The sequence below is a fragment of the Homalodisca vitripennis genome, chromosome 4 (genome assembly GCF_021130785.1).
Source record: "Homalodisca vitripennis isolate AUS2020 chromosome 4, UT_GWSS_2.1, whole genome shotgun sequence".
NCBI lineage: Eukaryota > Metazoa > Arthropoda > Insecta > Hemiptera > Cicadellidae > Homalodisca > Homalodisca vitripennis.
The window spans coordinates 143910784-144054962 of NC_060210.1; the positions used below are offsets into that span (position 1 = coordinate 143910784).

General features: G+C 33.6%; 1 protein-coding gene across 1 annotated transcript; it reads right to left on the bottom strand.

The window, feature by feature from the left end:
* Nucleotides 1-19339: 19339 nt before the first annotated feature.
* Nucleotides 19340-84006, bottom strand: LOC124360257 (metabotropic glutamate receptor 1-like). Its single transcript, XM_046813700.1, has 15 exons — nucleotides 83732-84006; nucleotides 83500-83644; nucleotides 81232-81505; nucleotides 54223-54469; nucleotides 43218-43450; nucleotides 40524-40693; nucleotides 38390-38469; nucleotides 31627-31798; nucleotides 28048-28180; nucleotides 27482-27870; nucleotides 27068-27382; nucleotides 26708-26925; nucleotides 25765-25827; nucleotides 22640-22767; nucleotides 19340-22346 (listed from the first exon to the last, which is right to left on the bottom strand). Exons 1-15 carry the CDS (start codon nucleotides 83980-83982, stop codon nucleotides 22066-22068), a joined length of 3099 nt encoding a protein of 1032 aa, XP_046669656.1. The 5' UTR covers nucleotides 83983-84006; the 3' UTR covers nucleotides 19340-22065.
* Between the last annotated feature and the right edge of the window lie 60173 nt (nucleotides 84007-144179).

Here is a 144179-nt window from a genome sequence, read left to right on the forward strand (position 1 = left end):
AGCCTGTTGCTCGACAAGGGGTGTGATGTATACTCTTACTTGTTCACTTGTAAATGGTATGTATACGTCATATTAATCAACAAGTTTCAAAACCAGCTAATGCAGGAAATATTTTTTGATTCAGGTATATTTTATGATTTTTGGCATAAAGATATATATGATGAAATACATACTAAAACCTTTAAATCCTGATATATTTCATTTGTTTAAATAATGTTACAAGTAGGGATTGGTTGAAAAACTAGAAAGTTATATATACCTGTTTCAAAACCAGACAGATCGTGGTTTTTAGGGTTTCTGCTACAAGGTTGTTGATAGGCCCGTAATTCAAATAGCACCATAAATCCATTATTACACATTTAACCATAACTCTATTATTACCTACAACTGGGAAGAAATCAGTGAATCAGCAATTTGCTCTCCCGGACGGTATCATTTAAATTTAACGTTAGTAAAAGAGATTAACATTCAAAAGATGTAAAAAGCATGTTTTTCTTAAAATCTAACTAGCTCATTTCTGTTATTCTTGTGTCTAACCATCTTTTTTTGGTAACCGTCAATCACACGCATTGCAAAGATAAGTACTTTAAATTTTTGATATACAAAATTAATGACAAAAGCAACAGAATAGGTCTATAGTTATGAGCACTGTCAAAACCAATATCCGAGAACGTGGCAGGTTAACGCCACATCATCTGTTCTGAAGTGCTATGTTAAATGACAACAACAGAGTCTTCCACAGTCGATAAACTGTAAACAGTAATCGTAGTCGTTAGTGAACTTTTAGATCACGGTTACGGTAACAATTGTGTTTACTCGGTTGTGTTTTCTTTAACAATTACTGGAGTGCTTTTTGTATACTCTAGTTTTACAGAAGTTATTGAAAGTTTATACACTAAATCTACACTAATTAGTTTAACACTTTTCTTTTTCCAAGCAGATTTTCAGCTTTAAATCTTTATTAAAACTCTTTACTTTTTTACTGTTACATTATTTTAGAATACAACAACAAGTTAAATTATGTTAACAGTCATAGGCATTTAAACTGATATTAAATGGCTAGTAACTTTTTACCAATCTTTTAATAGATTATTTTAATTATTTACCACATAAAAATATAATATAAGGGGAATCAAATTGACCAAGGATAATTTAATTAGTATATCCCAGAACTTTGAGAACTGCCAAATATTTATCAGTGATATTTTGATAATCACATATAACTCACCTGGTCTCAAATATATTTTGCAAAGGGAGTCCCTCAGAATTTACTGGTATTCCTTGTCTCTTTCAAGTGGCGTCTACAGAGATTTGTTATTGAATCCACGTTTGCACGAATGGTTCTGAGTCCCTCTCTCTCGGATTTGGGCCCTGCAGCTTCACAAACATTAAGCTTAACACGTGTTAAATAGTCAACCTTGTTTCAATGCGTCTAATGCTAAGATTCATAAGTCTATCTTTACACATACTCTGTCTATTCGTTGTCTTATGAGCTTCGTACAGTCCAATAGAGGTGTCAACAATTTGGAAATCTTGGTTTCGGTTTTAGTAAACTCCCTCTAGCTATTCTTAACTTTTTCCCATGAAGAATTTGAACCGTTTGCACATATTCTCAATCCACGTTTCTCCGAAATCTACACGCTTTTCAGTAGAGCTATGATTAGGTTTGAACACTTTTAGTTTTACTAATAGTGATTCGGCTGGATTAAAATAATTTTCAGTTTCTAATTTTGAAGACCATGCAAGTAGACCAACCTCGTCACTGGAGATAGTCAAGATTTGGGTTTTACATTTGGGCCTCACTAGGAGTGAACGACATAAAGAGTAAACTTTTGTTGGTACATATTGAAAAACATTCTATGGTTTTTTGTTTAGTCGATAGCTTGTATTGTGTAATTTGCAATGAAATACGAACCTATATTAACTGAACTAACTCAACTATGTTTTGTTTGGGCACATGTCTACGAGCTCGTCCCTACAGCTATTTCCGGTGGAAAAGTGAAATAGTTGTATCATATGGAAATTTATCGACCTGAAGACAAGTTCTAGGACATGCGAAAGCGAATATCAATCATCAGAACATTAAAAATAATGTACTTAAACACACAATATGTAATACTTTAAATGCTACATTTATTAGGCCAATTTTAACACATTTGCTACTACACAGTTAGTTAGCCAATACTAACTGTGGTTTGTATTGGCTCATGTCTTCTACGAATAATTAGTAAACATTTTGTAAAGATGTTTAAATCTAAAAACTCCTTTGGCAAGAATATTATTATTTAAATAAAACTAAAATGAAATGTGCTCTCTCTCTCTCAATAAAATTTGAAACGACTCTTCAAATAAAAACATTATTTAAATAAATTATATTAAAACTTATGTCTTCTTAAAAGAATTAATCAAATTAAAGTTAAATTAATTCTCAAAGTTCTATTGTGCACCCCCTGCAAAACTCCGACTGTGGGTTTGTTCAGTTCCCATTATTTTTCAATTAAATTTTTAAAATTCAAATACAACTTGCTAAAAAGTAAATTCTTATTGATGTCCAAAATTACGAAAATTAGTCACAAAGAGTTCAAATCTAAACTACTATAAACATGAAATTAATCACTTTTTAAAACAGGAAAAAAGTCTTCTACTTGGAAATTTTCTGTAATTTAACGGCTTTCCTTATACTGAATTTTTTGAATAAATCTACAATCTAGTATTGCGTTTCTGCGTGAAAATCCCCCAAAACCACTCGCAGAAATTTTAACACTAGATTGACATAGGCCAATGATAGGCTTTCGTAGATTCCCGTACTCTTACAACAAAATCGGGTGGTTCGGTCCAGAAGCGCTGGTTTAAATATTTTCCTTCCCCTCCTCCTCCTATAATTAATAATCTCATCACAGAGCTAAATTATTGGCCCATCCGTACCAAAAAATTAGCGCATAGCTCTCCTGATCTGAACTACCGAAAACCGAATTGGGCTTCTCAGTTCTAAGTATATTTCCCGCTGGGACAATCTTGCAAACGCTGGGACAAGTAGATCACAAGAGCAGGAAATAAGCTATGTTTTAACCAAAGTAGCTTTTAAGACCTATTTCTCTATTTTTTTGATAAGGGCAACGAGCAAAACTCAGTTTTGGCATCGAAAAAATAACTAAGTAGCCAGAAATGCTCTAATACACGTCAAACTATATACTATATATTGAGTTAGTTCCTTAACCTATGATCCATGAACTTCTAACCATGAACACTGAAATAATATGAATCTGATCGTATTTACATTTAAAAAGAGAACCATCATATTACATTATTAGTTATATGACAAAATAAACTACAAAAAACCGGAACATTAGTAATTTTAACATAACAGAGAATACGTTTCAATCACTACTACTGATATTTAAATGGAAGGTTGGTCAATACAAACGTAACAAACGTTTAGTTGAGTTAGCTTTTAATTCCTACTTACAACTTGAAAATACGTTACATTCGCTTCAAGTACAGGTGTGGGAGTTGGCAGGTAAAAGTGTATTACCGGTGAAGCTTAGATGAACGTTCAAGGATCGAATCTGTTGTCGAATCTTACTATCTAAAATGGTAAAGAATATACAGAATTAATTACGAACTTAGTTTGTTTTATCGTAGAATATACACCTGCAATCTTGTAATTAAGTTCTACGAATGTAATTTACTTGACGTTGACGAATCACGTATACCACAGGTAGGTCTGTTTAAACAAACATTACTTTACCTGCAGTAATGCTTTAAGATCTGCTAAAATGTTTCAATACAGTGTTGTTGATATTTTCTTTTAATATATTACCAAAACAAATTGCATTAATGTCAGGAAGAAATCATTTTGGAGCTTTGGTTTGCATGTTTTTGATTTTTGTAGCCTTACGAAATTGCTATTAGTAAAATTGAAAACTGTTTTCTGTTTAAGACGGATTGAAATGTATTTATCTACTAAACTGGGCATAGTAAATAAAGAAGGCTTCTATTTCTATTTATATGAAATATGAACTTGGTGTACAACTTCTTCTATATAATCCATGCCGTTAACGTTACTTCTCTACACACTAGGTTCTATTACCTCATAGTACTTATCGGGGTCCTTTACGTGGTGGTGACATTGGATGAATTGAGAGAACGAATTGGATAATCATATATTTTACGTAATAATTTACAATATATTTTATCTTTTTCGGAAATTGCGAGTACTTAATAATTTGATTCTTTGCACAATTCTCTGAATGTGTGAATTTATGATATCCAAAATAAAATAGTAAAGGTTTTAATATTCAAATAGACATTTGTTTCAATACTGAATGAATGAATGAGTTTAACTTTGAATAATACTGATCGCGCAGTTTCTTAAAGGGAAATGTAATAATACAAGTTAAGAGTATGTCTACATAACGCGTAAAAAGGCATCGTTGAAATCGCGTGCTGAATTTCAAGTGTATAGCTCATTTCACTATCGAAATATCCTGCAGACAGACAAACATTCATATTGGAGAGTGATGTTCTTTCAGGCAGATGTATGAGAAATTTTGTCGGCCTACTCAGTGATAGGACTCAATGAGGTTCTGTCAAGTTCCATGGATAGACATACACCATCATTGAACACAGTCGTGTCTAAATAAAAATGAAGTTGCATACAAAATGTATAGTCAACAGCTGATATAATCGTTCTTGAGATGCCTTGCGGGCAGTTAGGTTACGTAAACGCTCAGCCAAATACCTTAGAGGGAGTCCCATCAACAAACGCAAAGTTGCCTATGTAGAAATAAAATTACGTGCAAAATTTAAAATCCATAGATCAATTCGTTGATGAGATCCAACGGAAACAGACAGACAGACACACACATACACACACATACATACAAACATGCAGAAATATATAAGAAGACATTTGTCCCAACCCTTTAAGTTAGATAAGACAAATATACAACGGATGCAGGATGGGATGGAGGTTGTCCATGAGTTTAACAGATTTTTCGCGTCTGTTGCTTGTGGGTGAGGTCCCCTCCCGTCTGAACCAAAAGTTGTCCCTACGCTAATGCTACAGAGTCCAGCAGCATCTATGGTTTGGCTCCTGTCGGTGAAGAAGAGCTAGACCGAATTATCAAGCAGCTACAGGCTAAAAAACCAAATTATCTAAATTTGATGTCTATGTGGCTCATAAAGAAATTCTAAAAGCATATCGTCCTTTAAGGGAATTAGTCTATTTATCTTTTAAAACAGGACTTTCTCCTCCGTCCTGAAAATCGCAAAAGTCAATCCGATTTTTAGAAAAGACGATCCGATGTCAATTAACAATATATCTGCCTGTCTCAATTTTGCTTGTTTTTTAGCAAACTTTTTGAAAAACTGTTCTTAATAAGAATGCTTAAGTTTTAAATAAACTCAACTAGCTTTCAAACTACCAATTTGGTTTTAGAAAGGGCAAGTCGACATATAAGGACTCGTGAGTCTTGTCGCGTTCATTGGTTGTGGAAGAGATAGAAGGTCGAAATTCCACAACTGGTGTGTTTCTCGACGTATCTAAAGCATGCAGTTGCGAAAATCACACAAAACTGCTTGACAAAAAAACCCCTATCGTTGCTCAGCTCATTTCCAAGCCATCGATCACAAGTTATTCAAACTGCATACAAAGTTTCAAACTCAATAAAAATGCGTTACCGGGTCCTTCGAGGCTCTATTATCCGTCCAATATTCTTTTCTTAGTCTATGTCAACGACATAGGATCATCACTTCTGCATGGAAAACTCGTAAAGTATGCTGATGACTCAACTATCTGCTTCAGTGGAAAGTCACAGACAGCTGTGGACAACAAGAGGGGTTAACAAGAGGCTTTTGTTGACCTCACCAACTGTGTCCAGTACTTTCAAAGCCTCAATCTGACAACAGATTCATCTAAATAAAACTCTTTGAATTTTTTATTGGGCTCTATAAAATCAGAGAACGGCCCGGGCATCATGCTAGCAGATTCCATGCTAGAAGAAGTCTATGCCTCGAAGTTCCTTGGAATTCACTGATCGTGGCTTGACATGGGATACACATATCGATTCGTTTTGCGGAAAATTGTCTTCAGACATTTATGATTTTGAGGTCCCTCGCCAAATACTGCCTTAATCAAGTACTGATATCGGCGTATTGTGGCCTGATTTATCTACACTTTTCCTATGGATTGGTTTCGTTGGGAACGTGCGCAAACAATAAATTTTAAACAGCGTTCAAATTGCAAAAGAAAGCGATTCGAATAATCGCGAAAATAAATTTCAGAGAATCCTGTAAACAAGCTTTTAAACAAGCTGTTGACTCTACTAAGTCTCTACATTTAGCAAACAATTCTGTTCTGCAAGTCAATAGGTGCCCTGATAAGGAGCCGAGACTTACATGGGTATGAGACAAAAGGCAGAGACAGATACCGAACTGAAAGACACAGAACGACTGCTTGTGAGCATTTCCCTTTACAGGCTGGTGTTCATTTAATCAAAAGATTACCAGATTCAATCAAAAGTTCCGCAACGCTCAAAACGTTAAATATTTGCCTCAAACGCTTTTTAGCGTCAAAGGCTTTCTATAATGTCGAGGAATTTATGGCACACAATTGGGAGACCAATCATTTACAAGACTGACCCCAACGTTAGAAGTGGGTAGAATTGGCGTATGAATGAAACCGAAATAATGAAAAAATCGTATGTCTGAATGAATATTGTGGTATAAATAGCATATTATTTCAATTTCAATTCCTAGACGTTTGCTATACATTTTAGAATGTTGTCGCAATAAACAATTTGACTTGACTTGACTTGACATGACAACATTTCAAGTTTACAGCTTAATTAATTCTCGAGATATTATACTGAGTTAAGGTTTTTTTTAACACTTTGCACTATGTTTAAACTCTATCTACATATATACAAAAAACTAATACAACTTAATAATGAAGGAACTGACAAAAGTTAATAAAACTGGATGATTCATATAATGATACAGCTATATAACGAAAATGTATAGGTTCGTTCTCTAAATATTTTTTGGACAGGCAGACAGAAATGAACATGTTCTAGCCCCTGGAGTAGCTTTAACAATTAGAATAATATATTGTGAGTGTGTATTTTAAAAATATAAATATACATATACACCAGTGCGCACAATAATCAATCACACATAATCAATAATATACATAAAACATTTTTGTATTTACAAGCTATTGTACGCTTAAGCTGAATATGGTTAATGTATGAAAAATATAGATGTTTTCATGGTAAAAAGTATGTCCTTAACAGTCAATTTTTCATCAGTATGATTATAATAAATCTCGTAGATTGGTGTTATTGATTTTGATTGTTACACAATTTTTTTATAAGTAATTTATTGTAAACCGTTTAGTTTCCAGTCACTTTGCACCATTAGTCTAACGATCAAGCCATTTAACAAAATATATAGTATTTTACTGAGATCTATCTACATTTCCGTGTGTTATAATAATGACAACAGTGAACAGAGATCATAATAGTTATACTGAATTTTGGATATACTACCAGGACGAACCCTACTGTAGAGTAAACCCTGCCGCCAACAGAACAATAGACTCAGCGTCGATAACTGTTTCCCTCGGCAATCAATTCCTCTCTACGTCATCCCCAATAGAGTCAATCCAAACCAATTTACTGAGAAATTTATTTCTACAACCTTGACTTAATTTAATTAATTTTCACTCTCCATAACTTTGACACTGTGCGTAACGATAATATTTTAATAATATTATAACAATGTGTAGAATTAGAGTTCCATTCACAAAAACTGATAGGTCTTTTTAGATATATTTCAAAATCCAAAAACATTTATGTAAACACTAATAGTTTTGTTTTCTTGTACAAGTCTTAGATTATGAGGTTCTCATTCTTGAGCCTTAAGACTGATCTGATAGTTGAGCCATATGTTGAACCATTCCTCAAACATGAACAAAAATACTTATTGCTGGAATATATATCTTTACAAGTTGGCAAAAGTAAATTGTCATCATCAATTTTGTATGCAAAATTTCAAATTTATAGCTCATAGCATTATAATAGTTAGTCGTATGATTGTACTCTGATTATTTAAAGGTTTTTATCATCTACCAGCAATTTTAGATTGTAAAATAGTGAGTAAACAACAGATGTTTTTAAACTTAATATATTTTAAACAATAAGATTACTATTCATTAGTTTCTAAAAGTAATTAATTTTAATTATATTAATTTACACATGTGTGTGTTTTTTATATATATATATATATATATATATATATATATATATATATATATTTTAAGAATGTTTGCTGTTTTTGTAATAATATTTCGCTCCAGTAATTTAATAAATCAAAAAATCCTTTGACTCTGCAGTAACATCAACACTATAATAGAACATTTAATTTATATTGTACTTTTGTATCTAAGCAGTGGTTTGACCTCAATTACTACCTAACGGACGAGCATTAACTATTAATTATTTGTCTACATCTCATTGATAGTTTTTATTTTCAAAGAGTTTTACGTTGAAAATGCAATCTTGCCACTTGAAAATGTGCGACTATAATATCATGCAATATAAAAACCATTTAATTAAACGAATTTATTACTTTTAAGTAATTTTAAAATTATAGGTAAATGGAGTTGGTAACAGACTACGTTTAAAAGTTTTATATATATAAATATTATATTATTTATTTTTATTTATATTATTATTTATTTATATACATATATATATATATATATATATATATATATATATATATATATATAATAAACTTAATTATTTTCTACTATAGACAAACAGTTCTTCATAAATTAAAAAAAAACTGGCTTGTATAAAAACATTGATAAAGAAGTAGACTTATTCATGTACAATTACAAAAACATTTTAAACGTTGACTATAGTATTATAAAGACTATAAATATTCTATTTTATATCAGCCATTTTCTAAAAGTATGGATATTAAAAATACTGTAAAACTCTACATAAGTTATAAGGATCAATCTGTTACATCACATTCTTCCTGGATAAACCTGTTTTGAAAGCGTGCGTGTTTCATAAAGTACAAACTTTTCTCTTGATTCAGCGTTTGTGAGTTTTCAGCTTCTGAGTAATTCGATCATCCCATCCCTATTAAAAATGTAACTAACGTGGGAAAGCATCGTTAACGTATGCGAGGAGTTAAGTTGCTTGGATACTTGGAGGTAGCTTGGATAAGATGTATAATTGTATAGGTATGTATAGTTTTGTTTCAAAGCTTTGAAGCTCCAGTGTACTAAACACTTGCAAATACTCGTATGTAACCACTAGTTCGTCCCAGTTTATAAAGTTTTATTTTAGTTCAAACCCAACATCAAAATTTCTGGGATTGCTGTACTGAAGTATGTAAATTTAAGTTCATTAAAATATGTGGTATATCGTTTCTACTTTACTATCACCTTGGATTCAAGAGATCGTATTCAATGTATGTGCAACAATTGTTTTACTTCATTTAGACGAGGGCAATATATTCAAATAATTCCCTTTTGTAAGTAATTACCTCTTCAGCTATGTCTAGTTTTATTTTCCAAATATTCCTTTTTGCATTTTTTTTATATTTATGAAACTATAAAACGTGTTTTCGGACTTCAAACTCCTAGATGTAATTAACAATCTGTTGCAACTAACAATACAAAAACGTATATATATATATATATATATATATATATATATATAAAAAATATGTGCAACACGTTTTGATAAAAGAAAGAGTACTCTCATTTTTAATAAGAAAATTGATAATAGATGCAGGAGTCTTGCCGAAATTATTCTGGAGGCGTTAGAATGTCCAAATCCCATTTTTGGATAAGTGTATTGCTACCCAGGCGTTCAACCATAATACACAGCTAGATTAACTGGAATCCCATGGCATTCGAGGCGAACCAAAACAGTGGCTCAGTTTATTTAAAAGCCACAAAGGACAAGTTGTTCAGATCTCTAATAAAATTCTAAGCACTATTAAAATGAATTATGGGGTCTCTGAAGGTTCTATTCTCAGCCTGATTCTAGTCTATGTTAGTGACATTGATTCATCGTTTATGCACGGGAAACTCGTGAAGTCTTGGAACAATAGGCTTCCGTTGACCTGAGCAACTGTATCCAATATTTCCCCAGCCTCAATGTCTCAACGAACTTCTCTCAACTAAAATAAATCATACATATTGAATTGGTTTTTCTAACAATGTATTCAGAATAAGGGCTGTTCGTTATTGTGGCAGAATCCAATATAGAAAAGATCAAGTCTAATGGAGAGTTGAATTAGAATGTTCACATTACTGCAGTATGCACACAATAAGTCTCAGGAAATGTTCCTTTGGATTTTTCACCGAACACTGCCCAACTCAGGTTGATGACGGTTGTACGGTGTCTAGTATTCCCACACATACAAACTAATTCTATGTGGAGCTTGGGCATACAATCAATTTTGAAGGGTTCTCAAGTTTTCATAGAAAGCTATTCAAATAATTGCTAACATCAATTAACACTAGAGAGTTTTGTCAATCAGCTTTAAAAGTTTACCACTGTTCACTCAAAGTACAATCATTTGGGAAACAGTTTAATCATCTTATTTCAATTGACCCTATCAAGAACCCGATACGTACATGGGTATGAGACAAGAGGCAGAGACAGCTACCGAACTTTGAAATACACTACGGTATCATATGAAAACTTGCCTTCACAGGTATGTTTACAATTTATGAATAAGTTGCCAAATTTAATTGAATATTCACAAACTTCCAAGGCGTTAAAGAATTATTTCAAACTTTTAAGAGTTTAAGGCATTCTCTAAGGTCAACGAGTTCTTGGTATATCGTTTGGAGACCACCCTTAGTGACACTTGCATTGACAGTGAAGAAAATTGGACACAGCAAGGTGTATAGATGCAAAAATGTATGTGTAAATTTATATATAACAATTGTCAGGCATACACTTGCATACCGAGCTGGCGTCATTAAGCAACTATCACATCATCTGGAAAAATCTGTGATTGGTCTTCGGTTTTATTAAAACTAGCACATGCATTATATTTGATAAGGCAATTACACTATCTATCATTGCGTGTGTCTGTCTCCTTTGGTACAGAGGCATTTAATTTGGGCAATTTTCTTATTGCTTATAATAGATAATTCTAAAATTTCTAGATAGGCATTGTTTTTAATTAAGTTCTTTTAATTAAGTAACGAAAAAACACAAATAATTAAAAACAAAGCTATGAGTTAAGTCCACACTTTACTGAAACCACAATTTCTCAATAGTTGTCGTTAACTCGCGCGTTGGGTCAAAACATACAGGACTTAACAAAAGCATGCGTTAATTTCCGTACCAGTTCAACAAAAGCAATTTGTTATTCTCAACTTTCACAGTTTGTGCCGTCTCAAAACATTAATTTAAAATGTGCACTTTTTAAAAAACCTACCTCTAGATGAATTTATATTGGTCCTTTTGAATGTTATTTACCAAAAAGCATGTGTGTGAAATTGTAATAAATTTAATTTAATTTGCACTTTACTACCACTAATTTTTGTTGTAATATTTTATTTGAATAATATTCTTTCATTTGGTAAATTAAAAGTGCGGTATTTTGTAAGTTGAGTAATAATTTATAACTACATACCTGTAAAGAAACAGCTATAAAGATAATAATCCTTAGACAAAGAACAAAGTAAAGGATACTGGAGAAAATGATTATTGTCTGCAGTACTTGATCTGAGACAAAACATCTGAACAAAAGTGAGCCCAGCATCACGCCTTTGTTGCTACAACCAGCGCTTTGTTGTGGCACTCTTCATTAGAGTGCTTCACTTGAGTACTTCTCGTGAGCAGATCCACCGCCACCAGTCACATTGCACGCGGATGTAGTTTAATGTGGCGTACTGTAAAATAGTTATACTTTAATAAATCACTCCCTTGTTTAACACCATTTTATGTTCTGGATGTTGAACATTAAACTGAACTATCCGTAATAAGATATCTGTCAATTCATGATATGTGTATATATTCATATAAAATGTATGGGCATGAGCAGTATAACGCAAGCTTATAAACATGATATTGAATAACCCATTTTTAAGGCAGATATATTACATCGTTCGTATGATTTTCAATATTTTGTTTCTTTGATTAATTTCATATCTCTTATTCAAGTCTAAATATGCTGGCTATTCAAAGTTTTGAAAAATAATTGTTTTATATAACTTATGAACTAAAACACTATAAAAAAGTTTATTATTTTCAGGTCATTTACAATAGTATTTGCTTTTGCGTGTTTTTTTATATCTCTTAAGATTTCCAGATAGCGGGCATACAAAATCTTAAGTAGTATACAAAATTGCGGAAATAATTAATGTGAACTAGATAACTATCAAGCCTAGAAATAAGAAGATAGAATAATCTTAAATTTCAGAATCTTACGTAAGCCAGCAGTCTGAATTGTGCAGAACAAGCGTATGGTTTAGCAACTTTACCTTAGTTTCAATCTACTGATTGTGCTACCACTGTGCTACTGCACAGCAGTTATAATGATTTGCGACAATCACCCAAGTAACTGCTTTACTTTCAGGGTACTTGCTAGTTGCAAGAGACAGTGTTAGCTTGGTCGATAGGCCTCTGAAATACATCCTGATGTACCAATTGAGAATTTTTAAGGACTTTTCGGAGGGAGCATTAACTGTATATTCTGAGGCATATAAATACTTCATACAATTAAAAAAGAAAACCCTGTACAATATCAACGATATCACAAAAAATCCAAAAATAGAGTAGAGCACAGAACAGCAATAGGGCTTAGCAATAGCAAGATATGTCATACGTTGCCGTACATTATACTAACATCCCGTACCGGTTCATTAGGCTCTTAATAGATTGATATATTAGTAATTACAACGAGGTCTAAAAGTTATACATTTATGTAAGACGTTATAAGTTTATGTAACTTAAATGAAGGATAGTACAAAAACAAGTATCACGCTAACACTCCTGGTTTTTTTTAACTTGGCTGAGAGAGACACGTACTCCCAGTTTGAGTGAGGTGATATCCGCTAGGGAAATTGAATTACTAACATTTTTGTTTTGATGGCTAAAACCAGTCGTGAAGTTGCACAAACGTAACCTTTATATGAAGGAGTTTATATTTATTAAATAATCTTTCGATTTAAATCTAATTAGGCCGGAGGTGTTTTAGGTAAGTCGGGGTTATCGGGTTTGGCTGTGGCAACGTTCCGATGTGGTCGTCTTTTAATAGTCAAAATTATTTCGTGTTTATTAGCTTTCGTGGATCCAAGATTCATGATACAATTAAAATGGACTTAAGTAATTTCCTTATGCAAGAATTTTAATAATGCTCGTTTTTCTAAAACACATATTACGATTATAAAAACGAATTACTTCCAATAGTAATAACTAATAACTTTTAGGAATAAATTGCATTTAAAACATAAATTTATATTTCCTAATAAAGTTAAAGCATGGCAACGAAAAATTCATTACTGATATTTTGAAAAATATGAACTTCAGAACAACGTATTGTCATTTTATAAGATCTTTTTTCGTAAGTCTACCTTTGAAAATCAGTGGCGTTTAGAAGTACAATGACCGTTACTTCTATCTTCACACGCTCCCTTTGTGTAAATCTTTCCTTTCCATCGAATAAAGGACTGCTGATGCTTCAATTTTATAATGTTTCATGTTTAAACTGTTCATCCACTTAATTTAAAAATTAAAAAAAAACATAGACACAGTGTACACACATGTGAAAGCAGTAACAATTTACATCTCTTTATAAATGTTGAAGACAGTTAAAAAAAGTTTTATTTATAATAACTCCTCTCATAAATTTATTTTAAAACGTAAAATCTTGTTGAAATGACGAAATTTAGACTATATTAATCAAGAGCCACACAAATATATTTCATATAATTTAATATATTTTATAAATGTTACTTACAGACCTTACTTCACAAATTACGCAAAAAGGAAATATTATTAGATAAGAATTCATATGGATAGTGAGATATTTCGCTGATGAGAGGGAAAACTTTTTATGAAACTGACTTGTTCATCATATAATGGTAGTAAAAGTTGGTAGTGAAAGCTCCACACATACCGATGTTTTGTGTAGCTGCCCGTTCATATTTGTAGAGAAAGAGAGAAGAAGATGAATAATGTACGTACTTCTTTCATTGTTTTTTAATAATGTATTACACCTTTCAGTTTTACAATGATGCACACTTAGGTTAGGCATCTAAATTAGTTTATGTCTTGCTAATATGAAGAACTCTATATTCGTCAAGCTCTTAATCAAACTAACCATTTAACATCAAAACTTTCTTGAAAGGCGGATCAAGGTCTGACCCTTGGAATAATACATTGAATTACACTTTTATCATATGTATTCTTAAAAATACACATTATGAGAGCACGTGCTTTGATGATTCTTATCTGCGTAGTTCATCGAGTTATATTTTACAATGAAAATAAAAATCTCCACTAAACAAATACTTATTAAATTGTATTCTAACCAATTGTTTTACTCACCTAAGTTTGGATTTGCATATAAAACCACTAATACTCTCGTTGTTATTACTTCTCGTCTATCCGTATCGTTCGCAAAAAATTTTAATTTTTTATAAATATATTTTATAATCTACGTCACGGAAAGAGGATAGGATAGTTACGATGCATGTTTATAACATGTTCCTTATACTATTTAATACATACTCGAAATTTGAACAGACATAAGAAGCGCAAACTTTTAGAAGAAGGAGCGTGGCGACATGAAAAGAAAAAGTTATATACTGTACATCTACAAATTGTCTTAGAAAAGTTAATCTGCTGGCAAGAGAATGGGGGAGGGGATGTGTTTAGTAACTAAGTATATGTAAAGCATTGGAGATCGTCTTGTTGATTTAAGACTAACCAATAAAACACATTTGGAATTTCATCCCTAGTGCCAAGTTGTTCCAGGAATAGTAGTTATACCAGACACCTCCTGACCTGGATCTGAGACCGTTCTTCTTGTAAACTGTACAGGTACAGTATAATTAAATGACTGGAGATAGGATGCTCGTAGTAATGCACAACTTGAGCATAGTTATATCCTGGATATTGACAGATTTCTTTTCAACAATGTATATATACATATACAGGGTGACCCGTAATTCTCTGGACAAAGGTATACCACGTTATTGCTCAGATAAAGACAACACTTTCCAGCATATAAAAAATTGTTTCCGATGCTTTCTTTTACCACCTGTCTGTTTATATATGTATATGGTGAAATGTTTTTGTCTTGACCTTGACCAATAACGGTGTGTGTGTGTGTGTGTGTGTGTGTTCTGCTAATAGCTGGAGAAACATAAATCAGTTTACATCCACGAAAAGTCTACAGACAAACACCCATCTTGCAGCACATTAATTGTTAAACAAGTTCATGTCGATAGGGTTTTGAAGTGAAATATTTTAGTGTTACTATCGATTTATTACTTTACCTTTTCAACGACATTTTATCCACACGATACATTAGTTTCTAAGAACATTTAGGGGGATGTTAATTGATTTGATACCGAGTTAATCTGAGGTAGTTCGAAACTAGAAACTGCAATAACTTTTTACAAAAATTTCAGTGGATAGCATATTTAAAACATATACAGTATCGTTAGACATTTTAAAAGAACATGATAGGCAATAATCCCTACTCCTGAATAGTGTACTTTTATGAAGTGTTGAAAGTTCCTGCATAAGAACCCTTGTTTATCGTTAAAGCTTGAAATCATGACAAATAATGATTGATGAAGAAGAGGTTGTAGCGAAGCCGCCGCTAAATGAGACATTAAATATTTAAGTACAAACAGAGGTAGCAGCGGTGGGAGAGAAGTGGCAGCGTGCTTAGTAGACACCCGAGGCTGCATAGTGCTGGATGTCCTGTCAGACAGACATCCCTTCACTGGCTGCGGAAGATAAGTGATGGAGATGATTTATTTCCAAGAACACTCAATACGCTTTAGCAGTCAAAAATTTAAATTATTGTGACTACTTTGTGGCATATATTGAAAGAAATTTTGATTTTGCAATTTATTCTATTGCCTTCTGTAAATAAACTACTAGTAAAATTCTGAGATAAATCACTCTTAAAAGCATAGTATATAATGTTACGTTATTCACCTCAATTGTAATATAGTAGTTTCATTTGAAATCAATATTAAGAAAAAAATGTGTAACAAGAAAACATTGATAGTAATAGTCTAGATTTATCGAAAGCGTAACTAAAAGCTAAAACCTAAACCCTTGTCTAATGACCGTAATTTTAGAAAATACAAAGTATATAAGAGAAAATTATATATTTCCCTGCCGGATTGTTCTCAGCTGTCTCAGTCCAGTCCCGAGGGTGCCTTGCAATGAGTGATACACCCAATATACCGGTAATGTTTTGTACCGGTTCCAACTGCGAGGTGTTCAGTCCCACCGGGGTAGGGCCTGTCATCATTCTGGCAACGGTCTTGTGTTTATAAAGTGTAGCCATCTTGATATTTAAAGTATCATTAGAGGAAATCTAGCTATTAAATTATGTCAAGATGAACGGGTTACAACGCATATAGCTTAGATTGCAAAAAATATGAAGATTACGTTTATTTAGAATTTAATTTATGCACTTTCTTATGCTTTTATATCAATCAAAAAGTTAATACCAAGTATAATGAACTGGTCTGTATGCAATATGTCTTAATGAAATCTGATTCTATATGTTGTTCTAATGTCGATTCCTTCTCGACATATCCCGGTGATTGACAGATTGTTCCACTACCTTGAGTAATAGACGTGTTAATGATCAGCCAATAAAGGTATATTTCTAAACACCTGTGGTCAACTTTAACGTTCAGCGTACCACGCAATTTACATTGAATAAATATATTTTTTACAACACCTTGTGCACTGCAGAGAAAGAAATATAAAGATAATAATCCATAGAAAATAAACAGAGTAACTAAATCTGTAGAAAATTATTACAAAATGCAGTACTTTATATGAGAAAAAAATAGGAAAACAGTAAGCCAAGCATCATGCTTTTGTCGCTACAACCAGCGCTTTGTCGGGACACTCTTCATTAGAGCGCTTCACCTGAGTACTTCTCGTGAGCAGATCTGACACTGCCTTAACCAGACACAGTTACACGGCACAGAACAAGAGGACCTGGTGTAATGAGGCTTACATTGAAAGGGTTATACTTTATTAAATCATTCACCTTTCATCACATTCGTTATGTCTTCGTTCAGCAATATCGTGTGTCAAATACTTTTGTATCTCGTTGTTGGTAAATGAAAGCCACATCTAAATATTCAACAGTTTTGGACAATAAAATTTTAGTTTTATTTTTTTAATAACTTTTTTTATTTTAGTGAGCAATGAGTAATTATGTTTAAACCACATTATTACGTCATTTTCAACTTGGACGAGCATCAGAGCTCGGTTGTATTGTTTAGTGAAATGTAGTTTATACTACGTCATCAAGTAACAACTGAGTTCATTGAACTTTGCTTTGATTGCTAAAATTTCTTGACGTACCTAGTCAACATGCCAGAAGCTAGAATTTCTTGAATCCTTAATAGCTGAACTGAATTTTTTCTGTAGTGTTTTAGGTTTGTGAAGGAAAGGAGTAGACTCACAAATCACTACGAGATGGAATTAAGTTATAACATTTCCAGATTTATATATGTTTCATTGACCTAAACTGACTTAAATAAATATTATCTTCCCGAAGTTCAATTTTTTGTTTAAAACTGATTAGTTTGACAGACTAATATAATGTCGCATATTCACCATGGTGATATGTATCAAAAACCTTAACTCTGCGTTTTGTCACTGATATCTGCCCTTTTCATCAGGTGTGAACGGAAATATTAAAGTTAAGAATTTGAAAAAATCTACAAATAAAATCATGGCAATAAAAACGTCATACGAAACCACAAAAAGTTGTGTCAGGATCCACTGCCAACCTTTACCTCACTGGACACTTTACCTGTGTAAAGGAAGGGGATAAAATGTATGACTGGTAAACCATTATGAGGGTTGTTCTACAGGGCTCCGTTCTTGGGCCTTCTCACTTTACATAAACTATATTAATTAATCATAAGTTATTAAAATATACTTCTTTACGCCGATGATTCGCAAATACATATTCTTTATTTACTTAACGATCTAGACTCGTATGCTTATGAGACAGTGTCTGGTATATTTCAATATCATTATATCCACGTATACAACGTACATATCTTTTGTATTAATTCACCGTACAATTTTGAATTATTAGAATTCAGTTCGCTGTTTTCAAAATCACATCCCTATTGGTTCGCTTTCATGTTCTTCGTTTTAGTAAGTTTTTATCTGGAGAAAGTTTCGAGGAAATGCTTTTCAGCCAAACGATATATTCAGTGAATAGTTTTCATACTGCACTTAGATTACATAGATATGTTTGTAATATGTTAAGGTAAATCGTTATCAACGTTCATAAAAATTAGTTATTGTAAAGCATCAATAGACAGAGTACAAGAGTAATGCGTATTTAATGCTTTCTTCTTTTTACATTGCTAATCTTTTTACTTCAATTTAATTGTGCTGTTCTTACCAAATACGAGTTATTATTTCGTGTGTGAAGGCTATTCCAAATAACCTACAACGATCTAACACATATAAGAAAAGATAATAATAATAATAATATTTTATTGCGGTAACAATTATAAAATTGAATACAAACGTCACAAATAAATATTTAAATAATAAAAAGGTAGGCCTACACTTAATTCACTCACGCACACAGTCACATGGTTCTCTCATTCACTCTCATCTTCATTCTCACCAGATAATCCTGCCACTGCCACACCAGAACCAGAGGATTGATGGTGTTAGTTTTGAATTTCATCCCAGCGGCTCTCCATAAACTCGTCAACTGAGTAAAACACCCTCGACAGCAAAAGATGTCTTAGTCGAGTTTTAATTTTTTTTTTTGGTCATTCAATTGTTTGATCTCTTCAGGGACCTTATTGATTAGCTAGACAAAATAGATAAAATATCATAGATAAAATAAGATATCATAAGATAAAATATCATATCGCATCAATAGAAGTATGGACGTCTTCATAACAAATTGATTTATTATTTACATCAATACACAATGCAAGGCTTTTTAAATTGTTTATTTAGAAATTTGTAGAAATATGATGCAATTTCAGTAATAGGTAAGTAATACACGTTTAGGATTTGGCAAAGGAAAAAATGTAACACAATTTTTAAAATAATTTTTTTATTAAAATAACAAAACAATCGCACGTCAATATTGTACCTTATTCAATTGTAATCCTGACTAGAACAAGTTTGATATCATATAAATAAGTACTAAAAACAGCCCGGAACTCACATACATTTACTATTAGGACTAGGTTATTAATATTTTACATAGTATAATGTGTAAATATATCACTAGATTAAAAATATTTACTTACAGAAGTATTCCACTGTTTATATTGATTTGTGTTTTAAGTTTCTAACTTAGAAAAAGGTAAAAATTGTATAATACTAGCTACTTTTACGTTAGACTACACAGTTCTGTTCATATAGTTCTCTTTTAAAATGTATTACGACACACATATATATTTATTTTTCACGATATGGAGTTAAATATTTAAATGTTTCAGCTACAAATATAATATCCTATATTGAAAGGGGCACAATTTGTCGCTATAGGTAAGCCTACTAGAAAGGTTTAAAAGAAATATCTATTAATTTTGATTGTCGATCAAAACAATGAGAGAGTACTACTCATATCTTTGTTTATAAAAGAAGGTATTTACCTATAGTTTTAGAAATACGTGTGTTTGTAAACTCATAATGATATTTTATAGGTAGAATCTTATAATATAAGATTAGTAAAATTTGTAAAGTTGTACATATTAAACATTTAACCACAAATTATTTATATCATATTATAATATACTATATAAAATAGTTTTTACACCTGATATTTTGTAAAGATTATCATAAATTAACATGGAACTTGTATAAAATACCCAACATTTTATATTGTTTAGAATTGTCTCAGTTAGTTTTAGTCAATTAATATACATATTAAGTTGATTGGTTTTTTATAGAAATTAGTTTAAAGTTCACACTCTTGCAAACTTAAGAAGACTATAAATTCATTCTCGAGTCTGTCTATCAGACTTAAGGAGTACCTTCCAAGTCGAATATTAAAACCTATTCTTTTCATGATCCTTATACTTTACGTTTATTCTGGGATAAAATAAGTGAAAGTTATCACAATGACTTACTTCTATATTATTTAGGTGTTATTTATTATAAATATTTACTCGAATTCGCTAAAGGTTTGGTGTTGTAGATCCATTGCAATGACCTATATTTTATAGAGCTTAAATCTTCATTCGAAATTATTTAGTCATTTTCATTTTCGGAAGGATTTTATATAAAACTGGATTATGAATAACATATTAAAAAAAAATTATTTATTATTACAGTAATGAAATTAAAGATATGTTTTATTTTAAACGTGTGGGTAAAACGATTTAGCAGGCAAGAAGGATTAGTTTTACAAATTATGAAAAGTCATTTCATTTCAGACATTTATAATAGGCATATCTATCAACGGAATTATGATCAAACTGTTGTTCCTAGGACGATAAGTTCTCAACAAGCAGAGGTGGTAAGTGTCTTTCAGCGAAGGAAGGATATTTTGACTTTCAGCGAAGTGGGAGGAGACATGGAAATCCAATGATATTCCATTTGGTGACATTGAAATATTAAGATTATTACAATTAATTACCAATGATATTATTAATATTACTGCTGTACTACATATCGTCCTGTTAAGGCATTTAGTAGCCGCCAACAGAATCATCATCGGTAACTCATTAGTTGTTATGTGTTGCTAAGGTAGAACTACAACGTTATTTAATCGTTTAAAAGAAGTTTTTGAAGACTTGAATCGGTTGTTCTATAATGCTGTGCATATGGTATTATTTTTAATCAGGTACTTTGTTCACACATTTCAAGAAACAAATACTATATGTGGATTGGAAGTTAGAGGATTCCTTTAATTTAATACAGTATGGTAAGTCCGGTAAGCAGTATTTCCATGAAAGAACGTCTGGCCTGATCTCCTATACAGGTATTGCGATGCAAGGTAGTAGGGCTGTTCCTACGAGAGTGACACGATACACGATGATAGGCTCGATCTTAAAAAAGTGACACGATGCAAAATGTTAGACTTGTTCCTACAACAGCAGAACAATGTAGGATGAACGGTCTATTTCTACAACAGTGGTATTATATTACAGCAGTAGTACGATACAAGATAGTAAACCTGGTCTTACACCAATAGAACGATTCAGGATGTTAGATCCGGTTACAGCAGTAACATGATACAGGCTGATAGAGCTGGGCAAAAATGGTAGAACTGATTTTAAAATAGTAACAGGATATAGGATGTTAGATAAGTACACAACACTGGCATGATGGAGGATGGCAGACCTTCCCACAGCATTGGCACAATACAGAATGATAGATCTGGTTCAAAAACGGTAGCGCAATATAGGGTAGTAGACCTATTCCAACAATATTGACGCTATACAGGATGGTAGGCCTATTCCTATAGCCTATAAGGCTAGGCTCCCACAGTCAAATGTTGCAACGGAGATAGCATCGAGATCGTCTAAACATTCTAAACTTCAAAATAAAGTTAGCCGCTGGTAGCCACAACACAACTACTATTTACGATGTTGGTTTAGGAAAATTTATAATAATTTTACTTGATTTGTGAATATCAGATTAATATACTCAATAAAAGATCCAATACTAACATAGCCAAGGTTCAGAGGTACCTTACCATTAATTTATATTTTAAGTTGAACCACAATTTGATTAATTCAGTTCATAAAATAAGATAAATAAAAACTGATATAATAGTTTTTTAAAGAATAAAGTAGCGTCCGATTACGTATTACAAGAAATAATCAGAGCAATCTGAGACCATGCTGGGAGTGCTGCTACCAAGTCGTATGGTGATGTTTTTGAGCTGGCCACTCTCGTCGTCCTCACTGAGCGATTCCTCTCTGACCCTCACCCTGGGCCGCTTCTTGCCACCGGCCATCAATAAAGCCGTGGGACTGAGAATGAGCCATCGGGGTCTCTCGTCTAAAAGACTGGCCAGCAACTCTCTGTCAGTCTGCACGCCGCTTGTCTGCAATCGCTGCTGTGTTTGTTCAGCACATGTGGTCTTTGCTGTAACATATATTCGACTGTTATAAGTGTAAATAAAATTAAAATAAGTGTAGAACAATAAGCAAAAGTGTTATTTTGACTATTTTAAAATTTAGATGATTGTTGGAATTTTAATTGCAGACACGATGGAAATCAAAACATGAATTTATTAATGAAATAAATAATTTTCCGTCACATTTCACTTGGATTTTGAAAGAATTTCCAATTGTTTTATTATTATTTTTATCCGGAAAGGCAGTTAGTCTGAAGAAAACCCCTCACAGTTGTTGGTGTGCTTTATAGACAATTCTCACCTAAAGCTTCGTTAGACTGCCATCTGACGCTGCTGTGGTGATCCCTGCGGCTCGTAGCCGGAGGACAGCTGCTACAGTTCTCTAAACCTCCTGAGTGCTCCGAGTTGTACAATGTCACACATCGCCCACTGTAATCGATTCAACAATGTAATAAATAAACACATATTTGCTTAATGATGTATTTTGTAACGTAAAAATCTATTAAAAAACGAGAAGTGGGAGTAACTTTCAACGTCAGAATGCTATAGATCATAAATGTCAAGAGTTGCTTGCTCAACATCTTTTTTTAGTATTTTTAGCAAAAAGGTAAGATTTGTGTATTTGAGAGTCCATTTAGATACATGGTCCATGGATTCATGATATTCCTGGTTCATGTTTTCAAAGACATATGCAGCCGATATGATTATGCACATAATATTAGAAAAGGCTCTCTTCTCCAAAGTCGCAAGCAATTTTTTTGCGTAAATGCCCAAACGGCTCGGAGATACTGAATTCTAAGCCATACTGGGCTTTAAAAAGACTCGGGTGATATCCTTCACATGGATGATTATCTAAGTATGTCACTGAAATAGACACGTACAAGGAGTTAGTGACAATAGCAAATGAGATATAAGGCAACAGACTTAAGCCGCCTATGGATACTAGACCTCCAATCCAAGTTTTCCCCTTCAAACAAGCAGATTCGTATTCATTACGATATCCCATAAATGCTCCTTTCAGTAATTTCTCCATTTTAGTTTATTATTATTTTTATTTAATGTAAGGATATGCGAATCTACTTGAATTATTCTAGCCATCCTCTTGGTATACTTTTCTGGTCGATAATCTTATAAAACATAACAAAGAAGAGAGCCAATACAATACAAAGTCGATGCTACTGATAGAAAGTGTTAAGGTCACAGATAGAATTTGAAACTGCGCTATCTCCAACTCAAATACAACTACTTCTTAGAACGCGTGGCCATAGACTCTTCAAGTATACAAAATCTTACACATTTAGAAATGCATTTATATTGTTAACAAAACAGTGATCAGAATAAAATGAAGGACTATAGCTCGATATCTATGATAACTATCTAGCCTAGATTTATATTAAACTTTCTATAACGTATATTTATAAGAAACTACTTTCTATTTGCTAAATAATAATTTTTTCCACTCCTGTGTAAAATTAACGATTCCCAGAATGAACTGAGATGATGTTTAAATGTACTAAATCAACATAAATGAGACAACGCCTTACATCTATAAAACCACATAACATAAATTTGAACCAAAACTCCATTTAATAATGATTTGTATGCCCACTCCAAAAAATAAGCAATTGCGATATTAACAGTAAGTCTTAATGAAGAGTTCAAATATAATAACAGGGTACAAAAAGAATTCCTAAAGTGAACAAAGAAATGTTTAGGCATTCCTCCCAATACCTTGCTCCTAAATAATTTAATCAAATACCAATTTCTTTTAGGACTTGCAATTCATTTAAAACAAATTATGCTAAATTGTTCAACTGGCTTTTGTTGCAGGAAGATGTTAAGTTTTTAAATTATGTCCTCAAATAAAATGTAGTTCAGTTAGTTTAACATGAATTTGTATATTTGCATATTATTATATTTTTATATTTGTTATTTCACTATTTATTTGTTACATGTGTTGAATGATATATTGATGATTTGGTACGGTTATTGTTGAAATGTTATTGGTATTGTTAAGATTTATTATTGTTATTGACGTGTTACTACTGGTTTAATTGCTGATATTCTGTGTTGAGTTATTAATATAATAAATACCGACACATATATTGTATATGATCTACAGTAAAATGAGTTAGTGCATTCAGTAACAAGAAGGAAGGGAAAATTATATATTTGTTATTTTGTTATTTATTTGTGAAATCTGTTAAATGATATATTGTTGATTTGGTACTGTTATTGTTGAAATGTTATTGTTATTGTTAAGATTTTTTATTGTTATTTATGTGTTACTATTAGTTTATTTGCTGTTATTCTGTGTTGAGTTATTAATATAATGAATACCGACATATATATTGTATATGATTCAACAATATGTGGATATTCTTATACAAGTTGCTTTAAATTACCCCAAAGGAATTTAAATCAGGGGATCTAGATTAATTGATTGGTCCAGCACCATCTGATCCCCTTAATGGATGTACGATATGAACTTAAGATGAACATCGTGATACATCAATATAGTTTGTCACTGTACAGTGATATTGTAACACATAAATTGATTTTAAAAGTATGAATTTTCATATTTATAGATTGTAATAACAATAGAAATTACAATTATTTGCTAAATATTAAAATATACAAACCTATCAGCTCTGGTTCACGTCAATAGTATTAAAAAATAAATAAAATAAAAAGAAAACACTACAATTGGAGGCTCAATTTTAAATAACTATTTAAGTTGCTGGACTCTAGATTAAGTGTCTTAATATTATTATTAAAATATATCACTGGCCACACTACTGGTAATAGTGGTCAGTAAATTCCAAAAAAAGTTATTGTGAATTATACTGTATAAATTATTGATGGAATAAATAATTATTATATAAATAGTTATATAAATAAAAATTATCATTATATATTTATATTGTAATTTTAACCTTGACTAATTGAATACCAAGGCGTAGTTTATCTTGTAATTTTTAAACTATGCCTCATTAAACCAGATCCTCATCAGTGTTGTATGACTGGCGGGTTGGGGGTAGCGGTGGATCTGCTTACAAGAAGTACTCAGGTGAAGCGATGTAATGAAGAGAGCCAAATCTAAGCGCTGTTTGTAGCAACAAAAGCGTGATGCTGGGCTCACTGTTTAATATATTTTGAACTCTCTATAGCAATAGTCTTATTAATTTTCAAAATAAGACTCAAAAATCTGTTTATAACATTTTGTAATAGGTATACTCGTAAATGAAGAAATTAACGCTGTTATTATCAATAATTAACAATTGAAAGGAAGAGAATCCCACAATATATGTAAAGAGAAAGCTTCGCATATTTTTCGTGTTCAATTAATTATGATTACTTTTACAACTTCATGATAAGAAATTCGATTAAACTAGGAATAAAGACCAGTACAAAACACAAACACACCTTGATGGTGGCTCGGAATGTCCTTTCTCTCCTGGCTGCCAAGATTGTCTGATCGCAGGACACCTACAAAATTCAGGATACTGTCAATGAGGAAGATACGTGTTCTGGAAGAATTGACATTACATATGACGTAACTTACGAAACTTACAGAAGCTGGCTAACATTGAATAAGGACAAGTTTGTGACTGACTGTCAAACCACGAGGATGGTAATTGTTAAATACTCAAACAATTGTTCAAAGGACCACAAACAAGAGAGTTATTCTAATAACAACTTGCTGACTTAAAGTTACTTTGCACAAAATAGGAAAGTTTACATCAAACTGGTGTTAAAGAGAAATGAGCCCGGCGGGGCGGCTGGGTGCGATGTTCACATTAAAGTTAGTGTCTCTACAGTGGCAACATTTGTGCCGCCGCGCCTTGCCTTGTTAAAAACGATTCTTTCTAAAACTAATCTAATTTTACATGCAGAAATGTTTAATTTTATTTTTCTCCAGTTATACTCTAAAATGTTTATATTTATTGTTAATTTGATGAGTTACTTCAAGGAAAATTACCCTTAAATATTATAATAATGAAACATTGGCAATTTAATGAACTAATTAATACTCTTAACTTAGTGTAATATAAATAATAATAATTTAAGAGTTCAATAAATGAAATAAACAAATAAACAGCATTTTTTTTAATCAACAGTAGCCTAATTTTAGTTTCATAATGGGTAGGAAGGAACATAACAACAATTATTTAATATTACAAAGCTCTTAATATAACGACTGTATTCTATAAAATAATTTGGTAATACGTAATAATAAAATAATTGGTAATCGTATGCGACTTATATTCATATGAATACTTAATCCACTATACAGATGACAAACTGCAAGTTGAAAAAAGCCTAATTGTAATTTACTACGATTATCTCATATTTTACACTTAAGTACCTAGGCGACTCCACGTGGGGGAGAGCGTGAGAGTTTGTCTTATGATGGGTGGTGGAGGCGACCCTGGTGCCTATGTGGCAACGTATCTCCTTGGCGGTGGTGAAGAGGGCGCGATTGTTGCGCTCAGGTCTCAGAAGTATTATGTACAACTTGGGCAGAAACAGGAAGACTAGAGTGACCATCGCGCTGAGAGTTACACACATGCACATCGTGATTATCTGCGGTAAAGAAGCTAAGAGTTACCATGTTATAAGCAATGTATGCTGTATTCACTTATGAAAATCCTGCATGAAGTTTTAGAGTATAATTTTAAGATTTAAAAAATAAATTTTAAGATTTATTCTTATAACGCATACTTACCTTAGAATCACTACCGAAGTAAATAGGAACGAAAGCAATCCAAATTACACAAGTGGTATACATAGCAAAACCGATGAACTTCGCTTCGTTGAAGTTCTCCGGTACATTCCTTGTCTTGAGGGCGTACAAGGTGCAGAGTGCGATGAGAAAGAAGTCAAAAGCGAGAGGCACGACAACCCCCTGTCTGGACGTGTTGCAGACGAGAACTGCACGGTCCAGTGTAGGAAAATGAAGAGTTGGTCCAGCAGGTTCCAGTACTAGCATGGTTCCAGCTATTCCAGCCTCCAGCCCGATCAGAACTAGAGTCATCAGCACCTGGAGAAAGACGAGAACATTTAACATTCATACGAATTCATGTATTGATAATATAAATATTAAGGATTTATTTTTGAAAACCACCATTTTTGTTAGTACCTGAGCAGTGCCGGACATAAATCTCATCTTTCTAGAAGGGAATCTTTTCTTGGATCCAGCGAGTATTCTGGCTATCCTGTTGGTCTTGGTGAGCAGTGAGGCGTAGATCATGGCGAAGGAAAGGCCAGGCAGGATGCGGGATAAACTGCAGGACAGAAAGGAGGGCTGGGCGAGGATGGGGAAAGTGGCGGAATGTGAGAGTGTCATGCCGGCGATGATCATGTAGCTGAGTTCCCTGGTGGAGGACTTGACTACGGGAGTATCGTTGTAGCGCACGAACACGCTGGCAGTCAGGAATGTACTGAGGAACCCCAGGCAAGAGAAGGCGATAGAGACGACTGCCTCTGTGTCCGACCACTTCACAAACTCTATCGGGATTTGATCACAGACTGAAACATTTAAATTTTCAATATATTCTGTTCATACATAGCATTCATTCATATCGTTGATAAAGTTCATTGGTTGTTGGATAGATTTGTTTGTACATTTCATTATTTGACAATCCAGAGCTTAGATTCTGTCTGTTCTTTTACTCAGTTAGTTAGCACTATAATACGGCAACTGACCGGTTTTATTGGTGTTGGGCCAGTAGCCAGGGCGACACGGCCTGCATGTCAGCTCGTCCACCAGCACCTCATGACGGTCGCAGGGCACACACACCCAGCAGCACTTCTGCTCCTGTCCGCCGGTCTGGAAGTTCTGCCATAAACACATTTCAATAGAATCATATAAAAATTTTGAAGCATAGAGATTAATAAACCGATACAATGAGTATCAAAGGATGAGACATACGTAACGGCATTATATGAAACAAACATTCATATAAGATACATACATTACGTGTGTTAGCAACTGAAAAATGTCAAAATGTCTTCTGAAAAAAGTGCAGTATACTCCGTTTATTTACAAGAGCAGCCTGCACTAAAATAGTCAATGGTCAGTGTCTACCGACCATCATTTGTTCCATCATTATAATATAACAATGACGTGTCTATTGTTATATTATAATGTTTAATTCATTTACATGTCATCTGGAAAACAGGTTAATGAAATAAAATATATGTATATTTGTTTGTGGTAATAGCCTATGGTGATCGTTTATTGCAACAGATGTTGAGGCGGATGAGTCAATATAGTAAAAATGGCAACAATGTGTAGTGCGGGGTGTAGTGGTGGGGGGCTCAAATGTACCACCCAGTATCAGGCTATTTTCGTGCAGGCTGCTCTGGTTTTCTATTTTGCATCTCGTTGCAGTTATTATTACCATTAAGATCTTTGACCGTTTGATCAGAAGTGTGATGTGTAAGTGTTGGACAAAGCGATCCATATATACTAAGATTTAGATATCTATGATTTTTCTATCAAGAGTTATTTCACAGACGGACATACAACGGTGTAATTTTAAGAATGACTTGTCAGGTATATTCATAAGCGTTTCCTGAAAGCAGATGAACGCTAAAAAAATTAACATAAATCGGATAGCAAGATGAAACTACTAACTAACTAAGAAGTTATATTTTATCCATAAACGTCATTGCGTAAGTAGGCCTCTTATAATAGCAGCATTATAAAATAATTTACTATGTAAAATAAAGCTTTATTTGCTTAAAATTATAAATGGTATCAATTAGGCGATTTTAAAACAGTTAGTACAGATTTTTACAGAAGAATAAACAAAGGTTGATATTTTTCACGGCACTTAAATATACTACTCTTACTCCATTCACTACGTACTCAACTGTCGACTGTGCAAAAGGCGGCTAATTAGTGTGTTAGTGCTGTGTGGATATCGTAGGTGAGTCTGTGAAATGTTGTTGTGACTACGATTACTCAACATTACATTACCGAAGTTCCAAGCAGCTTCACCGAACATAGAAAATTATTAATTACGTAAATTAATTTTAGAATACACAATCTTGTTTCAGGAGCAAGTAAAGAGCACATAAGTAAATCCTATGTAGATGTTTTCACAAATTTAACCTGGAAAGTTCACTATAGTGATAACATTTGAATGTAGATAACATAGTTAATGCTATTTTTTCTTCTATTGATTTTAGTGCCTAAAACGTTGTTAAATGTGAAACTTTTATTTTCTACAGAAGCCTTCGTTCATCTCGATATCTATTTCGCATTTCTAGCTAATAAAAACACGCGCGCAGACACACAAACACACACATACTCACCTGTTGTGTAATGATCATACGCATTTAGTGTGTTGTTGATACATCACAAAAAGAATGTTTTCTTTTAGCAAAGAAAAAACTATAGAGCATTACACCTTTATGGCCCCTGTATGATAGATATTAAAATGTGACTTGACGACATAAAAGGTCAGCTAATTTCTACACGAACGTCTAGCAAACACATTTTCTACAAAACACACTTGTATAAAGTTTAACTCGATTAAATATTGCTCTATTTCCCTCTATATTTATACGTTTATCGTTTCCGTCTTTGGTCCAGTATTTTTTTATTCCGGAAATAGGGTCAAAAGAGAGCCGTTTTCAAGCGCTAAGTAGAATCCAACTATATGTTTTATTGTTTGTGTTAATAATCATGCCAAACATATTGCTTAGTCACACAGTACCTGATAATCGTGGTATGATTTACTAAAACTTAATTTAATACCTAAAAACCTGGATAAACAATCTCTTCAGCTGATGCTATATTTTAAATTCTGTTAATATTTTAGTGAATTGTAATGATTTTATGGAAATATTTTTTAATGCTTAATATGATAAAAACGTACTTTAAAGGCAGTCGCTTGGTATACTTATTATTTCAATGCCCTGGTTTCTTTAAGTTATAAAAAGAAATTAATGTTTATAAAAAGCTAACTAGTATGAAATGTGTGCCTTGGCTTGTATCTCATTGTATATGCAATTCTTAGAAGTTTTCTATTGAATCCTGACATATTATGTAAATGAAAGATCTCAGTTTCAATGTCTCTTTGCCAACGGGGACACGTTGCAGCGGTAGTCGGTGTAAAGGGTCTAATTGCATTATCAAATAGAATCTATGTGCTTGTTTCAATAAAACCGGCGGCTAATTGCAAGTGTTTCCAGATGATGTGACAGTCGCCTAACGATGTTAGCTCGACCTGCCAATTAATCCTTAGCGTTTAAATCTTCTCAGATACGTATGCACATTAATTCCATTTGAAGCTTTTTTCCGAAAGGTTCTGATGTCTTTTTAAATAACACGTCTTAACTGATTGTCCTACTAAATTATTTCACAGGAAGAAGTAAAATAATCGCTAAACAAATTTATATTACCTCATAAGTCCTAGTTTGTTTTTTTCTGCTTACATCTAAAAAGGTGCTATATTCAAACATTATATTATTTAATATACCCCATAAGTAACGTAAAAAATAATATACAAATATAAATAACACTCAATGTTATGTGTAGAAATGTTTTGTAAAGTTTAATATTAACTAACATTCTATTAGTTGCTTTTAATTACTACAAATACAGTACATCATAAACCTGCAAGAGAAATTTCCATATGAGTTATGTTTCATCAGAGAAGGATGATTTTATTACTCAGAAGCTGGGAACTCACAAACGCTGGATCAAGTGAAAAGTTTGCACTCTTTGAGAAATGCACGCTTTCAAAACATCTTCACTCAGGAAAGATGTGTTGGAACAGAGTTATCCATTCTTTTGAACTTGTTACCTCAAATATCCTGATTTACACTTTCAATAGAAACTAAAAATGAAAGACTCATCACATCATTGATAAGTCCGGAAGGCTTCAACAAAAACTAGTGAAGAACGGACAACTTTCGAAATATAAAAAACATATATATTGTTTACATCATTTTTTTCTTCCATTTTGCTATTCACATATGAAAAAAGAGTTTTATTTCTGGCAATAAAGATACTTGTTTCAATATTAAGGAATATTTTATCTTGCAACATTCTTTTTTTAATATAATTCCAGGAATCAGATATTTCTCTTTGAAAACTTTTTGTTTTATCATACTTTAATAATTTTAAAGATTTTTGAAATAGAGATAAATTGGGATGCACATTCTACCTCAAGAGATTTATTTATAGGAATTTTCCATTCCAAATAAACAAGAATCACACGATTCATTGTAAACTTACATAAATAAGTTAAGTGTTATAATGTCTCTCACCTTATAGAATCCCGGAGGACAAGGTTTGCTGCAAACAGACTCGACCCGCACTCCCGGCTGCTGCCCCAGCTGCAAGTCCTCCCAGACGTGCAGAGTGCCGTTGTTCCAGTCTCCCACATGCACATAGTCATAGCTACCATCCTCCTGCAGCTGGAAGTTCATGATGTTGTACCTGGAACAAAACTTGGATTATCAGTCTGTTGTTGACCACCCTGAGCTATGGTGTTCCTCAGGGCTCCATACTTTGCCCTTTAATCTTCTTGATCTACGTAAATGATGTTGGTTTATCGGTACAAAAAGGGTGACTGGTCCAGTACGCAGATGATACGACTCTCTGTCTCAACTCAAAACCACAAGAAGAACTTGAAACAATTACTTTCATTGAGCTCAACCTCAAAACAAATCCTTTGAAATCTAGATTCATTAAATTTAGTTTGCGACAAACAGATTCAAATTGTAGGAGGCCACAAGTCATGTTAGACGAAATCACTGAAATCTACTCAATGAAATTCCTTGGAATACACCTAGATCGAGGTTTGACTTGGGATTTTCATGTGGAGCATGTTTGTACAAAGTTATCCTCAGCCATTTATGTGTTGAGGAAACTGTCCGAATACTGCCTAACTCAGGTAGGTAGTGATGACGGCATATTATGGACTTATCAAAGTGTGGGTAACCTTTCTTACGGATTGGCATTGTGGGGAGATTGCACAAGCGCAAACTTTTACAGAATTTTCATCCTTCAAAAAAAATCTGTTCGAACAATTGCAAAACTGCAGTGAAGAGAGTCGTGCAGGCCAGCTTTCAAAAGTCTAAAATTTTTGACATTACCTTGCCTCTATATCTTGGAAACGTATCTTTTTTCAAATCCAAATGTGAAAAAATAAGAGGTAGTAATTTACACTTTTATGCAGCTAGAGGGTGGGATGACTACTGAACTGGGAGACACAGGACGGAAGCTCACGAGCGTTTGCCTTCTCAGGCAGGAGCTCGAATTGTCGACAACTTGCCGAACTCGATCAAAAGTGTCCCAATGCTGAAGGCATTCAAAACTCGTCTAAAAACAACATTGCCTACACACGAGTTCTACAGTATAGACAAGTTTATGGCACGCAATTGGGAGACCTCTCAATTGGTTGACTGACCGGGGAAGTGGTGGATAAATTCCAATGAATGAGACAGAGTGAATGCAAACATTGTATGTTTGAGAGGGACTTCAGTGCTAGAATGAATGCAAAATTTTAGCTAAACAACTTGACGATTGCTATAACATTGTTTTCATGTTTTACGCATAAATCATTTATTATTATTATTATTATCAAATTCTTTCATTCAAGACAATGCTCACATATGAACAAGGAATGCAAGTTCAGGCAATATATTGACTTAATAAGCGTGATAAAAGTTACTGGGCCTATATTTATCTTCATTTATGCCAAATAACTCGTTTCAATAATAGTTTTTAAACAGAAATATGAATAAATAAGGAAACTATTAAATATTAAAATGTTGATGGGTTCTCTCGAAATGAACAAAACTGACCACTATGAACCAAACATATCAGTCTCTCAGATGGAATACCATATGAGTTACCAGAAAATAAATTTTCAGGACAAAAAATAGTCCAGCGGAAACCACGGTAAACAAAAAGGATCTTTGATTGAGGCTTACAACTTGGGGGAATTAGGAATAAGTGAGTAAACATAAGCTCCTAATTGACATAAGCGAAAGCGGCAGGGGGCAGAAATAAAGTACTAAAGTTGACATGAATAAAAACAGAAGAGGCAGAAACAATTAGATTGCTCAGCGCGAATCTCATTATGATTCTATAATTAAAAAAGGAGAAGATTAAGAAAAATGTGGAAAAAATTTAAATTAGTGAAGTATATATGAAAAGTGTGGGAAGTAAAAAATAATCAGTATTAAAAAGAACAGAACATATAATTTGTTCAAGAACTAAATTAAGAATACGAGTAACAAAACAGGCCATGAATAAATTGGTCATGATGTGAGGGAGAAACTCAGGAATGAGGAATGTAACAGGCTGGTGTGTATGGAAGGAGTATAAGAGATTATGAATTTATGAATGGAAAAGAACTTAAAAAAGTATGTCAATTACAACCCAAATACAAGAATTTGACAGGTGAACTAAATGTTGAAGGATGTAAAGTCATTCTAGTTAAAGCCTATTTACTATTGACATGACACCTAAGGACAAAGAAGTAAAGAGAGAAGTTGCCCTACTGTGTGGAAACAGATTAATATGAACAAATGCATGAGGGGTAACATAATCAGGAATTAGAATCTCTGCAAACTCAAGGAGAGAAGTTCTTGTAGAAGATGATCATAAGCCATAATAGAATGGATACCCAGTCTAAAAAAACAGCTGCATAAAGTGAAACTAAATTAATGATATATGGAATTTGGGAAAATCTATTTTATTTTAGATTCAAGAAACAGATAACAGAGGAAGAGTTAAAAAACGATATTTTAAGCACCAAGGGCCTTGAGATGAGGAAGAGAGACATATAGACTTTAGAGAGAAAAGAATATTGTGCAGACAGAAAAAATAAGATGTTATATGAAAGTAAGCCTGAAGAATAAGTCTCCGACTTGTCTCAATGGGGAGTTGGAAGCAATGAAACATAAAACATATTTTGTTCTGATAACACTTCAAATAATCACCATGCGTAAATTAATGTAATACATAAAATAAATAGGAATCAATTAAAATAATATAGTTCTGATACATTTCAGAGTAAATTGGCTCGGATTGGCTATCGGGGTAACATAGAGAGGCATTGATTGCTAGGGGAAACAGTTATCGGCGCTGAGTCCATTGTTCTGCTGGTGGTAGGATTTGTTCACGCTGCAGGCCTTACTACACACTCTCGGGCTGTCATAGCCTCTTGGTGATAGTTGACTTTTCAACCGGAAGAGGCTCTAGTTAAAATCCGTTTTTCATTGTCTGAGGTACGTTTAATTTCATCAACTGGGATAGGTAAATTAATAATATTATTTATGTTTAGTTGTGGAACTGCTGTTAGATTGAATTATCAACTTACCGTATTGCTTTGCATTGAAAACCACATTTTTTAAGTTGTAAAAATTATTATTTTGTAAATTTTTATATAAAATTATTTACATGGTATAAAGAAAACAATTGAATTCAAATACTAGTAACTATTTGGAGCAAATTTTCATCAACAGTGAGCTGAATGATTAGTTTTTATAGAACCAATATTCAGTAGTATTGGATAGTTTGAAAATGGCGTCATTTAATAAGTACTATCGTTTCCACATACTACAACGCGAGGGAAAATGTTAGTTACATTTTAACATATAATTTTGAACTTTATGTTTTATTCTATGTTATTATTATTTACTCTATGGATCACGTCAACTGTAGTTCAATCACAACAATTTTCAAAATAGTAACTAATGAATATTTGTTGAAGGTTATAACTACTTCAATATTATAATTAATACTGCAAACCTGCCATCCAATAGAACGAATACTTTACTTCGGTGCAGTATTGAAGTACTGCCCTTAGTTGAAGAAAAATGAAAACTTAGGTACGGTTACCGTATGTTTCCGTATGGTGTAAGGGGTAATACAACTTCTCAGTGTAATTAGAACCAGGATCCGAGCGCGTATGCTTGCAAGGAAGAGCGAACATTGTATTACTTTGTTCCTAACCTTTGCTGGAAAAATGAAGAATAATTTCCATTTGAGGATATTATTAAAGGTATAATAATTAGGATTAGAGACAACATGATGTGCATTCAGGAACTACATATTCTGAAAATCTGTGTTTCTATCTCCATGCAAGTAACGATTACTTAGATAAGATATGTCTTAAGGTATTTAGTTTATTAGTCTAATTCCATAATTTATATAAAATCACGAAAATTTCATTTTTAAATTAATGAATATTCAATAGTTTAAAACATTTTCACGAGCTATTTTCGAGGGTTTTCGGTCAAAATCGCGATAAAATGCATAGGAAATAAAAATGTTTCAATATTTCGGTCATCCTTTGGGCAGCCATTTTCATTTTGCCCAAACGTTTGCTGACTGATAATAGCAGATGGGTTACAATGTTTTCGGTTAATTACGGATTTTTGTTTCTGATAATGTTCCTTTTACAGAAGAGATGTATTAGAACATCAGAGAAAATCCTATTAAAGCAATATCCATACGTTTTTTATATACATTTGGGGGATATTTTTCATATAATTTAAAACACACTTGTATTTTTATATAAAGTATATAATAATAAAACATTTATTTCACTTATGGGTTTTTAACATTAGGTTGTTTACATGGGTTTCAAATACTCGTAGATGATGTTAGTCCATATACTAACAATGAAAAAGCTATTTAAATCAGAATAGTTATTCTACAGTCCATAGTAATATTACAGAAGTAAAATTGATAATACGTGTGAAAATCATCCAATTTTATTACTATACTAAAGGAATATTTTGAAATAATCCCACTCTACATACAAGATTCTAATCAGTACCAAGAAGTAATATCCCACCAGGTAAGATCTGTATACAGCAGGAAAAAGACAGTTTCTTTCTGTTTTCTTTTTAATATGAAGTAAATGTAATTATTTAAATTATAATATAATTTTGTACTGCTCAAAAAACTAGGTTTTGTTTTTATTACTAATGAGAAAATAAAAATACTCTTAATATTATGTAATACAATAATAATCGAATTATTATATTTTTTTAGAAAAGGTATTGAATTTTAATAATGGTTTTTTTGTGAAGCCATAGTAATGAATACCATTGCAGATTCAAAACACTGGAAATGACTTCCTACGCAAATTGCGTGAAGTTAAGTGCATACATTAATAATCAGGAATAAAATAATTAAACCAGGGAAAGTAATTTGTCCTTCATTATACTTACCCGTAGCATACGTGATTTGTTAATTTCAAGTACCGACGATGTAAATTACATTCGTGGAAATTAATTACAAGATTGTACATTCTACCTTACAGTGAAACTAACATAAATGCATTTGTAATGCAACATACAATCTTGTAGAAAACATTGATTCCGTATCTTAAGATTTTTTTAAAGTTATTTTGTTATAGGTACAAAATATTCTCTTTATATGTTTGTGTGTTTATAGACTATATACACTGGTTCTTATTCCCTTCATGAATTAAATAATGTTTACTCCTTTTTTCGAATAGATGACAGTTTCCTTATTTACAATGAACGCGTGTTTAACTGCATTATGACCTGTTTGTTTATACATTATATAAAACCCAAATTTCATTTTGATGAACCTTAATAATAGTTCTGTAACCCTACACAACTATTATCATAGCTGATTCACTGATATTTAACTGAATTTATCCTTCCACATTAGCGAAATATTATTTCAGTAACACAGATCATTAACGTATGGATTTATATACAGATCTATTTTTACTAGAACTTTAAAAATAGAGTTTTTTTGTACTTTTTGCCAATTTTCATATTAGATGACAAGAATTGTATGATCTTATTATTGGTTAATTATTATCAAACCCTATCTCTCTCAAACAGTCAACCCACGTTAAACCTCTACACCTAGAAATAGGATATATGAAAATGTGATGTAGACAGCCATTGAGAAACGGTCCTGCTATCTGACCAGGTACGTTTAGTCTAGATTTCATTGGTTTAATTATTCTTAATGATTTACTACAGTGTTTGTAAAGCCTTAAACCAATAACGCTATTTACACTAACCTACCAAATTTATGAGTACAGCACGCCACGTAACAAGTAACAGGATTCACTAAAGTTTCAGATGCCGAATACATGAAATCAAGCTTTATGCAAAAGTTTATATATAACTGGATTAGTTTTCGAGATACCGTGCAGATAGACAGGGTGTATTAAAATTTTCCCATCCCTCTCAGCATTATGCTCAAGTTGTTTAAAATATAACATAAAAGGGGTCGATGATTAAATTGCCGAATTTGTACGAGTATATAATGAATCTTATTCAGTTATATTAAATAAATGAGATTTGCTTTTTACTTCACGTAAGATGAGTACATTTTAAAAATAATTACTGCAACTCTCAAAATTAACATTGCGGATTAGGATGGCTTAAGTAAGATTCTTAAGGAATTATATACTAGAAATTGTTGACTATATTATATATTTTGTATGTATATTGATTGTATTTATGTTCTTCTAATAAAAGAATAAATGTCCATGAAACAACTAATTCAATCAAATAATGGTAAAACTAATTTTAAAGTACTAAAGTGTCTCATTTGTGTATTAATTATCAATTATAGGTATTATTCAAAATTCTAATGTATTAGGGAAAAGATTTTATGGACGCCTATGTAACAGAAACATGACATTGTCCATTTCATAAAGACTATGTTAACAAAATTTATAAATGGTTAAAACAATATTATTTTGTGTGTATAATCGAAAAATCAAATAAATAATATTTTCTGTTATTGAAATAGTTTGAACTTTTAAATTATAATGAAAGTTAGAGGGCAAAAATGTATCCATTTAGCGAAGTAATGTTCATAGAATCGCTCAACTATAGGCTCGAATATTGTATGTAACCATTGCGTCTTATGGGGCATTCTTCCTTGTATAAAAGGGACGTTAAGAAAGATATACCATTGTGTTACTGGCAATGTAAGTGTAAAATATTCTTTGTTCTTACATCTTAGAACTAAATTGTATAGAAAGTATGACAAGGGAAGGACGTACCTACGTACCTGCCTGGAGGATCACCTCTGCGGTCGAACTCCACGGTCTCACCGTCCCCATATGTGAAAGACACGTTCAGTAAGTAATTCTGGAACATATCAATTTTTTATATTGCTTCAGACTAGCTCAGCTGTATCGGCGATCATCCTGATTTTAGCTGTATAACAATAACCCGTTAAACAGAAAACTTTTAATTGATTACTTATTTTTAATCGTGGAATCATGGAATATCCATCTACAGCTTATCTTTGTACTTTTTCTTACCGTTTATTCGGAAATACATCTCTCTTGTACTTAAACATTTAAATATTCAAATCTAAACATATTACGAGATAATTTTAAAAATCGTATGAATGCAAAATGAGTACACCTTTTAGCGTAATTCTTCTTGCGCATTAGGATCTTCAATAGCCCTTCTTCAGTTACGTAATTAATGCTAGTGAAGTTATAGAATAGACCAAAGATAGCTACGCTATGCATACATTGCAATAGGCTAAGGTCTGATGCGATAGCGACTTCAGATGGATATGTACAAGACTGGTTATAGCCGACATTCTTTTAACAATTTATAAAGCGTTTACTTGTTACAATTGATCGAATTTTTAATATTCAATACATATGGCGAATCTAATTTAAAGTTCGACTATTTAATTGTACACAGTAGATAAAATATTGCATCATAGTACAAGAAAACATTCCGCTCAAAATATTTCTAACGTTTTTTAATAAAATTTTGGTTTGGCGTGCAATTTTAATCAAATTTCAAGGACGGTGACAAATTGAGAATTTTAATTCTTTCCGTAGCATTGTATTCACAATATTATATGCAAGTTGACTAAATTACCATTAAGGAGGAATGTTTTCATTACTGTAAGATCAACTTTAGTAAGAAATTAAAGGGTATGAAAAAAACATCCACTATCCGACTTAAACATGATGTATGCGGTAAAAAAACAACTCTTAGCACCATTATTCCTACCATTTGCAAGTACAGACCAATCTCTATCGTAATACCAAGGTAAACTGGAATAAAATGTTTCCATTGTCAATGTTATTGATGACCAGCTAGCCATTACATGGAAAAGCGTAGTGAGACTGTTTAAGAATTGTTTCAAAGACCGTAGAGGAACGAATGTACGTAATGTATTTCTGAAATATAACTTACATAACTTGGGATTAATTTGGTGTGATGTAATACTTTAATTGTGCATGTCAGTGTGTGTGTGTGTGTGTGTGTGTGTGTGTGTGTGTGTGTGTGTGTGTGTTCGTGTGTTGAAAATAAAAACTATTGGACATATAGTATTGAAATTATAGTTTTGAAATTATACATGGACATAGTTAGGTCCTCTGGTTAACATATAGGCTTACTCTTATTTTGAAAATCCTTCCCCACAGGCCCTACTGGTTTCTATATTTGCGAAAAATCCTATCTCGATCTTTAAAGTTGCATAACAACAATGAAATATTATTAATTGAAAGAGCGTGTTAAATGTAATCAAATGTGTTGACATTGTTTTATGGCAGGACAACCATGTTTTAGTTACTTAACAACCTACTATTTTTAATTTCTTTACATTTACAGTTTTGAATGCAAGAAATACGAACTTGATAGTAACAAACCTTTCACCGTTTCAACTTTATTTGCAACCACTGTTGAGCACATAGTAATAAAATATTCAGATAATAAAATTAAACATTTTGATAAAAATATATTTCAACTGTACATTATAGCACATATTAAGTATGTAGTGGTTGGTCAATAATGTAATACAACTTCAAACGCAAAGTTATTATCTAACTTTTACCATTAGTTTAAAGACTGTTATAAAAATTTCCTTTGACAGAAGTATGCTTCTTAGAGCTGGTTATATATATAAAAAACCGACCTAAAACTGCTCATACTCATGAGGAGCTGACGAAATTGTGTGCAAAGCCACAGATGACTGCTAGCTGTAAAATAAAAATGTTACAAAATATGATGAAACTAATTGTTCTAAATCCAGTAATATGTGTTTTAACAGTAAAATCGGTAACGGTAAAAAATATTTCTAAGACTTTACGTAAAGCGATAACCAAGTTAGATCTTAAATCTTTAATTATGCTTATTTGCCATCTTTGTTCATTTGAGATTCACTCTCGTACCTTAAATAGTGATCCGTTAATGGGGAAAAGTTGAGGGCAAATTCCTACCCAGTCTCGACCACAGACGTCCTGCTGCAGATTGTGTAATCCGTAGGCCAACGTGTATATTGCTTTTATAACAAACGATAGCTTAGGATCTTGTTTGTAGCGCTCGCTTAGCCGTTCATTCCCTGCACAAACAGACATAATATTCACAAGCATGCCGTAATAGACACAGATATGTTTGTAGATTCTTTTAATCAAATATTAGTTTAAAGAGACCTGTAACACACAAAGTTCTTGGTCCAGGATGCCGAAGTCATAGATCAGTGTTGAAATTACCTTTTCTTTTACATGCGGTTTGATTACAACATTCTTAAATAATATTTTGTTAATCATACTTAAAGGTTGAAATAATTGCACGTCTTTTGCATTGATATTTTGAATTGATTGTCTAAATTTATTATACTGATTGTTGAGACGGCTGTAGGTTACCAGAAACAAATCTTGTCGAAGTAATAGACACAAACTAATATATTTGATAAATACTCATTAGATATAATTATACCCTTAATGTATTGCTGCTTAACGTACCCGATAATGTTTGAAAGTTGTTACAGATACACTTCAAGCAATCAAACATACAAGTTAATCTACGATACAGGGAGTAGCTAGTAGTGAGGGGATACTCTTGCATACTTCGTATTAACACAAGGCATGCATGTTTGGAAATGCTATCGATGCATGTACGCTGCATGAGTGTGAATAATACTCACTATTTAAACAAATGTAGATATAACAGTTATGCTTAGAAAATACCAATCACAATAAGCTATCCAAATAATCAAATACCTACGTTACGTAGAACAATAAATATGGTTAAATCTTTTGTGACATTCTAAAAACGTTTGCGCCACTACAATTCACCAGTCAACCAGTACCCCTCCCACTTGCTGCAGTACTACCACATAATCCCAGCACTCCAGTGCCACTACCGTCCACCAGTCGACCGGTACCCCTTCCACTTGAAGTACTCCACATAATGCCAGCACTCCAGTGCCACTACCGTCCACCAGTCGACCGGTACCCCTTCCACTTGTAGTACTACCACATAATTCCAGCGCCACTACCATCCACCAGTCGACCGGTACCCCTTCCACTTGTAGTACTACCACATAATCCCAGCGGCACTACCGTCCACCAGTCGACCGGTACCCCTTCCACTTTTAGTACTACCACATAATCCCAGCGCCACTACCGTCCACCAGTCGACCGGTACCCCTTCCACTTGTAGTACTACCACATAATCCCAGCGCCACTACCGTCCACCAGTCGACCGGTACCCCTTCCACTTGTAGTACTACCACATAATCCCAGCGGCACTACCGTTCACCATTTGACTGGTACCCCTTCCACTTGTAGTACTACCACATAATCCCAGCGCCACTACCGTCCACCAGTCGACCGGTACCCCTTCCACTTGAAGTACTACCACATAATCTGGGCACTCCAACACAACTACCATCCACCAATTGCCCCGTACTCCTTCCACTTACGGTACTAATCACGTAAAGCGTGGGGGGAAAGTAGATTTATTTTTATTAAAGTGTATAGCAGCCATTTTGACTGTTAATTTATAGTCAGGAACATAGTATATTGAACAATTTAAAAAGATGTTTGTAGCCAACAAATTCTTGTGGCTTAACCAGTAGTTTGGAATATAATTTTTTATAAGTTGAACAGTTCTTATAAATAATGCTTCAGAAGAAAAGAGTCGTTAAATGTATTCCTGTTATTCTTGTTTAAATAAATCACGTATTACACTGCTAACAAATAACAGTTTGTTAGGTTTCTGAAAATTTTCTGGCGTTACACTATTTTCCTCTTACATTATTGTAAGTTTTAGTTAGATGAGTATTTGGAATTTTTAATATTATATCTTTAGACGTATTTTTTTACTAGACAGATTGTATTTTACAAAACATACTAAAGAGCTAAATATTTATAACTTACATATGCCATCACTTAGAGTGGAGTTTATAGGATAATAATAAATAATTGCTAAACAATAACCGTTTAAGATAAGACATCGTATCTTACCCTTAAGTAAAGGATATACATCCCCAAAATTACTGAAATTAAATCAAACAAATAAGTAGAATTTACAGTACTTAATACCCTACAGTGTATAGCCTATTAGTTGTAATAATGATTTTCCAAACCACGTATAATTGTCATTATGACTGGAATTTGTGTAATCTTAATTTACAGATGACTTAGTATTTTAAAATAAGTACTGTGCGATTAAATTAAGTGTACAACTTGTTTGTGGACAATAAACACTGCGTTTTATATAGTTTTGTGTATGTTAAACTTATTCGTTTATGGGAAGAGTGAATGAACTTCTACTAGTTCTACTAAGACCCAAATATCAGTACTAGAGAACATGTTCGTAATACAATTTCTGGACAATGTTACACACCCTGTACGTAAGTTAATTGTTCCGTAGTTTACATTAAAGAACGGTACAAATGGAGTACATTTAAGGAGAAAAGTACCACAGTATCTTTATTTTTACAAGGCGATATATACGAGACTAAACTGCGACGTTTATGTACAATGAGAATAAAATGTATCATTTTTACCGGATCCTATTCTATGGCTGAGAAATGATTCGTAAGTAAGTATTAAGTAAATAAAATAGCATTTACTCACCCGTGCAAACCCTCGGCTTCGACAAACTGACCACTTCTCCTGGAATAGAACAGTTGAACCTCGCCTGCCAAAACTCCTTGAACCAGGGATTGCGAGAGTTGTTAAAAGGGTTGAGCTGGAGGTAGTAGTGGTCGAAGGAGGTGACGTACGGCGAGTGTATGCGGATAGAGAGACTGCCGTGAGCCTGAGCCTCGTACCCGTCAGCTACGTCACTGCGGTCAGCCCATCCATCACTATCAAACATGGTAACAGTACATCACAAACATGGAAGCGTACTTACGTTTTAAATACAGGTTACGCTTTAAATACAAATTAATCTCTAAATATTTCCGACATCAAACTCTAAAAGCAGAAATCAAATTAAAATACTAGTTTTAAATTTTTTAACGTATTGTGTGCTTTATCTTCTACGTTTACTAATACATATATTTAATTACACAATTTATTTACATTATGCTAAAGTGTCTAATGTAACAAAACCCCAAATTCATTATATTATGGGGTTTTGTTAACATATTATTACAAAACCCCAAATGATTTTATTAAGTATCAACAATTTTTACATTTTTGATACTTAAGGTATCACCCTATATCTTGTATTTAACCATCGTCATATAACGTAGTATTTCTGACTCATATTCAGCCATAGGACCCCATTATAAATAGTTTCAGGCATTAATACACAAAGAAAATGAACGTTTAAGAATAATTAAAATCCTAATCACATTTAAAAGTAAAATCCTTATTAAACATATTATGCTATTCACGTACTGCATAGTGCATACGCATACATCTAGGTCAAAGGATCTAGATCTACTGTCTGTTCACTGAACTAGTTCTAGATCATTGTTTCAGTTCACAGACTCCTTTCTCTAGTATTATTGTGCAGCTGAAATATGATCTAACCATGGAAATCTCCATTCTTATCCGTCTAGGAATGCTTGCCATGATTCAGTGTAGAATTTTAAATAAGAATCCTCTTGCCGTAATTTTTGGGCAGCAAATCCTGAGTATTTTCCTTCCAACATGCTTTAGCAGCAAAGATTTGAATATCAACTTTTTTACTACAAACTAGCGGCGTTTACATATTTTGTTTCATATTTCAGAGTTTAATAACCAAATCAGTATTGATGATATGAGGTCTAAAGTTTCCTCTCCAGTCAACTCAGGCATGAAACAATACAGATGTCTACAAGTATTTCCATGTCGACTAGTATGGCAATTGAGAGTCAGTTAAGTAATTGTCAATTCAGTTCAGATAATATATAATTGATTTGCAGACTACACCAAACCAATAGTCTTTCACTGAGCTCCTTATTGATAGATTTTTAGTGTTTTATCGGTATAATTTAGATCTAGAATTATGATTTGTAACAATCAAAGTGCGTATGCTTTTTTCCAATATTATTGAAGGTAGCTTATAAAGTTTGCAGCTACTTAATAAAACAAACTACACACATTATAAAATCTCTTGAGTTATATTTAGTTTAATAGATAGTTCATTAATGAATAAAGTAAGTAACAACTTGCTGAAGGTATAACATATTGTAAAAATTCATCAATTATACAATTAACTACAATTTTACTTTAAATGCATTTAATGTCTCATTGAATAATCTAATGTATTTTAATACTTTTATATCTTCAAGTGCTTTTATATCTTCAAGTCTACCTTAATCTTCAACACTGTTCTCATTGCTCAATGCCATTTAACTTATTCAGTATGATCGGCGACTTTATAAGAGAATAAATCTCGAAGGAGTATTCGACGCAAATACTGTCCGGTAATGTAAAGTACATTGTTTTGATATTGTCAGTTACTTTTTAACTTGTAATTATTTTTTATTACTTTTCACACCACCTTTCTCTATACAGCCCGCAACCAGAACGTTACAAAATGGCAGTATATTTAAATAATACAAACTCAAAAGGATTATCAAACGTATCCTTTTAGCTACAGCCTATAAAAATTACATTCTTAACATACGTATATACGTGTTCTCCGTTTTCTTTGTAACACCTATCTGTAAAATATGTTCAAGTACAGATAAAGAAACAGCAATCTTACTCAATATTCCTACTCCATGTCGCTAAATCACAATAGCTTAAAACATTTAAGCAATAACTGTTTATAATTATATAGCTGCTATAGCTACTTCTTATTAATTTATTAATGGTTTTATTTCTCAATTAAAAATCGAATGTTTCATATGAGACATAATAATGGATCGCAAATAGGTTTTATTTTAGTGTATGAAAATTATGTCACTTGAACTATAACTTTAATAAAAGTATGTATCTGATATATATGTAATGTAATCAAATGGGAAATCCATGTAAGAAATGTAGACGTGCCTATTAACCATAAAACTCGTATTCCATAATGTTTATGGTGAATTAAATGTCTTAACGAATTATCAATCGATAGTTTTACAATTCTGCATTATTAATAAAATATATGTAAACATGTATAGCTACATTATTTTATTTTATTGTTCACTAAGGACAATTAAGATCAAGTAACAAATCTAGTAACTAAATCATAGCCTCGATTTTGTCTCTAGTGGTTTTGATACTTAGCAATAACTATCAAGCTTATCTACAACACTTTACTTTAGCGAATATTGAAATATAAGCCACGGAGAGTTTGGTTCGACTGACAAAACGGGAAGGAGCATGCCCTGGTCCACTGATTGTGTAGTGTAATGTTTATTGTTTTAACTTTATACCATCAGGCTTATCCATATGAGTAATCCAGTACGATATCATAACCCAATATGGAATAACGAACTTTTGTAAACAGTAGCCAATCAGCGTCTGAAAATGCAATACCGTAGTTTTCTCTCTATGGACAGCGTTTCTGCGTAGTTAAATCTATGTTAACTTAACATAAGCAATGCAATTCATGCAAATTAGTGATGTGAATAATTGCTAGGATTCCACAAATAAGTACATAACATATAATATTATATGTGCAACATAATCTGTTAAATTTTTTTCTTGATACACATCTTAAAAATAGGTTTTTATTTACTGATTTAATACCAAAAAACTAGTGATAACAAGGACTATAGGAGAGTTGTTGGAATTACTAGAACCCTTACTGAAAAGAATCTCCTAAGAAAACTCAGATCCTCTTACAGGACAATAAAACCTACCCAGAACTTTAAAATTTAATGTTCCAAAACGTATGTTTCAGGAAACTCATTCTTAATGGTATAATTTTGTTCTGATTTTTTTCAATTCATGAAAACAGTAAATCTGTTAAAAATAAATCTTATTATAGCATAATTTATGAGCTTATTACTAACCATGAGGTTTTTAGCATTTATTATGTAATTCCATATATACAGTAATAAAAGTAAAGCAAAATTGTATCTTGAAAAAATTATACCACAACTTTCTGATTTGAAGTTCTAAATATTGAACAGTAAAAACAGCCATTCTCTACATTATGCCTCGCCATGCTTACTATGTGTGTTTGTGGACATGAGAAGCCACTTTATAATGTTTGAATACAAAGCACTGGCTTACTCACGTTTATATTCAATACCTTATATGTCAATAATTGATATAAACTATTAACTAATAGTCGGAATATATGATGGAAATACCTAATGATAACTAATTATGTTACTAAAATGACTTGTAACGCTGCTTTCATGTCACTACAATTAAACATTATGCCCGAGTTGAAATAAAGGAAGTTGATGGAACAATAAAAACTCGGAGGACAGCCTGAACACAGAACGAATTCGTCCGCAGCAGACAATCAACTGACCTTTAGTGACTCGGGTATTTAGCGGACTTGATTCTTCCTTTGTCCACTTTTCCTGCCTGACTGCGTTAGCGCCATTGTTTAATTTACTGCAAGGCAACGGGTTAATCTAGAGAATATGCAATGACCTTCCAAAATTATATAAAATAATTTTACAGCTTAATAGAATACAGAACTTATATCTTATTACAATTCTTTACAGCTCATTTTTATAGACAAAAAAAGACAATAATATTATATTATCATGTGCGAAACACGATTATGACAACTTAAATTATTTTATATGTAGCGCATAGTTCATTCGATACGACAGAATTAATATTTTAAAGGTGTGTGTGTGTGTGTGTGTGTGTGTGTGTGTGTGTGTGTGTGTGTGTGTGTGTGTGTGTGGTGTGTGTGTGTGTGTGTGTGTGTGTGTGTGTGTGTGTGTGTGTGTGTGTGTGTGTGTGTGTGTGTGTGTGTGTGTGTGTGTGTGTGTGTTGTGGACAGGCTTTTCTGAGGCTGCATTCAAATTTGAGTCCAATAATTTTAAAACGATTTAATCTAACCAAAATTTAAGGCCTATAAGAACAAAAAAACCAAAACTATTGAATCTAATTAAACACCTAGTTTTATTCTTCAGATATTCTACAGAAGGACAGACAACCATATAAATTAGAAATTTTTACATCCGTCTATATTGACGAATAAGAACCTCAGATTATTAGGTTTTCATTTTACTTCAACTTTGTAAGATTTGGTCTAATTATAAGATATAGGAGGCACTGGAAAGAGAAGAATAGTAGATAAATATTAAATGTAAATAAAAAAACATGGTATCTGCCTTTTATGGCCAAATATATTATGTTGTCTAATTATATGTTTTTAAGAATATAAATAAGACTGAAACAGCTGTTGTGAGGATAGTAATAATTAAAAGGGTACGAATCAATGACTTTATTCTTGAAATATGTCAGCTAATTACCTGTAAAATAATGTATCTATGTTGGGTCGCAAGATTTTACTCTCTATCAGTGACAACTGAATTTGTATTGGCCTTAATTATTTTTAAATTGTTCAAAGGATTTATTATTAATTACGGATGTTTTAGTTATAGAAAATTTTAATTAAACCGTTTACATTTTAGAACTGTGTGGAAATGTGGTAAGTAAAATATATTCCTAGTTGAATGATAAACTTGAGTTTTCTATTTTTTTATGTTTTCCAATGTTTATGACTGCATGATAACATGAATATATTCAAGCAAAACTCATTTCTCATTGTGTTTATTAACTGTATAGAGATTAGTAATATTAATATTAATTACTAATATTGCAATTGCTAGATTAAAACGTTACTCTTGGGAGCTACTAATATGTAAAGAAAATACTTAACTCAAGTGGTTTAGATGTTATTCAGAGATATACATGCATTCTCTTTTAATAGTCCTAAATAATATAAACAATACAGAACTTGTATTCTATTGACGCGTTAGCATTTGAGAACTATATAGCCACGAATGATGTGACATGGTTGGCTTTTCCATGAATGTCTGTTATAGTACATCAGACCATTCTAAAAATGAATTAACTAACGCAATTCTTTAAAGAAACACTTAAGTGTAAAATTCAGGACCTATGAAAGACATTTTGTAAATATTGTATTTCCAAGAAATTTACATGATGGCAAAACAGCTTCATGAACAATAGACGAGTAAAAACAAATGGAAGTAATAGTGGTGTAAGTTACTGAGACACAGGGCCCCAAAATGTTTTAGAACACATGAGCTTAATCTTTTACAAAAATATTACCTTAACGTAGGCAACATAATAAATTAGATCAGTGCTTTTTGTGACGTTATTAATGATGATTTCATGTTGTTTAACTCAAAAATACTCAAGCCACTGTTGAAAAAACTAAAACATCTGACAGCCTCGCTAGAAGATCGCTTACCATTTCATCCCATATTTCATGTGATGGGAACATCATAGCAGGCTACAAGACTATCCTTATTAATACTAATTACGTGTATAGCATAATGGTGCCAGCTTTAAATAAAGGGAGACGCGAATTAACTGCACTTTTGCATAAGAGAGGTAAGCATAGAAGGAGTATAAAGAAATATTCTGAAGATCACAAGTCAAATTCGTTCGTATTGATAAACTTCAAAGATGGAAAGTTTGTCAACATTCTTCATACAATGTTTTACAAACAAAGTGCGTCTATGAAACATTTCCTTAACAGTTCAATAAATTAAAGACTTTTTAGGTATTTCAATTGAAATTATTCTACCAGCTGTCAGGTTTAGGATGAATTATATTCAAGAACGACATGCTGGATTTGACCAGCTACAAAATTACACTTGTAGAGGGTTTGGCCATAAATAGATTTAAATAGAACCAACAAAACCTAAAAAAAGACTAAATAATAAAGTACACAATCTGTGCATGCAGATCAGTAGCCATCATGTAAACACTGCAGCAGGGCACCCATTTCTGTAAATACGATAATGATCCACAGGACACGGATGCTCTGGTCTGGATATAGAATACCTTCGAGCAAGGGCATAAACTAAAGGCATAGCTATAGAACTTGCATTACCTATACATGCTATAGAAGAAACATTAACACAACTATAACTTGGGAATCAAGGATTTCTCTGTGGATAAAGGTGTCTTTACTGTTGTGACGAGGTAGCAGAACTGGATATTAAATGCTAAAACTTCTTATTCTTGTTGTACTTGTAGATTGTTTTCAATGCATCTATAGTGCTGATCACGTAGAACGTGATTTGCAACAGGTTCATGAATGTTTTTTTTCCATTTTATTCAAATTAATATTTGTTTAATAAATAAAATTATTGGGTTTAGTAAATATGATTTTTCAAGAGTCTTAGTATACAAAAACGTGATTTTCGATAAATTTCGTTTATCAAACATCTGAATCTAATATCTGAATTTGAATCTTTATTGTACTGTAATTTTTTTGTAAATATTTCCTAAATATATACTTCGATGCTTTCTGTTGAAAGGGTATTAAAACATATTTATATCGAATATAATTATTGATAAGTACCAGACGACACCGTTAGTAAATAGATTATATTTGCTTTTACAGACAGAAAAAACATGATTCTTTCAAGTTCGTAAATTTAAATGTGAAATGGAATTATTTTATAATTAACTGATTTTTTATAAATTAAGTAACTAATTAGAAGTAGCTATATTAACAGCTCTTTTGAAAAATTAAGGTTAAAGCAGATTAATTTCATTTATTTATTCATATTTTATTGTAAAGTACTTTTCGTAGAAAGTTTTTTAATTTTATGCTTTATGATTTGTGTTTTTTTAGTAAATTATGGTTTTAGGATAATACAACATGTGAAGGTGTACTTCGGTAGATATAAACTGTAAATTTGCTTTTTTTAATAATTTATTTACCCAAAACATGTTTTACTACTACCATAATTATCATTCAGGTACCTTATTACATGACTACTTGTTTACAAAAAGTCAATATAGGCTACAATTAATTTGCTATTGACAAGTGCACTCTGCCAGACACAGTTTATGTAAATTTAACCATATAAAGTAAGTGGTCCTGCGATACTTCTCTCGTGCATAAACGGACGGATGCACAATAACTTCATTTAGAGGCGAGGCTTTCCGTGTTAACTCCTCCCTCCGCCATACGTGCGAGTGTTTTGTTAATGATTTAATACCATTACTGAGTTACTTATTCATTACCTATTACCAACATTCCATAAGTGGTTTTATTTCATTGCATATTTTTTAAAACAATTAATCGTATTTTAAAAACCACACAGTTACATGGGGTTATGATTGTCCAAAGAAGAACTGTATTGATTTTGAGATTAGAATGTAAAAATGTTAGTTAAAAATGAAATATTACATTTTTACATTAGTGTAATAACTAACCATGATGGCAAAGAGAAAATTGCTGATTGGAAAGCTTTTTTAACAAATCTGACTGAGTCCGACATTAAATAATGTAACAAGTAAAACACGTAATTAAATTAACTTTATTGTATTGGTTGGTAAAACTTTTGGTACGTGATGCCCAGTCCTTATATCCTTGCAACGGCTTATATAACAACAATTTCAAAGTGCAAGAAAAAAGTAAAATATCAACAATTTAAAAAATATTTAATGTAATATTTAATAATCTACAGTACAGTTATAAACATAACAAGAAGCAATGAGTCGAGTCCAGTAAAGAGTAAAACAATAGAGTGGCAATTCTATACCAAAAGTCGTAAACAAACTTAGACACCATTCTCCTGTTGTGAATCTTCTCCAAGACGCGTTATTATAAACGATGAAACTCCGGACTAGTCGCTGAAATCAATAACTAGGAGCAGGTAATTAAATTGTCTAGTAATGCTCTTAGTCTTTCTAATGCAAAATGCAGGTTAGATTGCAATGTGAACAGTGTATCACTGACCTCAATGGTGTCAACTACAAATTCACCATTTGGTAGAACACATTAATTTTAAACTATTACGTATTTATAATTTTGACTTTAGGAAAACTTAGTTTCATGCAACTAACTGCTTTCTATTGTAGTTTCTCATTATAGTACTAACAACGCTATCAGTAAAATCATAAGACGGTGAAAGTTAACTTTTTAACAGAAAAATGTAATTTAAATATATTCAAGGGGGTTATAAATAAATGTATACATGTTCGTAAATCATCACAGTATCAGTTCGAGAACAAGAACTGAAAGGAATGTAACCAGTAATTAATTGCATTAATTTCTTCCTGCTGCCTGATAAAATAGCAGAGACATTCGGGGTACGTCAACTAGCGCTGCTTCCAGAGCAGTAACCTACTAGCGCCCATAGCATGATAAGAAGAAAGAACGATGGATCGACTGTCATATGTGAGTTGGCTGAGTCTACTCACATATTCCTTCCAGCATATTTACAACCATGTTGGTTAATAATGTTATATAATATATGCTGATGGATTATGGATTTGTAACTGCTGCTCGAAATCTAAAACAGTTCAGAAAGCTCGCATACTCAAAATATGTCAAAATTTGTGTTACCTGATATAAATATAAAATTGTCTACAACTATTAATTAATAACACGTTAAATCGTAAGGTTTTTATATGAAAAATAATTTGCTCAATGAAAACTATATAAGACTACACCTCTTTTTATAACATCTATAAAACTTCTCTTCCGAGGAAGTTTGAATACACCGGTTAATGAACTCATCTGACCACTTAAAAGAGTTGGTGTTATACTGAATCGTAATTAATATAAAAATACAAAAAAAAGACACTTGTAGTGTGTCTAAACGTGTTTTACGTTGTACCGTATGACGATAACACATGGGGGTGGTGACTTCTGAGGTCGTAGTAATAAATACTAGAAATACAAAGTTTACTTATAAGTTCAGTTTAATTACGAAAACTTAAAAGCACCACTTTTAGATGGTAAAGGAAAAGTTATGTAATGCCACGTTGCTGCCAATTAGAATATAATAACTAAAAAGTATATCTTCTAGGTGGGCCTAAAATATCCAATGTTCTATTGAATTATGCGTACGACGTTTTACTTTACAAAATAATAATATTTCACTTCCCTTCGCAATAGGTAGACTCACAACCCGGGTGTCGGCGTCTTGGCACGAGACATTGAAGCTGTAGTCTAAGAACGGTTATTTCTAGAAGAGGAGTAGAGTTGGGAAGTGGTAGCCATCTATTCAAACAACACGTGAGATACATCAGCTACGTAAACTCGCCTAAAACAAATTCGCGACGGTATTAGCCATTTAATGATAAAAATTACTATTTATAACAACGTGCTCGTCGCCATAAGGACGACGCCACAACCTTTATCTATCTCCATCAAGCAAATAAAAGATCTTCAAGGGTAAGTTACTTTACTATTCACATCTTTACTTTACGTTACATTCATTTTATACGTTTGGCATCAAAGGGCTAATTTAATAATACGAAAAGATAAATTTTACTTACGGACAAAGCACGCGAGGTCAGATCGGTTACGTAGTTGGGCTGCTACAAAGGGCTAGAAGAAAAATTCATACGCGTGCCAATTAGGTAGTTACTCCGCCCAATAATTTAGTTCCGGAACATTGGATGTAAAATAATATTATATTATACTGGCTGATTAGGTTGCGAAATTTACATTGTATGAAATTTAATTAACTAATTTACGGTACAACGTGACTCTCGATCGTCGTCAAACAGGAGATGTTATACTGACGTAATTTATAAGTTATTCCAGATTAATGACATGAGCTTCACACTTGGGAAATATGTTTATGTAATTCAACGCGAACGACGTAAACACCATTAGTTTCGTTTTAATTATACCGACTGAGGTAAAGAAAGCGTGATAATAACAAGTCCAGCGATGAAACGAGCCGAGGATAAAACACAGGATTTTTCCTATTTCACCGAGAATGAATACAGTACGCCCGTGTAAAGCAAAGTGGTGTTGGATATGCCGGCAACTGGCCTCTCGTGCATTGACGGCTCAACTCACAATGGCCTTCATTTAGGCGTGAGTCCTTTCATGACAAGTGCCTGCAATATGTGCTGGTAACGTTCGTCTCGTACACGTGACATTTTCATCCTAAAGGTGTCGTCAATATACGTATTGATATGTTAAACAAGAGAAGATATTTTTTGCTTATGTTTTAATGCATATCTCTTAACACAACTGCAGTAGCCACAAAGATTCATGTAGTGACGTATTTACCAGTTAAGCACGACATTATTAGGGAATCTTCGTAAGGGAAAGCATGAGATTTTTATGTGTAATGGACTAGTATTAATTACTTTGTAACAAACAAATTTTTTGCCCATCATCTGGCAATTCAATAAATATTATATTTTCTCTTAAAGTGCTCCAAATAGATTTTTTCAGTACCATCCTGGAAATATTATAAATATACTCTTTGAGCCAACTTTTGATAGAAATTTGTTCAGATAACACAAAATCGAATTTTTATAAAGGGAACAAATTTTAAATCAGGACCTCCACCATAAGTGGACTCCACCCCTGGATTCATGCCGAGCAGCTCAATTAGGTAATACTCCCTACATGGATTATTTCTGTCATAGAATAAAGCCTTTACTATTATCACAAGAAATTGAGTTTCCTGCTCTCTGCTACTAATGTCATATACTGGCTAAAATAAATCCTACTTGATTTATATGTAAGTATGATGAGGTAGAACTTGATTACCTGCCGAGTAAGATGAAGCGGCCAGTGAGGTTGAGGCGGAAGGTCGCTGCCAGCAGTCCCCTCACTGTCATCCCCTCGCAGAAACATACTACCACCCTCGCGTTCTGGTCCTGGTCCAGTTTGCGAACCACGCTGTCGAACACCTCGTCCTCAGCATTGCTCAGCACTGAGTCCTCCTTGGCAATGCAGATGTTGGCCCGCTCAGCAAGCTCGCGGAAAGCCTGAATGCCACTCTGGCCGTAGTTCTCTGAAAAATAAACTCCCTTAACAAACAAAATTTGATATTTCCCTTAAGAATGATGATTATTGATATTGATGATGATTACAATAGAAAGGACCACTCATGATGATTAGAATTGATTTATTGTTGTTGTTTTTCATCATAATGGGACGGAGTGAAGCATAATCAAGGCTCAGCCACACAAGTGGAGCATGTTCTATTTGAATCCGTTTGTTGTCGGCTCTACGGACCTGAGGAGAAGTCGCGGTGGTGGAGCATGCTCCACTTTAGTTTTCAAACATTACCACGGACAAGCATGCGTTTTTACGCGCACAGACATCGCAATAACAGGCCATAATTTATAAATAATTACAACTAATTATTACAATTTTTTTTGCCCTAGCGTTCAGCTTTGAAATGTTTGAAACAAGTAACGTTTTTTGACGTGACAACGTCTTAAATTAGGTTGCGGCTCGGAGTCACTCATGAAAAAGTGTAACGCCCGGTAACGTTACGATGCCCGTCCAGTGGGTCCGCCGCACGGGATCCGCACGGGATAAAGCAGATAACTGTGGGTCCGCCGCACGGGATAAAGCAGATAACTATGTTTATTCGTGAAAATGTGGAGTGCTTAGATTCGTCATTTACAACAACTACAACAATAAAGGTAAATAATTGTACACTGATATTTCATTATCGTAAACTATGATTGATTGATTAATTGTTAGATTGACACAAAAGTTGAGAAACTGAGTTTATAGGTTATGTCATACTATTGACAAATGTTGATAGTGTTAAGTAAATTATTAGTTTAAATCACTCTGCAATCAATCGTAATTCAGTCGATTGAGAAGAAACAGCGCGTATTGCTAGTCAAACATTTAAAATAACAAATTATAACCTCTAACCTGTCATAACAGTGCGACCAAACAAACGAACTAAACCGACCAATCACCACGCGCGGAGTTAGAATTTAACTGTGTTTAGCAAGAATTTCAAATTCCAATTTTAGTAAATGTTTTATTCAACTTTACCATTTACAATAACAAATTTTAATTAATTTCAAATTATGTACAATGTTTTAGTAAACAAAATATATTTCTATAGTTAAAATTTGTGCAATTCTTATTTTCATTCAATTCCTGGTTCCTACTGTGCAATTTAATAATATTCATATCAATAAATATTCTACCGAGAAAAGACGTTCGCCCGTAAAACCGACTTTATTTTTTACTTTTAGCTTTTCACAAGCTTAAATATCACAAAATAATCTGTATGCGATACTTGTCCCTAAGGATTAACATTGACTGGCACAGTAAATAACAATAATTGTCTTTTTTGGTTAGTGGAGCATCAACTAATCTATGCACACAAAAGCCGTGCCAGAAGATCTCACCTAGTGGAACATGGGTTTTACCTTCACAAACCGGGCATCATGAACCAACTAATTTTAAATAATGTAATGTAGCTAGCTTACCACTGCTAGAAAATACACGGTCAAAGTTTTTTAGCTGAAATGTAGTATTACTACTTATGAATAACAAATAAATTGGTTCCAATCATGTACCACAATTGGGAGATAATATTTTTATCAATCAAAATTATATGGTGTAGAAATAAACTGTATTAAGTATTACATTGTAGAATAAACGAACCAATACATGTGAAATATTTTGGGAAACAGGTTAATATTTTTAAACATTTATATATATATATATATATATATATATATATATATATATATATATATACAAGTAAGTATGTAATATGACATATATTCTAATTAATTCATGAGTACAGCATACAGTGGATGGGTTCCCTCAAGAAGAACATTATGCTTATTGCGTATTTATTTTTACTAGATATTTTCTTGTATATTTCCTCCAGCCAGATACAACTTTATTGCTACATTTAAATAAATAAATCGTCTACTTTCTCTGGTTACATTGGTATGGAAATATGAATTATTTGGATTTATTTTTTGATTTGGTGATGAATTTCCCCGCAGTACGCATAAATGAGTACAGCCTATTTCCACATTTTTTCCTAAGCACGGAATCATAAACAATTCAAGCTGAAAATTGAGATTATTTGGCAGATGAAGCATGAAACGAATTTACACGGCACATTAGCCTAAAATGTTACAAATTTTGTTTATTCTCTTACACGAAATGTTTAATTAAAGCTAACACAGCAACTCAAGTATGTGGGTTGCTGTATAAGTCATTTCCCAGTATAATTATTTATCACAGAAACTAATGATTACTTATGTGAAAGGAACAAAGAGTATTCTTTTTAATTAAGATTTTCATTTTCAATTATATGCTCATATTTTTGGAATAATTTACTTTAGTATTTTGTACTTTTACTTTAATTTAATAACTCATATTATCTGTATAAAACACATTGGTATAATGTATTAACGGTGTTTAGTCATGATAGTTTCAATACCCACAGGCAGATGTGAGTTAGTAGAAAATGAGAAATAGCCCATTTGTACTTTATCAATATATTATATGAACAGGGAACAAATATAAAAAGAAAAATATAATAAGTTTTGCTAAAATATGTACTTTTAAGGACATCAGCATATAAGCTATAATATAATATTCATTAAATTTTGAGTCCTTGCAGATGTTGGCCCGCTCAGCAAGTTCGCGGGCCAACATTTTTATGTATATCTAAAGTAGCTTTTCAAATATAAAGACAAAACTAAGTTGGACTGCAAAGATTTACATAGAGTAATGAGTGTTGAAAACGAGATATGACACCGACTGACAGATGTACCGACACAATCACGATGCGTACTTAGTCAAGTTAACATTGACACTACTTGATACAGACAGCTCTGTTGTTAGCTTTCCTCTAAAGACAAAAGCTAACACGACTTTTTGTTGGCTTTCTATTTCTTAGTACTATAGGGTTTGTTTTTATCAGCGCTAAAAATCGTATTAGATCTTAAAATCGTACTGAAACAATGAATTGTCTAAGGTTACAAAGGGTTGAATTATTTTCTAAGAACTTTATCAAATCAAATAGTACTTACATCAGGAAAAGAGAATTACATTAATGTATGTTTAATGTGGTGATTTAAGAAATGTATTAATAATTTTCTATTAATACAAAACAATTTAGGATCTTTTAGCATTTTGTTTCTATAGTATTTCGTACAGCAGACTATATCTGAAAAAAATGTTGAAAGTTATATTAGGAATAAAATGAGCGAGATCTGATGGTACTACCTGTACAGTGGATTAAAATTCAGTGGCCTATTTCTGTATTTATACATAATGCACGAAACTTTGGTGTCTGTCTCACCTAAGAATTTTAATAATAAGGGTTACATCGCAAATTTCCAATAGACAGCACATAGATTATATACTTGAATAGATGTTGGATGTTTAAATATTCGTGAAAGATTAGTTCCACACAACACCTTATTATGCCATTTATAATATAATTTATTTAGCTTAATATTCGTACTGTAATGAAGATTATTATTGTTTTATATTAAGGCCCTTGTTTAAACTCCTAAGAACAATTATTTGTTTTCTGGTGCATTTAAATTCTGAATACGTTTATTAAAATAATTCTAATTTTCAGGTGACTTTTTGGAGGTAAGAGTAACGCGGTAAAAATTAAAATATAACACTACATAAGTACTGGGACATCATCAATCCCCTGGTGACCTGAGAGAGATGGTCACATTTACTAAATGAACCTTGAGTAGATGTAGTTCTATAAAAGTGGTATTTTCTCGTCTCGGAGTTTTAAAATGGCAATAAACTATATTACTCAATATTAAAAATATAAAGTGTATTTAATCTTTCCTTATCTTATTTTCAAAACTACAAGGTTTAATATGATTTTTTGGGAGAGAAAGTAAGTAAAGTGATCGTTTTAATGAGCAATTGATTTATTTGGTTATTTTATTATGATTTCCTTTCTTACATTAATTGTAAATGTTTTTACAATATTACATCTACTTGGTAAGTTACGAACAATCATGCTTCCAGGTTTAGGAAAAATGGAAATTGTTCTACTATTGTCACTGTCTGGGAGGGTTTGCCCATCCTGTGTTAGGTCTATGGAAAACACTATTCGTAGTAATATATCATAACGCAGTAGTTGTCTTTTTAAGTTTAATACCTTTAAGACCACGAAGTAGACATCAATAGTAAAACATATTTTTAGTTTTAAATTATGTTAGGTTGAGTCTTTGATGGCTAATTTTGAATGATGTACTTTTGCCATCTTACATATCACTAAAATGAATGACATTTCTATCTGTGAATCAACATTCGGCTAACATAAGTAGTCAGTCTCGGCGTTATTCGTTTGTTGTCTTGCAGGACGCTCAGATATATTTTATTAAACCTTCATTTATAATTAACTCCATTTGGTCAATAAATAAATAAAAAATTACTGAAGCGCTGCAATTACATAAACTGGGCAGTACATTATTTTTTTATGGTTTAAATTATATACGTTTGTAAGTTTATTTACAGCAATTCCAGTAAAACAACAATAACCAACAGTTAAGTGTGCATTTTATAAATCGTTTTAGCATCGTGAAAGAACTCCTGTAAAACATTTCTGCAAATGTATTCCTAAAGTTAAAGCTAGGTTCTGTTTGGAAGCACATAAATAACCCAGGCGGTGATATAAACATTACGGTATATCTGTATGTCGACAGTAAGACATTGGATGAGAGCGGCGCTGGCTACTGGCCGGATCCCAGCCAATACCGTACCAAATATTGAGTGTGTTTATAGTAGTGACATATCTCACGATATACCAACCTTGTAAACACATGCAGTTTCGTATACGTTCCATATACTAAATCATTTATATGATTTTTGAAATTGGGAAAATAAGGTGTTTAAATCGATGAAAAACATATCGGAACACTAAACCGTTTAAAATGTCACTAATATACGATTGTTTGAAATAGTACAGTTTTTAATTTTAGAAACTTTTATGTTCTTAAGAAACGTTTTTTTTACTTCATTGTTTAAATATTCAAATATTACACACTTTAGAAAAAAGGATTTATATGATTACAATTTAAATCTTTATAATGACACATTTCCTATAATGTTACAATTAAAAATACTGGAGGAAAAATGTTTAAGAAACGTTTTCAAACGTTTTTTTACTTCATTGTTTAAATATTCAAATATTACGCACTTTAGAAAAAAGGATTTATATGATTACAATTTAAATCTTTATAATGACACATTTCCTATAATGCTACAATTAAAAATACTGAAGGAAAAATGTATGCGGTTTAACATTGACTTAATAAGAAAAAAAAACTCAAGGACATTTCAGCGGGCTCTGTATATGCATTAAATATAACTTTAATGAATCGTCATTTTATTAATTGCATACATCCCATACAACAATACATCCTCATAAATATGCAAATGATTTTAAGTACATTTATGAGAAACTATACGCAATATATAGAAGATTGTGATAAAATTTGAATGAATATGAGTACAACTTTTAAATGACACATTTTTACCAAAAATTTTCTGAGGGAGCAAAATGGTTTCCGATTTGGGATATTTCTCTAAAATAAATACAAATCGTTCCATTACAGTTTAACTGTAGACAAGGTTGTGTAAAGACTTCAAAACCTTCTACACTTTTGAAGAGACATAAAGTCAGACAACATCGCTCACCTCAACACTTTCGTTTCTAAAGAAAAATGGGAAAGAAAACTTTTCTAAATTTATTTCAACCTGCAGAGCTGAAGTTTAGATTGTTTAACGACACTATAAATTTCCAAATTAACATTTGCTGCCCTACACAAATTACCAATGTTTGAGAAAAAATTACAAAAACAAGTGGATCACTGCGAGTATTTTAGTGTTTAGAGACATTCCAACATTTCCTCCGAAAACACATCAAATGAATAATTTAAATTTTTTTAGAGTTATAAGAAACATACAGGAAAGCGATCCAAGCTGTAAAAGAATATTATGTCTCAAAATCAATTTTATCTTCCAAAAATGTTTAAAAAGCAACTTGAGGCATCATTAACAATAAAACAAAAATTCACAATTGAATCAAAATTAAAATAGGGTCTAGGCTTGTGGAGGATGGAAACAGAGATTGTCAATCAGTTTAATGACTTTTGCATCCGTTGCTGGTGGGTCCTCAGCCATCTGAACTTCAAGTACTCCCCTTGCGAGACAGAGCCCTACATTGTCAATGTTATTGGCGCCTGTTGTTAAGGATGAGCTTCGCCGAATTATTCAGTAGGTCCCAGCCAAATAATCAAACTACCTCAGTCTAGTGTCCCCGTGGGTCATAAAAAATGCTGCAAGCTTTTAGTCTGACCATTAACTCAATTAGTAAACTATTCATTCCAAATGGGAGCGTTTTCCCCCCTGAAAATTGCTAATATTATTCCAGCTTTAAGAATGACGACCCGGTTTCAATTACTAACTATCAACCTATCTCAATTTTGCCTGCGCTGAGAATAATTTTTAAGAGCTTTTTCGTATAAGAATTCTTCACTTTTTGGACAAATACAATCAGCTCAAGCATTCCATTATGTGGGTGAGTTTTTGGCATTCGGCTGGGAGACCGCCCAATTAGAAGACTGACTGTGTTGTACTAAGTGGTTGCGTTGGCGATGAATAAAAGAGGCATGATTGTAAAATTTTTTGTATAAACATAAAATGTCAAAATAACTCAAGTACAAAGTACACATGTATTGTTTGTATGAATGTCTGGAATTTTTGAAAATCCGTACTGACGTTTGCCATTCAGTGTATGTATTGTGATAAAGCTTATTAAGTCGATTTTTAAGACTTCAAATATTACGAAAGATATCCACATATTACTTGTTGATAATAAAACATGAGCAAATGAAATTTTTACCTGAAAAGCCCATGACTGTGAACAATTATGTCACGAATTCTAAAAAGCTAACGTATCAAAAAAGTAATCCTTATATTTTCTTCCAAATAATAATTTATATAAGAACCAAACTGAGTTTAGAATGAGTCACGTTGTAATTAATCAAATATTTTACAGTTTTTCGTGAAATTTTGAGATCAAATTATGAAAAAATACGTTTAACTCATGGATATTAGAAATATTTTTTAGGTCAGGAGTCGTTAGAAAAATATTATTTAGACAATCTTGAACTCTAAATATCGAACAAACTCAACCTAGATTAGAATTTAGTCCTTAATTTAAAATTCAACAATAACTTTTACTCTGACGAAAGAATAAGTTTACTTTTTGGTAGTTAGTGTTCAACTTATATTGCATAATTATATAAGAACTGAATACTTCATTTCTTATGATAATTCTTAAATTCTACAACTTACATAAAATATTAATTTATTAGTTTTAATTGAGTGTAATACTGACTACGTGTCTTGTAGTGATAAAATAGTATTGTTGCAATATTAACTTTAATCATTTGCAAATGTATTTTCTATAAATCCAGAGTGTGATGGATTCCACACACTTTTCTTAAACCTTATTAATAGGGCACTGCCAGTTCTCAAGAACTATTGAGTAAAGTAATCGCTTCAGGGCTTAGTAATATTTAGTTTTTTTACGTTTTTACATATGTTTCTAATTACGAGTTAATTAAGATAATTTAGAAAAGAAGCTTATGTTAAATATTATAACATCGGTTATAGCGGTAAAACGCAAAATCAGTTGCGTTTTCCTCGTGTCTATACGATGATATAAAACAGTATCCTGACATATGGAGTTTGTTAGTACTAAAAAGTTTCATTTAATTGGAAACAGCTTTTGGAAAAAATTCAAAAGATAGCACACAAAGAACTACTTCAAACTAATAATATATTTTAAAATCAGCAGTTACATCTTAACTTGGCGTCAAAGGTATGACCTGAATTGCTCTTGAGCAGTTCGATTGTTATAACCTGTACAGACCATACAGTTTATTTCACCAGAGGTGCACAGAAACACAAGGAGTATACAAGTACTCGCATTGTGTATATGAGTGGTGTAATGGGTGCTCACCTAACAAATGTTCAGACTCGCGCACTCTATTAATACCCGGGACTAGCGATAAATTATCGAGTAGCACGCGTGGGTCACCCGCAACCTTCAGATCAAACTTCGGCTAACCGCACTGTGGTCTAAAAACCGTGGGAATGAAGTTATTTAAATATCAATTCTATAACAAATGTCCTAAATTTGCATAAAGAGTTCAAACTTATTGGTCATGGTAATCTGGGTTGTCATACCGCTAACGTAGACGTAATGGCTTATAGAATACTCCTCGTTAATAAGCACTGACCTCACCATACTCCGAATTTGAGCTCAGGTAACTTGATGGTGTGACCTTGATGGCTCAAAGTTAGATTTTAATACTAATAATGTATATAAAATTCGACAGAGAATTATTAATTAAGTTAGAGGGGATGAAGGTAATCAATTTGAAGAACTAACAGGTGTAAAGCTATCAGATTTCAAGTTTGCTACAAAGTCGTCATGGTGTTATAAATGCGCACGAGTAAGACTTAGTTGGTAACCTGAGGAGACACCCTTTTACAGCTTGGGTGTGAGCCACCCACCTCATATTGAGCTTTAATTGCACAATAACAATAATTGCACCATAATTTATAATGGTGAATACAATTTATCATTACTTTGTGATATTTTACTTCATATATTTTTATAACACCTTACTGTACTCAGAAAAGCATTAACACTACAACAGCCAGTAATTAAAAGATTCATGTGGCATGTTGCATAAACTATTTATTATTCATGAATTCATGCGTTTGTAGTTTAAATTTCATCATATCCCGAAGAGAGAACTGTTTCGCAACAAACTTTATATGTGCATCCTTATATAAATGTAACTACGAAATGAAAGCTGTAACAACAGTTCAATACCATCATATATATTATATGTCTTAATCAGCCAATGTAAATACTTTATTTTTAATAGAATTGATTTTATTTCAATCAGTTGGTTTGGTAGAATTATAATGAACATACTTGAAATTAAAAGCAGCCTTTTGTCTTTGTAAGAGTATACAACAGGGAGAGACCAAAATTATTTTAAATGGTGAATCATGAAGTTATAAAAGCAAAAGTCCAGATTGTGTTATTAATTTATCCAAGTTTTATTCTGCATAAAGAAAGTGGATGGGGAGGTATCTGCGCTAGATGCCGAGATTGATCTATTTCAGATAGAATAATAGTTTTCATCACTAGGAGCAAAAGTTGTTTTCGCCGCGCAAGTTATTATTTGTGCAGTATGATACTGTTTTTAACTGTTTTTCATGTGACTAGTGAGGCAGCAATTTGATAGTGGAGTAACATTTGTCTTCTGAAAGAGTTGCAAAATACTCCCTGTTATTCTATCAAGGTTACAAAACTAAATCTTTTAATCGCTCGCACATACCGACCGAAAGTCTATCTATAGCTACACAACAGCAAACAACTGTGCCACTTTAATTATAAATAAGGTTTCACAAAACAACCCGCAATAACGCGACGAGATGAAAACTGAAAATTATTGATAGTGGTGAGGCGATGGATGGTGGAGAGAGGGGAAGTGTATTCTGTCCGCTCCTTTTGTGTAAGGTAAATCAAATCAGGGTTATGTGCTCGCCATCTTAAATTACTGTTCATTAATCTATTTGCGGAAATCAACAAATCATCTTCATTGAGAGATTTTACATTTAATGTGCTTGTAAATCTGTTTATCTTCAAATCAATAATTCTTCTATCGTGATTTGACGTTAAGTTTATATTGAACTAAAAACATTAAAATTAAAGTACTTGTGATTTATTTCATTGCATAATTAGATTGTATACTTAATTAGGTTTTTATGAAAAAATTGTAAAAATAATATTAGCAATGTTATTTTTAGTTTCCTTCTAAATTTCTTAAAAGTTTTGTGAAATAAATAAAAAGACATGTTTATCTTTATTAGCGGTATTTGGTTGTAGTCACGAATATTAATATCTGTCTCTTAAATCACTTATTGGGAATTAAGACCCTATACATAGCGTTTTTCACTCGCTACCACGCAATACTAGCGTGGTATTAACAACCACAACGAAACTAACGTTCTGTCCTCGGAAACAGTTACCAATAACAGGATGTTGCAATCATGTTAATGAAAATTTTCATCAAACATTCCAACAGTGGTAATGGTGTATTCGAATATAAAGCTACTTATTCCATCGAATAAGTAGCTTTATATTCGAATAATTGAATGAAATGCTAGTATAAACTACTTCTTTTATCAGACGATGGGTTTGAGTCAGAATTTATGTTCACCGGTTTTAGTGAATGCTGTTTAATGAATGGTCTCACATTCATATTATCAAATATTTTGTCTACATCTACGTAGTCATTTTAACATTACAATTTTCTTTCAGTGAATGTTTTTAATAGTTTTACTGATTTTTATATACAACATTTTCTTTCTAACTAATGGCAATTTGATAGTTTATTTCATAAAAATATAATGTTTGTTCCAAACCAATACGTATAGTTCTATTGTATATTCAAGAATTATTTTATAAAACCCAGGATTTTAATACTAATTTTATCAATAAAGGACTAATTTTAACATATAACTCATTTTCTCTTGCTTGTTCTAAATAAAATGAGCATGATAAAAAATAATATATCTGTATATAAAACATCGGTTGTTTAAAAAATAAAATAATCATTACTAAAATAATACATGTGTACAACAATTATTTTTATTTACATAGCATATTCACGATGAATAACTTTAATAAAGAAATTGATTATTTAATAGCTGTTCGTGGCTAGGAATATCGTTAAAAAAAAATATATATATATATATATTTTTTTTTTTTTGCTAAAGTTAACGCTGGGACTTTTCTGAACAATTTTATATAGTATATTGAATTTTATTATTTACTTTTTTTTAATTTTTCGTTACATGGTCTGTGCCCAAAAAAGGACAGTTGATGTAAATACCTGGTAGCGGTAGCAGAAAATAACGTAGACTTTTATAAACACAGAAAGCTATCAGCAAAAGTGTCTATTATAATGTTGCAATATTTAATAGTTGACAAAGTGTAAATTGCAGTGTTAGATAACCTTGGTATATTTGTTGGAGAAAATACTGTGAGAGCAGTGAAGAAAATTTGATTTTTCGATTGTACTCGAACTGCGGAAATAAAGAAAAACCAAGCAGAAAAATAGGCGGGCCAAAATAAAACTAGATGACTGTAAAGAGGACCCAGATGACTCAAGCTGTGGTGCTGGAATGTTTAAGGTGAGATTATACAGTAAAATATACCTCAGCACTTAGTATTTTTTCGATTTCCCGAAATTTGAAGTTTTGTGATTTTGGCACCACTCTTCTCAAACACCGTCACAGAAATCAAATCAAGATTTTTACCACATGTAAGCTGATATTAGATACAGATTTTACTATGGGTATTTCTTAAACTGAAAATATTAACTGGAAAAGTTAATTATCCTTCACTGCTTGGAAAGGATTTTAGTCATTACATTATAAAATATATGATCATATTATCTGTATCAGTATAAAAACAAACAAATGTATAAATTGTTCCACAGTATCAAATGTAAGTACAATTAACTACTGGGAGAAATGTATATTTGAGATGATATAAACGGAAGGCTTGAACCACTCAATCTCTAACTCTTAACCGTCACCCGATTCCACAAAAATTCCCCCCATTCAGACAACCGTATTTCCCTTTATCTGTCCAGAGATCGAGAATACTGTATTGCTATGTTTCACTATCAACAGCAAAGAAGTATGATGATAACATTGGAATGCTCAGACATTTATCTAAAGGGAATAAGACCCATTTTATATAAATCCATTTTATTGATTTATAAGATGGATAAGAGTTAATAAACCATAAGACTTAAGACAACCAAACAAATTAACGTTTATTACTTAATGTATGCTAAATTTGAAAGTCCTGGAATACCCTTTAAACTACGGATAGATTATTGGCAGAAGTAACGTTAAAGTCCTACGTTTTGTTTCACTGATTTAATAAATACTCAGTTGGCATACCATAAACATCTATGTGTATAATGTATAATACTAAATTATTAAAATTGACGACTTATTTAAAATTTTACAAATATCTGAATTCTAAAGAAAAGTTTTAATTTTATGTTCTGAAAGTTGTGAAAGTATAACAGGATGTTGATCATTTTATACCTGCATATGTTACGAACACGGAAATATTAAGTTTTGAAAACTGATATCCGTTCTCTTATTCAGAAGTCTAAAAAAACATAACACGTGATGTTCTATATGAATGAAATTAAAACATAAACAATTGAATTGGATGAATAGTCGGATGAATAAATACAATTTGAAAATCTTTACGTATAAAATCAAATACGTATCTAAGACTCAACACTAGACTGATAAAATTCAAACAAAATTGTTAGTTTGGGGTACAAACTTTGTTTCGTGAGATACAACTTTCCTGGAGTTGTAAATGGTTTCACCATTGGAATACATAAAATAAAATAATAAAATCCGACTTTTGCTTGTCTATGCTATATATTTATGAGTTTTCTGAATACTTAAGTTTGAGTTCTATGCATTTTGCATGTTAAGGAGGAGATATATTGCAGGTTTCTACCAGGTATTGTTTAAGTTTTTGTAACGCAGAGGGCAAGTGACCAAAATCGCGACATCCCATAAAATCATACATCGTTGGGAAAATGTATTGTTTCTTATAAATATACCAGAATGGTATGTATAATGTACTATATCTGTTTCAAAGTGCCAGCTTCAGAATCTGGAAGTCAGCAAACTCCCAAATATCTACAGACATCCACACTATAGACGACTGATCCTTTTTGTCTGCCAACTTTTAGGATACATTTTCCTTTAAAATAAACCTTCTTCATAGATTTATAGTTAGAACTAGCAAGTTTGTACATTTATTATATTGTTTAAATTCTTCATTATATTTACTATTATAAATAATACAGAAAAAATGAATGTATAATAAGGAATTAATATTTATTATTTATATTAATTTGTATTTACACTCCTGGACTAACGATTTAACACCACTACCGTTGCTTCGTATAAAATTTATTATAGATTTATTAAGTGATGTTAATATAAATTTTCCCTTTAATTATTTACTGAATAAAACTGGAAAACATTAAACTACGAAAGCTATTTTATTCAAAATATTTGAAAAAGTTAAATGCAAAACATAAGGTATTAAAAGAAATCGTACTTAAGCAGTACAAACAATTTTTTTTGTGATCTGGTTTACTGATTCAATAGTTTTATTAGTATTATGTGTTTTCATCTCTTGTTCTTATTACCTCCAGTCTCCGTCTCTTTACAATTATACGATATTGAATATCTTCTTGTGTTATTGCCTGCTCTTCTTCAAACATTGCGATTTTTCAACAAGTTTAGTTGGAGGATTGTTTCTGGCTCACACGTGTTCTATTGATTTAAATACAGTATATTTGATGGTCATCCAATTCTGTATAAACCAACCAAATAATATTTATGAATATATACAGGGTGTACATAAAGTCCTGCACAGGTATAATATTTTCTGAACGATAACAGATAAATCAACAGGATTTGGTACATCAACACTACACCTAAAAATCTACTTTTTGAAGGATCTGTCAGTTTTCTGTAATATCATGGGGACGTCCCGCAAGGAGTCAGAAAGAAATATTAAATAGGAGCATAGGTCAATATGCACATCATTTTAAAGGGCTTATCTAGCAGAGTTTAATGCTGCAAACCGCACACCAAAAGATTGATTCAGTACAAAATTGCGGCTGCTCAAAGGTTTTACTTGGTTACATTTTATTAGTAGCCATAACCCCAGTAAAGCAAAACTGCAACCAAACGAATACTGCAGCTAAATACTACATTATGCTTGTCAGTTGTACAGAAGTGAATTATGACGTTATGAAGTGAATTATCCTCAAGGGTTACAAATTTGGTCCTAATACAGGTATATTGATAACGGGGAGTTTGTCGTATTGCTTGTAGTTCTTCGACTACACTATGTCGCTTGACGAACGTGAACGTATAACACTTCTTATGATGGACGGTTGGGGAAACAACAGACGATCACACGAGGAAGCATGCCATTTATTTAATGACTACTTTCACGAGAGGCAGCCAATTTCCAGAACAACTGTAGGGAGAACTGTTCAACGCTTTATGGAAACAGGAAGAGCCCGCCACTGCAACAACCGAAGACAACTCTTTAGATGTATTGCAGTCATATTGACCTATGCTCCTATTTAAGATTTCCTTCTGACTCCTTGCGGAACGTCCCCATGATATTACAGAAAACTGAGAGTTCCTTCAAAAAGTAGATTTTTAGGTGTAGTGTCGATGTACCAAATCCTGTTGATTTATCTGTTATCGTTCAGAAAATATTATACCTGTGCAGGACTTTATGTAAACCCTGTATATGAATTCATATGGTAGTTAAATATTTTTATAAGTCAAAGCGTTCTACGATTAAGAAATGTGTTTCACTCTTTTTAACACGATAATGTATAATGTTAAAATTCCAACCAAAGTGTTCGGTCAGTTAAGTTAAAAGTACTATTACGTTCATTATGAACATCAAAGCAGTGGACACTTACTGAACACTTAGTCCCCTTCTCGTGAAATACATGAGAGAAGACATGTCTCATCCTAGTTCAGTTTAGTTAAAACACTTTTAACAAATCTTAATATTTCCATAAATACTATCCAGATATTTTTTATTTCTTACGATTAATCAGCTCATGTCAAAACTAACATTAGTGTGTCGGTTCACACGGCAAAAACATTTGTTACACAATTAAACTCTTTCAGCACGTCCAAAATATTGTAAACTCGTGTTGTTTTTAACTCCTTTACCTTTTTGCCTGTTTAACTCTTCTTGTTTTAAACTTCATATTAGGATGTATCAATGTGTTGTATGGACGTATGTAAGCTGTCTTTAACTTAAAGGCCAAATTTTTGATACATTATATATGTTGCCACTGCATAATTTCGACACATGCGACACGTACGTTTTCCATTTATAGGTTTCCTGCTAAATCTGAAATGGAGATCTCATTTTCCCATCATAGGCAGACGTTATACACAAAATCCATTTTATTGCTCTATATTATGATACAAATAATTACTTAAATTATTTTCTTGTATTAATTACTTTTTTCTTTATATCTAGATAACCAAGAATTAGTATAACATAAGTGAACCAATAACTATTACAATAAACTTCTTTTTATAAAACACACATAAAGTTAAATTTTTAGAATACGTTAGGATTTACGTTCATGTAACTACGTCTTTACTTCAATGTGTGGCATTAATAACGTAATTAAATTTCATAGGGTTCTTAGTCAATGGATATCAATAATTCCTAAAATTGTATTCATAGTCCTGCTAGGCTTGGTCTAGCATTGTTTTAACTTGCAAGTGGCCCTTATTTTAGGTTATGCGCTTATAAAAGTATTTCTGGTTCCAATTAATTATACTTCCGACGACAAAAGTGACTTTAATTATTTATCACGGATGAATAGAAGTCGGTGGAAACACATTTGAAAATGTACTGTAATTTTGTTGAATAGGTTTAGATTAATGTTTTCAGGTTCATGTTATTTTGTACTATTATGAATAAAAACACATTTCATTAACGATCTATTTGCCTTGAGTGTATTTTATTACACCGTTTGTCCGAATATGAAATAAATGTGTTTTCACCTTATTTTTTGCATTTAACACGGGTTTTTTCAAAAACTATTCAACTTACAGGAAGTGTTTTATTTAATTTGTGATGTCTAAAACCATAATAAACGATTGAATTCGCCACTTACTCTATCTTACCAGAATTTCAGGAAGACCTATAGCAATAAAATACTAATGGATCTTGTTACGGTTACTAGCCAGATGACTAGCCTGTCTGTATCTACAAGTGTTCGCCCTTACTCTAGATATTATAATGTAGTAAAGGTTCAGCTTAGTACAGAGCAATATTTTACTGACCTTGCCTTAGTTACGACTATCTCACTAACCTGCATGTGACTGCAATAATCTGCAGATCCTTCGGGTATTAGTATGAATGTTCCTTTGGCATGACAGTAAAATATTAATTGATCTTGTACTCACTATAGACTTAAAACTATCCTGGCTGTTACTGTAATAAACTGCATATCATGCTTATCACCCAAGGTGATTGTTCTATATCTGGGATGCTTTATAACACGTTATTTCTCATGGTTTATCTGTATCCCTTAACTGATTATTGCTTCTTATAAATGTTTTTCGTTAAAAAAACTAACGAACGGTAATACTGCATCAAGCGGCCAGCTTCATGTCTGCTACTGGAATCTAAAATAATGCTTATATAGAGTCTTGAATTATGATGACCCTTAAAATATGAATGTGGAGTTTTCCAATATAACTCCTCAGAACTTTTGCAGTAGGTTTGTGTTCAATCTCAGACGCGGTGGTCACATAACAACCCTACTTAAGAAATTAACTGTCGATCTTATAATTTAAGATTGTTACTATATATTAATCACACGCACCCACTGTGTCACCGTTTTACTTTTGCACTCTCTTTGAAATACAATTTGTCATAGTTATTTAGCAAACAAATTTATAGTGAGCTATTCCCGAATATAGGATAAATGATACGTCCTTATTATCAATTCCTATTCTTCCAACAACCACATTTTGTAAATCTTTCACAGTTCCTAACCTGTTTATTGTAAAATACTATTCCAGTAAATGTAGCTGCCATTCATTAGCACGCTCGCTTTGGGTCGTATGACAGGGGTGGCCGATAGAAGCGGAAGTATAGAAGAGGGTGGGCTTGGGTTGAAACACTAAGGTTATCAGAATGTATGCTTATTCAAAATATTAAGATTGGTAATATGAATGGAAATAAGTGTTATTATAGTTAATGAGTTATTTTAAAGTAATATTTATTAAATTTGTTACATGTTCAATAATAGTTCTAATTTCAGTTCTTAATAAAGTCACTTCTTATTTTATTAAGAATTATAGGCTACTAACTAGACTAAGATATTGTAACTTTTCTTGTTTGGAGTCAATGGTTGCATCATTACACATGTTATATTTCTGCAATATTTAGTTTTTAGGGGTCTTCTCTGGAAGGGTTTTGAAGTCTAAAATGTATTTTCAAGGCATAGGATAACAGAAGAAAGACAAACCCATTAGGACAAGGTACGAAGTTTGGAAAAAATTTATACAATTAATCCACAATTACGGTTACAAGGGAAAATTTTATCCTGATATTTTTGGACCTAACAACGATTAATTTTCTTACGGCTCTACTTATGTATTTAGTGGTGATTCATAAAAGTACGTCAATTAATAATTGTTGATCATTTTAAGAGTATGATCAGCAGCAATATCAATGATATTGATTATGCTACGAAACAACTTCTTACATCAATCACCTTCCATCACAATAAAAAGTATATCTTAAGTCCGCTGAGGGCCTTTATGAGCCGAATCATTAAATTCATCTCATCCGAATGCGCTTGTAGCTGATGAAAGCTCAAACCGTATTTGGGGGACAGGATGATCTAATTCCGTAGAAACTGAGGGAACATGGAGGGGATAAGGTATAGAGAGTCGGAACTACCTCCAGATTGTTATCGCTCTCACCAGTGTAGCATGACCGAGCGACAAAGTTGTTACTTAGGGGACTAGCTAGCATTCCGCCTTGACTTGACTTGTGTGTACCTAATGTACCATCCTAAGGTACCATCATCAGGTACCATCATAAAACTAACAAACCTGTACGATCAGGTTCATTATAAATATCAGCCACTACCAGGAAGTACATGTTTAAAATTCACTCGAATCCAGGACACTGAAGTAGAAGCTGTTTTCATCATCAGTCTTACAAAAATTCTGATGTTAAGATACATTAAGTATTTTAGTATTGTCACAAAAACTGACAACGTCTGACAAAGACTGTAAACGTCTGCTCCTTAAATCACCGCCCCCACATTGTGTATGTTTCACTGTAGCTAAAACCTAAGCTGAGAAGATCGCATAACAGCCGTCCCGTCTCGTCGCGTCAGTGCAGTTATCGCTTGTGTAGGTTGCTGCATCTACACTAAAACTTTATAGCAGTGGAGCACGACGAAATCAGTACAACGTATGCGTCAACTTTATACATAAGTTGCCCCCATTCCTCTTTCAAAGAGTATTGTTTATCCCAAATAAATTTAATAGTCTTAATATTTGTTCGCTGGTAATGCACTAAGCTGAACAAATTATAAATTTTGCAATGGTGATTTATTATTTACAGTCTATTTATAATGTTGGGAACATATTCTTAATGAGAAGTGTCATGAAAGGTATTGGATCGTATTAGTAGAATTTTAGTTATCACTATAATCTTTCATAGTGTTGTTGTATAGTAACATTATTTTGTAATCATATTAGTATGTAAGAACATGTGGCCATGATTGTATGTATTATTTAATGTGTATCAATAACTGGAATAGTGTTAGCGTGAGAAGACTAGACGTTAGATAAGTAATAGATATACAACATTATCATTAACAAATTGTCACTGCTCACACAACAATCTACAGATCATTAGCACTTTGGACAATGATATGTACAGAGCGATAATCGCTCTTAATGGGTTGTGTTATTTAAGCCCTGCGAGGCGCAACAGTAGTCATCAGTCTCCGCAGGCTGTACAGCGAGGAACCGGTCGCGGTAGTAGGCAGAATAGTTAGATGTTGGAATTGTGAAACATAAGTACCACAAAGTATAGTGTTAATAGTTTATTCTCAGTAGTAATTTTATGCGTGTTTTTTCATTTTACATGTTGTGCACAGAGTTGTGCCAAGTGACTATTTTCAATAAACTTATTTTAACCCGATGTACCGAGTCATCTCTTGAGTTCCTACTCTTCAAGGTGAACATTGTTACGGGTTATCTTGCCACTCGGGTAGCCCGCTAACCGTCCCCGCAACAGTGTTACGTTTTAATGCTAATAATTAGATGCAAATATGAGCTAGATAGTTTATTCTGCACAATTAATCTTGAAATCCAGTGAAAATATGAATTTTTTACATTGCGCTTATAGGTAAACACATTTATAAAGTAACAAAACTGAATGAAGAAATTGTAAATAGAGAAATGCGTCATGACTCATATTTTTAAAACGTTTGTAATCCCACAAAGTTAAATGTTTACAAACTAAAATACTAAGTTGAGTTACTACAGCAATATTATAAATTACATATACTTTAATATAAAAATAGAAAAAATATAAATAACAATAAAGTGGCTTATGGCGATTGTTAGGTTTTTCTACCCCATGACATATTTTGACACATCTGATACGTTGTGGCTGGTGCGCCTTTGATATTTCTCATATTTACTGAATAATATGTCATTTATATCGGGTAACATTATTATTTTTTTTTTTTTTTTTTCAATTTAAATCATAAATTTTTAACATGAATTTTGATGATTTGCGACCTAGGATGTGTAGACCAAATAATTTTATTTGTATATCTTACCACATTTCTGTGAAGAATGATAATATAAGGTTAATATCCCTTGTTTCAGAATCGGACGGTACAGTGACAACAGGCGCAGGCGGTGAGGGCGGTACGAGAGGAGAAGGCGGCAAGCTACGAGAAAGTAGTCGTGGGGGGAGGGGTGACAATAGGGGGTGAGGCGGCAACTACATCCAGTGGAATATTTCTGGAGATGGAAGTGTAACTTGGAGCATCTCTTTGTTTTCTTTTAATTTCCCGAAGCAACTTTTCATCATTTGATCCAATTTGATCGTTTGACTCAATATTGGGGTCATCGTCCGTTTTGTTAGTGTCTGTGACATTATTATTTTTTACTCCAACTTGTCATAATGTAAAGTCAAGTCAACGCATGTGAATAAGAAAAAATCAAGTAAGAATTAACATTCCTGTATAAACTTTATTAATTGCTGTGTGCTTGTACTGTAAGTGTGTTAATGAACAAATAATATATTACTGTGATAAAATAAAGTTTGATATTGCTAGTTGAACTGTAAGTCAAAATCGTCTAACAATTTCTCACTTGGTAACTACTGACTCGAAGCGATTGTTGTCTTGCTTTTATTCTTTGTTATCCATTATTTCTATCATTTAAAGAATATCTACAATTTTATACAGCCATTTTAGATATATCAAACTAATATTTTATACGCATATTTGGTATCATTCGAACGCGTTTACAACATACATGTGCTTTTTGTGGATTATAAATACATTCAAAAATAGGTCTCTGCACATCGAGCTTCCAAAGCTTCAATGTTAATCTTAGAGAGTATTTTATTGTAGTTTAAAAATATATGATTACTAAAACATACATATGTTATTCAAGTTGTTATCCTCAATATACTGACCAACTTATTATCCACTGATTGGTTGTAGCAATAAAATTATAGTCATCCTATGATTATTTTTACTAGTATTTATAGTAATTATAAGAATAAGTATAAACACCACACACATCTATAGTGTACAAAAGTGGGGAAATACTTCATAAAATGATGTAATAGGTAAAAATAAGAATACATTTCCTTTAAGAATATGGTCTAATTCTCTTTTATTGCGCTTCAATTTGGCATATGTCTGTCTGCATCTTTTTACTTAATACATTCATAAGTCGTCAACAATTTAAGTAACGGCGTTTTGATTTTGCATGTGTTACTTAGAATTTCACTTGTTTCTGAAATAAAAATTTGTTGTTAATAGTTTAAAATCAAAAACCTAAGAGATTGGAAAAATTGTTAGTACACATAAAGGATAGCCTGTAGAAGACAAAAATTCTATACCTTATTTGTTATAACAAATGATTATTAAAACAGTATTATAATTTGTGATTACTTCTCTTGTCTATTATATATCCGTATATTTAGTGGCAGATTGTAGTTTGACTTTAAATTTGGTTTCAATTTAATTGAATATTTGATACTGGTTATATGAATATATGATTATAATAAGTAGTAGTACGAGTACGAGTAGTAGAACTCGTATATGTACGACTGTAGGATATTAAAATACAAAAAAAAAACCTTATTTGAAACACGCTTCAGGTCAAGGAAGGGCCTATCATAAAATTGCTACAATCATCTCAAAAACTAATTGCAATTTGAGTTATTATTACACTATTACAAGAACAATTGAAGCCTCTATCTAGGTTACAGTACTCATTTCTCTGTTAAGTCCAACCCAAATTAAGAAATATCGTTTTACAGGGTGCTAACTCTCAATTCGGAATAAAACTTTAAGACAAACTTTCTTGAATAAACCTGGTCTTACAATACACACATAATTTTAAGATTTTTTATTTGTAACCAATCAGGTGGATCAGGTATCATGTATGAATGAATGTTAAAACCAAATAATAACGCCAAGACCAGTTAGTTACCCTAACTGTGTTGTTGCCCTTTATACGATGTTAGTGCTTTCTGTGGGGGGCTAATTTCATGGACCTAATCTATTATCATATGTATGTATCCTCACCTTGAACTCCTTGAAGCCTTTTCTGTTCCCTTCATGGCTCTGACCTCTGCTTCATGTTAGTAAACAACTGAAAGATTAATTTGGAAGGAGACTCAGTTGACATTTTAATTTAATACTTATTTAATTTTTATTTGACTCCCCGTGACACCAACGTTAAACGTTTAAAGCTCCTTAGAACTGAAGCGGCACCATCATAATGAATACAGTAAGAGTGCAAGTCAAAGTAAATATTTTGTTAATAAACTTTTGGAATGAAAACCAGATTTGTCATAAATATATCACTTCGCTTGATAATCAACATTTACAGTCCATGTAAATTGCATGGACTTCAATTTGTACAATCAATTGAAGTCAATCTTGCATTTACTAGTCCATATTTCACGTGCTAATTATATAAATAAATATCATAAATTAATTGCAGAGATATGTTTTTATAGACTGATAAAATCAAATCTGAACAAAACAACCGAATTAATTAGGTTATATAAGTAAAATCTGGAACATTAATATTAAAGCCGTTCTGTGGCACAGCTATCTACCCTTCACGAGTTGATATAAGAGGTCGGCTAAGGTTGTGGAAGGTGTGAGTAGTTTATGGCATCTACCCGATCCTGGGCGTGTCTCCACGTGTCCTGCACCGACTTTAGCTCCACGGTCTTACATGTTACCAGTAATCATAAATATAAATTTATTAAATATGAAAACAATTAATATATAGACAAAACACGTTCTTCCGATTCTAAGAGTGGATGTTTGTAAAAAAGATTAGTTTTAAAATTGTAATATGTATAAAATGTTGATAGTTAATTTTATATACTATTTTACGAAGAACGTTCATTTAATAAACACATATTGCATTTTGTGTCTCATTTTTCGTATTTTTTTATTTAATTAAACACTACTTTTTAACTTTGTGTTTTTTTTATTATTATTTTACATCTTTCTCTTCGGAATTAAATTCTCTAAAAGTTTCGTTAAAAAGTTTGCATCTTCATTACCCATTTAATGAATTAAGGTACTTTAAATCTAAACAAAGCATGTTTTGTGAGACCGAATTTTGCATAATCTCTCTAATATCTCGGAAATGAGTAGTCCTACAACTCTGGGACATTTGTATACTATTTTTCAGTTCATTTGACATAAAATTCAATAAAATTAACAACTATCATTATTTTTTTTCCTCTATGTGTATCAATAATTTTTCCATTCTCCTAGGTTTTTGATTTTAAACTATTAGCAACAGATTTTTATTTCAGAAACAAGTTAAATTCTAAGTAAAACATGCTTATGAATGTATTAAGTAAAAATATGCAGACAGACATATGCCAAATTGAAGCGCAATAAAAGAGTAATCATTACGCTATAAAAACATCAGTTTTGCTTTATTTCTGTAATTTCCTAGAAAATCGGGAAATATCTTTCGCTATCCGTAGCACGCTAACAAAGCTTTTCCGGTCATATGTTTAAATATACTTTTTTTCATTATTTTGATGAGAGAAAACTACCTGATAAGTTTGTTAGTTACTCGTGGGACACCTTTATATATCGCGATAAAAGAAGTGATCATTATTCTAGTAATTTAGTAATAATAGAAAGTATGATATAAGTAGTACAAGACTTCACTTAAACTTATAACTGTTATGTAACCTAAGTAATGTAACAGCCTAAAAGTATATGTGCAATACCAAAAGAAACAATATGGGGAGAAAATATCTGAATTCATCTCTATTACAGGAACAATTTACCATCATGATGCGATATTTCTTATATACAAATAAAATTTAGATTTTTTTCATTGTCTGGTTATTGATTCCAGTATAGTTACGAATAAGTCATACTTAATTTTCTATCCTACGATGATTGCTTAAAGAAACTGAATAACTATGAGCTGACCTTGAAGAGCCATGACAACCTTTTGATATGGAAAGGTATCAGCCTACAGTCGTATATCATAATTGTACCAAAGTTGGGCTATCGGAAAGTTGTCTCTGCGACAAGAACCGAATACAAATAAGCGGACGTTGTCTTCATTCATTATACTAAAGTAAGGACACGTTTCTCCTAAAAATTTTAAATCCTTGATAGTGTTGTGACATTCTTTTCTTTTCTTTAAAACATTCTTTTAATAAGATTTTCAATAAAAAATTACAAGGCACTTGTAGTATTTTTAATTTTTCTTGGTCAAAATAAGCTGTGAACGTAAAAGTAAAAACTGGTACATCGGTGAATATGTCAGCGCGATATAAAATATGAATGTTAAACTAAAGAATTCGTGTATAGTAAATGTTAAACTATGTTTTGGCTCGTACTTTTAGCTATGATATAGTAAACAAAGAGTATTTTAGTGTACATTTTCGACCAGAATTGAGATTTTAAAAATAAGTAGAGATATTTTCAGTAGCGGAAATACAGTAGTTGTAAAAGAAATCATAGACATGTATTTTAGAAAGAGAATGTGTTTTAATTTGTATTTTTATTATTACTACTTCTTTAGCAATTCGATAAAATCTAATGTTATTGAATAAGAAACTTCCAATATTTGTTTAGATTTTTTTAACCTATAAGTAACAGAACTTAAATATAATAGCCCCTGACTTCGAAGAAATACCAGATGGAATACGCCGAACAGTAACGATACCTATACATTCACTTTGCAGCTTGCTCTTAATAAAGGAAGTATTAATAATTCTTCTTAAGGAATTATAGAATCACTATTCAAGTACAAATTAAATCACTTTTCAATAAATATCAATATACTTCTTAGAATTTCCTGACCAAAGCTTTAACTATTTAACACAATATATGATGTGATATTATTCCAAGCTTGTTGTGAATATATTTACAAGTTCTCTTTTGTGTAAGATTGGAGGCCTCTTTACACCTTTTAAATTCTGTATAAATAATATGCTATAATATATGTTTGTCTATTAATTAAGCCATAATTACTACTCCTATGATATACGACTTTTGGGCCACCTAAGGTGTACTTAGGGTAACCGATGGTATCGGTTTCAACAACCAGAAATGGGATATGTAACCGATATCCTAATTACGTCATCTTAATTAACCTCCCCTCACTAACGACATCTAAGCTTGTTAGTAGAGTTTTACAAATGATATGGTATGATTTCTTAGAAAACATTTATTTATATAGTGTTGTAGTTAATGTAACACACGAATAAATCATACGCTTTCTGATAATCAGGTATAATAGTTAAATTTTTCTTAAGCACAAACACACTTTTGGGATTAAAAACCCAATGTACCCATCGTTTCAATGCTAAAAATGATGAATCACTTAAATCTTGATCTAGGATCCATAATGATATCAAAAGTTAATTGTGACATTACTAAATATAAATTATTTATTTGAATTCAATCACATCTGTTTTAATTATTCTGTAAATAAACCTATCTAACGCTTTAAATATGATTAATTTAAGTTACATATTCTGTTAGTACAATTAAAAATAACATATCAGTTTTAATTCTTAATTCAAAAACCTTTTCGTCATAATTTATTATTTAATTACAAATTACTTTATTAGTTCATTAGATTCGATAGAATCCTTTCTTTGTAAAATAAACTATGTAGTTTTGGTCACTAATCAAAACTTAAAAATATTTTCATGAACTTCACGTAGTTCATATAATTTATTTTGAGATTACCCAATAACCCATTTTTATATTCTGAAAACTACAACGAACCTTTTGAAGTAATCGAACCTCTAAAAGTTTACCTTATACATCCATTAAGTAAGTATTATTAGGATTATCCAGATATTATCCCACCTGCGTTCTAGAAATCTTCAGCCAGTACAATCGATCATGATGCTCTTTAAGAGCCACTGATAACAGCTTGTAACTAGAATAACTATATCTGGTTATTATATCTTATATCTGGTTTCATTAGACCTCTATATACCTTCTTTCTCTCACTTTTAGTACCAAGTGGTTTTTAATCCCTAGGAGATCCGTCCTCTCAACTTTCACAAGCGACTGGGATTTCCGGGAAATGAGAGGTCTTTTAATATCACTTTCTCACAACCAACTTTCTTTAAAAGTTATAATAACTCCCAAGCAATGAAAGTTTATAAGCGCTTGGAGCTCTCGGTCTTTAAGATTTTCTGGGGACCTCGATGATGTGGGAATGTTCAGGTTCTGGTTTCTTCCAGTCTGGAAGCGTTAGTAGCTATCGATCTCTAAGATGTAGCTTCTGTACTTTTCCGGCTTTTAAATCACACTCCTCTGGTAAACCCAGACGTCACGTCTAGCATCTAGAAATTCCCAATAGTTTCGAAATCTGATAGGTCCGGGCCAATGGAACCTTTTTTAAAATCTCGTGGTCTGGATAGTCTGTATATAGTCGGTATGTCAATTAATTGCAACATAAGCTAAATATGAACAGTAGTTATGTAATTCAAATATTTATAGACAAAGATCTAAAAAGTTATCTTGTTTACTTTTTATTTTGAATGAGTGTCTCTCTATTTTACAACTTATCTTTAAATGTAACTAGCAGTTATATTTAGCAGTGATTAAATTTATACGGCTATACTGTTGAAATTACTTCAACATTTCGTAGCGGTTTGTTGTTTGTACTATAAGTGAAAAGTGTACAAGAAAATCCATTTTACGATACCTGTATTTAAGATGTTTCTATTTTCAATATAAAGTACAAACTGCTGCTATTCACTTCACAATTTTTGTACTCCAATACGCCTTTGAAGTTTGCTTCCTTTGGAAGTTTCAAACATCTGTAGTTCCTGACCTATTGAAGCCTTTTGCCAACTTCCCACCCTCTTTATAGTCTTGTTTAATATTAGATCGATAGGATGGCCATACTATTAATGGGTCTCTTATTGTCATTATTTTAAGTACGGCATATGAATACTCTAAAGAAGAGGATGTTTCTAAGTGGCAGAATCTGGTTTAATTATATCCCATCTTTTCACCTCACGTACTCGGGTTCAGTGTCGAGTCGGTACACCGCTTATAAGTTGGATACGCCCTGAACTATTTAAGGCAGATGTAACGAGTATTAAGATAAATAGGAAAACGACATTTTTTATCACTAGTACATAATTAACTAACGTATAACTGATGTCACCTAGGAGATGGTATACTCTCAAAACAATTAAAGTAAATTAAAAAGAGTGCGCACATACTAGAGTTATAAACTATTACCCATCATAATATAAGTAAAGACGTGACAGCTTACCGTCAGTGTTGACTGCGGACACGTAGGTCCAGTTGTAGTGACGCACGATGTCCACCATGACCTGGGCCTGGTAATAGTCGGAGGGCACAACCCGCAGGAAATAGTTGAACCTGCTCTTGTCGCTCAGATCCTTACTGGTAGTGGAGTAGCCGACCTGGGGAATCTGGAACAGCTGGAGCAGATTCTGGACCTGGAGCGCCACACTGCTGGAACCGGGACCGATCACCCCCACGAGAGGCGCACGCCTGGCCTTCACGCCCTTCACCAATTCGGTCTTTTTGGAAAAAATATAATTTCTTTTAAAAATGTAAAATATACACATTTTTTTTCTAATTGCAATTAAGTTCGTATTCTATAAATTGGTTTGTGCTTTCAAATAAATTGATAGCTTTAACTATTTTTGAACAATTTAGGTCGATGACACTGCGTTTCTCAGTTAATTTTCCAACATTTAAATGAGCTAAAATTTGTTAAAAAATAACAACCGTTTATGAAACGGGTGTAATTGATGTCTCCACAATGCATTAGTTTCATGCGTATGTGATGAATATTATTTTAAAGCATCCATGGAAATGGGAAGGTGCTGAAAAAAGAAGGTAAAAGGTATTCAAAAATTGTCATAATCCAGGTTTTGATATGAATAGACACATGCCATTACTTGATGGTGATAATGTGTGTTAGCAAATTTATATAAACTTTTGATGTTACGAAGTCTGTTTTTATTGAACATACTGCGTACGTTTATGTAATTGCCACTTAACATTAACACATACACGCCTTCGTCACAGCAGCTGCTGTAACCATACGACCAATAATTTGTAGGATCCAAGTTAAAAATACATTCTTAGTTATAAAGTAACACAAATTAATAGTCCGGATCGTTATCCATCTATTCTCTTAAATCAGCTCCGAGGGTTGTCGCAAATAAGACTAATTAATGGAATGAGAACTTATTTTCAATTAAACGTCGCTCCTCATTAGATAGAACAAAACAGGAGATATTTCTGTAACATAAACGAACCGTGGATCAACTCGCAGTTGGTAACAAAAGTAAATACCCTCAGTGTGGCTCTCGACACAAGTGGGGTGGCAGACCTGCGCTGCTGGCGGCCCACTCTTACCTCGCTGCTAATTGGCTCATTATGTGATTTCTTGATGAGACTGTAATCTTGGAGTTCATCGTGCCAATATAAATCATAATTCTTTTAATTTTATCTTTAACGCAAATAAGTTCTGAAAAATCTAATTACGAGTGTATATATTTTATGAATGATAAATTTGAATACAATGTTTTAAAAGTGAAAATTAACTGTCCAAACGCTCGACCCTAATTGTTTCAGAAGTTTTAACCAACAAATGGCTACTTGGCGAAACTTTACCAAGAACTTGTTTCTTTCTTTCATGATTGTATTTTTATTACAATTGGATCTATGATGGAACTTCTAATAAATGAATTGTTTCGTATATTTACGTTTTGCCTTTAAATATGAATCACGTAAATTTTATAACAGTGACATAACAGCTTATGGACATTTCTACTTTTCTAACTCACAAGTAAGAGAAAATATTTAGACCACAAATTATACTAGTCACATAGAGGGTTAAACTGGTTTTATTTGTAGGATCTAAGCAAAAAAATGAATTAATTTTATTAATTTTATAAATATATTTTTTACATATGATGGATCTCAAGCTCAGATATGGATGATGTAGAATTTTTCAAATAATTTGTTCTAAATTAACAAAATCAGATACATCCAAAATCCTATTAACAAAAATCTTGTTTAAATTATCTCTCAGTACATAAACTGAATTTGTACCTTTGAGGTATATTAAATACATTTATATATTTTATTGTTCATATTTGTTTCTAATTACATCTTTAGTACTTTCATTATAATACAAACGACATACAACACACGTTTATAAACAGAACGTCTTTTATAATTTATATAATATATTACGACTTCTTGTGTTTTATACTTTTTGGTCTCATATCAAATAAATCATACCTTTATTAGAAAAATAATGGAATTATATAAAAACAAATCATATTCTAACTAATTTAATCGAAAATAATTCTTTTAGTTAGCTGAAAAGAGAAAGTATTTCTAGTGTTGCAAAATTTAAATAAATAAATTTAAAGGTAAAACAGAAATTGACTGATTGTGCAATACATTAACAATAACACTCACATTATTGTTCAATTGAATAAATCTTATTAACAATAAATATTGGTATTAATACTGATAAGAGATTAGTACTGACCGATACTCCACAAGTAGAGGTGTCTCGGGCCGGCGAGATGGCGTCTCGTATAAACTCGATGCTCTGCTGGAGAGCCACCGGAGCGTACCAACAAGAGTCCCTGATCTCCACACCCAGTGTTACGTTAGGTAGAATTGTTGGATCCCTATAATAACAGATTCCTACAGTTCCTGAAACTCTTAAAGGCCACGCAACTATTTTATGCCAACAAACAACTAAAACAGCTTGTTACCTGTTGATAACGTCCAGGGTCTGGAAGGTGACCTCGATCCTCTGTATGCCGTACATCTCCCGTACCTCGCCACAGACCAGCGTGTTGCCGACGCGCTTCTGCTTCGGCTGGTGATGCACGCTGAAGAGTGCACCGATGATGAAATCTCCGTCCACGAAGGCGGAGATGCGTTGCTGTTGATCGACCTGGGGCGCTCGACTTTGGGCGACAAGACAGAGCAGTGCCGTACTCCAGTAGAGGGCGCCCTGCATCCCTCACACTCGCCTCTGCCATTCATCTGAAACATACGGACTATAGATGAGTAAGCTAAAATAGAGACTAAGAGACGTTATCTGTCCGGCTGTGTTAGACTCTTGGTAGAAAGGCCCTAAAGACTTGAAACTTGGTACGTGGTTCCTGTTGTTTCTAAGAAGAACTTCTCTTGATTTTGTGTTCAAAAAATTTAAAGTAAAAATGACATTTTTACATTAGTTATATGGGTAACAATGATGAAAACGAGAAAACCGCTGAATATAAAAATTTGTAAACAATCTGACTACAATAATATGTAATAGAATTACTTTCTTGTATGGGTTACTGAGACATTTGTTTTTTGTTTAAAGGTTATTTTTGACGATGGAAGGATTGTGAAGGAAACAGGATTTTTCCGGACATTTGCCATCGTTCAGTGAAACAAGAAAACAGTAACACTACGTTTCGAGATCTGCAATCTGATCTCTTCTTCAGGTAAAGAACTAACCTAATACATAATTACAAACTAGGTTAAAATAAACAAATCTTACTAAAGCGTTGTGGCACGCCTAAGTCAGGAATCACAACTTACATGTTGTTGTCAACTTCACTAACACTAAAGACATGCACTTAATACAAAACTATACAAAACACTAATCATTAAAACTAAACTACGGAATACAGGTCACAATGCGTCTTCACTCGTCTACTAACCACCTACGACTGACCAGAGGGACTAGCCAATGGCAATCGTGACGGCTGGCTAAAACAAGATGGCGGAAATACAAGGGAAGGGGAACAGGAATGGGCCCTTTCGTTATTATTGGTTCATGCGAGATGAACTTCTTAAAACCATATTGTGACTCCGCATTGGTTTATTACAAATATCCGATCCGTTTGATACTTTTGGTTTTCTCTTTAGTTCATTTTTTAGAATTGGCAACCAAAGCGGCCTAATCTCGACTGATGGTTGACTGATTGGTTGGTCTGCCAATTTAATGTATGTTGCCTCAATTAATTTCCTTTTGAAGAAATGTGGTTCCCGATGTATTATGTGGGCTTCATCCCAATTCATATGATGGTCTTCGGACCAACAATGGTGTGCAATTTTTGACTTTTCTGTGACTTTTAGTAAGATTTGTTTATTTTAACCTAGTTTGTAATTATGTATTAGGTTAGTTCTTTACCTGAAGAAGAGATCAGATTGCAGATCTCGAAACGTAGTGTTACTGTTTTCTTGTTTCACTGAACGATGGCAAATGTCCGGAAAAATCCTGTTTCCTTCACATTTGTTTTATTCTGCCGTGTTCTTCAATATTCCGTCGTATCGGTTTATTTTAAATAGTATGCTGTATATTTCAGAAAATGTATTGTGTAAAAACTACTGGTGGCAGGCAATAAAATTACACTAAATTTGTTTTATCACTGTAAAATATATTCTATATTTTCAGAAAGAAGTAGAAGAGGTAACATCATTCTGTATTTTTACTACTAAAACTATTTTCATTGCAAAATATAAATCAAACCATGAAGTTCCAGTTTGCCTTCTGAATTTCTATTCGTATACAACTTAAGGAACAGTCTGTAAGACAGATCAATGTTAATTTATTGGAAAATGTTTTTACGTGAAATTTTAGACAAAAACTTCCTCTATAATTAAAATTGAATTATCGAACGCTACTAACTTTTACGCTAGTTTTAGTGAGAGGGAGAATGGTAAGATAGCGAACTAGTTAAAATATCATACAGTTTTCACTTGTTTTACGTCTCATTTAATTTAACTAGACATACGTAAAACCAACTTACATACATTTAAATAATAGCTACATCATCCTTGACCAGTGAGATCAAATCATTTAAATTAACCTGATAATGATAATGTTTAGGTGGTTGTATTATAACCTAATAGGTTTAGCGTTGTCATTGACATAAACACATTACATTGTATTAGTAAAATCATAAAAAAGATTGAATTTAAGATTTTTTTTGCTAACACTAAATAGTTAAGTATGTCAAAAAGTTGTACCAGTACCCAAAAAGGAACAGGCATTACTATAAACATACAGACATACAGTAGTACGATGACCTACAAATGTTTAATATAATATTATCTACGTACCATATAGCAAAAATTAAGCTTAAACATATAAATCGTTTTTTTAAATAAAATAGTTTAAGATCAAGTTTATTTATATACGTTAATGGTATAAGACATTGTGCCGAATGCACTTGTGATTCCTTCTCTAGAAATAGGAAGAAATGAACTGCTCAGTCGGGGGATTAGCTCGGAGGAACGGAGATAAATGGGAGTTCGTCACCACAACCTGCACCTTTCTTGTTAAGTCCAATTTGTCAATATTTTTTGCAGTTCTATTCCATTTGGAAAAGAAAATCTTTTTCTGCTGATTTAATACTGGCTATATTTTGTTGTATTTCCTATGTGATGTACTCAGTTAAAGCAAAAAGGTGTTCTGCAGTCACAATAATCCTACTTTCATTCAAAATTTATACTACAGGTTTGATTCTAAGGGAAGGGAAATATTGAATTTCGGTGGTAACCGTGGGCGATTAGTAGTACTGAATATACTCCAGCCTGTCAACGACAACTTGCCATTTAGTTATCATGAAGGCGTAACTTTATTTGTGATCCAAATTTTTTACAAGACAATGTTGGTGTTGAGGTGGCACCTAGATAACTACACAATTGTTTGGGATATCAACAAATGCAATTCAAATATGACTTCGCAATTCCAAGTTAAATGGTTTTTGCAATGAAAAATAAACATCTGGGCCAAGTTCAAACCACTCGCATACCAGACAATGTCCAAACTGTTCGATATACTGTCATAAGTCCACATTAGTTATTCAGAGACCGTATATATTGAAGAGTATTACCGTTCAAGATGTTGAAGAATATTAGTATAGAACCTGCAATGGCATTCATTCATTCAGGCCCCGAAACGTTCAGGAAGTGAAAGCTGTATTAGATATGTAAAACAGACATTACAGTTGTTCCCATGTGTTTGGGAAATGTGTAATTACAAGAAATTATGACACTCAGTGAACTCTCCCTCATCATCTGGTTTTCATGTTAACTTAAAAGCAGTTTGGAAGACAACGTGGTATACTGGAAAAAGATTTAAAGCCAAGATTTTAGAAACTACTTATGATATAATGAAATGAAATAATGATTTATTCCAGCATTTGTTTACAATAAAAAGAACAAAAACTCTTTCTACGGAATAAGAACTGGCAATGTTTACAAGTATTGTGGCCAGATTGAAAAAAAATAACAACAAAAAAGCTAGAGTCCAGATTTGCAATTGAATGACACAGAGCCGCGCACTGTGACGTCTGTTCATTGTATCACATTACAAACACATTAAATTATATAGCCACAATTACACTATTATATTTAACAAAGCAATACAATTAATAAAAAAAATATCAAAACTATTTTAACAATAATATAGTTTTAAAGTTTAATGCTCTATAAATGACAAAAATTAAAAATAATTACAAAGTACTTACAAAAAACAACCAACTTTGTACCTTACTGCTAAAAGCTCTTAGCAGCTCTTAGACCTACTGATTCTTTTATCGATAAGGGTAGTTTTTTAAAAAACGTAGGGCCGCTATGACGAAATTAACATTTAAACGACGATTTATAAACTTTTGGAGTTCTAAATATTCTACGATTTATATTACGCGTTAAGTATAAAAGCTCAGTAGTTCCAGTATTGCCGCTTCTCTGGTAAAATAATCTAAAAACTTAATAGATATTATATACTGAATAGATATTATAAGTATGCTGAATGGGCAAAATGTTTAACTCCATAAAAAAGTAAAAAAGTAAAGTAAAGAATGTCTTATTTTACCAGGCGAAGTTAGGGCTAAGAAGCCCTCTCTAACACAACCTGGGGACCAACGGCTTATAGGTGACTTCCGAACCACCACCAATGGCCGGGCAGGCGGGCCGCTTGCAAGGACAGGATCGCTCAGCGGTCACCTATCCAAGCAGCAGCCACGCTCGACGTTGCTTGATCTGGTTATCTTGCGATAACCGCCGTACCCACTACACTGTGCCATTGGCAAAACAAAGGAAAAGAACTGTCACGGATTTTTTTTCTTAACATAATTCGTAAAATGTGATTTTGAACAACACGCAATTTTTTAATTAGATATTTATATGCACCACCCCAACAAACCACCCCATATTGTTATCTGGATTCAACTAAAGCAAAATACAACGTTCTTAACAAATGTGTAGAGCAGAAATTTCTTAGAAAGTAAAATTTTCTGACCGAAGATTTGTGTTTTATTTTATTAACTTCCACAATTCGAGTTAAGATGTATTATGTAGTACCTCAAACGGTGTACAGGACATATTGCAGGAAAACTTGCATAGATATGAAGCTCACATAAGCACAAGTTATCATCTTCCAAAAAATGGATTTTACTGTAAATACATATAATGCCTTTTATAAATACATATTCTTAACTGGCTTTATTATTACTATTACATAACATAACTAATGTTTAAATATTTTATTTTCTGAATTATTTTCTACGGAAAATATATATTCCCCTGTATTGAGCAGGAATTAATATAATTGAGGTGGTATGGTTGTTACTGAGATGACCCTAGGGTGTCATTTGTGTCACAAACACAGGTGTTGGTTGTAGTAGTGGAAAATATAATACTCTATGTATGTATCTCTTATACAGGATCACACGTATTTAAAAACCAAAGTAGAACGATATACATTCTGAAAATCGAATTATTAAAATTTAACGTGGGTAGGCTACTTTTTATGTCGAGAAGTTAACTTAACCACATTGAATTAGACTGTAAAATTTGTGAATATTGTTGAACCAACGAAATTTTTATGAGAACTAACAGAAACTAACGAAGAACTAACAATAAATATTCCGAGTACACGCTTATTTTTAATTAATGTAGGTAAGCTAGGTATTTTTCATACAGTGAAGTTGGCTTACCCATTGAATTAAGGCTGTAATGTTGTTAATATTGCTGAACTAACGAATTTTTCGTGAGAACCAACAAGAACTAACGAAGAAGTAGCAATGCACATTATGAAAATCGAAATATTAACATTTAATCTGGGTAAGCTCTTTTCATGGTGTAAAGTTAGCGTACCCATTGAGTTAAGGCTGTAATATTGTTAATATTGCTGAACTAACGAATTATTTTTGAGAACCAACAGGAAGTAGCGATATACATTCCGAAAATCGAATTGTAAAAATTTAATCTAGGTAAGCTTCTTTTCATGGTGTGAAGTAAGCGTACCCATTGAATTTAGGCTGTAATATTGTTAATATTGCTGAACTAACGAAATTTTCGTGAATATGAACAAATGTGGGTTAGTTATTTTTGGTATGTCAACTTCACAGAACTGGTATAATCGTGACAATATAAAAATTGACTTGCTTGGGAAAATAAAGTTCAATAGGTATAGTAGAAAACTATCTAAAGACTTCTTGTCTCAATACAATAACGTTCAGCTTATAAGACAAAATTTCTAAAACATAACAGTTTTTGTTTTAATCTATATTGAATATACACAAATCCACGTTCCATTAATTCACTAATCAGTTGTCATATGAAAAGCCATATAATTTTTTATGCGAATTTTTATCAGCTTCATAGGAAGATGCGATAACCCTTTATATGAAAATTAATGTATTAATATGAAATTACACGTTCTTTTAAAGAATTTTAATTACTTAACCTAGTTTCACTATGAAAATTCATGTAAAATAAATAAGTACAACTTTTCTGTACTATAATGCCTTTAATACTATAAAAATAATAACTATATACCGTAGTGAAAACTACTAAATTTGTTCATGTCAGAGTTGTTTTTAGATCTAACGTTTAACCCAGAAGTATTGCAGGGGAAATGTATGTTATTGTATACAAGGTAGCAGTTGGTACAATGACGTGTAAGTTGTTACTCATACGAGGCACCTCTCAACATTGTATTACCCAGCCAAGGTATACCCTACAGCGATATGTATTTGTATTTTGAAAACTTAACTTAACAACTTTACTTCTCCTTAAATGTTTTTCTAAGTCTAAATATAGACCTCATTTTACAGTTACAAATAATTCAAGATATTTCCTGATAAGTAAACATGGTTTTTTTTAATTTAAAAATAAAACATTACAGTCTTGCAGGGTAAGTTAATGTACACGTGTAACGGAAGAAAGAATAAAAGAGTAGAAGAATAGAAGAGAATCTTATTTTTTGTTTAAATAATTTTTTTAAGAATCTTTCGTCTCATCCTAGCCAATAGAGTTACCCAAATACGGATATATTAGATCAGATAAATTATCTACTGTTTACAAAATTGAGAATCTTCAATTATCAAGTCCTGTGAAGGAAACAGAATTTTTCCGGACATTTGCCATCGTTCAGTGAAACAAGAAATCAGTAACACTACCTGACTAAGGCGTGCCACAACGCTTTGGTAAGATTTGTTTATTTTAACCTAGTTTGTAATTATGTATTATGTTAGTTCTTTACCTGAAGAAGAGATCAGATTACAGATCTCGAAACGTAGTAGTGTTACTGATTTCTTGTTTCACTGAACGATGGCAAATGTCCGGAAAATCCTGTTTCCTTCACAATCCTTCCATCGTCAAAAATAACCTTCAAACAAAGTATCAAGTCCTACTATGCTAATCACTAAGCCATCGGGCGACGGAATATAGAATCAACTGAAAACACGTTGCCAGGTTATTGATAGCTACCTATTTACAAATAAAGTTAGAAACAGAACAGCTAGGAATAAACTTAGCTATTTCTTGAATTTCAAATAAGATTATTTCCCTTCATGTGACTTCAATACATTTCATTTGTTTTTAACTTCTTATCATATTTAACTTCCAAGTAAAATAATATATTTCTTCAGTATATTTGTTATTATTTGTAAAACATTACTTTTTAGAGGTATAATGAAAATTAAAATTACATTATATTTTAAAATATTATTATATACCCTTTCTTTATAGTCATGTAAAAATACAGTTACATAAAAATCAATTAACATATTCCATTTTTATGGTGTCTTTTCTACATTTTTGAAATACATATAATTTATTAAAAGTAAAACTACCATTGCATTTGGACAAATGAACTGTCATATAGCCTAGTATCGTATCTAAATACTTTGGCCTTTCTTAGAGTGTGAGTGGATTTTTGTCAGAAACATTTTCCTTCCAATCTAAAGTACTAAACCCTGTCGAAAGAAATTAATGGACCCTGCCTCGGTACAAACCCCCTGATAACACTGTCATTATTCATTATTTGTTTACACCCTCGAGCGCTATCTAGATTATAAACTTCAGTTTTGTCAAATGCCTCTATGGATACAATTTATAGCTTCTGTTATAATAAATGCTAAATCCCGTTCAAATAAAACCATTCCTAATTGATTCACTATCATTATTTTATATGGTTACTAGTCTATTGTAATTCAATCTATTATCAGATTCTACTTACATCATTTTAAGAACATATTTGTTTAAAAATCCTATTTAAATTATACATTTTGGTTAGTAAACTATAAAAAATATTCTTCTAAGTCGCCTTAACCAAGGCGTCTTATACTTAACTATCCAATATCAATGTATTTACTAATATTAAATTATTTTCTCTCACCTCTCTTATTTCTTAAACTGTTTTATTACTTAATAATTAGAACCTCAAATTTCGACTTGGTTCAAAATAGTTTGCAACAAACAAATTTATAATTATGATTTCTTAATGAACAATTTTGTTATTTATTTATTTATGTAATGTTGAAAAATGAATGGTTTGCGTGACCTAATTTAAACATCTTCTAAAACTGAGAGATTTAGGAGCCTAATTACCTTCCTTGTAATTAGAAATATAGGAGTATATAATGCAATAATAACATTTAAAATGAGGTAAATAATTGCCTATGTAACTACTGACACATTGGTAATGTTTAATACCAAGACAACTAAAATGGATTTCAGGCTTAATAGTATTACGTACTGAAATATAGGCTCAACTAAAAGGGGCCAACTCTTGGCATTGCCCAAGTATATATTATTTAAATCTTGTAATGGTTAGAGGTATATACCATTAGAGTTACCATCCTCATTAGCGTATCTTCTTGCAGGGTGGTAATGAGGACCCTGCTTAGTTCAAGCCTTAATCGCTTCTCTCTGACCATTCATGGAGAGAAATAGAAACGGAGATGAAATATTCTCGTTAATAAAATACTAATTATTTCATGTATTTCATTAAAGCTATTAATATCGATTTTAACCGTGATATTAATGTGATGGAATAGGGATCATCCGGTTTTAAATTGTTTTAACTTATGGTCGTAATCTTTGTACTTTTAAGTTGATTTTCTAAAACTTTTGTATAACACCTGCTAAACTACGTATTTTCATTCGATATTTAATTCACTTAAACTTAAGCGAGCATTACTTCTGAGCCTGGTGTAACGCGAACTAAGAAAATGTATATATAGTGTGTTTTTTACTCTTACTATAAAAATTTCAAGCCCTGAGATTTAGTGAGAACAGCCAATTTTCATGCATATGGTGATGTGCGTCGCTTTGTAATTTTCTGCGCAAATAACTCATTTTATGGAACTACCCTTGAGAAGAAATCTCTTATCTTCTACTCCCTCGTTAAGGAAGAATGTTATCCACTAATTACAAAAATCTGCAGTAATTTTATCTTTTGCGGTGTTGCGATGGAAAAATAAAACAAGGTGGGAGTATTACACACCTCAAGTAAGCCTAAAATGAACCTAAAAGGCTTTGCTGAGGTTTCGTAAAATATTTCATGTTAATAGCTCATTTCATTCTCAAGATGTCCTTCGCATGGACACATTTTTTACTTTTACACACTTTTACAGATAACGTTTTTGCAGCCCCTGATATACAAAATCTAAATTCATGCGAGACTTAAAGCCTTAATATTAAATCTTCCTCACTCAACTTTTAGTTAATATTTTTGTTTATTATGTTATTTTTCTTACATGTTTTAAATATTAAAAGGTGTGGTGAGATAGGAAGGACACTACAGCTGAAGAGCGCACTGAAATCATATATTGTACCAACTTTTATTATTAACTTTCCACTGTATTCTACTGTTTTTTACTGTATTGATAAGCTACATTTTTTAATATGTTAAAAGACAAAATTGCATATGACAGTACTCACCACGTTTACAATTTTATTTATTCTACTACTTTCTTGTTTCCACCATGGTTAGCCATAATACCAATGTAAAAATATTATCAAACGATCAGCCAAATCCCATGGCGTCACATGCACTATCGATGAATTCTTATTGCCTATATATAAATAAAGCTACATGTAAAATGTAAAGTCAATAGGTGAAGTTCGTTTCGAGATATCGTTTGGACCAGAAGACAGACAAAATAAATTGTTGTAGCCCCTGCGCTAACGCTCAGCCAATAACTGATATGCTAATTACTAATCTTATGTTAGTAATGACTTTATTGAGAACCAATAGACTAATTGCTTTAGGGAGAGATCGTTCCCGTTTAAGCCTTACTCTGTCAGTTCTCATGGGCCACTGACCTGTGTGAGGATCTTATCAAACAGAATAAGAGGGCGAGTCAATACAGTAGAAGGTATATGGCACAGATAAAAAGACTCAATTTTAACATCTCTAATTCAGATCCCAAGTCTTACTTACACCACTCGGCCACCGGGTTTTATATTTTTATAAAACTAACTTTTTATTTTTATTCTTATTGCTGCTACTAATTAGGTCATCCATGACTATAAAGGAATACCACTTACCACTAAATGAACGTAAAGATGGAACCTTTACTCTGCCAATAAATAGCTGAGTAACATTTCTCTCAGCGATAATTAAACTTGGGACCAAATATTGTTAAGAGATAATTGGTATCATAGTTATAGTCACATTTACAAATACACATCAAGGATAATAAATAAAATATAAAGGTTAAAGGTTAAGGATAATAAAAATGTTAAAGGATAATAAATCATAATTACTTTATTACAACATCACTTTCATTGAACTTTGAAGGTTATGTATGTCCACTGTACAATACGTAAGCCGAATAAATACATCACAACAGGTCAACCTACTTAACTGGGTTATAGGAAATATCGGACCAAGAAATGTTTAAACTTCGTGAATTATGGATTAGTCTCTTGGATTGTCAAACAAATAGACGGCAAGAGGATTGGCCCGGGATATCTCTCGGGACTACCTTTTTATATTTAGGTATTTCTTCTCTACAAATATTCCTAACGTTTATATTTGTTTTTGGAATGATATATCACTGAACATCCACGCAATAGGTATTACACTGGAAAGATTTTCTAGCAGTTCTAGAATGTTATTAAAATTTGAATAAACATAAAGTTGAATTTATTTTTAAACTGACAGATGTTTTAGAATGCGGCTGAAAATTATATCGCAACAGTCTTTAGCATAAGAACCAGAATATTTACGGATATTTACTATGTAAGTCAGAAAACTGAATATTATCGCACTGTTATCTAGTTCTGGGCAGGGTTCCAAGTTTCAAACTCTAAGTCTTCGTAACGCTTGCTTGAAAACTATAAAATGTACGTAACTGACAGACAGGAATGTACGTAGTTAATAGAATCATGTACTTGGTTGATAAGTTACAGGTATACAGATATTTTATTAAAGTAAACAATATGTTTTTTTACTAATCTGAATGATCTGTTTTTTTCTCGTTGTCAACATGGTTACCCATAAATCCAAAGTAACAAGAGTCACTTTTTGACAAATGAAATCAAGACACCCAGTTGATCGGTATTTAACATTTTCAATAGCGAAGTATCACAACAGATGAACTCTCTCGGCCTCTTATCTTTGTATTCAAAAGTGGTTTAATAATCAGGCGGTAATAAGCTGTAGCTTTATAGATTCTGGCAGTATGTAACATTGCCAACAGTTGGCTGTATAGTATGATTGACGTGTTGAGAAAATCGTTGTTAAATATAACACATAGGTACTTTTATTTTGTCGTAAGTAACAAGCACTCATCTTAAAGTCAACTCTAACACTATTCTCACTGAGCAATGGAGGGATAGTATCATACATTCCTCACACCCCCCCCCCTTTGCTGACCAAGTAAATGGGAACTTGTTTTATTTCATCTAAGAAATATGAACACTAAATTTTTTGCAATATTGAAATATTTATTACATTACACATTCAATCAATACCATACCTGTATATTATTCTGGTGCTAATCTTATCTATCTGGGATTCAAAAAGTATTCCAAAATTATATAAACGGATTGGATCACAATTCGCCTTTAATATGCTAAAGTGCAGAATATTGTTTCTCAAAACGTTTACATTAGTGACGGGGTAGACTGGTAGTTAATGTCCTGTAAAACAAAATACCGTACAGACGCTAACAGACCATTGGAAATTGTAGTAAAGTATACGAGAAATACAACAAAATAGCATTATCTTTAATGAATATTTTAAGATATAGTAAAAATATTTGTTTACATGGTCATTCAGTAAACAAGACGGATCATGAATGGAGTTCAAATCTATGTCATTATATGTCAAATCAACACAAATTAAGTAAGAAGTTTACCTATTTCATAAGTTTATATTTTAGTAAAATTTAGTATACTCGTAGTAAGTACTGACACTAAGAAAAATACTGAATTTAAATTTTTATCTCAAATCGATTTCAAAATATGGCTATTTAAAATGTCTAAAATGTATCAAGAAATACTAACTTATTTATTTTTAACCAATCAATTTGCAACAGTAATAACAATTAATTTAAATATTAATAATTGCCTACTTTAAATTATTTTCTTTTTATAAAATGTTCAAATAAAATACAATTGTCTAAAAGGATTATTATGTTATAAAACATGCTACTTTGGAAAATCGAGTGTCAGAAATGATGGGTATGACTATGAGGAGATCCTCATCCCATATTTATATTTACTACTAGCTGATTCCCGCGGCTTCGCACGCTCTACGTTAGCTTTGCCCGTGTGTGTGTGCACTTCTGGTACTAGTCAATTAAATTTCCAACGCCGATGTAGAGTTTGTGTTGTTGCCACGACCAAGAAAGTGTCTGTATATTTATAGCTATTGTACACGTACCTTTACTTTACTATAAAGTAGTCTAACACTCAAGCTTTAATTAAGTTCAACCACAAATTTATCTTAAAGAGAAATTCCCCATCATAACTTAGCGCCTTCAAATAGCATTTGGTTATTTATATACTTTTTTTTATTTTTTTTTTATTTTTATTTTTTTTTTTTTTTTTTAGGGAGAGTTAGGAAAAATGCAATTACGCACGCAGGTGGCCAGCCTATAGTGTGGGACTCCCCTAAAAACGGGTTTACCCACTAAAAAACCTCCTGTACTCTTTAGGATTCTAACCTGGGATTGTTTATCACATTACTTCAGGCTAGGCCTAAATTTGGTTTCAGCCCATGGGGTTCGCTCCTTTTCCAGCCGCTCGGTCAAGGGATCTGGCGGTCCAGATCGGGTTTCTTTTCCAGGAGGATGCCCCGGACGAACTGTGACAAACAATCCCAGTTCCCCTCATCCTCCATAATCTTTTCGCAGACCGTATCCACCGAAAAAACCCCGAGTTTTCTTGTGGCCTCCAGGCGGGGCCTTTCCCAACGTGGACAGCGGAAGAAGGTGTGTTCCGCGTCGTCGGGAACGCCCGGGCAGTAGATGCAATCCGGTGAACCAGTCTTGCCCATCCGGTTCAGGTACGACTTGAAATAGCCGTGACCTGTCAGGAACTGCGTGAGGTAGTAGTCCACCTCGCCATGCCGCCTTTCGACCCATGGTTGAACTTGCTCGATGAGTCGCGCAGTCCATCGTCCTCGGGTTTCGTGCTCCCAGCTGTGTTGCCACTGCTGGAAGGTTCGAGCACGCTCTTCGGATCTTGCTGCGTCCTTGCCGATCTCGCCTTGTCTCTGATAAATCGCCTTCCTCTCCCCTGCCAAGAGCTTGACAGGGATGACTCCGGCAACCACCAGGATGGCAGGCTCAGATACTGTCCGATAGACAGAACACACCCGGAGCGCAGCTTGACGCTGAACCCGGGCGAGTCGCAACCTATAACATTCCTTGGTAAGAGCGTCTGCCCACACCTCTGCCCCATAATGGAGCACGGACTGAACTGCGGACATCAATAACCGCCTTTTGCTGGACCGAGGACCCCGACATTAGCCATCAGCTTACTGAGATAAGAGACCACCTTAGCAGCCTTGTCCGCCGTACGGAAGATCTGGTCTCTCCAACTTAACTTATTGTCCACCATGACTCCGAGGTACTTGGCGGCACGCGTTGACTGGGCCACTTCTCTTCCCACTCGTAGCGGGAAGACGGTGTCAGTTCTCTTCTTTGTGAGAATCACGATCTCCGTCTTGCTCAGAGCAAGCGAAAGACCGTGATTGGACATCCAGGCGTTGACCACTCGCATGACCTGGTTCAACTTTAGCTGGGCCAGCTCAACGTTGCGTGCGGCGATGAGAGCCGCAACGTCATCGGCGTACCCAACTAAGACGGTTTCCTCTGGCATCTCGGATCTCAGGAGGCTGTCATAAGCGATATTCCAGAGATCCTGGCCGAGTATTGAACCCTACGCGGCACCAGAGGTGACTTCCACCGTCCGCGCTCCGTCTCGAGTGTCGTATACCAGACGCCTAGAACGGAGGTAGTCCTCGATGAGCCGCAACAGATAAGTTGGAATGCGGAAGGTGTCACGAAGTGCATCCAACATATCGACCCATCTCGCCGAGTTGAAGGCATTCTTGACATCAAGCGTAACAAGAAGCACTACTCGGCGGGAGAAATGGTTGTGGATCTCGGCTCTCTCAACTGCTTTCTGTACTTCCGTAATCGCATCGATTGTTTATCGTCCCTTTCTGAAGCCGTAATGACGAGGGCAAAGGTCCCCGACAGCTACCACGGCAGAAATCAGGCGGGAACGGATCAACTTTTCAAAACGTTTTCCAGCCGTGTCCAGCATGCAGAGAGGTCTGTAGTACGACGGCAGCCCAGGATCACCTTTTCCCTTGCTAATAAGCACCAGCCTGGCGGTTTTCCAGGGAGATGGAAACACTCCTTCAACCAAGCAGGCATTGTACATTCTCAGCAACAACCCGGGATTGATGGTGAAAATCTTCTTCAGAGCCTCGCTGGGAATCCCGTCCGGGCCGGGAGCCTTGTTGCTCTTCAGGGTGAGAACGGAGGTTTCCAACTCCTCAATAGTAAAAAGCGGAATGCTCTCCACCCGTTCGAAGTCAACTAGTGGTCACTGTGGATGTACAGGAAACAGGGCAGTGACGATCCTCTCCATGGTGGCGCCCTCCATGATGGAGGGTGGAGAGCGGGCGCCGAGTTTCTGGGTCACAACTTTGTAACCCAAACCCCAAGGATTGGAATCGACGTCGTCCCGAATTTTCCTCCAGCTATTCGCCTTGCTCCTGTTGATGGCTCGGCGGAGAGACTTTCTCGCAGCTTTGTAGACATCTGACAGAATTCTCGCTCTAGTGGCGGCACGTTTTGCTCTAAGGCATGTTCTTCTGAGTTCCGCAATCTCTTCAGTCCACCAGTAGACGGGTTGCTTGTCGCGGCGGAGTTTCCTTCGCGGCATAGACCGGTCACAGGCCGAGACAAAAAGTTCCATCGTGGATGTTACTAAAGCCTCGGCGCCAGCCTCACCAGGATTCGCCTGCGCTCCCCGAGAGATGACCTCGGTGAACTTGACCAAGTCCAGTTTTATTATATATATATAATAAAACATAATATTATATATAATATTATATTTTATTTAATATACATAACTGTCAGGTAATTCCAGATAATAATGTGCAGGCAGTTACATCAATGGCCATAGCATATAAACCTTCTCCGTGGCAAAATACATACACATAACAATTTTCATAATGGTCGTTCAAATAGTTCACGATTCCATAAAGGACAAATACACAAAAATTTATTTATATATATATATAGATGTAATTTACCACATTACTAAGTTCTTATGGGAAATCTTTTTAATTATGTACTTTTTTAAAATGTACCAAAATCTGTGTATTTACTATGCAGGTTTTTCGTTGTAATTTGTGTTTTCATACATAACTGGAAATACAATATAAAATGACACGCCACTAGGTCAATTAAGAGAGATCCTAGAACAGTTTCAGAAACTTATGTTAATATATTTTTGTTAAGTTTTTGTAAACTTTACATAGCCTTATTTCAAACATAGTTTGAGTTTAAATTTACTAAATTGGCAATTTTCAGTCTCAGAACTCATTATGAGTATACAAAATTGTATCAAAATCTAAAATGCTGAGGTAAATTAAGCGTGTTGATTTATTTCTCATACAATGGCCCGTAAAGACCGTAAAGACAATTTCCATGAAAATTCATATTAGATTCCAGCATTTTCTGATCATAATAGTCGAGAGCCTGCGAGTAATTGAGTAACACTATTCACTTACATTTTTCTATATCTTTTACACCGATTAAATCATTCGCTTACGAACATTAGTATGGTAATTTTTTATATACTTTAAACTATTAGTTGTTCCAATCTTTGAAAAGGCTGGTAATATCGATATTGGTCCGTAGGTGATTCTTTTAGACGCAGAACATACTCCATAACTGCACATAAGAATTTTGCGAGGGATCTTCATCTCTGCAACCCATACTCCTCGCTGTGAAAGGGTCTGCAATTTGTAATTGTATTTTTAAAGATCACCATCCATTCAACCCACCCTCTAGACTGTACCAGAACATCCCAACCGAATTACGAGAACATGTAATAAGGAACAACGGGCAAGAAAAACAATGCCAAATAACTTGTTTTTGAGTGTTTTTATTTATTCCGTTTCATAATTTGTCAAGAACTTTAAAATAGATGTTTTCAAGTTTTTTATAAAACATTGTTTTGGACTTTAAACGTATTAATAATTAAGAACGTTCAATTTAAATTTAAAAATAATATTAACAACAGAACAATTCTTTTGTTAACAAAGCCTCAATGCCCGGAGAAATTCCATTGTGGCACCTCAACTAATTGGGTCTCCTACTTTCTTTTGAGTTGAAGCTACATTTATAATATAATTTGCGTGAACTAAGATTACTTCACATATCTTTCTAACTGGCAGCTTAAAGTTAAACTATCAAATGTCCACTAGGCTTGTAACCAAATCTACGAAAAATCTAAAAACTGTTGTCAATGAAGTTATTTCATAAATGACTATTTTCAGGATTATTTTAAATTTCATTATTTTAAACATTTTTTATAAATAAAATTAAATTAATAATTTGAGTTAAACGATTTTTAATCGCATAGCTTTGTACTTTTTCTTCTATAATAGTAAAGGCTATGAATGTGTCTTCTTTTTTGCAGGCACGCTAGTTAATAACTACGTGTTAATATTGATTTTGGTGTGTATATAATATAATAATATTATATACATTTTGAAAACGCAAAGTCAACGATTCATTTTCCTCTAATTCCCCACTTTCCGTGACATTTTTGAGGTAGAAATTTCAAGATGGAAGCTGTCAACAAGAAAGAAAGCAATATTTTCAGCGAGAGAGAAGTTGATTTACAGTGCAATACCGGCATAGCCGAGTCACCGGACGCGCTCCTCTCTAGTTGTATCTCATTCCTATATTTCACCGATGCACTTACGTTCCGATATCACGCCAACCATTTATCTACTCTTGGTTCTCATTATAAACAATATTTTCCTCTGAGTCCATAACTCCTCTGAAAATTCCTCCTTATAATCTCATACTCACTGTAAATATATTAAAGCCAAAGTGTACAATATCAACATCTACACTTTGATTTGTAAGAAATATGAACTAAATGGATGGTACAGCGTTTTGAATTGGCTATTAAAAATAAATACCAATTCATCACCCATTAGCCTTTTTTATCATTACTAATTTGCTCAATCATTAATTAAGACTATACCATTTTTATCAATTCAATTACTAATATTACTTTTAACCATTTAATTAGATTATATTTTAATTAACAAAGCTCAGAAAGAAAATACCAAGCACAGATCAAATATTTAAAATTGTTATTATATTATATAATAAATACATAGAACAATCAATAATAATTAAACATTTTTCTGATTGTTTATATAATTATCTTATATACTGTTCACAGACCGGCTTTAAGGAGACTTGCTACGGTTCAACCAAATCTGCAATCATACAGATTTTCAACTACAGTCATTCTTACAAGAATGTAATCTATTTAGTAGAGTTGATCATTTTATGACCTCCAAAAGTAGTTTTTTCTCATCTCTATATCAACAGTACCCACAATTAATGCGAATAAGGGATTTTCTGGAGAAAGCATGTTTATATGAGACTTTTTAACAGGCTAATAACAGTACATAGTATTGCATCTTTACGTTCATTCACAAGTGCTACACCAATAAAATATTTGTTTGTAAGGAATTTTCAATAAAAGAAGGATTAACTTTATTTTTTAATTAATAGTATTACATAAGTCAATATTTATATTCTACTAATATTAAAACCTCATAATGTGCAAGGCAACAGATCTCAGCTCAATATGAGGTTTGAAGAGTATAAAAATAAGTTTTGCACAACACACACAATTATTGTGAAATTTATAAGTAAATATATAGATTATATTATATATTATTTATTTCTAATAAAAAGAACTATCATTTTCACATTATACTACTTCTCACGATTAAATTACCTATTTTTCGTAAAATATTATTTGAAAACTAAAAGTACGATATTTTATCCCTTTTTTATTTGTTTAGTCCAGAAACATCTCTCTCTCTCTCCCACACATATACACAAACCCGCGTAAACTAAATAAGTGAAAAAACTTGCGTAATAACCACATAGACTTCAGTTGACTAGACCAATTTACAGTAAATTAATTAATTTTTTATGTCGTGGTTACGCCAGAACATTTTCCTAAGTAATAATTGCTAAAGTCATAACGTTAAAACGTTAGTTTAGCTTCAAAGGGCCAAAGAAGTTAAACGGCTTCTTTATAATGAAAGCTGAAAGAAAGTTAAAATACAGAAGTTTTTCCAGCTAAGTGTTTGTTTAAAAAAATGTACTGCTTCTGAGGACAAGAGTTTAATTTGTATAATTAGTCTTTATTTTTAAAGACAGATATTTAGGAGGCAATTCTAATCACATTTATAATGTAAACTCTTATTTTCTTAGCATCCAGGCAGATATTCTGCACAGACGATTCCAAAACATTTCATTTAAGTTTTCAATTAATGTTTATAACAATGTAAGAAGGCATTCAGATAAAATAATAACAGTATAATCTGTTATGTAATAGTACTGGAAAAAGATTGTATCGTTGTTAATTGATAAAAAGAGTTTATTCAAGGTTTTTATAACTCAATAATTGTTATTTAACCAACTTAATATAGTAATTATTGTTGTTTATTGGGAGTTACAAAGGGACTTTACATATCGATAACTATTTTTTCCATTGATAGTTTATGAGCCAATTTTTTAAAAGTGAGACTTAGTTTTTTATTTTGAATTTACTCTACGCAAGAGTTTGATGTTAACATTGTGTGCTTAAAGGATACCACAGGTGCAGATTAATGCGTATGAACACATGAATCCCTATATCCTCAGAGGCTCTATATCAACATCAGTCTAGTCCCTGATATCCATCATCCAGTCCTGTTAATATATCGAATGTCAAATACATAAACCTGAAGGATTATTTAGTGATACGCTGTTAATGGTGGCAGTTTAGGAAGTATCAAATGAGTCAATACGTTTTTGTAGGTATAATGATTTTTGAAACGTCTTTCAAACTGATGACCGGAAAAATAGTGAAAGTTGTTATATACTTTTGTATATCCCTCTTTCTTCTTCTCGCCAGATCTTACGTACGGAACGCTAAAATACATAATACAGAATAAAAGAAACGGGAAGTTATGGATTAGTATTTCAAGTTGAAAACTGAGTCATGTACAACATTTGTAATTTTATTTAAAATCTATGTTTCAGATTAATAGACTCAATACATAATAAGTAGTATAAACCGTTTCAAGATTATCACCATCACGTAAAATGTAGGCAGTAACAAATCCAGTTACAGTTTTTACAATGTGTTTTTTACAATGTCCTTACAATTTTACAATGTGTCAAATTATAAATACAACTAACATCTAATCTGTGACTACAGTTAATTGTATGATTTTTTGTCTAGATAGTCATTAATATACAGAAAATATTAATATCAGTTAAAATTAAAAAATGAATATAAACACACAAGTCGTCGTATTGACTTTATCTTAATCTTTCACCTTCTCACGTGGTGCGGTTGTACCTTTCAGTACGCATGTTCTATGTAGTGACGTTGTTTGTACACTCTGAATCCAAACTTATATGCTTGAGAATTTTTTCTATGGTTAACTACGACTAGGTGAGCTCACTGCCACACATTTATTGGTTTTGAATTTTGAGTATTTTTAATCTTTCACTTTCAGGGTTTTATCACCTAGGTGATAGATTCCAATGTTCAAAACATTCTTTTTTCTTGATACATTGCAGATTGGGAATGTCCAAAACCCTGTGTCTTACTGATAACATCGCCTTATCGTCTTGCATATTCACTTAGCATGGTATTTAATTGTCTTGGAGCGTACAGCTTATATGATAAATGTATCTAAGGTCTAGGTCGCTCAGAGTTAACCTACAAAGATTTCCTGAGGCGGCTATAGGCTATTAGTTTTTTAGTAGGAACCATGACCGCAGTCAAGTATAGTCTGTTCCCCAATACCATGGGTGACACTCAGTATCTCGTGTACCAGCACCTTTCCTACCAGTTCTTTCATCTGCTACCATTACCCCCTTTTCCATTTATTTCCTTAGTTACTAAGAGTAGCAATTTTGAAAATGTGTAAATTTGAGGGAATGTTGATGAGTATAGTATGTAGCTACTCTTTTCCTTTTTAAAACATGAGATTGTTGTGCGCTATACGTTACTTTATTGTTCTGTTGTGCAATTCAACATACTCACCATACGTGATTTCTATGACTCCCAGCCAGCCACGTTTGTACGTCCTAGAATATTGTTCTAGACACAAGCCTGCGCTTGAGAACCCGGACACTTTTATTCTTCACTTTAAATAAGTAGGTAGTAGTTTTTATCCCTAGGAGCGAAAATGAGTGTTTTTGATGTGCAGTTGTGTTGTGATGCCGAATCGAGTTCGGAAATATGGTTAAGAAACCTAAGAACACGTAATGAACGATGGACGATTCTTCACGTGATGAAGAACGTTTTATTATATTGCAAATTTCTTATTTTTTACACAGCAGTATTATAAACAATAACAAGTAGGTTTTAGCACACGTAAATCATTTTGTTTTACTCCAGCTGAAATCTTAATCAGCATTCTATTAATCAAGTCGAAATATTGAACGTAGAGGTATTTTTGCGGTATAATATAATACTTTTATTAGAATGGCTTATAAAACTACATCTAACAAAACTCTATGAAGGAAAATACGACCTGGTTAGTGCCTACTTACGGAGAGATAAAGATATTATTCACAGCCTATAACGTGGTCACCTTGTACCCTAAATATTGATATTCCAAATTATCTGGGTAATGCACGCGCATCTAAAAGGGATCATTGTTGTAGTTAAACAATCAAATGAGACGCGATAAATACGTTTTGTTGTGCAATAGAGTAGTGTATAATGTATAACAACCTTCTTTATTCACGCAGTGAGTCATTACAATGCATTATAACATAATAAATTTTATGAATGCTTCATATTAGATACAAAATGTTACGTTTTTGTTACTCGGTGATTCAGCTGTTTACTTCAAAACAAATGTAATGAATCAAATAATGTTGTCAGCATACATATGTAATAAAATACTTATAACCTGTTTTTCCTTTAAATCTCAGGATTTTTGTAATGCACCGTCAGCGCTTACGCTGTAGAGTCGTTGAGAGATTCTCACGCATTGAAACCCCAACCGACTCAGGTACTCATCGCTTTCTGTAGGGAGTAGGGACCCCTCCCCCATTACGTCAAGAGGTGGTTACGAAGTGCTCAAAGGATTCACTGCGATTCCTCCCATCGGGCTGGGTAGCACATTTCATCTGCTTTCATTGTTTTCTTCACCATTGTTGTTACATTGCATACGCAGAGGCACTGCTCAAAGCATTTACAGACTAAAACTGCATCTTTCCATTCAGGAGAAAGCATTTAGGAGCAAGAACTCTCATGGATAACTTTGAAGACATCCGGACTGTTTTATAAATATGTTTTATACTTTTATTAATGCCAGAGGCAAATTAACTACCTTACATTCTCTTTTTATCTTACGTTTTAAAACGTTAGAAATATTGCAGTTATGGAAAATTTGTTAATTTGTACTATAGAACAAGAAAGTGTTGTTAAATTCAGCACGTACCCAGCAATCATTGTGTCATAGTTCGAAAATGATCGATAGTACAATTTGCTTAATACATATAATGAGATCAATTAGTGTGTTTCTTTTAGGATTCGATATAAAATTTTATTTAAAGAACTTTAAAAGAAACACAAAATTATGATTCGTTAATTTACCTGCTATTGATGTGTAAATATAGCATATTTTGCTGAATGTAACTAACTTATGAGTGAGCAGAAAGACCATCACGTCGTTTATAAGACACATTGAATTACAATTGAAATTAGACCGACGAAACAAAAATTGGTAGCTATTGAAATGTGTATATTTATTTTAAGTTTATTATTAACTATTAATAGTGCAGTCATTGAAGCGAAAAATACGGTCTTACCTCCGAATTTTTTTACTGTGAACCGATTTGCATGAAATTTTGGATTTAGGCTCATCTTACCCTTAACTTCAAAAGTGAAAATGATCTGAACTCCGCCTATTATTTTTAAGGGGTGTAAACAACCCCCTTAAATGGAAAAAATCGACATTGAGCAATTTTATCGCTAGAAAGAAAACATGTTTAATAGTAAGTGGTGAAATTTTTAAAGTGTTTTCTAACACAATTACCCTCATAATTAAAATCATTTTCAACCCCTTGAACACCTTACAACCCTTGCAAACCAACCCCTAAATTGAAAAAAATTCACAAAAAAATACTTTGGTATGATATAAAAAGATGTAAGTATAGAGTTAGTAATATTTTATATTTTCTATAAAAAATTATCAAATTTTTTAACCCCCTTTCAGCCCTTGAAAACTACCCCTTGATAAAAAAATTGTTAAAAATTTTTTTTTATAAAATGAAAAGGATTTAAATATTATTCCACACTCTCGAAAATGATTATCATATTTCTTAAGCTTTTCTACCCTTAAAACTACCCCTAAATTAAAACAGTAAATATATATGATTACATATTATTTAAAAATAATTTAATTTAGAGTAAAAAATTGCCATTTATTGGATAAATTATTTACAAAATTATACAAAATTCACTCAAATGTGTTATATATACATATAAGAAAAGTTGGTATGTATTCATGCCTACGTTTCCAAAAATATATGAGCCATATTATGTATATATATACACATTACAATAGTGTTGGGTCTCTATTATACTGCGTACTTTCACATTGCTCCAAATATTCACGGTCCGAAATTTTCAGTTACTAAGTAGAGAAAAAAATATGATAAGTTTTTTTGGACCATAACTCCTTCAATTTTCATGCTATCACAATTTATAAAAAAACCATTGTAAAGGTAATTAAGAGAGCTACAACAACCTTCATTGCAATATATAGTAAAAAACCTTTTTCTCAAACGGTTGAAGGGTTAAATGGCTTAAGAGAGGCTGTGATTGCGTTGCCACGCGCTCTTTAAACAATCATATTTCCGTCAATTTTTGTTTTACAGAAAAATCAAAAAATCCAAATTGTTTGTGAGAAATATACCTACATTTTCCATACCTACACTTTTATTCGTATATGTCGTCATTTTTGAGATATTATGAAAAAAGGTGGTTTTTTTTAATTTGAAAATTTTTTCTAATCGTGACTTTTTTTGAAAAATATGTGTCCTGAAGCAGCCAAACTGATACAATCTATTAAACTCTTCATAAGAAAGTTGATTCTAGGCGGAATACGATTAATTTTAATTTTGGTGGAAATGGCACTTATGAAACTCATTGATTTAAAAAAAAAAAAAAAAATTAGATGCTCCTCTTATTTGCAATACAGCTCACTTATTTTACGTGCAAAAGACTTTTAATAGTGCTCATTTTAAAGCTTATTTCAAGTACTATAAAACTCTTTTTTATTAGAATGCCTAAAATGCATCTGCTCGCCGCTAGATGGCATTGACCACATCAATTAAATTTCAGACAAAATAAAAAACGGCTTTGATTTTTAATATCTAGCTTAATATTGCACTTAGAATACTTTATAAAAAACCAATTTTTTCATTGTTTTACCTGCTACAATTGTGTTCTTTATAAAATTTTCGATAAATCGTATATTTTTGGAGATATTTGCAAAAAACCGATGAAAAAACGTGAAACAATTGCGAATTTTCAATTGCCAATAACTTGAAAAGTATTGGATTTTTCGAAAAAACGTTATAGATGATTTTTTTGCTTAAACATTAGGCCTTCTATCGATATCCGAGGGTTATTTTGAAAAAAATAAATTTACTCCCGAGAAGGGGTGGCAACCACCCCCAGGGTGGTTGCGGAGTTCAAATCATTTTCACTTTTGAAGTTACGGGTAAGATGAACCTAAATTCCAAAATTTTATGCAATTCGGTTCACAGTAAAAAAATTCGAACCAGCAATGCTTCAATGACTGCACTATAAGTATAATCTATTTACAAGTTCGTGAGTTATTTGAAGTTATCTAAACATTGGACATCAACTGGAGCTAATAATAGGCTATAACCGTGAATCATCAATACATCACACGGTTTTGATCATTAACTGGTATATTCAAGAGATATTTTTGGTTGAGATGTTGTTGATCAGCATTTTGAATTAGCACGAGAGGTAGTCAAAGAAATACGAGATAAAACTATTGCAGTTTATTTCATCGAAATTCGTTTCAATTTATTGAATAAAAACAAGCACATTGTTACGTCAAAGAAATTATTTACTAAGTAGGGGATCTAGTATAGACACAACTATTCATTTTTAACTGGCAACCAATCACTAACTTATGAGTGAGCGTCACATACAATCACATACACGTGAGTGTGTCACATACAATCTAAATTAATAAAAAGAATATCAGAATATATTCGCAAACAATAAAGACTTAAAAAATAAGAAGATGAAGAAGAAGAAGAAAAGTGCTTTATTTGTACAATAAACAAAAACAAAATATTACCCTCAATAATCTTAATAGGAACTAGCTTTAGCTCACTAAAAAAATAAGTATTTATTTATCCTAAGTAAGGAACAAAAATTTGCACTAAATACAATGGTCATTTCGACCGTCTGTCTGGTTGGCACTTCTGTACACTTCTTATAACTACATTTAATACAAAAAATGTAATTAACCAAAACTATAGATATTTTAAGTTTGGCGATTCAAATAAGGTTCAAAATATCGGAAAAAAAGGAAAATGTAATATTTCACGCGCGCGCGCCCACACACACACACTATAATATTAAAAAGTAAATACTACATCAAAAATTAAAAAGCTTGTGCTAGAGGAACCCTACCATCGATTATGCATTGATTATACATGAATATGATGTATCAATTGCTATAAGTAATAAATTCGGGCCTCATTTCCTACGGCTATTAGAAGTTTATTTCCATATTAGTTATAGCAAGGTGCCAATTTAGTTTGATGGTGTGTGGTGTCACATACTCGTGTTGTAATGAAATAATGATATGTTTAATGTAATATGCCTACTTCCTTATCTCAACAATATTCAGATGGATTTCACTAGTATTATGAGTCTGAATAAAAGAAACTTAGTATTATTTTATATATAGACCTTGTCTAAGAGGCTGAGAGATTCTCTAGTAGACTGAAGTAAAATTCTATGAAGGCAAATGTAAGCTCGATGTAATGCCTTAGCGTGGGTATTTGTGAACAGGTTATGACTCTCACGTGTAGGTTGATCCACACTAGGCGCTTCCACCCGTTTACTGATTTCCTAGAAATGTATGTAACAATAATACTCCATATATTCATAGCACTGTATTTATTTTAATTTTTTTAACATTTTAGCAAACTAAAATATCTGAGCTAATATAAATTTAGTTAAATCGATAATTGGGTTCTTTATTCTTTTTTTAATCCTTCCTGGAATTTTAAAGACTTATCTTCATAATCAATTCATTTGTTAACGTTTTCACAATGGCCGAACTCTTCCAATTATGGCCCAACAGCTAATTGTTGCGCCTTCAAGCTTCCGTTGCTGTTGAATTCATCTCTTGTAAGAATTAATATAATGGACTCTTATTTCACCTATACGATTGAGAGTATTTATTAATTAATAAATTTGATTACTTCTTGCATTGTACCAAATGATTTACCTTTAATTATAAATTATATTATACAGGTATTATTTTCCTATTTAAAAAATCTCTTTGATCATATTTCTATCGATTATTAAAAAATATAATTCGAAATCTGTCCTTTTTGTATAGTATTTTTAACGCACCAGTTTATCATTTATTAGCTTGAAAAACTGACATGTTCTGGTTATAGTTATATTTGTCTTCATAGCAAGTACAGTATAAAATGACAAAGGTTACACGCAAAATGTAAGTAAAATTCCAATTTTTCGTTAGCATTATTAAAAACCATTGCTGAATTAGTTTGAAACATTGCTCTTCAATGTTTTATTTCTTTTTTATTACTCCAATTTCGACTATTTTCGTATTCCCTTCATTTTTAAATACAGTAATATTATGGCCTTATCATTTATAGTATGATGTATGTTTTAAAATTGTATTTAAAATATCGAAAGTACAGCTGCATATCTTGAAGTGAAATATCAGCGGCAATATCGGGAACACGATACCAGGCATTTTTGCCTTGGTTATTAAAAGCTACCGTATTGATGTAATGTGACTTGCTTGATCAGATTCAGCATTGAGTGGACTTTGAAGAATAAACGGGCTCGGAAATTGTGAAACAAGTCGAAAGACCAGGCACCTCCAAAGCAGCAGCAGAGGCTGAAAGTTTTCTTAGAAAGGCCGAACCTTAGAGCCGGCACGGGAACAAATATACAGTACATTATGATCGCTATAGCACCAATAATATATTAAATGAATAGTTGAAAAATTTGGACATCGAAGGTGGTAAATGTACCGTAAAATTGTGGGTGCAGATGATATCTGACAACAAGAAAGAGGGCAATATTTTCAGCGAGAGAGAAGTTGATTTACAGCGTAATACCAGCCGAGCCCGAGTCACCGCACGCGTCCCTCTCTAGTTGTCATCCATTGCTTGCTTTATCGTGGCTTGGACTGTTGCTTTAGTGCCTATCGTTCCGACATTGTGCAACCATTCCTTTAATGTTTTTATTCTCATTTTAGTTTAATGCGATATACCATTATGAATAAAAGGTATCTGTATTTAATTTACCAACCGCAAAACTACAAAAGTTCTTGAGTTTCTGTCCGTAATGTTTGGATATAAACACATCAGTGAAATTACAATTATAGTTGGAAACAGCGTGTTGTTTATTTTTAATACAACTAATTACATTAAAACTAAATTTTTCTGTTCGTCACTTCAATTCATTTTTTTATATTACGTGTATCATTAATTACAAACCTAGAAGGAGATAGCGCATTTGTCTCTCAAAAATACAGTCTGTTTAAAATATGATGAATACCTCAAAAACACGATACAGGCAAAAGTATGTTACTGATGTATGACATGCTAGAAATACCCGTATTCTTCATGTAAAATTAGAACATCAATGTAATTCTATAATGCATAACCGTAACTCTATATTAAATCCAGTGAATCACTTACACAAATAGGCTCCTTTTAATTTAACTATCTTATGACACGAATTCAGTCTATTTATTGCAAAAATATCAATGGAAAATGGATTATAATATGATCTAGCTTTGAATATGATCTAGAAACTTATTCCACACATACTGTGTGAGAAAGTATTCGACTTCGTGGGTAACACTAATGTCCTATATTCTAAATAAATAGATTAAGCCTCTATATTATACTAGCACACACCCGCTGCTTCTCTCGCTATGTAAACAGTACTAAGCAGTACATTGCAGCTAAAATGTAAAGTTCAAGTTGGTTTTTTTCTAAACCTTTAAATTTATTGATCAGGATATTCGTTTACTCTGTACTTAACAGCGGTTGCAGGTAAGGTTGAAATAAGAAGCGTTGTTACTATCAAGCTTACTCTATGCTTTCAAGACTATAAATGTAAATAGTGGTTAAATTAATAATACATATGGTGGTGCTGTCACAAAACCATGTTTTCACAGGACAGTTTAACACTAATATTACATCTTTCAATAATATTCCACAACTTCCGAGACCAAGATGGGATTTGTGCTGCTTTTAGTGTCTTAAAACTGTACATGTTAACAAATTGAATATAGTGGTGAACAACTGAAATATTTTTAATTTATTGCAATGGGATATATACGTAGGCTACTCAATATCTCAAAATCTGATCAAAAGAAACAAATTTATTTAAAGAATTATAAAATCTTACAAGCGTTCTAGAACACTTCTTGTTTTATCTATAGGTTAATAAATAACGGTGCTATGAGCTTTGTTAAAGTTTGAACTGCAACTTTATTGACACGAGGTAAACAATCTGGCTAAGAACTTGGCTAAGAAGTGACAACTAAGATGTAGTGTTTTAGTCTAATTTTATCCTAAATATTACTTTCATTGTATACACACCCATTATATCGGATACTGTTTTTATTGTTTTTTTTTAGATTAACTAGAAAATCGAGTTCTTAAATACCACCCGAGACTCTGATGCGGATCTGATTCAGAATGTGTAAAGCAAAAGTCAAAGGCAAAAATTATTTATTAGAAAGAACAAATTACATAAATTACGTAGGACCTATAGGAAGCGTGTGGTTCAACATTACACGTACACTAGTTTTTTAAACTGCGTGTGCCAAACGATTTCTCTGATAATGAAGTTAGAGTGCAGCACAAACATACGTAGCTCTCATGATTACTCACGTGTTTCACGCATTTATGTTCCTGTTCGGTCTTGTCTTACAACTGCATTTAAGGCATACTAAAGTGGCTATTTACCAAGCCCAACCGTAAAGCCCCTGCCTCGATGCAACAGTTTCCTCAGATAAGCAATGCTGTTAAGTGCCGTTAGTGTACAGTATAAACATACACAGCTCTCAGTTCAGACAACTCACCCATTAAATTCCATTCTTATTTTGTTTTACATAAAATAATTTTAAACTAATTTATTTACAACTACGTTCAATTTCATTCTTAAGGAGACCACCATGAGGTACAAAGGTCAAATCATATAATCAAAATGTATTATTATGATAGAAAGTACCTTTAAGGATAATAACTACATTTCTCTAGTAAATTTTAATGTCTATAATGCACATTGTATGGAATCTATTAAATAATAAGATTTTCTCTGAACATCTGAGTTAATTACTTTTCTTATACATATCCAATAAAAGTAATCCAATATCAACTGTATAACATTTTGAAATGCATAATAGTGTCAAATTAAATTCTAATGTATTACTAAATAACAAAGATGTTGTTTTAACACCTTATTATTCTTTATATCCTAAACCGTATGCATTATTGATATTAAAATTAAGTATAGAAATGAAACGATAAAGGTTTTTCATATATTAAAGAAATTTATTCGTGTAATGATACGTGATAATAATGTATATACAGAGTGTTCCAAATTTTACGCACACTGAAGGGATCTTGGAAACTAAAAAGAGATATAGCGAAAATTAAATGGAAAAAGTTATGCCTAATAATAAAACCAACAAATGAATTTGGTTGGCTTAATTATTGGTTCCCACTCTATGTTCAAAAAACTGTTTAGGTGGAAATTTTCAAATTGTCACAGCTTTTTTATTATTACTTACGATTGTTTTAAATGTAAAAATATTTTTTATGTGTACCAACCATCCGAATAATATAATAAAAATTCCCTTGAAAACCATACAGTTGTGTTTTCGAAATCAAAAAGATCTACTTTCTTTTAATTGACTACACAATCAGTCGTTAAATTAAAAAACATGATATGAACCTTGCATGGTGTTAAACATTTTTGTTAATGTAATATTTAAAAAATAATTAAATGTGATGTTTTATTTTATAAACAACCCTTTTTTTATTTTTAGCAATGTCTACAATGGAAATGTTCAATACACTTTTTTTACACACATATAAAATACACAACTTTGAATGTGGTACTCTTTTATTTATAAACTCTTTAAAACCTGTCCCGAACGTTTAGTAGCCATCATCAATCTAAATTTAAGATAATTCCTTAAAATTGTGTACATATTCAACACTAAGTTATACCGAAAAATATAAAATTGTTTGGAAATTTATTATTTTCATTTTGAGTATAAGAGGATAATCAAAAACTAGCTATTATATTGTAATCGACAATTTTGATCTTCAATCTTTTCCCTAATGTTGTAAGATACATTAGATAACGATCATATCAATTTTATTTTGCTTTACAGTGTAACTACATATTATATAACATTTCATCTATCCACTTAGTTGTAATGTTATTTTATTAATACGGAAGTCACATAAAAATTACTGCTAGTATAAGGAACTAGAATTTTTTAATTTTGTGTATAAGATTATATATTTATCTTAGAGTATCACGTAGAAATGTAAGCTTCATTTAAGTAAAGTCTTGGTATCTCACTCTTTTATTTTCCCTCTGGTGATTGGTCCAACAGTTGATCTGAGTAGAAAGTTTTAGCTTACTCTCGAAAAATTTGACCTCAGGAAATCCTCTATGAGGATTAGAGCAGTATATTTCAATTGCAAAGTTTAACTGTTCACTTCGTCTTCGTCGCCCCTCAGGTCTATTCATCATATAAACTCTCCTTGAATAAACTAAGTTTAATTTATAAAAATATACAATAATTGTTTTATTTAATTTTTAACTCTTAAAAATATTGTTTATTTGCTGCAATGAAGGTTACATTATTAAATTTTAATATATTAATACTACTTCCATTTTTATGAACATATAAACTTGTAGTATTTTAAATGCCACAACCTAAACGTATTTATATAATGCAGTTTTATGTCTTACTGTATGATTTATTATAATAGTAGATAACACTCGTGCACAACTCCATAAACATTTGGTTGAGTAACATTTTACTGTAATAGAACTGTTATTATTAAAGTTATTTTGTTTTACAGAGTTTTAAATTTTGAATTGTTTTCATGGAAATAAATTAAGTATTACTTAGGTTTGCCTTGTGTGGAAATTAAGACATGAAAAAGATATATTTATTATGTAGCATATAAGGATTTTTGATACTAATTAAAAATCATTAAAATGATTCTTAATACCTTTATATCTCTCTTTGCTTTTTATGTCTTTGCTCTTAACTATAAAATTCAATGTTATGTATCTTATAATAATGTATATGATTCGAGTCACAAAGTGTTACAAATTAGCCTTATAATATTAAGTTTCGATCTAAAGAAATTTATATACATTTTATACTAACAACATAATCGAAGGAAGCAGTTAATGATATGGACAGAAATAATAGAAGTAAGAAAGGCGAAGTAATAATGAAAAAAGGTTACTCGTATTCTCATTATGGATGTCTATTAAATTAACTCGAATCCTAAACGTAGAAAATGTATGTGGACAAACTTGATCCCCAAAATTCCAAAAACTGGGTTAGTTATTATATTTCATTTAGACTATTTAAAAATACACCTCAAAGCACTACCTAGAGCAGCCGTACCTAAATACTCCGATGGTGGCTGTTACTTTTTAATCCCCACTCTACATCCTTCGCTCAACCCTGCTGACAGTTTTACGTGAAATATAAATGATCCGTCTCGACACTAGAGAATAGTAGATGATCATCAAAGACTAAGCAACACTACCTTAAATGTCATCGGACTCTTTGTTACCACAGCTGCGCTAGTCGTAATTTCTGTTATTAGCATAAACGTTAGAACCAAGCATAGTAACTGAAACTGGACAGCCCCAACGATTATTGTTCTAACAGTTGGCAACATTGGTGACCAGCCAGCGCAGAAACTCATCTCACTATTGTAACTCGAGCGAAGAATCCGATAACATTTGAAGCAGTGTTGCCACATTGTTGCTGACCAGATGCTCCCAATATTACGTGGCTGTGGTCACAGTCTGCTCGATTTTTATGTTGTCTGCAAAGCAGATGAATGAAATCAAATGCACTTATATTCGTTTACGATAACATCAGAGTATGTTTATTGCAACAGATGTTAATTCATTAATTTTCCACACACAATAAACTAGCAACACTGCACCGTGTGGGTTGTAGAGGCGGGATTTAGAAGCAACGGATTATTTTCTCGCGAGCTGTTGTAACTGAGTCTTAATATTATACAGGTATGGGTATTTTCAATCAACAGTCCCGCCAGCATGTTACACGGCTACAACACCGAGTCACATACAGTGGTAATGCGATAAACTTGAGACCTCCAGAATCACGTAATCTCAAATTATTTGGCACTCCTGACTGTGCCAATAGGTTACTAATTGAATGCTGTCAATCATCTTTGAAACTGCAAGCTGAAGCAACTTCGACAGTTTGACAAGATTGCTCATCGAGTTCTACATAAATTACTCTATCGACTTCACCATATGATTTGTCAGATCAAAATTATTAAGAAGTAAATTTATCTTATAAGGTATAGTTCGATCTTACTTAGTTTGCGATCTATCTGTCTGTTCATGTTTTATAGATAAACCGCTTGCAAAGAAATCTGAGCAGAAACTGCGGAATATTGAAGGAATCGAGCGAGGAATGTTATAAAAGAGTTATCGCACAGACGAGTGTACAGAAGGACGGAGTGCCTTTTTATCTTTTAGCTCTAAAATCACTATAGTTCCTACTTAGAGCAAGAGGGTGTACCAAGTTTCAAGTCTCTAGAATCATTGTTTATAAAGAGCTAGCGCAAACACGTACATACAACGTAACCCCCTGCCAAGTTCATTATAATAATACCATAACTAATAAATATATAGTTTAATTAAGATCAGTTATAATTTTACGTCTCTGTATAAGTTCATAGAATATGAAATACATTGGAATAGTCAGATTAATATCAATCTGCAATCTAGACACATTACCAAAGAAAGATAAACCTCAGCATTTATACATAATGCCTGTATATTCAACTGGGTTTTTGTATAGAAAAAAATCACAGGTACACAAAAACTCATGAATACGTTGGGATCTTCATATAAAACTGGCTCGGCGTGGAGTTTCCCGAAAGCCAGATTTTCCGGCGTTGCCAAGAGTTACAATATTACAGTATGTCTTCTGTTCGACGTTGTTTTATATCCTCCCATGTTTACGACTTACTTCCTCCGTGGTTAGCTTGCAAGTCGCTTGCGTAGCAGAGCACTAAATTCAGTAGATGTCTGAGCTGTATTTATCACCCTATATATTTTCAACAAGGAGTACTACTAACATTAAAGACGTTTATAATTTATGTTACAGATTGTTAGAAAGATAAAAAAGAAACCAAATGATGAGAAACAAAAATATAAACACTGAGAAACCAGTCCGATTTTAGATAGACAGTTTTGCTGAAAAGTTTGAAACTCATACTGTTATGAGGGTAGTTAATTTAGATCATTATTTATTAAAAATTAGATAGATTCAAAAGCCATCCATACTAGTAGTATTTTTTCTCTTTGCTGTATGAAAGTCAGACGTATTTTCAATTATTTATTATAAAAATTAGCTAAACTTCCCCAGTCTTCGATAAATACTCTTCTACGAGGAATCTTCCTTATCTGCGTCATTAAAGTAAGGATTTGTAAAGGAACATTTAATAGAGGTTTAATATCTCAGCATAACATAACGGATGACTGTGATAACGTTATGACACTCACGTGCAGCCTGATCCATGATTGTTGCTTCCATCCGCCTATTGATGTCCTGTAATACCGCGCGTTTGTTAATCGACTTTGACCGAGCTCTGTCTGGGAATATCAACACCTATGGAGAAAAGCTACAAGAGCGAGACACTTTTATTGGCTATAAAACTCAATACTTTATAGCAATAATTTTCAGTTTGAAAAATGTTAACACAACGTTAATGACAAGCCATTTATAACCAGAATTGGCAATTACTTTTTATGGATCGCAGATTTGGTTAGAGCACAGATTTTATTGGCATCGACCATAATTGTTATGTGTCCGGTCCATAGAAATATCTCGTGTGTAAAGAGTTTTTCTTTTAAACTCATTATCGTGTCTTTAGTTTCTTTAAAGTACAAATTGTGCTGCCTTTTCTCACTTTAAAATGTAATTTGGGTACAGAAAACCATAGAATACTGTGTGTTTTTTTTTTACTTTAATACAATTTTGTTATTCCTGTAAAATAGTTTCAAATTATAAGTTTAAATAACTATCTTGATAACTTAAGGAGGCAAAATAGTAAATTAAATTAAATTCAACATTTTCTATTCATACTGGCAAATTTAGTGCCACATGGGCTTTCTTCTACTTAACCTGCGATAGTGTAAAATTAAACAATGAATCTTAATTATCTTAAGATTCTTATCTTCTATTATCTTAAGAAGATCCAATCTTCTATTATCCTAAGAACAAAAATAAAAGAAATAATAACATTTAAACAAAGTAGAGTAATTAATATAATAGTTAACGCGTTAAAATGAAAATTTCATAAATTAACTAGTTTTGTACTTCTTCAAACATATTAAATAAAATTAAACTTTTAATACGCACATAAAACTAAAGTAGTTATTGCTCGTTATTGCTAGTCCTAACTTTGATTAAATAAAATGATGCTGTTAATAAAAATTCGAAAAATACCTTTAACCATGAGTACAATACCTACCACAAGGGTAATATAGTCTACCCGATCCATAGATTGACACTTGTTGAAAAGTGCGTGCACTATTCAGCTCTGCGGCTTTATAACGCGCTGCCCCGGCACCTGAAAAACCTATCCATCTCAAAACATTTTGTAAAAAAGGTTAAACTCGTTTTGCCGGAAAGATGTCCATATAATGTATAAGAATTCCTGTCGGATCTTACCAATGCTTAAATTATATTAAGCGACCTTATTTGATTGTTAATATTTTAGTATGTGACTTTATTTCATATAACATTCTGTTATTACCAAAATAAACGGATTCTGATTTTGAACCTGCCTCGGCTACCTGCTTGAGATAAATATCTTTAACCAAAAGCCAGGAACGGCTATTGGTGGAAGTAATTGTTTGGGGATGGGCATTCCACAACCTACAAGCCATTACATGGAATGACTTATCACACACTGCAGTCTGTGCTGAGGCATTCTCAAAATGTACGAGCCAGAGCGAGTTCTTCTTACACCTACGCATTTGGTTCAAAAGAAGTCAGAGGCACCGGCGTTGACTTCTGTATAAGTCAACTAAATTTAAAACAAAATAATTATTCATAAGATAAATATAATTAGTTTACTATACTGCTGAACTTTCTGCGATCTTAAAACAATTCAGTAAGTAAACTCACTTGATCTAAAATATGTGCTGATTCACAAGAAATGATATGTCTACAACAACAGAGTTCACAAGGTAAGGTACTGCATATTTGTATAGTGACAGTTCGATGGAATAGGTTAGTAAATAAAACATTTTATAATTGTTGTAGAAGAAAATTTCAGCGTAACTTGCCCAGGGCACTCAGGTATGTCATTGAAATGAAATATAGACAGTTTAGCTAAAGAAGTCACAGAGACGAAGTTTTAAAACTAGATTTGAAAACTTTGTATTCATTAACTTTAATCATATTGTCATAATATATTCTAATTCATTCAAGATTAAACTGTCAAGAATAAACATTCTGTTACCGAGATAAAATCAGATCAGACGAAAAAAGCTCATTCACTGGACGCTTTGAAAGCATTTTCATCTACATATTTAGAACGTCAGCATTTTTTAGTTTAATACACTAATTCTATTACTAAAATATCCTTACTCATTGTCAGGTTCAACAATAACGTATAATACTGCTATATTATCAGCAAAGTGTATTTATTATGAACGGGAAAGATTAAACATATTTTGTGATGAAACGGAATCTGACCGTGATTACAAGTCGAGGTCATTATTCAGGTCACTAATGCATCTGTTTTATTAAAACATACGGCTTGTTTTAACAACTATTTAGGTTTATCAGTACATATTAGTGTACACTGACAACGTGTAGTCTGTTAAATTTGAGTTCCGATATTTTATGTTGCTTCCTGAGTAATTGCTGCTCCAGGCTGGAGTAATTTTCCTCCGGGGGTAAGGAAAATTCAATCAAGTTCAAGGCAAATTATTTCTGTATTACAACTTTGGCACTCGATATTGTTTTGAGAACAGCTTCATAACTCTAAATAAACAGCTGGTTTGTGGCTGTTTAAACAAAAACTTTTGGTCGATATATGTAGTTCCCAGTTTTATCTCTTGTACCACAACATTTCCCACAAATCTTGAAGTATATATTTCGTTACCTTTTTTGTTGTGTACCTTACTATTTTTGGTTAAAACCTTGTATTAATGATTACATAACATTGTAATATTGAATCTGGTTTATTCTTTTTTGTTAACCTATTTAAAATTATAGAATGTTTTACCGCTAGACGTACAAAAATTACAATTCTAGAAATTCAAACAAATATATAAGGAATACTTATAATCATAACTTTTATGTATTAGTTGTGCAACAATTTTATTGGGTACCAGGCCTCCATGCCGTTAGATTCTATTGGCCTAAACAGTAACGACGAACTAGTAATGTATACTTGTACAAACAAGTACAAAACCCTACTAATCTACTTTAAAGGCTTTAATATTAATATTTCTATTCCAGAGGAAATTTTGTACGTTACTTATGTGTAAAATAACAATATTGGTATGTGGCTTAGTTAGATAACGGTAAACGCTTGAATATAAATCTAACACATTGCAACGGACGGCCATTACTTCTGTATGTATACTGCATGGATTATATCTGATGTTAGCGCTACATCTGTATCGTTGTGAGTTCTTGTATGACAGTAAGCAGATACAGTAACGGTATACTGAACTGCACGAATCAATAAAAAACGTCATCCGATAATGATTTATTGTTAATTTTGATTGCTTTTACAAACATAGCGTTTCAGATATACAAAACAAAGTGTATGAAACATTTTTCGTCACAAAATATATAAAGCAGATATTTCCTGTAATGACACCCTCTTCGTGCATTTTATTAATAACATTACTTGCATGTATATGTATATGTTACTTAATAATTACGCCAGAATACAAAACTTTAGTTTTTTAAATGGTTTGAATTAGTAAACAGTGATTAATAAGATATAAAAGATTAATTTACCACGATAACAAAATATTTTTACTGAATTTCAAATTGAAATGTGTGATTCATTGTTTATCTCAATGACTCGATATTAATGTCGATTATGTTGAAATTTTCAGTTCATAAAATATCATCTTACTCATCAAAACCTCCAACAAATTGGTGTAAATTCCAAAATATAAGGCTTTGAAAGCATATCAAAGATCAAGTTGTATAAGCGATAGAAATATGAGTAGGTATTGAAATCGTACGTACAAAAAGCTGTTGGTTTTAGAGAGAGAAGCTAGAGCTTTGGAGGGTAAGTTCATTATCCAGTCAAGACACAAGATATGACCCCACTCACCTGCGATCCAACTGAATTCGTAAGTATTATTTTATACCGTACTTCGCAACAGCATAAAAAGAATGTTTGAAGATATCTCATATGTATTTAAACATATTATTATATTTTCCATATTTCTTTAAGTCACAGAAATAACCAACTTTTCAAATCCGTAGCTTATGTGGGTATTTAGTGGAATTCCTTGGTACTATTTTTCTACACTTCCTGACTTTGTACGTTTTCACGTCTTTACAAACAAAAAGGTAACACTGTACAACCCAAATTAGTATTCCTCGCAACACAGCGTGTGTTGTGAGGAAACTGATGATAAACCGTCCAATTACTTACAGAAGTTATATCGTGCAAAAGAAAAGTAAAAAGGAAATGTTGTTCAGTTGAATATTAGAAATAATGTGGGCTAATAAGGGATACAAATGTAATATTAAGAAATAAAAGTATTGTTCACTTAAACAGCTATTAATAATATTTTATTCCTATAGCTAAATAATTTGATTATACAATATACCCTGCTTTGTGACAATAGCACCATTATCATATTTTCATGAACTTTTTAATTCACGAGGAAGTTATATTTTGAACTTAACCGAGTCCAGGCACAACTTGAGTAATTGATGGACTCATTAATTCGTCAATCCATACCATAGAAGGATGCAATGAGGAGAGAGGTTTCGTATTACTTTTCACTCTTAACTTTAGCTTTCATAAAAGTAATTATATTCAGTTTTATTGTTACATTGTTATGTAAAAACACTATAAGGAGATTTAATGGAACTGCCATTGGAAACGCAAGCTATATTAGAAGCTACTTATTTGGCTAGACCCTCTGAAGGCCGTTACGAAATAAGATATAACTGTATTACTCTTTGTTGAGTTATCTATATTTATAGTTCCTATCAACACATACTCACAGATTAAAAAGGTTTAAAATTTTTATTTTATATATCATGAGTTGCGTAACAGAAATATGCTGACAACCTTCATTGAGGTGTACATGTCTAATTTCAAGTCTATAGTTAATTAAATTCTTTATAATTCATTCTTATATACGTATAAATAGGTTTCTATGTGATAAATTCACATTTTTGTTCGTTAAATTGGGTATCATATCAGTGTTTAAATCATGAGTCAACACACCAAGTCATCAAAATATGATGTATGTGTTTGTGAAGTTAGTTTACATGTGTTACTATGTCATATATTAAAAGCTCATAACGTTGTACTCAGTTATTTTTATTTATTTATTTATTCAGCTATGCTGTGCAAATTTATTTATTTTGTTGCAGTTGCAGCCTAGTGAACTCTAGTCATCAGCGCCAGGAATAGTGAGGTCAGTGCTGCAAAAATGGTACACAACAAACAAATAAAAAAGCAAAAAGAGGGTATATAACTTATACTGGTATTATACTTAATTTAGATTGCAAGTAGTCAATTACTGTCACTTTTTTGCTTCAAACGGATATACAAAAAAGTAATAAACGTTGATGGACATAGATCCCCACCGATTCCCAAGTATAGGTTCTTCTGTGGTTAGGTACGTCACGTCACTTATTTCTATTCCAACACATACGATTGGGTGACACAGTTCTAATTTATTACATCCTAACCGTGAAATCCTGGTTTAATTGTAATAAATTCAGTTGGAATCGATTATTATCAGCTTTCAACATGGCATCAAACCATGTGTCCTGCCAGACATCCATTACAGAGTTACCAAGTCAGACATACCTAAGTTTGAATTGTTGCGCCCTGAAAACATTTAATCTATTACATTATTTCATGTTGCCACCCTGAGTCCCTACTTCCTCCATCAGAGTTTCTTCTCAATTAAGTTCAAGGCAATTTTGGTGCTCTTTGATATCGTTTTTACATCAGTCTTCATAACTCCGTAAATGGTTTGAGGCTGATTGGACGAAAACTGTTTTATGATATATATCTTTCTCAGTTTGATCGCTGGTGCTGCATATTTTCTCACAAATATGGAAACCTTTTTTCATAATTTTAAATCCTTGTTTGTTACTGATTAAACACAGAGTGCACTGCGTGTTTCCGAAGGCATGCGTAAAAAGAAGGGAAGACCAGGATCAGCTGGCGGCTACTTAACATTTAAGGACAAAGGGGTTCGTAAAGTGTCACGGCGGAAATTAGAAGACGTCCAAAAGTTTGCTAGATTTTATTTCTCTACTAGCTTTTTCCCGCGGCTTCGCACGCGTCTCTTAAGCTTTGCCCGTATATTTCTTTGCCTTCAAATAGTGTTTGGCTATTTAATATACGTAAATGTGTCGTAATTGCAGTTTATAATTTGCAGGCGCTTTGATAACTTTTATATCTTGCAGTACAGCCTGGTGGTGAGTTACATCAATGGGCATTGCATATAAACCTTCTACATAGAAAAATACAAATAAATACAAATTTTCATAGTGATCGGTCCAATAGTTTCTGAGTCTATTAACGACAAACACACAAACATTCATTTTTATACATTATTATTGATCATTGGTGCAATCTGAATTTAAAATTAGGCAATGACGTCTTCTATGCAACCTGCATTACACTACTGATCAAGCACTTTACAATAAAAAAGTTTCTAAATTTTAAATGTAAAACAAATGTTTCTGCCTCTTTGATGAACTTCAGCTGAAAGTATTAACAGCTGTTAAGTATCAGTTCGCTTTTTCTATTATGTGTCGTAGCGCAGTCTGTCGGATCCAATATAAAACACTCTAACATCAACAACGATTTATAATTAAAAAATTAATTAAATAAACTATTTAAATTGGACCAAATTCACTCTAGTATGTATGCCTATGTTACTTCCAGGAAACGTGTAGAATCACTGTACAAAATTTCACGATGTTTCGTGCATTGGTTCCAGAGTTATAACGGAACATACAAAAAAACATTCGCATTTATATATATATATATATATATATATATATATATATATATATATATATATATATATATATATATATATATATTAAACCATTATGGTATAACAACCTTATTTTTGACAATGGTGAAACTTCAAATGTTGTGGAATATGAATTTTTTTATTTTTATATACTTTTGCTATTTTGTTTATGCTAATATTCATTTCTGATCAGTTAAATGTTGTATAAAATACTCCTTTTCTATGATAATAATACCACATGAATAAAGTTAATTTCATTCTATAAAAATTCCGTTTATTTTTTACTAGGCAATAACATGCTAACCATCATCTCTATTTATAATTATAATTTTATACTAAATTAAAAAGACTTTGTAATATTAAAAAGCAACAATTAGTTCATATAAGATATATTTTTAGAAGTTTTAAATTAAACATTTAAATTGTCTTATTTATTAAATTTATTAAACATAAATTAAACGCAAAACTAAAATGGGGGTTAGCACCGGGTTGCTTTGCTCCTTCATATGTCAGCTTATAATTATTATTATTGAATAATAATTCACAGGTTTTTCAAATCAATATTTAAGCAGCAGATAAGTATTAGAAAAGTCTGCAGTTTAATAGCCTCAGCCGTCACAGCATAGTTTCTGTCAGAGACAATATCAAAGTCAAGACAGAGTTGCCAAACTCGCCTTGAAGTCGGCTCTTCCTGATCCCTTGAGAAAAGCTTAAACTCCAATACACCGAAACGAATATTTGGCCAGTCAAATATAATTTACAGGGCTTTGGATCGCTTGACTCGGACAGGAACTTTACCTGAATTTGTAACTTTTAAATCGGTTGGTTTTACAACCTGAAGTAAATTTGTTGAGTGTTATAATTCATAACACATTGTGAGTAGATTTAACCAGAAAGTTCCGTATTCCCTAGTTATAAACCCATAAGGTTTCAGTTTTCCTTGTGGATCGAAAACTGATAATCCATAGGTATAACAGTAAGAACAGTATAATGTAGATGCAGAATACTTCTGACTTTAAATTGTCTGTTCATGTACATATATAACCTCGATAACTCCATTATATACCATGATGTAGCTCTATATAACAAGCTATAAATCGCCATAACCCAGATTTAAACAAATATATAACAGATTAGTATACAAAACCATTATGATGTTATGTTATTTATATTACGATTAGTCTGCATATGTAATTTGAGAAAATCTAATTCTCGAGTTTACATTGTAACATTTTATTCTTGTTACACAATTAATATTAGTATTATGAAACAAATGTGTATTTATATATATATACAATTTTAATAATATTCATCCAATAAAAAAATGCAATCCTGTTGCAGTAATCTGTAAAATCTACCAATGTTGAAATTGTACAGTGAACACTGATAAGAATATACATTAATAATCCTCTTGCATAGCCTAGTGATAAAGACCCGATAGTGATAACACTGGTGCCATTTTCATTTATATCCTATAAGAATAATAATTTAAAAAACTATTTTATTTTCTGATTCAATTTATTTTTATGCTCATCATTTCATGAATCATTATCCAAATTCTTTGTCGTATGTTATATGGTGTAATGGAGAATTTAAAAGAGATTTTCTGGTGACAACAGTAAACGCTGTCGAATATAATACACCAGGTGTCTTTTTGTCCGCATTATATCTCGAAAAAAAACTGACCTTTACTCTTGAATACAATCATATAACATTTTAACATGAGGCACAATAACAAAAGTGGCTTAGTGGATACTGGTGATACTAGACACGAAGTGTGATGTGTACTGTTACCTTGTTCAGTTGTAAATGGTATACGTTATATGGATCATCTAGTTTCAAAGAAAGATAAGTCAATTCTTTTTCGATTTTAGGTTATGATATTTTATGCATTTTAACATTACGATCTATATTTTTACATCCTGGTATATTTCATTCATTTCAATAGTGTGAAAAGTAGGGGTTGATTAAAACCCAGACAGGGTTAGTTTCATAACCAAATATAGATCGTGGCTGTTAGTGTCTCTGGCACAAGGTTGCCGATAGGTCCATAATTTACACGAAACCAACTATTAAATTATTAAAACAGATTTCTCCCCTGCAGATTTTCAGCTTTCAATCTTTATTAATACTCTTCACTTTTTTACCGTTACGTTATTTTAGAATATATTATCATTACTAAAAATTAAATTATGCTAACAGTTATAAAACTTTTAACTGACATTAAATAGCTACTAACTTAATAACAGTAACAACAGAAAAAACATAATAAACTATAAAATAATATAACAGGGATATTCGTAACAGTGTTTCAAAACAGCAGACAGTAAAAATAAACAATGGTAAATAGACAAACTATGACATACAATAAACCGAGAAAATGAACAAACATAGACATTAAGTGGAGGCATTTACGTTGGCAGCACTGCACCTTTCACTTTCCACTTCAATGATCTCACGCCATCATGGAACAGGTCGACAGTTATAGGCAGGTTGTTGCCGGCCCTCTGCAGGCGAGCCACCGTGCTGTTTGCTGCATAGTTTGTGCCATAGTGTTGCCTGATGAAGAGGTCATTGGAACGAGTGCTGGATGGTGTCTTGAAATTGAGGAGTTGAAGGACGTCCGGGCAAACCATCTCACCGTTCACCAACTTATGGAGAACCACTAAGTCGGCTACAGTCCTGCGAGTATCAAGATGTTCCAGTTTAAGCCTGGCGTACATATCATCAATTGGTACTTGTTGGTATTGGTATCCATTTCTGACACCCACCAAACGGATGAAACGACGCTGAACTCGTTCAAGATCATCACAAAGGTACTTTTGGTGTGGATTCCAAACAGTCGATCCATATTCCAGAATCTGGCGTTACCAGGGCACAGTATTATTGTCCTCAGGGCTACCATCAATTTGTTATATGTTTAGAAAAACGGGAGATAAAACCAAGCATTCTGTATTGCCTTCGAGCAAATATTATGAACGTGAGCCTCAGGGCTAAAATTCTGTGTCAGAGTAATTCCCAAATCTCTCACTTCATTTACTCTAGCGATGGTTTCTCCTTGCAACAAGTAATTGTACATTATAGGCGAAGTGCAACGGTTGAAATGATATGGCTTGACATTTCCTGGCGTTTAGTGACATTTTGTTTATTAAGCACCATTCATATACGCCATGAAGACTATCTTGAAGTGATTCACAATCCGCAACATGAGAAATCTGTGAGTATAACTACATAAAAACCAACATGGTTGGTTTCGTGTGTGAGTAAATTTACACGAAACCAACTATTAAATTATTAAAACAGATTTCTCCCCTGCAGATTTTCAGCTTTCAATCTTTATTAATACTCTTCACTTTTTTACCGTTACGTTATTTTAGAATATATTATCATTACTAAAAATTAAATTATGCTAACAGTTATAAAAACTTTTAACTGACATTAAATAGCTACTAACTTTATACCAAACGTTTACAAAAGGTTATTTTAATTATTTATTACATAAAAATTGTAATTCAGGGCAAACAACCATCAATTGACCAAAGATAATTTAATTAGTATATCACAGAAATTTGGAACTAACAAATATTTTTCATTGAAATTTCGATACCACCTATAACTAAAGTAGACCTCCCGCCCCTTGCGGACCGCGCCCTGATTGGTCGAGAGGGGGTCACGTGATCCAAGATGGCGGCCGCGCATGCGCAGAGGGAGGGCATGTGCGGGAGAAATTCCCTCATGTGCGGGAGAAATTCCCTCCTCACACTCTTATCCTTTGAATTCTAGGTGTTTTGGGGTGTTTTGGGGTGATTTGGGGTGTCAAAATCGGTGATTCGGTGGGTCCTCACACTCTACGTGAGGGAGAAGCGAGGGACGGAGGGAATTCCAATATGGCGGCGCCCATGTATCACGTGATCAAAAAAAACCAATATGGCTGCGCCCATGTATCACGTGATCAAAAAAAACTAATATGGCTGCGCCCATGTATCACGTGATAAAAAAAACCAATATGGCAGCGCCCATGTATCACGTGATCCAAAAAAAAATCCGATACGGCGGCGCCCACATAACCTCACTTTTCTTGGCGGGAGCCAAGAAGGCGGCGCCCGTGGCGCGCGCTGGCGGGAAAAATTCCCTAGGGTGCGGGAAAAAAATCCCTAGGGTTCCCCTCACACTACAAAATAATTATTTTTATATATATATATATATATATATATGTATAATAATAATAATAATATACAGTACGGCAACTACACACTCTTTTTTGCACCGGTGGTGGGAATTTCAAATAAAACGACTCAGTAAAGATAAGCTATTTATTGATACATAATCTAATCAGTGGTCAGTGACTGCGGTCTGGAGCCTCAGGTCCGTGGTCCCTGCGGTCATCTGCAAAAAACCCAGACATGTAACGACTGCAACCGCACGCTTCCTATTGGTAGGAATAAGCGCGTCTCCGATTGGTCCAAAATAGCCGCCAAGCACTCTGATTGGTCGGTGTTCTACACAGTCAGCAGAGATTTCCCTGTCTCGTCAGTTTGGAGGTGGACGTCAAAGAGGTAACACCTATGTCGCTCTGTTCCTTGATATTGCACAACATTGTGTAAAATTATCATACATAGTGTTTCAATAATATCAAGACAAGAAAACCTCGCTAATTATTAATATAAATATAAAATAAATAAACATTAGGTACCTAGTTATCCAGATATTAGTTTTTAATATATTACTGTAAATAATTTTATACTCGCAATGGAATCTCAACCTATTGAAGTGGACCCTGAGCCACTTAGCGTCGTATCCGCCGGCAATGAAGACGTAAGTCATGTAATGATTTCATGTAAATGTTATACTGTTTACTAATATATTTAGTAATATTCGATTAATGTTTAGGAACAACCGCAACCCTCGCCATCTACAGGCGGTTGGACAGGGGATGATGATGGAGCCATAGACTTGGTACGTTTACTAATAATGATATCGATATCCCTGCACTTTAATGAAACTGATTACTGATACAGAATTATTTGCAGGCTCAACCATCGACATCGAGGGGAGGCTGGTCGGCAAGCGGGTGATCTCGCAGAGGTCAGGAAGTGAGTGTCTACACACACATTTTCTGTTTGTTTTCTGTTGTCTAGCACATGTATCGCATAACTTATAAATATTGTTTATCAGATCCAGAACCCCGCAGTGACCCGATCCTCATTCCTACGACGGTACGTATAATAGTTACTAATGTTGTGTTTTTCGTCATATGACGGGTTTTCAATTTTTTTATATCCTCTGTATTTGCAGACGACGCGGCCTATTTGCGTGATAGAGGACGTCTTTTCGTTTGCTCCTCGTCGTCACAGGCCTATTGTGAGTTTTACTGTGATATTTTACATGTTACACTTTACATATGTACCTTAAGGAATTTATGACTAATGGGTTTGTGTACGGGGCAGAAGTTAAAAATTAATAATCGGAGGACCAATTATGAAAATAAAAATAAAACAATGTGCAGAATGGCGGGGAAAGTGGGCAGGTAACAAGAGGTGAGAGGAGAATACAACACAAGTGATGGAGTTTTAACAGTACCTTGGAAAACTCGCTGTGTGTAGAGATCCACAGGGGGAAGCAGCAAACGACAGGAGTGCTTAGGCGCGACGTAATTGGGCGCGTAGCGAACGGGCGTCACCGCTGGCGGCCGCGGTAGAACGACGAATAATCCGCACTGGACACTGTCTTCTCCACTAATACCCTGAAAATTACCTCCAAAGGAGTGTGGGAGGAGGATGGTAATGCACATTAAAGAAAAACACTTGAAAACAAAGTCAATACGAAAGGGTCGAGCACAAAGAGTGACCCACGAACTGTAGAGCTACCATGGTCTCCGGCCGATGATTCCACTCAGAATGCCGGGAAGCGGCTTCGCTCCAGGGGACGCTATCGCCCTGGTTGGTTAGAGGGGTATCTGCTATTCGCCGAACGGGCAGCAGTCGCAAAGCGGGAAGAGCGCCCAGAATACTTCAAGGACAGGACCCTTTAAGATATCAGGGGGTGTGGCGCTGATTGGAACAGCGGACGACTGATTTGGGACCACGCTCCCTCTCTCTCTATACCTAAATGCGTCTGGGCTAGATTATGCTTATCTATATTAAATTAAATATTGAACATACCGGCGGCTTTGAATCATCAGGATTCAACAAATCAAAGTGGCATGATCGAGAAAGAACATGAGAAATAAAGCTAAAAGACTAACATCTTAAACTAGGTCTTAAACTATCTATCCTAAAGTGTTGAGATAGACTTAAGCTATTGGTGACAAGAACGGCAGCAGGAACACTTTGACTGCCGGGCGTGTGAAGGTACCTTGGGGGGTCTTGAGTTCTACCACACGCACTACACTGTCACGTCCAGGGAAAAGCTTAGTTATTCTAGCGAGGGGCCAAAAACAGCGAGGGAGAGTCTTGTTGGACCAATACTAGATCGCCAACTTGTAAATTTCGGGAGGGCCGCTCCCACTTAAGTCTTTGCTGGAGGGAATGGAGGTACTCCCTGCTCCAGCGTTTTCCACACTCGCTGGGAGAAAGCCTGCACTAGCTGCCAATGAGCCAGCCTGTTATCCGGCAAATCTGCAAGGTTTGCGTTCGGGCACAGCCACTAGCGGCGCTCCAATCAGGAAGTGCCCGGAGTGAGAGGTTGTAAATCGTTGGGGTCACTGGAGAGCGCAGTTAAGCGGGCGGGAATTCAACATTGCTTCCACCTGGCAAAGTGAGGGTGGTTAAATTGGGCAAGAGTGGGAACATAGGTGCCCAGAACTCTTTTCAAGTGAAATTTGGCGCTCTTTAATGGCGCTTTCCCAGAGGCCGCCATGGTGGGGAGCTGCAGGGGGGTTAAAATGAAAGTTAATTTTCTGGCCGAGGGAAAATTGGTGAATTTTGGAGCTTGCCAGAGGAAGTGATTAGTTGCTGTAAAGAGTTTCTCGCACCACAAAGTTTGTACCACAGTCACTATAGATGTCGGTACATAGGCCTCTACGTGAAACAAAACGTGTGAGTGCGGCTATAAATTGCGTCCGTGGACAGATCAGTGGCGACTTCTATATGTACAGACTTAGTCACTAGGCACACAAAGAGACAGATGTAAGCTTTAGTGTGTCGGATAGAGCGGAGGTTGTGAATCTTGACGTTGAAGGGACCACCATAGTCAATGCCTGTCGACAAGAAAGGTCGAGCGGGAATTATGCGGGCTTTGGGTAGATCACCCATGAGATGGAACAAAGGCTTGGGTCTTTGTTTAAAGCAAGGGAGGCATTGAAAAATGCGCGAGCGCACCACACTACGAGCAGAGAGAATCCAGGACATGCTGGGCTAAAAAGGACATGGTTAATTGAACCCCTGAATGTAAGTTTTGTAGGTGAGTGTGGTCTATTAGTAAGTTAACAACATGGTGAGATTTAGGCAAAATACAGGGGTGGCGCACTTCTTCCGTCAAGTCAGCAAGCTTTAGTCGACCACCAACACGGAGGAGTCCTTCAGCATCAATGAAGGGAGCAAGGCGCTGTAGCTTGATGGAGCAGTTCTTGTTGTCTCGAAGGGCTGCCAGGTCATCAGGAAAAGATTCTCGTTGAACTAATTGGAAGAGGCGAAGTTGAGCAGCTCGCACCTCGACGACAGAAAGAGGACCCACATGATGTTTCTTGCCGGCGGCTATGAGAGACGAACCGGAGGGAGATACGGCCAACACATGGAGCAGCTTGGTCCAGGAGGAGAATTTAACGAGTGAGTAGATCCCAAGGAGGAGCTGGGAGGCTGCAACGAAGACGGACAGCGGAACGGGCTTCAACTCGTCCAAGGAAGAATCATCGAGCGGAGAAAAACTGGAAGTAGTGGGCCAATCTGGAGGAGGTAGTTGCAGCCACAAGGGTCCGTGCCACCAAAGAGTGTGATGAACAAGTTCCGAAGGGAGGATCCCACGAGAAGCACAGTCTGCAGGGTTGTCAGCACTAGACACATGACGCCAAGAAGAGGGAGGAATGAGCTCTTGGATTTGAGCTACACGATTCGCTACATACGTTTTGAGGCGGTTAAGGAGAATATGTATCCAGGACAGAGTCACAGTCGAATCACACCACATAGTTGTAGAGTCAATACTTAATACACTGGAATACTGAGACTGTACATAATGAACTAAATTAGCCAGGAGGTGAGCCCGCGCACAACTCTAATCGCGGCAAAGTTAACTCGTTTTAGCGGGCAGCACGAGTTTTTGAAATTATTTGGGTCACACTCACTTCACTATCAGTGTTTATGCACCTTATATACACAACAGCGGCGTAACCGGTCTCGGATGCGTCCGAGAAACCATGTAGTTCACATGAGCTAGAGGGGGGTGGCCATTATCGGCCGAGGGAATCGACACTTCAACAATGTTTTTTAAGTCGATCACAAAGTCCTCGCCATTTTAGCGCGAGGTCCGGAGACAAGGGTTCATCCCAAGATACACCGGAAGGTCCACAACACTTGCATGAAGCGCTTTGCTATCATTATGCAAGGGGACAAAAAACCGCACGGGTCGTAAATCCGAGCGATCAGACTTAGCACTTTCCGCTTAGTCGGGGCCATCACATGTGAAGTTGAGGTATATTTAAAACAGTCTGTCACAGGTGACCAATGGATACCTAAGATGGAGAACAGAGGTCCGACGAAGGTTGAAGAAACACAGGGGATTTCTTGATGAGAGGCAGGCAATGGTTGAAGTAATTTTGGGCAATTAGAAACCCATTTCCTCAGTTCAAAGCCGCCTAAGCGCAGAAGCTCGATCAGCTGATGTTGAAGTTGGAGAGCTTCGTCTTCAGTGGACGCTCCGGCTATCAAATCGTCCACATAGCTATGGTGTTTCAGAATGTGAGCTGCCTGAGGGAAAATTGGAACCTTCATCTTGTGTCAATTGTCGGAGAGTTTTTATGGCGAGGTTAGGGTGAACAGTTCATACCATACGTCACCGTGGTCAGCTGGTAAGTAGAGAGCGGAAGGGAGGGGTTTTTCACGCCAAAGGATGAGCTGAAAACCTTTGGTCGTCTGGATGAATCTTAATTTGGCGGTACATCTGCCGGATGTCGCACGAAAAAAAAACAAAATTTTTCAGCCGGAAGTGGAGAAGGATATCACAAATATTATTTTGTAACTTTGGACCGGTGAGAAGTAACGTCGTTGAGGGATAGGCCTGAGCCGGTCTTGGCACTGGCGTCAAAAACAACACGAAGCTTGGTAGTGCTACTATACTCTTTCACTACCCCATGATGTGGGAGAAAATAATGCGGAGCAGATAAATCAGGATGGGGAACGACATTTTCATGTGTCCGAGCGCCTCGTACTCGGTCATGAACTCGATATAGAGCGCCTTCAGGGGGGAGTTATTTCTGGCGTGGATCCGCCTCTCCATAGACTCCAGGCGATGAGCGGCGGTTGGACCTTGACGTTCCCAATTTAGTGTGGGCGAGGTTGTCAACAAAGGGAAGCTTGACTACATAGCGACCTTCCGAGTCACGTGTATGCGATGTCTCAAACAGTTTATCACACGCCGATTTCTTCTTTCCGATTTTTTACTACAGATCGGAAGTTCTTCCTGTGTCTCCAAAATCGTTTGAAGGGAGGAGTGGAGGTCAGTATCTGTGGTCGAGAGGAGAGAGATGGCGAGATTAGAGGTTCTTTGCGCGGGTAGAGAGACACGGCGCACTTTCCAACAATCACATATCCAAAAATAGTGCCAAGAGCAGAAGGCATATTCGCGCCCGAGAGTAGTGTCGCTCATTGGTAAGCAGTTGAGGGAAGAGAGAGTTGCCGATGAGGACATCGATTGGACCAGGCTTGCCAAAGGTCGGGTCCGCGAGAACAAAAGATTTTGTTCGCATGAGTACTTCCGGGTTAAGTTCTACCCGCGGAAGTTCGAGAGAGATTTTTTCCAGTACATGGAAGGAATGGTTTTGGGCAATTAAGTGTCCGATAATGTTTCAAGATTGAGATCTAGTGACCCTCTGGTGTTAGTCATGTTTTGGGGCTAACCCAATGGACAGTGAGGTTAGAAGGCTGGCGACGTGAGCCTAACAGCTGAGCAGCACGCTCAGAAACACAAAGTCGGACATACTGCCAGAATCCAATAAGGCGCGGAAAATATATGACTGGCCATTGTAGGGCAGTGAGTTTGACTCAGTGCTGTACAGAGCAGCACGGTGCTTGTTTCAGTGAGAGAGGTGGAGCGCGCGGCACAAGTCAGTGTTGTGTTGACAGCTAGCGGGGGGGGGGTAGAGGCGCAGTGGCGGAAGAGCTAGGCCTATCGGCGCTGTTATTAAAGTGCAGAAGCGAAATGGTGTTTCCTGTGGCAAGTCGAACATGTGTTCTTGGATCTGCACTCTTTAATCGGATGATTTCCCAAGCATGAAATGCACCGCTGGTTACCTTTAACGAGGTTTGTACCGCTCATTAGGAGAGACTTGTCCTTAAACAGAGACATTGGTAAATTTTGTGCCCAGAATTTCCGGCAACAAAAACAAAGAGCTTCGTAGTTTGAATAATTTTAGCGTCAGTAGCTAACAAATTCATTTGCTTGGGGAGGAGGCGAAACTGAACACGCTTTTTCAACCCTCGGTCTGGAAGAGGTAGACAGTATTTTCGTCTCAGAGGTGGGTGTGAAGGCTAGCGTCTTCAATCTGGGAGCATTTCCAGATTTAAAAATGTTATAATCTCCGTGACCTTGGGGAGGGAATGCGGAGCGGCGCCAGGCTCTCTTTGGGACTCACGATACTGTTCCAATTTCTGGACAGTTTTGCTGTCAAGTTTGCGCAACAAGTGAGCTGAACAATAGAGGATTATCAGAGGCGATATCACAGTCCAGGGCTTTCAAGGACTCTGAATGTTCATAAAAATGTTGTTATGAACGCTCTAAGTTTGTTTAGCATTGTTGCTAGCGACTGCGGGCATGTCAAGTATATAATTTAGATGGAGAGTAGTGAGCGGCGTATGTTATGATATCTGTCCCGCAACAACTGATAAGCAATGAGGTAATTGGCGGGGGTGAGATTGAGCGACTTCACTAAGTTCAGAGGTTCGCCTTCCCAATATGCTCAGTAAAATACTGGAACTTAGCGACGTTAGAGAGTGAAGCACTGCGGTGTACTGTAAGTGTCAAACAGGTTGATAAATGAAATCCATTTCATAGGAGAACCATCAAACGTCTGTAAGTTTTTAATTTAGGCAACTTGACTCCAGTTACCGTCGTGGGGAACAACGCGGGAATGATCAGAATGTGATGAGGGACGCGGGAGTTGTGGGTTCAGTGACAAGATGAACCTCGATCAAGCTAGAAATAGCGACATATAGGTCGTTAACCTCATCCTGATCTTTGGAAAGAGTATCTTGATCCGCTGCTTCACTGTCACCTTCGATGACACGTTTGAAGGTTAAGTTCAAAAGTCCGCGCGTTTCTTCTTTAGTTCCGCGAACACTGTGTTTAATTGTCTGATTTGAACTGGTGTCAAAGGTGGAGCGCTGGTGGTAGTGATTTTCGTGACGGGTTTCGTTAAGAGAAGCAAAACGAGATTTGATAAGATCTGTTGATTTACGATAAGTTTCGTATTTGAATTCCTTGGGAGCCATTGTGATATCGAAAGGGGCAAAGCAGTTTTACAAATGAGAATTACCCAAAGGTTTCCCGATAGTGCCACAAAACAATAAAATGAGACAATTAACAAAGATAATTTAAAAAACAATGGAGGGATACCGTAATGTAAACAAATCAATGGTAAGCGAAAAAGGGGAGGGGGGAACAAGTTAAGTTGAGATAAGACAAAATTAGATTACATTAAGTGCCGGTATGTCCACCTAAGCTAACCTTAATAGCTAATCTAAGTACCAATGTTATGTAACCCTAAGGCGAGAAAATATTATTAAATGGAGCAATTATTAGTAAAAATAATATAAGAGAGACAAGTGATAATTGTTATTAAACAATTAAGTAACCCGTGAGAGATATCCTAAGTTAATCAGGTTGATAAAGAGACACAATGTAGAGAACGGTGAATGAACCTTTTTAAAATAAAATTGACAAAATACAATGGAGTGTAGAGAAAAATAAGTAGCTAATATGTAGGTTAGAGATAAGAAATGTTGCTTTCAATAATTTGGCAGAGTACACCATAGAATTGACCTACAATCACCCAATACTATCGATCAGAGAGTTAATCTAACACTTCTTAACAATAAATTTACGCTAGAACATGAAACAACAATGATATAATTGAAATGAAAAGGAGAGCAAATCAGTTCAAGTTAAATCTTAAATTGACATGAGAAACTTAGAATGGCAAATTAATTGGTTGCTTATTTAACAAGTAAATTACAATGGAAACAAAGCGAAATGTTATTCAATAGCAAATTGAATAGTGAGCAAATATATTGCTTTTAGAAACAATTACAAGGAAACAATTAAATTTCCACTAGCACAAAGTTACATTAATGGAATGGAGAATTATTGTGAGTTAATTAATACTATCAAAGAAAGAGTGGTCAATTAACTAAACCAGATATTGCCCTGTTGTTAACTAAATACATTACTAGTATATTACTAATGTGAGAGAGAGTATGGGTGGACTCGTGTCCGAGTCTCTATTCAGAGATATAAACAGAGTTCCGTTACGGCGAGAGAAATGCAGTATCAAAAACCGTACAGCTGACTGCAGCGGAGGCCGTGCATTCAAGTATCGATCGGGCCATCAGCTGTTGAGGGGCGGTCGTAAATTAGACTGCCTACGGAACAATTACGTAATAGTTGTTGACGTCAACGATCCAGTTGCGCGAGAGAAGAAACAATGTTACCAGTACAACACGTTCGCAGCGCCACCATACAAGCCGGTAGCGTCGGTACGGCAGATTCAAAATGGCGTAACGGACGCCTGTTACAATTAATTAATTACAACACAAATTACTGTAATCTACAGGACTGATTCACAATAATCCGGCCCGGAGGACCAAAAATGTACGGGGCAGAAGTTAAAAATTAATAATCGGAGGACCAATTATGAAAATAAAAATAAAACAATGTGCAGAATGGCGGGGAAAGTGGGCAGGTAACAAGAGGTGAGAGGAGAATACAACACAAGTGATGGAGTTTTAACAGTACCTTGGAAAACTCGCTGTGTGTAGAGATCCACAGGGGAAGCAGCAACGACAGGAGTGCTTAGGCGCGACGTAATTGGCGCGTAGCGAACGGGCGTCACCGCTGGCGGCCGCGGTTTAGAACGACGAATAATCCGCACTGGACACTGTCTTCTCCACTAATACCCTGAAATTACCTCCAAAGGAGTGTGGGAGGAGGATGGTAATGCACATTAAAGAAAAACACTTGAAAACAAAGTCAATACGAAAGGGTTCGAGCACAAAGAGTGACCCACGAACTGTAGAGCTACATGGTCTCCGGCCGATGATTCCACTCAGAATGCCGGGAAGCGGCTCGCTCCAGGGGACGCTATCGCCCTGGTTGGTTAGAGGGGTATCTGCTATTCGCCGAACGGGGCAGCAGTCGCAAAGCGGAAGAGCGCCCAGAATACTTCAAGGGACAGGACCCTTTAAGATATCAGGGGGTGTGCGCTGATTGGAACAGCGGACGACTGATTTGGGACCACGCTCCCTCTCTCTCTTATACCTAAATGCGTCTGGGCTAGATTATGCTTATCTATATTAAATTAAATATTGAACAGGTTTGTTTGTTTTCTTTTGTAAGAGACGTGTCGAGGACTACATGGAGTTCTGTGACGAGGATCTTGGGGAGGTAATAACCATTCTCTCATCTATGTACTGATATTGAACGGCTGGGCGTACACTGATGATTCTCCTCGTGTTTTACAGATGTTTGCAGAGTCCGAACTTGTCGAGGCTCTTGACCGGGCAGAGAGTCAAGAGCACGATAGGGAGATTTCGGAACTGCTAGATCGTCTGAACGAGCCGCAGGAGGTCTGGGATGAAACGAGTCTGGATCGAAGGGTTAGTTCAATCCCCTCTCACACTTGGAAGTACAATTTACGGATGTGGTAAATAGCATATCTGAGGGTGTATGTATATGTACAGATCAGCTCACTGCAGCCTGTATTGCTGTCTCAATTACAGTCTGCAGCTGTTCAGAGGACTGCCGTTTGAGGATGGTCACTGCCTGCGGACAGTGACGATGACAGCGATGACGCCTCTCCTTGTTTGAAGAGGCGCCGTTCCATGGAAGTGGCGGATAGCCCACATCCCTCTGTCGCACCGTCACCCACTCCTCCGACTCGCCCAACCCTCCCCGGTACCACCCCATGATGGCCTCTCAGGCCTCTCACCGGCCGGCGGTTCGTCAACAGAGTCTGACTCTACGTTCTTATTATCGCAAGGATCCATCCCCTCAACACCCCCATCACCGGAGCTCCCACAAATCCGACCTTCGGTACGCAATATTGAATTGCTTGAATTGTACATTATGACTTGTTTTTAGTGTTGTAATCTTTTTTTAATTCTGTTTTAGCCCAGGGTCAGTGATTGGGAGTCGCGGGAATGTATTGCGGCTCTTGACGGTATCCGTCACCTGATGCGGGAGCTGCAATGGACGGCCAGTCGCCTCTTTCCTAGATACCGACCGTAAGTGGCAGGTCAGATTCGCCCCGGAAACTTGGCGCACGGTTCGTGAGGACTTGGAGGAGTTCCTACGAACCGTTGGGGAAAGAATGGAGGATGCCAGGCGCAATAACACCACTCCTCCACCCCTGGACGCCCGAAACAGAGGAGGCACCTCTGTCACAACCACGTATAGTTGAGTGTCCTATATGTATGGTGAATCTTCCCACGGTTGCTCTTCGGTTGTGTGGGCATACTCTCTGTCGGACCTGTGCCGACAGAGTACACATATGTCCCACGTGCCGAGCGTTAATCTTGGGGAGGTTCAACATATACCTCCCGAGGTAACTCAAACTCCACCTAGCGTTTAAATTCTTCAATTGGTTCCAAAAAATCACTTTCCATTTTAAATTCTTCAATTGGTTCCACATTCCAAAAATTCACTTTCCATTTTAAATTCTTCAATTGGTTTCACATTCCAAATTCACTTTCCAAGGGACGGGGCATTATCGGGGTCGTGGAGTGACAACCAGTTACTGGACGGACTCCTATACCTCGATAATGCTTAACCTGGGTACTGTGTTCCACACAGTACGAGTGTTCCGCAACCACACTCAGAAACTTTCCCTTCTAACGTCTTACTTATTTTTTACCTATATTATTATATATATATATATATATATATATATATTATATATATAAAAAATAATTATTTTGTAGTTGAATTTTGTAGTGTGAGGGGAACCCTATGGATTTTTTCCCGCACCCTAGGGAATTTTTCCCGCCAGCGCGCGCCACGGGCGCCGCCATCTTGGCTCCCGCCAAGAAAAGTGAGGTTATGTGGGCGCCGCCGTATCGGATTTTTTTTGGGATCACGTGATACATGGGCGCTGCCATATTGGTTTTTTTTTGATCACGTGATACATGGGACGCAGCCATATTGGTTTTTTTTTATCACGTGATACATGGGCGCCGCCATATTGGAATTCCCTCCGTCCCTCGCTTCTCCCTCACGTAGAGTGTGAGGACCCACCGAATCACCGATTTTGACACCCCAAATCACCCCAAAACACCCAAAACACCCAGAATTCAAAGGATAAGAGTGTGAGGAGGGAATTTCTCCCGCACATGAGGGAATTTCTCCCGCACATTCCCCTCCCTCTGCGCATGCGCGGCCGCCATCTTGGATCACGTGACCCCCCTCTCGACCAATCAGGGCGCGGTCCGCAAGGGGCGGGAGGTCTACTAACTAACTACCTGGTCTCAAAGATATTTTGAAAAGAGATTTATTTCCTAAGCATTGGCTGGTTTTCCTTGTCTTTTCATGTGCCGTCTGCAGAGCTTTTTTTAATCCACGTGTGCACGTATAGTTCTGAGACCCAATTTCCTGAGTTGCGTCTTGCACCTCCACAAAATTGAACCTTAACACGGATTAAATAGTTAACCTTGTTCGGGTGAATCTAATACAGTACTAAGATTGATGAAATTACCGTCACTCACAGTCTGCAGTACTCCTGGGTATCAACTCTGAACAGTTCACCAGAGGTGACATTTAAAAAATCTTGGTTTAGGTTTCAGCAAAATCTCTGTAGCTGTTCTTAACCTTTTGCAGTGTACAATTTGAACCGTTTACGCATATTTTCTATCTACGTCCATCTGAAACTTACACGCTTTGTCAGTAAGTCTAGGATCGGGTTTGAGCACTTTCCTAACTGTGATCTGTAAGCCGCTTAATTAAACTGTCTACTCAAGCGACGGGTGGGAATGCGACTGGATTAAAATGATTTTCAGTTTTACATTTTGAAAACAATGAAGCTAGACCTACCACGTCACTGGAGATAGGCAAAATCTAGGTTTTATATTTTTGTCACAAGAAGACCGACATGAAGGATAAACTTTTGTTGATACATCCTTCCTATATCAAAAAACATTGTATGAATTTTTTTCTCAATAGCTTTTATTGTGATATTTTCAATGAACTCCCAAAAATTATTAACTGAACTAGATTTTGTTTGAACACATGTTATTCAATCAAGATTTTTTTAATAAATGAAATAGAAATGCATTAGTTAAATAACAAAGTTACTTAAAACACAAGCGTAACTTTCCATGATGTATTAGTGGTGATAGATATTATAAATAAAGGATAAAGACTGTTATTATTATTTAAATAAATTATTATCAAGAACTAATTATACAACCAACGCGCACTGCAAAACTGGGTTTAATAAGATAAAAACTAACTGAACTAATAAAATAAACTTTGAGCTGCTAGGTGTGTATACCGTAGCATATGCACGAACATAACAGACAGATGACAGACTACGGCATATTAGGATAGGCTCACGGCACAGCGGTGCGTCTATACGAAGTCTGAATGATGAGTGGTACAGCAACAAGGTCGTTACGGTGACCGATTATTTATTCTACTGGTGTAAAATTCTTTTTATCTTAAGCATATAAATCTTGAATCAACCGAGCAATGAAAATTCAATGGAGTAAAGTATATAGTAAAATGTACATAACAAAATCTACTAGCCGTTCCTCCTTAGTTTCAGAATCACATTTAACCCATCATTATATTTTTACAACTAGAGCAATATCGGAATGGGATTCCGGCACCAATATACCCTGCACTCAACTCGAAAATGAAAATATTTTCTGAATGGTTTACATGAGTTTAACTTAGGATTGTATTTTATTATTCTGTACACTAGTATCGTAAAAGCGATTTCATTTCTCACAAGTCGTTACATTTTTGTATAGTATTAAAATACATTTCAATTTACAAAACTACTAAGTTACTAGGGAAAAACATAATGTACCTAACACAAGTAATATATTTTATACTGGTGCACAAAACACGTAATAAGTAAATGTGTGTTTCTATAATGTGAGCGAGAAACATTGTTCTACATTTCATATCCACAATGTAAACAACTATTATATGTACGTTTTAAACTTTTTCACTGCCTAAGCCCAGTTCGAATGTAGGCCATACATTTATAAAAAATGTGATTCATTGCCTCTTCAAGGCTTTCATTAACTAGCTTTTGTGCCTAAATGTGTAATTTTATAACTTTATTACACAAGCTTTAGCAGTTCTGCATAATATATGAAACGTACCTTAAAAACCCCTGTTTTTTTTTTAAATATGTATCCATAAAAAGACAAACAATCTTAAATCCATCATATTGAATTCTCTTATATTTATGTAAATATGAATTAAGTAATGGTACATATAAATTCTTATTGCTTTGGTTCTGAATTCATTGGTTCAAAACATATAACATACAAATACACATTATGCAGAATATAACATTATACAGTGTGTTTTAAAGCCCGTTTCTATCGAAATATCCAAATTTCTTGTTCACTCTCGCGTCCCCATTAACATCTTGAGATACTTAACCCTAACCGTAAAGAAACGTAAAAAACTTCCATTAAATATAAAATTAAAAATATTCAACACACGTGGATGTTAACCAGCATTTTTTTGCAATACGTATATCAGCTTCAATTTATAGGTTTTGGAAATATTACGTCATGTACAACATAAGTTCTCCTAGATCTTAATGATAAACCTTTGAGAAACATAAAGTAATATGTCAGTAATACTGTAAACTCAGTTGTTTGGGAACGTAAAATCTCCAATTTGAGTGAATGAAAATGTAATAAATAAAAAACACAATTATTTTTATTGTTAAATATTAAGTATTAAAGACAATAATGTTTAGTATCAATCCCTCCTTACTACTGTAACATAGGCTATGTAGCCAATACTCGTATTAATTTCGATGCTTTTTCTTTCAACTCCCATTTCTTTAAAAATAGCCATAAACTTTTGTTGTAATACTAAACAGGTCACGCAAAGTTTATTACATTATTATGGGGACTTGAACAGGAGTTCTTCCTAATTACCTCTAGTATACCATCTAGGCTTGATTGGGTATTCTATTCATATAAATAAGCTCTTTCATATAAATAATATATATTGTTTTCCTTCTGGAATTTAGTTCAACAGTTTATTTGAGTGGAAAGACTTCTTCTCAAACATTTGACCTCAGGATATCCTCTGTTTCGAACAGTTTGTTTAAATTGCGAAGTTCTCTTCTTCTCCTTTTTCTTCTTCTTCTTCCTCTTTCACTATGGTAAGAACTCTGCTTTAAAAAACTTAGTAATTCTTTAAGAGTAAAATTTAATGCTATGCTTGTATTTTTTATAACTCAACTTTCTCATTAAATTACTACGGTATTTTTTCCCACGGTAATTGCGTATCCTTTTCTTTATCTACTGCATCAATCGTAATCAACATGAAAGACTCACTCTAAAAATATTCATGTAAACTAATGTTTATATAATTTTATGGATTGAAATGTTAAATATATTTTATGTCAAACACTGTAACAGCTACGTGAACTAAGTAATAAATAATTTGCTAAATTGCAGTTTAAATAAATTAATCTCAAATTAATGGTATATTATCTAAAGCTTAAATGTACTGTTAAAAAAGTAACAACTTGTATCATATTTCAAATTGAGTCAAAATCTTTTCTGGGTATTGACTAAATAAACACTTATTCAAGCATTGTGTAAAACGTATGATATTCTGGAAACTTACCAAGTCCTACGATGATTTTAGTAGTGTGCATATTTCCTTGATACACCATTCTATAACCAAAAGTTTCATGAGTTAATTACATTGTACGTTCAAATATTTCTGTAGATTGCATACGATTGGATCACATTGCAGTTGACAGATTATTTATAACATCTAATGTCCCAGACTGCATTAGGGTGCAGTTAGGCAAGTGTTATAGCTTAACTTATTAATCTGAATAAGGGTTAAACCCCTGGCACTTTCAAGATAGTTTAGAGTGATCTGTAATGTTCTAAAATATTATCAAAGGAATATAAAGTGGAGCAAAGTAATACGTAAATTAATAGTTTTACATTCAACTTTAATTATTGTAAACAAGTTCACAACAAAATCTCATGAATACATTACGTTTTCATAGAAAACGTAAAGTTTACCAAAAGCGAGACTTGCTAACGTTGCCAAGGTACTGTTACAATATTACAGTATGTCTTCTGTTCGACGTTGTTTTACAAACTCCCATATTTATGGTTTACTTCCTACGTGGTTAGCTTGCAAATCACAGGCTTAACAGAAAACTATATTGAACGTATCATGCGGCAGGTGTCTGAGCTGTAGTTATATATATATATATATTCGCCTAGGAGTAACATTAACATGAGAGATTTAAGAAACTTAAGCAAAAATATGAACACTCGTAAACTGGTTCAACTTTACATTTACAATTAAGTATATTTGTGCAGCATCGTTTGAACAAAAGTGAACAATGCTGATATGCAGAATTGTTCAGTTAGTTAATTTTTGAAAATCGGATTAAATTAAAATCGATTGTATAGTAAACAATTCTAAGAAATTATTTCTATAAAACGAACTTACTTCCCTTTCTTCTCATTGTTACATAAGAGTATTTTTGATTATTATTTATTAAATGATCCAAAACTCTTCAGTAATTTTATTACTGGAGCACTTACTCCAGTACTTATAGTTATAAGACATCACCAGTACTTGTTAAACGCTTGTCTACTAGGAAACATTCGTATCTGAAGCATTAAAATAAGAACTTGTAACGTAATATACGAA

What these genes read in the sequence shown, in the direction of transcription:
- LOC124360257 (XM_046813700.1), bottom strand. Translation starts at nt 83,982, where the DNA reads ATGCAGGGCGCCCTCTACTGGAGTACGGCACTGCTCTGTCTTGTCGCC. An exon ending in CATTCCGAGCCACCATCAAG is followed by an intron (nt 22,768 to 25,764) that starts GTGTGTTTGTGT and finishes AATCGATTACAG; the next exon opens with TGGGCGATGTGTGACATTGT. An exon ending in GCAGTCTAACGAAGCTTTAG is followed by an intron (nt 22,347 to 22,639) that starts GTGAGAATTGTC and finishes TATATGTTACAG; the next exon opens with CAAAGACCACATGTGCTGAA.